The 115867-nt window shown below is 36.6% G+C and overlaps 2 protein-coding genes, 1 long non-coding RNA gene and 1 other non-coding gene across 8 annotated transcripts; 2 read left to right on the top strand and 2 right to left on the bottom strand.

Moving 5' to 3' along the window:
- Positions 1 to 412: 412 nt before the first annotated feature.
- On the top strand, positions 413 to 64605 carry col18a1b (collagen type XVIII alpha 1 chain b). 3 transcript variants are annotated; one of them, XM_056459732.1, is made up of 38 exons: positions 413 to 560; positions 28663 to 29204; positions 29957 to 30040; positions 33072 to 33128; positions 34776 to 34836; positions 36466 to 36569; positions 36969 to 36995; positions 38563 to 38646; positions 41259 to 41294; positions 41619 to 41759; positions 48362 to 48415; positions 48500 to 48544; positions 48631 to 48693; positions 49285 to 49404; positions 49677 to 49745; positions 49994 to 50020; positions 50110 to 50208; positions 50290 to 50325; positions 50426 to 50509; positions 51326 to 51361; positions 51650 to 51709; positions 51909 to 51986; positions 52080 to 52115; positions 52295 to 52348; positions 52639 to 52710; positions 52807 to 52863; positions 52964 to 52997; positions 53512 to 53565; positions 53696 to 53730; positions 53810 to 53923; positions 54004 to 54160; positions 54325 to 54398; positions 54509 to 54637; positions 59049 to 59081; positions 59565 to 59759; positions 61394 to 61591; positions 61672 to 61787; positions 63577 to 64605. In XM_056459732.1, exons 1-38 carry the CDS (start codon positions 419 to 421, stop codon positions 63779 to 63781), a joined length of 3612 nt encoding a protein of 1203 aa, XP_056315707.1. In that variant the 5' UTR covers positions 413 to 418; the 3' UTR covers positions 63782 to 64605. The 3 variants fall into 3 exon arrangements, with proteins under 3 accessions (XP_056315707.1, XP_056315706.1, XP_056315705.1); XM_056459731.1 differs by lacking the exon at positions 413 to 560 and adding an exon at positions 10999 to 11397 and having other exon boundaries at positions 36484 to 36569; XM_056459730.1 differs by lacking the exon at positions 413 to 560 and adding an exon at positions 10999 to 11397.
- Positions 64606 to 68496: 3891 nt separating this feature from the next.
- On the bottom strand, positions 68497 to 95357 carry slc19a1 (solute carrier family 19 member 1). The gene is given in 7 exon segments (XM_056459729.1): positions 68497 to 71658; positions 72061 to 72202; positions 72565 to 72757; positions 85586 to 86366; positions 94966 to 95058; positions 95060 to 95199; positions 95202 to 95357. Coding segments are annotated over 7 exon segments (1590 nt in total). The 5' UTR covers positions 95242 to 95357; the 3' UTR covers positions 68497 to 71457.
- Positions 95358 to 99492: 4135 nt separating this feature from the next.
- On the bottom strand, positions 99493 to 108068 carry LOC130230065 (uncharacterized). Of its 3 annotated transcripts, none has more exons than XR_008837902.1 (3): positions 107930 to 108068; positions 100064 to 100126; positions 99493 to 99588 (listed from the first exon to the last, which is right to left on the bottom strand). It is a non-coding gene; the product is annotated as an uncharacterized LOC130230065 (long non-coding RNA). The 3 variants fall into 3 exon arrangements; XR_008837901.1 differs by lacking the exon at positions 107930 to 108068 and adding an exon at positions 102090 to 102359; XR_008837903.1 differs by lacking the exon at positions 107930 to 108068 and adding an exon at positions 100580 to 100897.
- LOC130231298 (U6 spliceosomal RNA) lies at positions 99565 to 99671 on the top strand. Its single transcript, XR_008838023.1, has one exon. It is a non-coding gene; the product is annotated as a U6 spliceosomal RNA (small nuclear RNA).
- Positions 108069 to 115867: the final 7799 nt, after the last annotated feature.

Here is a 115867-nt window from a genome sequence, read left to right as displayed (position 1 = left end):
ATGTCTGAACAGAGGCCATAAACATAACAGTTATGTTCTATTAGTTCTGCATTTTACTGTAAGCTCATCCTTACATTAGGAGCACTGGAGGGGATAAACAGCTGTACACAATTACATTATGGTAAAAGGAATAATAATAAAAGAATTCAATAAATGAATGCATATTGAATTTACTTTGTTTGGAAACATAATTAATTCAATGAATTTATTTTAATGAGATATATATATCGCATGGGAAAGATTAAAACAGGATTCAGGTACGGTAGTAAAAAAAAATCCACCTCTCTGAATTATTCGTTTAAACAGATCCCCGATCTTTGAGGCTCATTAATATCGAGAAAAAAATGTGATTCTGAAACTCCCCGAGGACAGTCTGCATTCACGCCTCTTTTTACTGACAAAGTTGTGCTTACTGGGAATGAATTACGTTTCAACTGATGATGTTGTTTCATACTTGGATCTTACTTGGAAGAAACAGATGCACGTGATAAAGATGCTTTCATTTTGGTCTATATTGGCATTTTCGCTTAACCTGGTTCTAACGGATGCATCGGATACAGGTATCAAAATCGCTTCTTCGTTTGTCTCATACATTTTGTTAGAAACCACTAAGAGTATCGACAGACTGTCTGCTTAGTATATCTCAACATTTTATCTTGATAATCTCTTAAAATTTTATTTGCATAGTTGCAAAGTTACTTCAACAATGCAAACGGGACCATTACAGTGGTTTCGTATTTTTATTGTGTTTGTAACATTTGATATAAAACCAGGATTGTACTTAACCTGCGCATAAATTGATGGAATGCTATATTCCAGCCTGCGAGGCATCATTTTATTGTGAAAACTTTAAGCTCTCTAGATCACATCAGAGTAGACTGTAATTATATGCATAATTTTGTATAATTATTATTATTATTATGTGTATCTTGCATAATACTCTGTGAGTTCAAAACGATTTTTCAATTAATTGAATTCTGTAATATTGTTATTTCTTATATATGTGGCAAATGAAGTATGCAGTAGTGCATTCTAATGCATTGTGCATTGTTACTAAAGTTTTCTTTTTGCTGATGTTACTACCACAGCATGCTATGTTGATTGTACCCTCATAAGTTAGCAATTTCACTGTTGGCAAAGAAAATCCATTAAATGGTTGTTATCATCAAGGGACACTTTTCCTGTTATCATAAGAGCAGCACTGGCCAGGCATTTCCATAAAGATTTGCAAGAAAGTCACCAAGTGCTTTTGTTTGGATTTCCACACAATCTTAATTATGAACTGATGGAAAAATGAGTAATGGCAAATGTGTGTAAAAGCTTTTTAGTAAAGATAAAAAAATGGGTCATATTTATGAAAACAAGAAGTACTTCCTGTCAATATTTAATTCTTTCTTTCAGTTTACTTGAAACATTTTAGCAAAGGAGGAATTGTGACTGTGCCATTCTGTTCTGATTTCTAATGAATGCTGCATTGTGAATTATGGAAGGTTCATTCCATTACCTCATTCTGCCAAGATCCTACTCTTACATGAAATTATACATACTGACAGGATGATTCACATTTAAGAGACATTTTGGTATTCTTTCTCGGCATTCATCATTGTCATTTTATTGCGTCCTGAATAAATAATAAATAAATTCAATAAAATCACTTCATTTTCTATACTAGACAAAATAGTTGTATACAGTTTTAACCACAAATTTTGAATTAAAACCAAAAATAATACACAGTATCATACTATTGAGTGATGTTTAACTTTTTTAGTTTTTTGGGTTCTTTTTTTGTGTAACATATAAAAATAGTAAGTGTAGAATGTGTGTATAATATTCCAAAACATTTTTGAGTGTAAAAAACCTGAATCAGTTCTCTAATTTGTAGTTTATTAAGTTTAAAGGAGTTGCAAGTCATTGCTGAGTATTTTTATTGAAGTTTACACGTTCATGGTAACAATGATTTCTCCAGTTTCCTCCATAGAAGTGGTTCCCATCAAGTTTTATCCCTCCCAACAAAATAGATTTTTGCGTGCACTATTCCTTAAAAGTTATTTTTTTTAAAGCTTTTGTAAGTTGATCTTTAAATTGAGCAGATAAATGAAGTATAAATAAAGTTTTAAGTAAAAATGCAAGTTTATTGAGATTTCTGTTTTCTAGCTCTACACAAAGATTCGGGAATAATTTGTTTTATTCCCAGCAGATGGTGCTCTTTCTAAGCCAAATGCAATGTCCCTGACTATTAATTAATCATCACTTTTAAAAAGAGGTATAAATGCATTGTTACTGACTATGAATACATTTTCACGTATTGTTGTTGCATTAAAAAAGGTCATTGTATGGCCATCATTATTGTTTCAGACTCAGCAAATTAGTTTATGTTTCCTGTGCTGCTTTTACTGCTAGGATGTTGGCAGATTTCCTTTGGAGATCCCCTTTTTAGACAAACAGAAGATCTCCTGGGTAAAGTTGGCTTTGGTGGAATTAAGAATAAGGCAGAACTCAAATCACTTCTATGTCCCAGTGATTAAATTTATTTTATCCAATGCTTAAACTCATGCTGGTTTCAAATGGTCGCTTAGCAATTCTTTGGAGGTAATATATTTACTTTTGCAATTAAGAGAAACTTTTGATCAGTAATTGGGTGCACTTTAAAAACACTACTTTTGAGGCTCTTATCAATTGAATTTATGTCTAAAAGTAAGTGTGTACTGTTAGAAGTGTGGCAAAGCAACTTCTGTCCATGGAATACAGTTAGTCACCAATAACAATTCTGGAACATTGCTTAGATCACACCAGACAGAGAGAAACCTGACATCAATATAAATGTATTTAGTTCATTGTGTGTTATATTATGCATGGTTTGAGCAATGTACATCTGTAACACATGTGCATAATGCCAGTCTATGGTCTTCAATGGCTACCCATGCACAATGTGCAGTACTAATTTTAGCTGTGTTTTCATCCAGATGAAAGAAAGCATTTATTGTCAAGATAAAAAACATTTATTATATTATGATTTTTGCACTTTTTTTACAAACCTATTTTATAATCATAAAATGATTCATGTGAATCTCTTACATTGAATAATTTACATGTTTTTGTCTATGATAACAGAATTTTCAAGAGGGCAGAATTCAGTTGCTGAGATCAACACAAACAACACGTAAAAAGAAATGTTATGCAACATGTGCAGATCTAAATGTAGTTGATAGATTTGGTTTATGTGTGAAGAAGGCCGATGTGTTCAGATACATATGACAGAAACATTTAGATATGATAATAGCTGTTTGATTCTAACAAGCATTGTAAGAGGTAGACCAATTGCAACAGACTGAGCCATCTGACCAATAATAGTGCAAAAGAATGAATCTGAATATTTTGAGGTTCAAGAAGGTTCGAAAAACTCTTGAGTACTTTTTTGAGATTTTAAAAGAATTATGTGTGTTGAGCATCAGTTAAGACAACGTTTGGATCTGTTAGCCTTAATTGTGAAAAAAAATGGATCATTTTAAGCTTTTGTCTGCTAATTTCATCTTCCGGGCTTAAAATCATTATTGGGACCAAAATCAGTGACTGTCCAGTCATGACGTGTCGGTTTCTCATTATTATTCATAGACTGAGTTTTCTTATCCTATGAGAAGACTTCTAAACATTCATGACTGCACGTGTTTCTGATGACAGACCTGCCAAGCTGTGAGACCGCAGCCGTGCATGGCACGCAGTATTTAGCTGTACATGAAGGGTCGTATGTGTTTGTTTTCATGACCCACAGGGTTTGTTGCATGGTTTTCCTTGTGATGCTGTCAGGGACAATACAGCAAAGCTGTTTGTGTGTAGTAAGCATTTTTGACGGTAGAGCTGTAAGACAAATGGAGAACGGCGGACTTTGTCTTTTATCAATTTAGTTTGTTACTATTCAGACACATCATCTGTGCAACTATCCATGCTGCCGTGTTCGCCTATGTTTAATATCTCCAGATTATTGGCAGGGTAATGGTTGAAATACATAGGAAGACCTGCTGCACTGCTATCCACTGTCTGCCATGACTTTTTTAGTCTGATTTTATGAGCCCCCCTCTTTTTCAAAACTCAAATGAGATTGTGTTTCAAAACCCTCATTCACACACACACACACACACACACACACACACACACATACACTACGGACAATTTCGTTTATTCAATTCACCTGTACCACATGTCTTTGGACTGTGGGGGAAACTGGAGCACCTGGTGGAAACCCACGTGAACACAGGGAGAACATGCAAACTCCACACAGAGTGGTTCGAGCCCACCCAGGACTCGAACCAGCGACCTTCTTGCTTTGAGGTGACAGTGCTCACCACTCACCCACCCCCTGTTAAATATTTTGTAAGTCAAATATTCATTCATTCATTCATTTTCTTTTCGGCTTAGTCCCTTTATTAATCAGCGGTCGCCACAGCGGAACGAACCACCAACCCATCCAGCACATGTTCTACACAGCGAATGCCTTTTCAGCTGCAACCCGTCACTGGGAAACACCCATACACTCACATATACACACATACACTATGGACAATTTAACTTACCAAATTCACCTATAGCACAAGTCTTTGAACTTGTAGGGGAAACCGGAGCACCACGAGGAACTCCTGGTCAAAGAACCCTGACTTCAGTGAGACCTGTCATTTGATACTTCACATATGGCAGTTAGTTCTGCTTCAGAGAAATTAGCATGGAGCTGCCTTATGTGAAACACATCAATACTGTCAAGTAGAATGCTTACAGCACAAAATGGCCCTACAAATACAGGCAATTTCTGAGATGACATTAGATTTATAGTGCGTTAAATAATGTTCATTAAATGTTATGAAATATGATGAAAATGCAACTGTGACCTGATTGACCTGAATATATTGAGTTTGGAAGTGGGACAATTCATTACCGAAATACCTCCAACTATGACTGAAACACAGCATTAGTTAGTTGTTATATAGTTGCAAAGTTACATGTGGTCAAGAGAATGTCTGAAAAGGGGACCGTCAAAATAAAGTAAATAAAACGATGACTAAATAAATTACTGTAAATAAATTTTGACTTCAGGTGTGGTCTCTCTGGGAACACCATAACCCTAAGAGAATCTGTCCAGCTGAACAGGATTATAAGGACATAAGCCCGGTTTGCACAAACTGTTAGCCGTTTTAGACAGCTGTTCATGTTGCGTCAAGTGCTATTAGATGCGTGTTTACATAATTCCACTCTGCCAATGCCACTATGCCAACTATCCAGTGGTTTTCTCAGCACCAATGGGTCTAAAGATATTAATCATGGCTTTGTTTTCATGACTTAAGGAGAGCATATATAAATTATTGTTATTTGTTTTGCATTTCTTGACTAATGCACAGCAGTTCATAAGCTCTGACCAGATGGTATAGATTTGTAAATGTCTCTGAAAGGCAGACACACTCGGGTCAGTCTTTGACTTGTGGGCGTCATGTCAAGCAGTTCAGTTTTGTTTTGTAGTAAATTTTGGAACAGGCCACTGACCTTCTCTGACTCTATAAACAATAAGGGCTTTATTAATATGCCTCAGAGTGGAATAAACTCATCCAGCCCTGCTCTTATGTCTGGCCCCTTGTGCATTTGTCTGCCCAGCGGATGCTCCTGATCTGATCTCTCCGTGCTTTTTCATTCCGAGTTTGTGAGAATCAGAGGATGCTAGGGGAGGATATTACAACTAGGTTGCTGAATAGGGCATATCCTTTCATTTTATTCACACACACACACACACACACACACACACACACACGCACACACGCACACACACACACACACACACACACACACACACACTTGCATAGGTTCAATAATCAGTTCAAATCATTACAGTAAAGTTAATTTAGGCCCAATCCCAATTCTACCCCTAATACGTCATTGACAATTATTCCATTATCCAATCAGTTCTTGACCAAACCCCTATATATACCAAAGCTGTCTTACCAGCAGCATGTTACGACTTTAGCATCCCTCCACCACCTCGACACCTCACCTCTTAAGCATTACATTCCCGGGGGGAGCGTTCTGGGGCCGGGCTAGATACTTCGCTCGAATCCCAACTCCTCTGTTGGGGAATAACTCGAGTTGGGGCGTCTCCCCGAGCTCAGAGCCCTCTCCCCGGACAGCATGCCAAATACGCCTTATTCTTAAACGATTGCAAGTGTGAACTCCTGAAATAGATGAATATGGCCACTGTGTAAATGCACAATATTACAATCTTATTGCCACATTAGATTATTATGATAACATAATATATCCCTTCAGTGATTTCCTGAAAATAAATACCAAAAAATAACCCAACTGGAATAACTACAGCAGTCGTGATCATATGATCTCATACGAAGAAAGAGATTGCAATGACATATGATGATGTGTGCAGGTGCCGTAGTGTCCCATTTCTTAGGGGTAAATTCTGAAGTGCTTCCCCTTCACACTCGGTTTTAAGGGCAATGGGGAAGGGGTAGGGATACAAAAATAGAATTGGGATTGGGCCTTACTGTTCCTAAAATATGTAAAAGGATTGGATTTCTAGTCAAAACGAAGAGGTGATTGCATAAATCCCATCATGACCCCCAAAGTGACTTTTTTTTCTTCAATTATTAAGAAATATTGGGCTTTGGTTAAATGTGTCATACAGTGAGATTCTGGATATACAGTTGAAGTCAGAATTATTAGCCCCCCTTTTAATTTTTTTGTCTTTTTAAAATATTTCCCAAATGATGTTTAACAGAGCAAGGAAATTTTCACAGTATGTCTAATAATATTTTCTTTCTGGAGAAAGTTTTATTTCTTTGATTTCGGCTAGAATAAAAGCAGTTTTAATTTTTTAAAAGCCATTTTAAAGTCAAAATTATTAGCCTATTTATTTTTTCGATAGTCTACAGAACAAACCTTTATTATACAATAACTTGCCTAATTACCCTAACCTGCCTAATTAACTTAATTAACCTAGTTAAGCCTTTAAATGTCATTTTAAGCTGTATAGAAGTGTCTTGAAAAATATCTAGTAAAATATTATTTACTGTCATCATGGCAAAGAGAAAATAAATCAGTTATTAGAAATTAGTGATTCAAACTATTATTATAGAAATGTGTTGAAAAAAATTTTTTCTCTGTTAAACAGAAATTGGGGGAAAAAATAAACAGGGGGGCTAATAAATCAGGGGGGGCTAATGATTCTAACTTCAACTGTACCTCGACATGAATAACAGGAATAACTGAATAACAAGAATTAGGTAATAGAAAAAATGGCATACCATGAGCCTTAAATATCATTGTTTTCTTGTTCTCATATAAATCCAACACAATTTCACAGCAATTCGTAACTTTTTGATTTAGTGGCTAATTTGTATGAATTTGTATGATCTCATTCGTACAATTTAGTACAATTTAGTACAATTTAGTACAATTTGCTTATTTCCCAATGACGGTTGGGTTTAGTTGTGAGGTTGGGTGCCACACCGCCTTTTTAAAATTATACATTTACATTCAACTAAACTTGTATGAATTTGTAAGAATTAGCCACTAAACTGGCAAAATTTCCTCCAGAGATCAGGCTGGTAAATGCCATGAGTGTAAAATCCAAGTGGCAAACAGGCCAATCGGAACAAAACACAAATTGGTACAATGTAACATTCACATCCTCTCTGTGTTTACGTCTGTTTAGTTCTACCAGAAAGACCAGGGAGATAAATATGATATTGAATTACATTTATTTGATGAGTATCATTTGACAAAAAGTCTGATTTAACAAAACATAAGATTTCTTTGGTGGAGGCCCCGTCCGTAGCTTGAATCGAAAGTTTGTAGATCCAGCTATGGCTGCCGAGGACTGAAGGCAGGGGTGGAGCTTACCCTCCTGGACAGGGCCAACCTGGTGGTGGTGGGGAGGATGGTGGGTGAACGTCCGTGTCAGTATCTGCAACCAAATGATTTAAATGAATGGACAGCTTAAGTCTTGTAGCTATTGGTTGGAACTGATTGTGACAAGTGACATGACATAAAGTATTCCTCCTCTCTCATGGCTATTGGTTCGAACTAATTGTTATGGTAAAATTAGCTACCTAAACGCTACATTACGCTATGTTTCTTTTGCCCCACACTTTATTTCGTCTATTTGCTCCCTTAGTTATTTATTGTCTCCAGCCCCTTGTCTTGTTATGTTAATTAGTTTAATGGTTTCCCACACCATATATACCCTCTTGTATCTGCCATGAGTTCATTAATTTTCCTTTGGCTTAGTCTCAATTTCAGAGATTGCCACAGAGGAATAAACCGCTTGTATGTTTTACAGCGGATGCCCTTCCAGCTGCAATTCAGTATTGGTAAACTCCCATACACACTTGTTCACACACACTCATACACTACGGACAATTTAGTTTATTCAATTCAGCTATAGCGCATGTCTTTGGACTGTGGGGGAAACAAGAGCACTAAGAGGAAACCCACGCGAACACGGGGAGAACATGCAAACTCCACACAGAAATGCCAACTAGCTTAGCTGGGACTCGAACCAATGACCTTCTTGCTGTGAGGCAACAGTGCTAACCACTGAGCCATCGTGCCTCAAGTTTATCTGTTATTTTTCTGTTTACTAACAAGGATTTAGTAAACTCCTGCCGGGAGGCCTGTTGCACGTAACTATTTTAACAAACTCAGGGTTACAGAGGAAGTTTCGAGTAAACTGGTTAGGATCAGGGTAAGTTGGTTCACAACAATAGATATAAACATTCTCTGTCAACCTGGGGGGTTAACAAAGAGTTATTAACCCCTTAGTGCTTGCACATGAAAGTGCAGCAAACAGCCAATCCCACGATACGATACATGGGAATGTCAGTTCGAGTCAGGTATTGCACGAGAGCCAGCACAATTCACTACTCTGTTGAAAATTAAGAGATAATATTATCAGAATTATGAATTATTTAAACACAATATACAAGGTAGAAATAAACACAGTCAATAATACAGTATTTTAAAAACTTTAAAAATGAGAGCTTACTTATATGTTAATATTTAAATGCAAATATTAGTCTAAAGGTTCTAGTAATATTAATTGACAAATTCAAAGTTTTTGAATATAAAATACAAAGTATAAATAAATATAAATATTAAATAATAATAATAATAATTCATATATTATTCCTAGGGCAGCAGACCTTCCTGCTGTGAGGTGACAGTGCTAAACACTGAGCCAGTCTTTAGCACTGTCACCTCACAGCAGGAAGGTCACTGGTTCGAGCCCCAGCTAGGTCAGTTGGTATTTCTGTGTGGAGTTCAAGAGTGCATGGGTGTTTCCCAGTGCTGGGTTGCAGCTAGAAGGCCATCCCCTGCATAACACATATGCTGGATAAGTTTGCGGTTCATTCCGCTGTGGCAACCCCTGATAAATAAAGGGACTAAGCCAAAGGAAAATAAATGAATGAATATTATTCCAATAAACTATAATAGCAATGCAAAAAAACAATTTTGACAAAAGAAGGATAGTTTGGAGCAAAATAAAGATGCTCAGGGACTGTTTTTATATATTTATGCTGCAATAAAATAATATAAATGACAGAATCTAACATTTTGTTTTAGATTTTTATTCTGAAGACAGTATTCTTGAACAGGGTAATACATTGTTTCTTTGTCTTTGGTGTAAATTTCACCTTCATAAAGCTAGAACTATTCTTTGTAAATCTATTGTTAGAATGTAGGTTTAAACTTGTTAATCTTTACTGTACATTTAATGATATTTTTCCTTTCTGTTTCTGTATAAAAGTGTGCTGAACTTTTTCGTTTCCATGTAATTAATTCTTTCGTTTTTGAATAATAATCCGTGTTCATAGGTTGTCCACACAAAAAAGGTTAAAAAAGGTTTTTGGATTTTTTATTGGGTCAGTGTGTCCACCCTGTTGGTTTCAGAATCTTTTTGTCCATTTCAAAATCTGTGTTTAAGCATGCAAAGGACTGAGTGGAATACACAAAGTGATTGTTACAGGGCCAAGTACCCATGGTGCGATCAGGGTGAGAGCATATGTGGAGCGAACAGCTGGACAGACGATTTGAGATTTTGAGCAGAGGAGGTTCAAGCATGGACAGATCCAGAATGTGGGAAAACTGCCTTTCACAATGATGAGGTTATGGATTTCCACACATACGTAGGCTGAGACATCCACCAGATCAGATATGCTGTCAGCTGCTATGTGTCTGTCACTCAGACCCACGCCAAACAGCCCTGCTGGCATGAATAGATGTACTATGAGCACTCTGTACAACCAGTGGGGGACTGAGAAGAATTGCTGCACAAACCATTTGCTTGAGTTTACCCTTAAACAGCTGCATTTAAGTTTTGTGGAGAAAATAATGAGAAGTAAATAGTAAAGTGAAAATAACAGAATCACATACACAGTCATAATATTTATTCAGGGTGGTTTGATTCCAATTTAAAAAGGTAATGCGAATTGCCTATGGACTTAATTTTTATTTTTTTAATTTTTTTTTAAGTACGACTTTTAGCCATAATATATACATAAAAATTATGTTTGGAGAAATAACTGTTTGAAAGACTTTTTATATTGCATATTATATTTATTCCAAATCAATTGAATTGCTAATATTGAATCTATCAAATGAAAATGGTTATGTGCATGTGGTATTTTGAGTTCTTCACTGTGCATTATTCTACATTAGTGGATTTGGGTTAGAACTAATTGTTAATTGTTTTAATGGCAATCCTAAAAAAAATGTAAATGTGTTTATATTAGATATTAAATTATGTAAGCAAACATGAAATGAAACATTTTTTGGGTTCCACATATGGTCTGTATTCTCAAAAGAGAAGCATTGAGTTTAAGCTGCACATCTGTGTTCTCGGATGGGGGACAGAGGGAGAACACATTTTGGAGGGAAAGAACTGGCCAATCAGGTCCAACTTTTTTTTTGAAAGAACACTCCTTCTGCCTCTCTCACTCACAGGATAGCTCATCTTGCATTGCAGTGTTAGTGTGGCTACTTTTGTAAGACATGCCTGATAGCGTGTTCTGAATAACTTGGGCAGCTGAAGAACGAGTGTATCTGCAAAGATGAGTTTCAGCTGGGGCTTATCTCTTCTGTTGATTCAGCATGTGGGTCTTCTAAATGGTTTTTTGTGGAACATTCAAGTGACCACCAAGGGTCCAACATTGGACAAAGACAGTTCTGATGGTGGAATAACCCTTGAGGACCAGAACATTGCTGATGTAGGGTCAGACATCATAGATGAAGCTAGAGGGATCCAGGGATCTGTGCAGAACTGGGACCAGAACCCAACTGTGAACTGGAAAAACTCTGCCACAGTGAAGACACCTGGCACCTCCTTGAAGCTTGGCCGTTCTAAAACGGGTAATGATAAGTCTTTATCAAAGGAAGTCGAACATGAATTAAATGTAAAAGTGTCCTCAGGTGATACCACTGGGTCAGGCTTAGGCTCAGGGCCCATTTTGGATTTGGCTCAGGAAAGCAAAACAACAGCAACCAACCTTACAGGAACATGGGTCACTGAAAGCAGGATTAGCATAATTGGCACCCCTGCTTTCCCTAAGGATTCCACCAACTGCATACCAAGAGGCTCTGACTGGCCTTTCTGTTTATCTCTCAGTGAAGTCACATTTTCTCTACCTAATTTTTTCAACCACACCCAGGCAGAGGATGTGGTAGCTGTAATAAATGAATGGGGTTGGCTCCTGCGTTCAGGCTGCCACCATGGTTTGGAATGGTTCTTTTGCCTACTATTGGCACCAAGATGCCATCAGACCTCTGAAAAATCTGGCGTAGCCCTGCTACCGTGCAGGACTTTCTGCGAGGTACTGCTGGACAGCTGCTGGACAGTCCTACAGGAGAGGGGCCTGCCTGTGGCCTGCCACACCCTCCCCGAGGGACCAGAGCCCAGTCAGTCATGCGTAATCGTTAGTAGCCCCAAAGGTAAAACTTTGATGCATTTCAAACTTGTGGTGCTTGTCTTGTCAGTATGTGTTATTTATCTGTGTGCTTTCTACCGTGAGAGGCACAGGGTACTTCATGTCTGCCAGCATCTGCTCTGCTCTGCTACTGCTTTGCCAGGGCTCTGACCAACTCTTACGTGGTTAGAAACGCTAACCAGCAGAAAGTTTACCTTTGCACATCTGCTGCAATGAGAATTCCGCATCTGCATGTGTGGCTCAGTGTGAATTTATTCAAATAGCATGCATGCTTAAGTACTAATTACGTCATGATTTTTTTTTTTCATTCTCAATCTTAAGGCTGGAGTTGTTTTCAACCTGCAACTCATTCTTTCACTTGGATTTAAGTGTTACAGTTTACACTAATAACTTGTGTAATAGTTGTTTATTTTATCTTGACTGGTTTGAAGAGTGACATAACTGACTTCACTTAGAGATATGCACAAAAGTATTACTGTGGAAGGAAAAAAACGTGGTGTGAAAAACCCTTATGAGATGGTGTGGGGTGTGCATTATGCTAGTTACTGTTTGTGCGTGTTCCTTTTTGTAGAGATTTCCTGATTTATTCAAATTAAAAGAGCAAATTTCTGCCTGTATGCATGAACAATTTTGTTTAGTACCTTTTACAAATAAAAAAAACATGTTAAGTCATGAGAGCAATGTGCTTCCTAAAGAATATATTTACATTTAGCAGACACTTTATCCAAAGTGACTAACAAAAGAGGAAGGCATAATGCAATTCTTCATAAGAAGGAACTCATATTAAGTGTTACAAATAGAAACTTTCTGACATTGACTACGTGTACATGGACACCAATAATTAGACTTTAATGTGATTAAGACAATACTCTGATTAAGAGTTAACCATGTAAACAGCCATTTTTGATTAATTTAATTAGATTAAGGTCATAATCAAACTAAAGAGAAGTTGAATTACGACATGTGGAGTTTGCCGATTTTAGTCGCATTATTGAAGTGCATTACAGACATGTAAACACCTTAATCAAATTATTACCGTCATGAAGGACTTTTCGCAGCGTTTTGCGATAGGAAAGTCCACACACACACACGCACGCACGCACGCGGCTGTATGACACTCTGCACCTACCAACCTGCATCGTGAAATGCAGGAGGGGGGTTTTCTTCCATTCAGCATGCGGTATAAACTTTCATTAAAACAACACTTCCAGCAGTTCATACTCTTGCAATATCTCGTTTGTCACGAACATGAAGGGCTAGCATGAAATGTTCGTGAATGAAAGTGAAAGTGCCAAACTGCAGTTAAAGTCGGCAAATTAAAAATGAAACACCTGAAATTACATGAAACTCCGGAGGAAATGACGCAATGAAGTTAATCGAATTATGTGCTAAAACATGTAAAACCTGATCATGAAAGGAACATTCAAAAAGCAACTCTTTTTATGAGAAGAGAAAGATCACATAGTGATAATGACACATTAAATAATACTCTTATGAAAGTTCAAAGACATTTAATGTCATTTGGTATGGTGACGATCTAATTTGTTGTGTTTTTTTCAATCTGCTCATGCCCCAGATTAATTGATGCTTACTTGTTAATAGAACTGTTTTGTCTTCTCATGAGTTAAGGCTGAAACTGTTTAGTTTCCCATAGTAGTCACTTAAACAGAGTAATTTGCAAGTGGGTGACTCAGGCCTGGAAGCATTTCTGCCTGGAGTTTGCATGTTCTCCCCTTATGGGTTTCCCCTAGGTGCACCCAATTCCCCCACATTCAAAAGACATGTGGTATAGGTGAATTAGGTAAAACTAAATTGTCCGTGGTGAATGAATGTGTGTATGATTGAAGAGTGTATGGCTGTTTCCCAGCACTGTGCATAAAACATATGCCATAGTAAATGGTGGTTCATTCCGCTGTGGCAACCCCTGGTAAATCACTGAGCCAAATGATTACTTTGCAAGCTGTACTGACAAATTTGTAGTAAATTGTGTTTAATTAGTTCTGATTGTTGGCCAAGTAGTAATATTAACAAAAATAAGAAACATAAATAATCATGGTAGATGATGTCAGGTTTCTTGTCAAGCAGATCCAAACACAGTTTGAACAGCTTGCACGTGTGAGTTGTGGTAGATGTACAGTTCAATGCAAAAAAAAAAAAAATGTAGGCCACCATTAGATTTGTTTATTTTAACAATGGTATAATGACCATATATAATTATTGTTTAGGCGCCAACCAAAATTTTGAGAGATAAAACCACTGCTAATCACAATCTGTCCTCTAGGTCCAGACCTGAACATTATAAGACAGTAAGGGATTACCTGGCCAAATATATTTATTTCAAGGTCCAATTCTGTCTATTAACAAACACTAAATTTCAAATATAAAACACTAGTTCAACTATAACTTTTGTATGATACAGACACTAATGTACAAGGTTAAAACTGACAGTTTAAGGGAAGGAGGCAAGAAGTAGTAAAATTTAGCAGCTTTAATAAACAAATAAGCATAAAACAAATGTGTGGCAGCAGCCACTAATAGTCAACTACCACCTAAACAAAACCAAAAATAAAAGGTCCCAGGTCTAGTGCTTGATTGTCTTCCTTTGTGGTTACTCCTCTCATTCCTTACAACACTCCTCTGTGAGACTCGAGCCCGCATGAAAGCAACTTGGTTTGTCACTTTTTGAGGTCTCCTGACACATTCTCATTGTGGTCTGCAATATTTGGAGCATGCTTCTGTATTTGCATGTGTTGTGAGAATTTCAACCCAGGCTCATTATTGATATGTCCCTATAAATACATTTCTAGAGAATGCGAAATACGTCCCAGGAGGTACGTTTTTTTTGCAGTTTTTGTTTTCGCGAATCCACCAGAGGCCGCTGTGTATGCTTTTTCAGATCTCGAATTTCTCTCACAAGTGCCATTTGGAGCTGCTATTCTTGCATAAATCCACCAGAGGCCACTGTTGATTGACTGACTGACTGGCTGACTAAAACCCACCCACCCCCTTCCCTAAACCCAACTAAAAATGTTTTCAAAAGCTATCCAGAAAAGTAAAAGCCCTAGCGGCTGCCTGATTTTTACCACGTTTTCAGATCTTACCACATTCTCACCTCGTTATTTACTTGTTTATTTAATTTTTTGCCTTTTGTTTTACCTGCTTTCTGGAACAGTTCTACGGCAGATTCGAACCCCATGTCGCAGTCAACTCCTTTCTGCATCTGTAGTCTGCCCACATACACAGCGACTGTTAACAGTGGAAAAGTCGTCAACAATGGAGGTCAGCAGTGGCGCGAAAAGAAACAGAAGCCGTCAGTGGCATCATAACACTCCATTGCGTTCATTTTAAAGATGAAATGCAGCCATAAGTAGCTCTGGCTACTAGGGCTGTGCGATTAATTTAAATCTATTCGCAATTGCAATTTAAAACATTGCGATTAGCTAAACGCAAGAGGCTGTTATATGAAATATATTATTTAACTTCCTCCACCCAGATCAAATACGTGACTGCCGTCTGTGTGTGACAGTCTTACTAGTCAATTGAGTGAGCCCACTTTCGTTCTGCCCAATCAGAGTTGCACAACCGAACTATGCAGAACACCCACAATAAAAAACAAACAAACAGGAAAGCACGAACGAGTGGGATGATGGCATCTGCTGCTTCAGAAGGATTAATAGACGAGTTAATATCAAAGAAAAACAGCATGTCGGTAATATGGGAATATCATGGTTTCAAAGTCACAGACACCAAACAAAAACAGCTCATTTGTAAGAGCTGTCGCAGAATTGTTGCTAGCACTAGGAAATACAACAACCAGCACCTAAAAAAAGCACCACAGGAGCGTCTTGCTAAAAAGTCATTTAAAAGTATTGGCAGTGACACTCATCTAGTAGCAAGCAAAGTACAATTTCTGAGTTGTTTGCTAATATAAGTTGATATCTTTTAAGTTTCTTTTGTTAATGATTGACAGGTCACTGAGCCAGTGTGAGCACAAAAAGTGCAATAAAACACAAATCCTCCAATAGAGTCAATATGTCGAGTGAATCATGCAGCCATTGGCTAAATTCTCCATCAGTCAAACTACTGGAAGTAGGAATAACTACTGTGACTGATCGATAGCAATTAATGACTGAGAGATAGCATTTGCAGAACGTCAAAACACTCGACTGCTTTGTTTAGATTTTAGTAACTATAATTTTGACTTTTTATTCAGTTCGTGGTCTCATTTTATCTGTAACACTGTAAGCTATGACATCGACTTGCTTTTTACCTCGAAGACGCCATTTTCGCGTGTAAGTAACATGGTAAACAACAGGTCTCCATTAGAAACGGTGACGTAAACAAATAAATAACCATCCATAATTCAACACTATTGTGTCGGTGGATTAAATGTGTTCGATGGGATGTTGTTCTGTGGACTCTTACCTTTCGAAATAAACCTTGATGTACAGCAATGAATGCTTGTGTGTGTTGTTATTACGTTGATATTCACTCCATATCTAATAAGCATTTTCTGTACAACTTACACAAATTTAGCAAATACATTCTTTATAAGCTTCATATTGAAAATCAACTAGCTGCATTGGTTGCTTGAGTGTTGTAGCTTTAGACTGATGTATAGTTTGTCAAGATTACTCATGTTCTTTTTGATGTAATCTATTCATAAACACTGATATGTGGAAAAACAGCACCCCAGTCATCCCCGTCCTGGTGCTGGAACACTCACTGCATTTAAGCAGTAAGAAGCTGCAGTACAAATTATTGAGCTAAAGCTTGACTACAAAAACAAATCGCAAATCAAATCGAAATATCTGTAAAAAAAAATCGCAATTAGATATTTTCCCCAAATCGCACAGCCCTACTGGCTACATAATTCACGCTCTCCAAAAATGTATAATGGGGTACGTATTCACAATGAGTCTGTGTTTCATAATTTGTGTGCTTGGATAGGGCTACACAATATAAAAAAAAAATGTTTTGCTTTGTTTTGTTGCGATATGGATATATGTTCACTGAAATAGCTCTGGAAAGAACTCAGGAATTTATATTGGTTGGGATAATTTTGTAGGAGTGTAAATAATGCAGAACATCTAAATAAGCATAATACAAGAAAACAAATAGAAATTAACAGTGCTTTGTGGTTTTTGGGTCAGAAACCAAACAATCAAATGTAAAATAACACTGCATAGTGTTCATTGTTTAAATAATTCAGTAAAATTTATCTAAATGCAATTTCTTCTGCCCGAATGTTTTAAACCCCTGAAATTCTCTCACACTCACAGGCCTTAAAAACTTCCCTTATACCTCAACACTGCAGTGACTCCACAAGTCTCATGTGTTCTGAACTGTGGAGCTGCTCATCTATATTTCTGACTCAACATTTCACATTTTGTGATTATGCGATGTGACTATTGCAAATGCATACATTGCTATATCGATGCTGAAGTGGTATATTGTACAGACCTTGCATGTGTGGAAAACTGATGAAGATGTTTTTCCAATTTGTTAGTTTGTTTTTTTTCTTAACTTGCAGTGTGTTCTCCCTGCCACCTTATTGCCGCCTTATTGATAGTTATTAAAAGCGTAGACAGCTTTGGGTATTGAGTAGGGTTAGGGAAGCAGAATAAGATCTTAATAAATCTTAATCTTAATAAAGAGGCCAAAGCTCAAACGAGAGCTGTTGGTGGTCTAATACTTTTGCACTGTACTGTACATGAATAAGCCTGTTGTAAGACCTCAGTTGTGTTGGTTGGTGAGTGGGCATTTGGACAAAGAGACAGATTATTGTGTCCCTGTGTTATTACTTGCAGGGTTTAACAAGGTCCCCGCTGAAAATGACTAGACATTTGGCTGAGAATTCATGATCGGATGCAATTGCCTTTATTTTTAGCTACTGTATGAAGGGCTTTTTTGAAATGATGTGCAATGAAATGTGGGAATCCAAAAGGGATTCATTGTAAAAGCTGTAAAGATCTGTTGTAGGGGGGTGAAGTAGTTGTCATGACACAAAGGCATCTTTTATTGTTTAATAGCCCTGCATTTCTATTACCATTGCAATGTGATGGTAATTAATAAGGTTCGTGTTTTGATCTAGCACTGTGGTCTTGTTGAAATCACCATGAAAATCGCAGAAGCAAACAACAGCCAAAGATCATATTAAAGAGTATTGTGTAGACGGTGATGTAAGTGTTTTCTTTTCTTTGCACGTTTGTTACTTTATCGTGTAACTTCATTTCAGTTTTTGTTTTATTTAGCTGCGAATGCGATCTGTATAATTATTCCAAAAGTGTTTGGATTATTATACGTGATAGTGGCAGCTGTTTCATGCTGGTTATTTTCTTGGGTTACACTTTTTCTTATCTAATGGGAACGAGGGTCTCGGATCATTTTAGGGAGACTTTATCATAATTGGGCCTGTTGAGAGCCCAGGAGGATTTAGTTCACAGGATTCTCTGGTTACCATCTCATGCATTTAACTCCCTATTACCTATCCAGCTGTCAAAGTTCTGAGGGAGTACAAACCTTAAAACAAAAAAAGAAAGCATACACTAATGTTAAGAAAAACTGAACTGTTTTTTTTTTTTTTTTTTTGCTTGTTTTTTATTAATGCTTCTTTTTTTGTTATTATAATCACACAATGTTTGTTTGCTTAATGTGTGTATTTAGTCATTCCCTATCACAGCTGTAGGATGCATACACAAGTGGGAGATTGTCTGGAACAGTTGGCCAACACTGGTGCACAAGGGATGATTTATTCATCAGCATGTTCACATGCATTGCAGAACTGCATGTTCCTTGACAATAATTATTAAAGCATAGATGGTTACTCTTCATGCAAAATGTTTGCAATTTCTGTCAGTTTTTAGCAGAAATTTAACTAGGGGCAGTTAAACAACTCCCATTACTCATTTTAATATTACAGGGCAGATTATCACTTAATAAAGCCGTCAAAACACTTTTACGTGTTCCATAGAATGTGACTTATAAGTAGTGTAAGGTGAAATTAATTACAAATTAAGTAGTTACTGTAATTGAATTGATTATTCCACTGGAAAAGTAAAGTAAGAGATTACTGTTAATTCTTAGGTAATTTAATTAGATATACTTATGATGTGCTTGCCATCCTAAAATATAACAGTTCTGTTATATATTACAGTACTGTATACATAACATAACAGTACTGTAACAAAAATCAAGAGTAATTGTTGTTGTTTTGTTTAGTTTTTTTTTTTTTTTTGAGGTTTGAAAGTTGAGGTTAGTATAATAGTGAGCAAATTTTCACCTGTGGGTGAATCTTTTTAACTAGCATGAGCTAAGTATAGGGGGATCCTGGTGGCACAGTCGGTAACACAATCACCTCACAGCAAGAAGGTTGCTGGTTCAAGCCTCGGCTGGGTCAATTTGCCTTTCTGTGTGGAGTTTGTGTGTTCGCGTAGGTTTCCTCCAGGTGCTCCGGTTTCCCCCACAGGTCCAAAGACATGTGCTATACATGGATTGGATTAGCTAAATTGTCCGTAGTGTATGTGTGTAAATGGCAGTGTATGGTTGTTTCCCAGTGATGGATTGCAGCTGGAAGGGCATCCGCTGTGTAAAACATATGCTGGATAAATTGGTAGTTTATTCCGCTGTGGCGACCCCAGATTAATATAGGGACTAAGCCAAAAAGAAAATGAATAAATGAGTTAAGTTCAGAGTAATTAATTTACAGGAATTTACAGAGCCTATGTTGAAAACAGCAGTGAAATAGCATTAGTAATGGTAGCTCTCCTTGGGTCTCATCTATAAATATTTTGAGAAACCAAGCGAACGTGCGACAGGACAATTTATTTATAATCATTTGTGTAATAATATAATCATAAATGTATAATTATTTCTTAAGTTTGTAAGGTCATAAACGGCTTAACAGATTTTCATTTAGCCCCTTACACCAATATTGCATCGGCATTGGTTTGGTCCTTACTCTGGATTTAAGTGGGGTTTATTCATAAACTAATTTCGAGAGGATCACGTGCTTATGATTTATCACAGCCGGTCATGTATTAAGCTAATCAGTATCATCCAATCATATGAGCCATAAGCTACTATAAATAACCAGTTTTCAGTCCACTTTATCTTCGTTTGGAAGAAACCCCCTTCCTCCCCATTCTCCTCCTTCGCTATAGATCGGGCGGCACGTAGGCCCAGTGGTTAGCACTGTTAGCCCCACAGCAAGAACACTGCCAGCCCTGGTCCTGCCAGGTCGGTAGGTGTTTCTGTGAGGAGCTCGTATATTCTCCCCATCTCCCCATGATGTATATTCTCTATACATCATGCATAACAATCAAGCATTTGTCTAGCCCCCTTTTTTCCTCACGTGTTCCCTTAGCTACTGCAGACGGGGAGTTCTGAGATCCACCGAGCTCAGGCTCCCCTCTCGCTCTGCAAACGGGCGGAAGCCCCGGGCTCGAGGATCCCTTGAGCTCGGGGCTCTCTCCCGGGACAGCATGCCAAACAAGCTTTTGATGAATGATCAAGCTTTTGATGAATCATCAGCTAAGTGTGAACTCTTGAAATCCACCAAGATGTTTTGCAGGAAGAAAGTAAAAAATATAATGCAAACGTTGACATTTTTTTGATCCAAACAATTATAAATGTGTTTTCATCTCATGCAGCAGGAGAACCAAATGCTGCATCTGCAACAGCATGAGTGGATTCAAGCCATAAATTTGCCACCGTTAGTATAAATATTCTTTGTTTTCAGTGATTAATTTAAAGGTATAATATGTATGATCTTTTAAAAAAAATCCAAAAAGCACTATAACAGTGTTATGTATTTTGTCAGCTAACAGTATGTACTTGCATTATACCAAAAGTTTCAAAGAATGTTCAAATCTAGAGTAATAAGCAATGTTTACTAGTGAGATGGAACAAACACGGCTAGTGGCTTATGGCATCATACCCTCGATTTAGGGTTTGTTTGTTTTTCATAGGGAAAAAACAGGGAAACACCAAAGACATCTTAATATGTTCTGCATTTTATTAGACTGTACATAATAACATCATATCAGAACCAACAATCCAGCATTTAAAAATGAATTTAGCATAATAATACATTGCTGCTTATCTAAAAAGTTCATAAAAATATCTCAAAAGCAAACATGATTTCTGCAGGTGTCCCTAAGATGTAATGAAGATGACAACTTCCATGATTCCACACTCAGTCACGCATTAAAATATGCCTGTTTGTTGTGAATACACCTTCTCTAGTGACAAAAAAAGCATTAGTGTGTCTTTAACATGACAACTAACATAATCAAAATATTTGCAGTACACTTTTTAAACTCACAACCAGGAAATATATTTTTTATTATTATTATTAATATAGAGTTGCAAACAATGTTTACAACACCATACACTACCTGACAAAGGTTTTGTCATTGATCAAAAGTTGTAAGAGCAACAAATAATAACTTGAATTCTAGTTGATCATTTGGAAAAGTTGCAAAATATTGATTTTTCTGATGGATCATCTGTTGATCTTCATCCCAATCATCACAAATACTGCAGAAGACCTGTTGGAAACCAACATGGACCCAAGATTCTCACAGAAATAAGTCAAGTTTGGTGAAGGAAAAATCATGGTTTGGGGTAACATTCAGTATGGGGGTGTGCAAGAGATCTGCAGAGTGGATGGCAACTTCAACAGCCTGAGGTATCAAGACATTTGTGCTGCCCATTACATTACAAACCACAGGAGAGGGCAAATTCTTCAGCAGGATTGCGTTCCTTCTCATACTTCACCTTCTACATCAAATTTCCTGAAAGCAAAGAAGGTCAATGTGCTCCAGGATTGGCCAGCCCAGTCACCAGACATAATAATAATACTAATGAATTATTCCTTACATTTATATAGCGCCTTTCTGTAAACTCAAAGAACTTTACACATTAGAGGGGAATCTCGGTTTAATGTCTCATCCAAAAGACGGCACACACTGAGCAGAATAGAGTCCCCTTCACTTTACTGGGGCATTAGGACCCACACAGACCACAGGTTGATCAAATCCTGCTGGCCTCAGCCCCTTGCTGTGGTCTCCCATCCAGGTACTGACCAGACACAGCCCTGCTTTGCCTCAGTGGGCAACCATATGAGAGTTGCAGAGAGCTAGCTGCCGACATGAACATTATTGAGCGTGTCTGGAGTACGATGAAGGAGGAGGCATTGAAGATGAATCCAAAGAATCTTGATGAACTCTGAGATTCCTGCAAGAACACTTTCTTTGCCATTCCAGATGACTTTATTAATAAGTATCCTTTATCCTAATTAAATAATTAAAAATCAAGGCATGATCATATTTTATTTTGGTAAAATAAGTGTAATCTAGAGGCCTTTGCCTTTCATATAAGCTAGTTCTGATACCAAATGATCAACTAGAAGTCAAGTTATTATTTGTTGTTCCTAAAACTTGGATAGGTGACAAGACTTTTGTCAGGTACACACTTGCATTGGCTTGTTTTTGGTTTGCATGTAAATTGGGGCAATGGGTTATTCCAGTAAGCTGATTTTTTTCAACATATTGGTGTGAATGTAAATGTGGAAATCAGTTTTCTGATACTCTTAGTGTATCTACATCCCAAACTTCATGGTGGTTCCACGGCTCCAACTTTATTGTGATTTACAAATGGAATGTGTTTGTGTTCGTGTAAGGTAGGATGCAGGAGCAAAAGGACACATCTGGACTAAATAACGGGCCAAATATACTCCCAAAATCTCCTGTGTGAGCATTTTGAAACATAATGACACACAACACAGGAACGAAATGAATGTTGGCTAAGTCAGTGAATAGCTGGCAGCCATGTCAATGAGAATCATGGTGTCGAGTGGAAAAGTTGCTAAGCTGCTATTGCTGTTGACCCTGAAATTGGACCATTAATTCAAACTGTTCTGTGTATAGGTGAAGAACTTGTTTATTAGTACTGACGTTTGTAATACTATACTAATGACAGAATACAGAAATATTGTCCCTGTAATAAAAATAAGAGGTGCGTTTTATTGTACTGAATATGTTCTTCAGTATATTTTAAATGTTACTATTTTTTTTAAACTGTACTTGCTGATCATTTTAGATTTGGCCACTTAATTGGACTTATAAAATAGTACTCTATCATGAATTTCGTAACACACTTAATTTCACTTTTTAAAAGAGCAATTTAAAAATCTGTGTTGGAGATATTTAAGAAACATGTTAAGTGAAGATTCTTGTTTATCTGAAAAACAATGCTGAAGTCAGATATTCTGCTTTAAAAATGTCTGACATGCTGGAACGTCTGTCTTTGTTTTGGTCCCTTTAACCCACCCAATGCCAGTTTAGCCAATTATATTTCAGCAACCCTGGTTGTCATGGTAAAAAACAACATGTTTCGTTCATTCAGTTGGAAAAGGCTCTTAAAGTGTGCATTCTCGACCGATCTGTGACCTCCGGTGGACAGTATAATAACAGCTTCCAAAATGAGACGCAGATTCAGAGTTCCACATGAGGTGGTTATTAATTTGTAAATAATATGAATATATCAAATGTAAACATTAGGTGAGCAGGTTACATTAGCCCCTTTCACACATACAAACCTTTCTGGAAAATTACAGGCAATTTTCCGGAAAAGTCTGTATGTGTGAACACGCCCTTTTTGAAAATACTGGTAAATTTGTTCTGGCAATTTTTCAGAAAGAGAAGTTGTAACATTTGTGAATGCAAAAGGAAAATTGCCAAAAAGAGCGCGTTCACCTGCGATGTGCTGACGTGAGATGTCTACTAGAGGTCAATAAGAACATTCAGACGCATTCACAACTGCTATTTATGAAAATAAAAGCCTTTGAATATTTTTCCAAACACATTTAGCTGCTAGATGTTAGTTAAATAATGTTTCTATGTTCCTTCTTAATGCCAACTGTGTAAAAAATATTGATAAACGCTTATGATAACCCGCTGTTTGTTTACCTTTAAGCTCTGCTTCAGTTGCTTGATGGGTATGCACATGAAGTGCAGGAGTGCCCCGGTGAGCTCCAGCAGACACATATTATGTATATCACGACATGAAAAAGTGTTCCTCCATGTTTTCATCAAAGTTGTTCACAATACTTATCCATCCACAGAATTTTTAATGTAGTCAAATGTGTAAACATTCAGCTGCGGTTCGCACATGTGCCTTCGGATGTCTCTGGGACAAAGCAGCTGCATGAATGCAAAAGTTTAAATAAAAGGGAAATCATCAACAAAAGCCTGACCCCTTCTATTCGTACAAATACAAATGCAGCCGTTAGAGGCCATTTCTGGTTAATGATTTCAGAATTTACCGGTATTTGGGAATGGATGTGTGAATGCTCTTTTCCGGAAAAATTCCGAAACGTCTTCCCTGTGTGAACAGCACTTTTTTGAATTTACCAGTGAAGTCATTCCAGTAATTTTCTGGATATTTGCCGATATCAATGTGTGAAAGGGACTATTGTAACCCCCTGTCCTAACAACACGTTACGTGGCGAGATTTGCAGTGATAAGCAGTTTGGCTGTTTGTATCTGACAAAACATGACAGAAATTTAAATAGAGCCATTCAAAAGCACAGAATATATGTGCACTCACTGCACTCCAACAAAATGGTAAGATTTATGATATAATTAATACATATTAAACCTCTTTAACATTATTAAATGTACATGCTGAATCACAAAAATAAGGAAAATAGAAAATATTCCTTCTATCACGTGCCGTTGCTTTTGTTTAGAACACGACTTAAATCAGCCTTTAGGCTCGATAGTCAGATTGTCTTCAATCTGGCAACCTGCGCTTGTGTGTGTTTTAAACAAGGCGTGCAATACGTAGTTCAACCACTGGGTTTCAAACTTACATGCAGTACCTTAATACAACATATCCTTAATATACCAAATTGGAGTTTCATTATTACAAAAGTGTAAGTTCAAATATATTAGAAATGCAAGTTTCAAATAGAGAATACAAAAAAGTAATGACTATATAAAAATATACTTAAAACCCTAAATTCAGATTCTCTTTTTAAAGTTCTGCTGAAATGCAGTTCTTTTTCACAAGGGTGGTCTATGGCAAAATATTTACTCAGTCCCAGACATTGAACTATTAAGATTAAATATATGTGACCTGACAATAGTTTTGCTTTAATACCATGAGAAAGCTAAATTTCACATAATCAGCATGTTAAATTTAGTATGATTCTCCCAGGACTTACTGTAGTGTACATTGTGATGTATTATTCCACAGTGCCTCACAGTTTTCCCCTAGGTTCTGTAGACATGGCAATCATCAGTCACTACTTTTTTTATCAGTCTCCAGAGGCTGTAGCTTTTTGATTTATGAGGCTGAAGTTGACTTCCTGAGGGGGTGCAATTTCACACGTATTTCAGTGATTTATGTAATAACTGGCCCTTTTCTAAAAGTCCCATATTATTTTAAGCACGAGTACAAATTTCAGGCAAATGAAAACTTCTATTTTGAAAATCCTAATAGCAATTGAAAAATTTTTCACTTAAAGGTACATTATGTAACTGTTTACCATGTAATGATCAAGAATAAATTAAAACTGCATGTGTCTTGGGGATGAATGTTGGGTGAATTTATAGTATTAAATGAGCAACCATGTGCAGAAGGTTGGTCATTTGCATAAACCCTACTTTTAAGCTTTTCCTCACTCTCATGTCAACAAAACCAGCTCAAAAAACACCTTTTAAAAAGCTGCATAGTACAACCTCTCATTAGCCAGCTGTACAAATGTCTGCATTGTTATTCAAAAGAACCTCACAGCTTTAGAAATAATATAGATTCTCTTTCACTGTGCATGATAAAATATATGTTTAAATGAAATATAATATGGGGCGACGCGGTGGCGCAGTAGGTAGTGCTGTCACCTCGCAGCAAGAAGGTCGCTGGTTTGAGCCTCGGGTGGGTCAGTTGGCATTTCTGTGTGGTGTTTGTATGTTCTCCCCACGTTTTCGTGGGTTTCCTCCGGGTGCTTCGATTTCCCCCACAGTCCAAAGACATGCGGTACAGGTGAATTGGGTAAGCTAAATTGTCCGAAGTGTATGAGTGTGAATGGGTGTGTATGTGTGTTTCCCAGTGATGGGTTGCAGCTGGAAGGGCATCCGCTGCGTAAAACATATGCTGGATAAGTTGGTGGTTCATTCAGCTGTTGGCGACCCCAGATTAATAAAGGGACTAAGCCGAAAACAAAATGAATGAATGAAATATAATATACATGTTATTATGATGTCACATAATAAATTACGTTATACTATAAATGTATAATACTGTGATTATAAAATACACATAATTTACTATTATAGTTCAGTTATAATAATACATAATTATAGTCTTGTTATTCCCTGATTGTAAGGCCACCAAGAGTATGTGCTTTTTTGTATATACATGTTTCTGTATTTTGCTGTAACTCTTTTGTAAAAATAGGTTTTAGTATGAAAGTTATGATAATCCATAATTTGTTTATTACAACTTTCATACACAGCTTTCACAAAGACATTTGTGCATATGAATGATTAGAATGTATTGTTTGAATTGAGTTTCACATTTGACTGTTGACAACTAATACAAAACAAGTTAAGCATTGCAAATCAAAATAGTTGACCTAAACTAATAACATGTCAATTCTTTGTACTTGAAAAAAATATTATTTACAAAATAAGAGTAAATGTAAAACCATGGGCAACGCAGTGACGCAGTAGGTATAGCTGCGCCTCACAGCAAGAGGATCGCTGGTTCGAGCCTCAGCTGGGTCAGTTGGCATTTCTTTAAGGAGTTTGCATGTTCTCCCTGCGTTCACGTGGATTGTCCTTAGTGTTTGAGTGTGAATGAGTGTGTATGGATGTTTCCCAGAGATGGGTTGCAGCTGGAAGAGCATCCGCTGCGTAAAACATGTGCTGGATAAGTTGGCGGTTCATTCCGCTGTGGCGACCCCAGATTAATAAAGGGACTAAGCCAAAAAGAAAATGAATAAATGAATGTAAAACCATGAGATCTGTGATTTACCAATAAATGGCAGTAATACACTATTGTAGTGTGTGATGTATTAAAACTAAATTAGGTTAAGTTAGGTTTTTAAATATATAGCTGTTGTCAAACTACTCAGCAACTTACTAGAAAAAAGTAGCTATACTGGAAAATACTGATCATAAATAGATTAGCTACTGTCAAGCTACTGGAAAATGTATAATAATAAATGTATAAAATAATGTATAATAAATGTAGCTAATCTAGTATCTGAGCTACCTACTGTAAACACTGGTTATATGTTATATATGCTATATATGATATATATATATATATATATATATATATATATATATATATATATATATATATATATATATATATATATATATATATATATATATATATATATATATATATGCTATATATAAATAAATATACGGAACTCACACTATCATGGTTAAAATGTCTTACAAATATAGAAAAAGAAGCCATCTCTAGATTAGTTTTATATGCAGTAAAATGTGGAAGAAAAACAAAGCCAAACTAAAGTTGAATCAAGCCTTTGTCATATTAGCACACATGCCCCCGAGAAGCTACTCTTTTCTGTTTAATGGTCTGACAAGACTCTTAGTCAAAAAATCTTCAGATATGTCCCAACGGATTTAAAATATTAACTTTTACCATAGGCTTACTATAGTGCATAGTACTAAAGTACAGAGACTAAAATACAGTGCTCAGCATATATAACCCCTCACAAATCTATCTTTTAAATTCATAATTTTAATAGGAAGCTATACAGTATTATATTTGTGCATATACATTAGATTAGTCAGTACTGAAGCCAAATCTGGAGCTTATCTAACAAAATAAATTATGATAACAGTCCAAAAACTAGTACATCCAGATTTACATGTTATAGAAAAATATTAAATACAAATTTTAAAAAGAGGAAAAATCAAGAGAAGGAAAAAAAATGTAAACATTTAGTTGAAATTTTGTAGGTTGTCATTTTTTTTATTTTTGGCAATATCTTGCTTGAATTTAATTGTATTATCTTTCAATTTCTAAATATGTTTGGTGACTAAAATATTATTTAAATAAATATAACATTTAATAAGTAAAAACATATTTACTGAGAAATGGGTACAAAGATTCATTTTCAAAATGGGGTGTACTCAGTTATGCTGAGCACTGTCTAGTGTTTTATGATAAGACAAAAAAAATATATATATATATTTTAATTATTTAAATTTTAAACATTCAGTTCTTTTAAAATAAACTATAACCTCTTAAGGCCCAAGGTGTTTTTTTACATGCATTTTTTTATTTCTCTTTGCTATTTGGGCTTATTGGAACCTAATTGGAATTAAAATCTAAGTATCATCTTTTGATATGATGTACTTTTAGAAAAAAATGCTGTCCATATATGTGTCCATATAATTTACATAAAACACTTTTTCCTAAATGTTTTTTTACTTGCTTTGACTATCAGAGAGTAAAAACAAAATTTTTCCCATTTTGGACAGTTAAAAATTGTGTTTGGTACATTTCATATGCTGCAAAACAGTTGCAGAAATACACTGTATCAATTGAATTTAAAATTCACTATTTTAACTGTCTACAAAAACTTGTGCATCTTTGTTCCAAGTCGCTGTGCTGATTCACAATATTCTTTGTACCATAGAAGAGAGAGGCGTGTCCCTGCTGCAACTTATTGGGAACCTTCCACCTGAAAATATCACTCGAGGTCAGGGCCCAAATGGAAAAGCATATTACCTCTTCACAAACAACACCAACATGGAGCAGTTGGCACTCACACACCTTCCCTCGCCCCTCTACCGAGACTTCTCTCTGGTCTTTCACTTGAAGCCCACTTCTGAAGATGCTGGGGTCATTTTCTCCATCACTGACTCCAATCAAAATATAATGTATGTGGGGGTTAAGCTCTCTGCAGTTGAGAATGGCAATAGGAAAGTCATATTTTATTACACAGAGCCTGATGCAGAAAAATCTCAAGAGGTGGCCAGCTTTGAAGTGGCACACCAGCCTGAAGAGTGGAGCCGCTTCTCTCTGGCTGTCAATCTAGGCCAGGTGCTTTTCTATGAGGACTGTGATTCTGAGCCTAAGGTAAAAACATTGGAGCGCTCACCTGATGACTTGGAGCTTGAGACAAACTCTAAGATCTTCGTTGGACAAAGTGGAGCTGATGATCCAGACAAATTTCAAGTATGTTGCATATTATATATTATATTCTTCTTTTTTAATATACAAAATGTCAGATGTTGTCCCGTTGTCTTGAAACTGTCTGTTTGTCTTTTGGTAAAATCCTAAATTAAGGTTGTGCTAGTCACCAAGCATGCCAATTATAAATATAAATCTAATGATAAATATATTTGCATCCACACTAACAAACAATAAAAATCTGTTTATTTTTAGTTCACATTTTCATCATTAGGCATTACCCAGACAAAAAAATAGTTTTTTTGACTCCTACAACATTCCTTTCTTTGGAGCTCTGGACGGTAAACCCTTCAAAGCAGTTAGAGCATAGGGATGTGCATAAACTTTCACACGACTGTTCTAAAATAAAACAATTTTCTTAATGTGCATGTAAGGCAAATCAAGTTAACTGGGTGTATAAATAGCCAGGGAAGATACACTTTAACAAATAGCGTAATGCATGACAAGCACAAAATAACAAACTGCTGTTCAGAATCAAGGTGCTCACAAGCACTACATCTACATAATTGGTCAAAAACAGAGATTTTAAATAAACATTTTAAATGAATTCAATGAATATTTAAAATTAGAATAATTTTTGGACAGCCCTAGTGTGAACGGGCCTTTAATCTGTCTGCCTTCAGCTGCATATTATCTGAAAAGACATATATATTCAGCTAATTATATGTGACTAATGGTGATTGATGTTGACTCTCTCTTTGTCTGTGTGTGTGTCCATGTCAACTTGTCGTTTTTAGGGTATGATCTCAGAGTTAAGGATGGTCGGAAAGCCACAGGTTGCAGAGCATCACTGTGATGACTCTGACGATGACGACTATGAAGTAAGCAGCATATAAACCTAGTAGAATAAGTTTACTTCACAAACAAGTTTTAGTCAGTTAAAATATCTGTGATTTAAATGCTTTTTTTTCCATATACAGTTGAAGTCAGAATTATTAGCCCCCCTTTAAATTTTTTTTCTTTTTTAAATGTTTCCCAAATATTGTTTAACAGAGCAAGGAAATTTTTACAGTATGTCTGATAATATTTTTTATTCTGGAGAAAGTCTTATTTGTTTTATTTAAAATAAAACTTTGTTTTATTTTAAAATAAAAGCAGTTTTTAATTTTTTAAAAAACATTTTAAGGTAAAAATGATTAGCCTCTTTAAGCTATATTTTTTTCAGTAGTTTACAGAATAAGCCATCGTTATACAATAAATTGCCTAATTACCCTAACCTGCCTAGTTAACCAAATTACCCTAGTTAACTCCTGTCGTGTTCACATCCTGCTCCTTTCTTTAGTGTTCCCGGTCAAAATTGACCGGTTTGTTTTAACAGCTCTTATATTAGCACAAAAATCTCCTCCAAATTTTTATTCAACATTCTGTAAATAATGTCTCAAAGTAGTGTTTAACATGAATTTACAGAATTAGACATAAAATAACTGCAATGAAAATAAATTTGTTTGTTTACTAATTGTTTCATTACTAATAGACAGCTCGCTAAAATAACTATCACAGGGTCTGACCAAAGAAATTTAAATTTTAATCCATCTGAAGGATTTATCAACCGGCAAAGCACAAACAAAATGCTATCCTTTCCTGTGTTCTGAGTGATCGAATTTTCAGTCCTTCAAGCTAATATAGGGAATAGTGAATGAAGATATATACGGTGTGCATGGACACAAAACTAGCACTAGTTATACTTTGGTCATTTTTGAGCGAGATAACAACGATCTAATATAATAAAATAATTGTTGCTAAGCTAAAAGTGCCCCTGCTAGACTGCTAGAGAGATTGGCTGAACGGAGATTGGAGAAAGAAAGAAAGAAAGAAAGAAAGAAAGAAAGAAAGAAAGAAAGAAAGAAAGAAAGAAAGAAAGAAGAAAGAAAGAAAGAAAGAAAGAAAGAAGAAAGAAAGAAAGAAAGAAAGAAAGGGAACAAGATTCCTTCTCTGTGCTTCTTTCCAGATATAGAGAAATAAATGAACAAAATGAATAAAATAACAAAAAGAAAGAAAGAAAAAAAGAAAGACACACAAAGATGGATTCACATAACAGACACCTAGTTTGTGTGAAGATATGATACACTGTTTTATCAGGAAGTTGATTCACGTCAGAGGATCCAACACTTTCATGACAATTCATAACTTATTAGTTTAGTAGCTTATCCATATGAAGTTGTACGATCTCATTCATACAATTTTGTACAATTTGCTTATCCTCAATGACGATTGGGTTTAGGGGTGGGGTTGGTTGCCACGCCTCCGTTTAAAAATTTTGTACGACTGAACTCATATGAATTAGCCACTAAACTGACAAATCGTAAAATAGTTATGTTTCCTTGTGAGATCAGGCTGGAGGATCGGCACATAAGCACATAAAAGAGATGTGTACCTGCAAAAGACATTGTTCAGTCTCAAATGCGTGAGTGAGTGAGTGAGTGAGTGAGTGAGTGAGTGAGTGAGTGAGTGAGTGAGTGAGTGAGTGAGTGAGTAGGGGTTGTGTGTGTGGGGATGTTTTCTGTCTGATGAATGAATATAGCCTGGATACCCATTCATTTCCTATGGCGGTTGATTAAAACACTCAAAATTTAATAAGAGATGATCATCACTTTTATATGTTCAAATGCATTGTGTGGAGGATATCATGAGGTCTTGAGGGAATCAGATGTAAAACACAATATTTATAATTGATTTAAGTTGAAAATCGGTCAGATTTGACCCGAACACGACAGAAAGGTTAAATGTCACTGTAAGCTGAATTAAAGTGTTTTGAATAATATTTAGTCAAATATTACGTACTGTCAATATGGCAAAGGTAAAAGAAATCAGTTATTAGAAATGAGTTATGTTTAGAGATGTGTTGAAAAAAAATTATCTCCTTTAAACAGAAATTGAGGGATAAACAGGGGGCTAATAATTCAGGGGGCTAATAATTCTGACTGTATGCTTTTGGATGTACTTTTGATGTTTAACATTCAACTCTGCAGTTTTAAAAAGTGGCTTTTATTGACAGTGTTAGTTGTTTAAGGCAATACATTGTTTAAGACATACAAGGTATAAATAAATCAGAATTATTTCAAACTATTAAAATGTCAGTAAAATTCACCTTATTTAACTTGTCAACTTCAAAAGCTGTCTAAGCAGAAATCAATGTCCCAAAATACAGTCTAAAAGCACAAACAGACAAAAAGCACTCATGAATCACAAATTAGGAGAAAGTATTTTCTTACAGCGTACAGTGATTACCATATATAAGTACACCTCTCACAAATCTATCTTTTAAATTCATATTTTAAATAGGAAGCTGTCCAATATTATATTTGTGCATATACATTAGATTAGTCAGTACTGAAGCCAAATCTGGAGCATATCTAATGAAATAACTTTGTCCAAAAAACTAGTACACACAAATGTATATGTTATAGAAAAATATTAAATACAAATTTAAAAATCAAGAGAAGCAAGAAATTTGAAAAAAATTGTTAAAATTTTGTAGGTTGTAATTTATTTATTTATTTATTTTATTTTATTTTTTTGCAATATTTTGTTTGACTTTAATTGTATTATCTTTCGTTTTTTTAATGTTTGGTAAATAAAATATTATTTTATTAAATATATCTGTTAAATAAATCTGTTTTGTTTAAATGCACCAAAACATATTGCCTATATTTACTGAGTAATGAATAAAAATATTCATTTTCAAAATTGGGTGTACTCAATTATGCTGAGCACTGTATATTTATACTGTATTATTTAATATGCAGACAATACTAACATTTATTGGAGATTTTTTTTGCCACTGGCTTAATTTAAAACTGTCTCTTATTTTAGGCAAACTAAATAGTCATGCTTATTTGTCATGATTTGTAGGGTTCTGGAGACAACGGAAGTGGAATCGAGGACAGCATGAATATGCAATATAATTTAGTAAGTATTTTGGACATCAGTTATTGCATTTATTTGACAAAAACACAAATGCCAAACCCATCCATCAAATATTGTTCTGAACATTTGGTGAATATTTAAAATATTAAGACACAAAAGCAGTTAATTTTATCAAAAAGTCGCCAAATTCATTTCCAATTCTTTACAAGAATGTACAAAGTCCAATCTGAATTTCTCAAATAACAGAAAGGTAAAATTTGTAATAAAAGATGTGCAATCTTGTATTCAAAAATATGAATGTGCAGCACGGTTTAAAACAGGCCTGAATCATATCTGGGTGCACTCTAAGAATTAAAGGTACAATGTCACTGCAGTGGTGTGGTGTCTTTTGCAGAACTGATACATTACAGGTATTGTACATACACCTGACAAAAGTCTTGTTGCCTATCCAAGTTTTAGGAACAAATAATAACTTAACTTCTAGTTGATCATTTGGTATCAGAAGTGACTTATATGAAAGGCAAAGGCCTTTAGATTACGCTGTTTTTACCTAAATAAAATATTATTATGCCTTTTTTTATAATTATTTTACATTTACATTTACATTTAGTCATTTAGCAGACGCTTTTATCCAAATACAAATGAGGACAAATGAGGATTTTACATTTTAAATTACTTTGCTTTGACAAAAGTCTTGTCACTTAACAGAAATAATATACAGTTTTTGAATATAAAGTCATAGTGCAGTGGAAAAACAATTAATATTGTGTATGACTCCCATGAGCTTGGATGACTGCATACATCTCAGTGACTCAAAAAAACTTATTAATAAAGTGATCTGAAGTGGCAAAAAAAGCGTTCTTGCAGGACTCCTAGAGTTCATCAAGATTCTTTGGATTCATCTTCATCATCTTCTCCTCTTTCACATTACCACAAAAATGCTCAATACCTGGTGACTGGGCTGGCCAAAGCTTTCATTTTGAGGTGGAGGCTGAAGTATGAGAAGGAGCGCAATCCTGCCAAAGAATTTGCCCTCTTAGCTCCTGTGGTTTGTAATGTAATGGGCAGCACAAATGTCTTGATACCTCAGGCTGTTGAGATTGCCATCCACTCTGCAAATATCTCGCCTGCCCCCATACTGAATGTAACCCCAAACTGTGATTTATTCTTCACCACACTTGACTGATTTCTGTGAGAATCTTGGGTCCATGTTGGTTTCAATAGGTCTTCTGCAGTATATGTGATGATTGGAACAGATGATTTATCAGAAAAATCTACTTTTTGACATTTTTCCAAATGATCAACTAGAAGTCAAGTTATTATTTGTTGCTCTTGCTACTGGGATTGACGACAAGAGTTTTGTCAGTGTAATAGTAAACAAATGTGTGCTTATTGTTAACAAAAAAAAGTGTCATTTTAAAGTGCTGTCCCAGTGACAGCTTTTGTATTTTTTTATGTTTCTGTCCTGATTACGATATTTTACATTAAACGTGCTTGCATATAGTGCATTAAAAAATTATTCAAATTACACGCTTTAAAATGTGGTGAACTCTTGGTTTTTAATACTGTGGCGGATGTAGATGTAATTAACATCTTATAACAGTTACAGGATATATACCATAAACATTTGTCAGCAGATAACAATTGTAGGTGTAGTGTGTTCTAATTGTAAGTGTGTTTTCTGTACAGCCCCTACCCCCACAAGTTGTTCCAAACAAGTTGGACATAGGTGCCCAACAAAGTGCGACAGGTCTGTGAAATTATCTATACTATAGCATGTTGTTTCTTTGATTAATGTAAATGTGGTGCGGTGGTGCAGTGGGTAGCACTGTCGCCTCACAGCAGGAAGGTCAGTGGTTCGAGTATTGGCTGGGTCAGTTGGCATTTCTGTGTGGGGTTTGCATGTTCTCTCCATGTTTGCGTGGTTTCCTCCGGGTGATCCAGTTTCCCCCACAGTCTGAAGACATGCACTATAGGTGAATTTGGTAAGCTAAATTATCTGAAGTGTATGTGTGTGAATGAGAGTGTATGGGTGTTTCCCAGTGATGGCAGCTAAAGGGCATCCGCTGCTTAAAACATATGCTGGAGAAGTTGGCGGTTCATTCGGCTGTGGTGACCACAGATTAATAAAGGGACTAAGCCGAAAAGAAAATAAATGAAGAAGGAAAACTGGCTTTATCAAGCTAATTTATTAATTATTTTGTAAATTTAATATAGTGCAATGACCTTTACTGTTGGTTGACACCTATATGGGGAACTTAGCCTTATTTAAATTTAAACTTAATATGAAAATAAAAATGAATTTAAATGTAGCCAGCATTTAAAAATGCGATGCTGAAAGGCATACAGGCACAAATATCTGAATAGCAACTAAATGTAAAGAAAATGCTGTAATGCCATCTTGTGGAGAAGAGTTGAATCATTTATTACAATGATTTAGATTACTTTATAATATTATATTTTATCATTTATTTTATTTCACTTTATTTTTCAAATCCTCACAATGCAAGTGAAGATGGGAGAAACGGTTGCAAAAATCTAGCTAAAAAGTCCCAGAATTTTGGGACTTTACTTTGCTTTTATTTTTATCAAATAAATAATAAATGCAGCTTTTTTGAAAAAAGGAATGCTCTTAAAAAATTTACAGTTTTACTGACCCCAACATTTTCAACAAAATATTCATGTATATTATATTTTCTTATTATTAGTTTTAATTATTCAAATTTAAATGCAATTTAATTATTTATTTTATTATAGTTTTTTGTATGTTCACAGCATCTAATTGATAGAGTTAACACTACATACAGAATATTATAGATATTACTGTCATCATTTCATTTAATACTTTGCAGGAATAAAGAAGGTTTTAAAAAATAATAAGTTTGCTTACTTTCTTCTTGTGCTAAATATGCCTGACAAGATTTTTTTTATATATATGAAGAGTTCAGATGCAAAAACTTCGAAGTGTCGTCTGAAATTTCCATCAAAAATGAATGTTTTTGTCAGCCTCCTTTGTTTATATTGAGATATTATTAGAACTTATGTAGGACTTATTCTTTGCCATAAAAGTTACATTACTGAACACACACAGGAGCCTGATAAAAAATGCTCATTTTAGAGGAAAATTTTAGATGACATTTAGAGGTTTTTGCATCTAAACTCTTCATATATAAACTAATGTTGAACTGGAAGACATTTTTTGTAAATGTCTTTTGTAAATATTTTTAAGGCAAATTAATGTATTTATTTGTGCTTGCAAACTCTTTTTGTCGTTGACCATTGGCAAATGAAGAAATTAATTCATGTCTATAGGTTTCAAATGGTTTTAGAAATTTCATCTGGATATCCAGGATGAGTCTTCTAGTACTGTTTTCACCAGGTTTTTCTGGTGCTAAAGGTGTGAGAGAAGAAAAATGGAGACTCACCGGGCCAAAACATGACTGGGCGACTTCCTCCAGCACAGATGGAACTCATGGAGAGAAGGTACAATTTTCTTTTGGGTACCCTACTATTGATTCCCTACTATGGAAGTCAGTGGTGACCATACGTATTTTTGGATACCAACATTTTTCAAAATATCTTTTGTGTTCAACGGAAGAAAAAAATTGACACAGATTTAGAACAAGCAGAGGTGAATCAATGATGATTTAAATTATTAAATTTAAATGATTTAAATTCTGAGAGAGAACTGCTCTGTAAAACACAGTCAATCAAGTAAATAGACATATATAGCAGACTGTTAATTATATTTTTAGCATGGAGGGCATAATCAATTTGCATGGTAAATATTATATTCATTTTCTTCATGCTGTGTCCTAATTAGGCACTGGATTGGGGTTTGTTTTAGTTTTTTCTTCACTTCATGTCTTTTTAAATCCTCAGGGTGCTCGTGGAGAGAAAGGAATGAAGGTAAACAAGTTTTGTTTTAGTGCCACACATACACTTCACCAATGACAGATTGATTAACACATCTCACATGGTCCTGAAGCTGCAGTCACACTAGAGTTTGAGCTTGCGAAATTCTGTCATACGGGCACTGTGAAAAAGGGGTGGGATTGAACAAGATGATTAGACATTTAAAAAAGCGAGCGATGGTCCATGTTTTAAATTTCTGTCCATGAGGTCATGTTTTGATCCTCGATTAGTCTCACCCAGGTCAGAGTTTACCAAGCTTTAACTTTGCAACGCAGTGAACTGCAAAACTTGACGCGCAAACTTGCATTTCCAGTCTGACGCATTCGTGTAAGTATGAATGGAAGTCTATGGGTAGAAAAGTTCAGTGTGACCGCAGCTTAAGTATTTAGACCCTTTGCTGTGATGCATATATTTAACTCAGGTGCTGTCCATTTCTTCTGATCATCCTCTACACCTTCATTTGAGTCCAGCTGTATTTAGTTATATTAATTGGACTTGACTAGGAAAGCCACAAATCTGTCTATATATGACCTTACAGCTCCCAATGCATGTCAGACCAAATGAGAATCATAAAGTCAAAGGAAATGCCTGATGAGCTCAAAGACAGAATTGTGGCAAGGCACAGATATGACCAAAGTTACAAAAAATTTCTGCTGCACTTAAGGCTCCTCAGAGCACAGCAGCCTCCATAATCCATAATCCTTAAATGCCACCAGTCAGGGCTTTATTCCAGAGTGGCCCAAAACATGAAAGCCCACATGGAGTTTGCTAAAAAAACATCTGAATGACTCCAAGGTGGTGAGAAACAAGATTCTCTGGTCTAATGTAACCATGATAGAACTTTTGGCCTTAATTCTAAGCAGTATGTGCAGAGAAAACTAGGTACTGCTCATCACCTGTCCAATACAGTCCCAAAAGTGAAGCATGTTGGTGGCAGAATCATGCTGTGGGGGTGTTTTTTAGCTGCAGGGACAGGATGGCTCATTGCATAAGAGGGAAAGATGAATGTGGACAAGTACAGGAATATCCTGGATGAAAACCTTCTCTGGAGTGCTCAGGACCTCAGACTGGGCCTAAGGAAGACAATGGCCCTAAGCACACAGCTAAAATAATGAAGGAGTGGCTTCACAACAACTCTGTGACTGTTCTTGAATGGCCCAGCCAGAGCCCTGACTTAAATCCAATTGAGCATCTGTGGAGAGACCTAAAATGGCTGTCCACCAACGTTTACCATCCAACCTGACAAAACTGGAGAAGATCTGCAAAGAGGAATGGCAGACGATCCCCAAATCCAGGTGTGAAAAAAAGACTTATGTCTGTAATAGATCAAAAGAGTGCTTCTACTAAATACTGAACAAAGGGTCTGAATACTTAGGACCATGTGATATTTCAGTATTTCTTTTTTAATAAATCTGCAAAAAAGTTTACATGTTAACATCACATATATATCATATATATCATATTTATATATATATTTATATTATACTTTGTAGCCAAAAAATCTCTTAATAAGGTTAAAGTTATTGAGAATGAAATAAAATTGTTTTCTTTGTATTACTAGGGAGAGAAAGGGGTAGGACATCAAGGCCCTCAAGGTCTACCTGGGCCACCTGGACCTCCTGGACCCTCAATTTCAGAGAGAACAGTGGGTGTCAATACAAATAGTGCTGCTCTGTATAGTGTGCTTGAGGGTGCTATCACACTAGCGCTTTTGGTCCGCACCCGGGTACGTTGGATGTCAGAGTTCTGTACGTTTAACTAGTGTGAATGCTGTCTTCTGAACTCGGGTGCGCACCCACGAACCATACTCAAGTCCGCCTGAAAGAGGTGGTCTGGGGTATGGTTCACGCAAACTCTGGTCAGATTCACTTATGGTATGAATTCAATCGTACCAAAGAACGGAAGTGAACCGCCAACTGTACAACAAAATATAATTTTCACAACGTTCATTCAAGTGTGTGTTTCACGTTCTATACCTTAGTGACAAGTAAAATATTTTTGCAACAGACAGACGCAAGTCGCTTTTTGTATGTCCAAAAGCAAAAAATTCAGTAAAAGCAGAACAACCGCGATGTGCGTGCGTCTTTCCATTTTGGTGCTTTGCTTTTGTGGCCGTCATCTAGCAACAGCCATACAAACAACAGCAGCTCGATGACGCAAGTGTACCGGGGTTCAGAAGGAAAAAAGACAGTGTGAACACGAACCAATTGAAAAGGTGGCAAGGGGGGACAATTGAACTTGAGTATGGTCCAGGCAATTGAACCAGTGTGAAAGCAGCCTAAATTTAAAATGTAAACAGGTTTAACACAATGGGTAATATACTCTGCATACTGTATACTGTTTTTTAATTATTCATAACTTCCATGGTTGGTGTGCAAATGGTTCCCTTTCAGTTGGTCATTCCACTTTATCCCACTCTATCACACATATGAAACAAGTCAAATATTGGTAAGTGGAATATACATAAATGCCTTTCTCATACATACTGTTTGGGTATTTGAGTCGCTGTAGGCAGTCACTTATTAGATTTTTGATTTTGGAGCAAGCGAGATAACAGCATTGAGTTTGTTGAAACCAACTTCATTCTGTGCATGCATTAGTGTATACAGTGGCATTTAGCAGCAGTTCTCTGGGTTACTTTGCTGTCCCTGAGAATGCCTTCTGTTAAAACCCACAAGCACTCTCATTGAAAGCCCTGTCGGTAGTACAGAAGGATACCTGCATTGGAGAGCATGCTTTTTTTATTGATGATGAATCAACCATGGATTCACTTCCTGCGGCGTCTGTGCATTATGAAGATGGCAAAACTTTATCAGCTGTCAATAAATTTGAAACACTCCTGAGACCGGTCATCCAGAGACCAGGAGACCACTTATCTCCAGTGAAGAGTTGGGGCTGCAACTACATTTTGTGAGTGATACACCAGGTGCAACTGGTGAAAGACATGGTGCCTCCTCACCCACAGCCTCTGGGCCTATTTTGCCAACAACTAGAGGTTGCTAACAGAGAAAGACTTCCTCTTGGTCAGGTAGGTTGAGGTACAGGAGTTGCACAATGCTGGCCCTCCTGGACTGGTTTTCTAGAGCATATACTTCTCACTACAGTCCCCTTCCTAATGAATCGTCCTGAGAAAGAACCACCACTCTCAGGGAAGAGGCTCCATCTGTCATAAACTTTTAGATATGGCTGAGATTTTAGATACTTTTAGAAGGCTGTCACTCCAAGGCACAGTTTTTCATCCCTGTCCTCTCTAGTTTACCTGGGCAGTAGATGGTGGTGCATTGAGGAAGCATGACCTAATGATCCGGACTTTAGGAATGCCAGAACATTGAAACCCTTATAGGCTTCTCCTGCAGGTCCTTTTCGATCTCTCTGAAGGCCATTTGGGTTTTCAGAGATACCCAGTAGAATCCAATGTATCATGTCTTAAGTTTGGCCCAGGCAAGTTTCACATTATTTCAAGACCCCGATCTGGTTATGCACCCAGGCTTCCTATAATGTCCCACAAGACCAAGTAATAGACCTGCAAGCACTGCCCATGGAGGATGCAGGCCCAGCCATTCCTTATATGCCCTGTCCAAGACCTACATTGCATTGGACTGCACACAAAGTTCAGAGGTTCTTATCAGATCCTTGTCTGTTTTGTAGGCCAGCAAAGAGAAGTGCCTTCTCTAGGCTAGTCCACTTGATACTGATGCTATTACCTGGACATAACCAGACGTGCCCCCTGAGATCATGACTCATTCCCTGAGCGTTAGTGCATGGCACCTCTCTAGCAGACATTACTAGAGCTGTTAGCTGGGCAACACCTAACTCATTTACAAGATGCTACATTCTTCAATTGGCTCCTGTGTATTAGGCAAGTGGTGAGGAAACGGAGCTCAGTTTTAGACTTGCTGTGCCATTCTCCCTAACCTGGACATGCATGTGCTTATTATTACTCTGCTAGTAATTTTCCCAACCAGTGAACCTTAGAGAGTTCTTCCATAGCTCCCACTGTCCAACTTGGTGGAAGAGACCGATGTTTAGCTCAGTCAACCCTCCAACCACCATGATATTTAGTGCCTAAGTGGAACGCTCCAATTTATCTTTGATCAACCTATTTCTGAATATGGGTATACACTTAAGACTTCCAATCACATCCTTAATATGGGGAAAACTTTAACTAAATTGACAGGCATATTGTTGTGAAGACGATCATTAATCTATCTTGATAAATGAGCTAATGCTTGTTTTTTGTTGTAATATTCTCTTCAGACATTTGTGGATATGGAGGGTTCTGGATCATCTCAGGTATGTTTCAGTAATATCTTCTAGTTTAAGTTTATGTTATTATCAGTAGTAGTGTATATAGCTGAAGACTTTGATTTACTAAACAGGACAAATTTGCACAAGAGCTTCATCCCATAAAATCACTAATGGGAGTAAAAAGTAATGTGGATGTAAATTAAGCTGATTTCCGTAATGACCAAAAACAGTCTAAATTACTGTATTTGATAATCATTTATATGTAATCTAACAGAGCACGCAGGTAAATGGATTAAGACAAAATGCCTCATTACTAGGTGCCTTAACCTTAGTAAACCATGTTTATATATGTTTTCTTAAACTTTTTAGGGTTTATGTTGTCCTGGTCCACCAGGGCCTCCTGGACCCCCTGGGCCACCAGGTCCAGAATGGGAAAGTGGATCAGAATTTGAGCCCACTGAAATTTCCCCAACTGGTCTACCTGGACAAAATGTGTTCCGTGGACGTCCGGTAAGAAAAGAAAATCTGTTCATTAAAGGTGTTGTGATTGCTTTAATGCATTTCTTGAAATTATTTTTTTTTTTTAATACTTTATTTCTAAGGATTTTTTTATACATTTGCACAAAAAAAAAAACAAAAAAAAAAAACAAACAGTCAACAACAACAAAACAAAATATACAAACAAATATCCCCAACACTACTTTCCCTTTTGTGGCTTTAACAGAAGATATACATAGCTAACAGTCTGCAAATATAAAGTCCTCAAGCGTCACACAAATGCACAGCAAGTGTACGTATCGGTTGCATACACAACTTCAGTACAGTAATGGCAAACAGAAGAATGAATGTAAAAAAAGAAAAATGCAAAAAGATAAACGATTCACATAAAAAGTGAACAATTCAGTGTGTAATAAAAGGAGGGTTCTGTATACCTTTATTACAAGCACTGCCATTGTGAAAGGCATTACAAAGTTACAGTGACATGAAAGAGGAATAATAAAAAATAAAATAATAATAAATTAAATTAAAAATAAAATAAAAGGGGGGGGGTCTTTTGGGATTATATGAGATTTTTCATATCCTCCTGCTCTAAACATTGTAAATTGTCAACGTATGTAAGAAAGGGAGACCATGTTTTAAAAAAGTTATTTTTTGAACCTCTGAGAGTAAATTTGATTTTTTCAAGCTGAATAAAATACATCACGTCTTTAATCCATCTACTATGTGTTGGGGCCTCAGTTTTTTTCCAATACAAAAGAATTAAACGCCTTGCCAATAGTGTGGTAAAAGCAATTACTCTACATATTTCTTCTTTAAGCACAATATTTTCTGGGCTGGTTCCAAAAATTGCCAACAGGGGTTCAGGTTCAATAAGAAAACCATACATATAACTAAATGATTGAAAAATATCTTTCCAAAACTTCCCTAGATTTGGGCAGAACCAAAACATGTGGGCAGTTGTGGCAGGTGAATTTGAGCATCTACTGCATGCTGGACTAACAGTAGGATAGATCTTAGACAATTTTAAATTTGTGAAATGTAAACGATGAAGTATTTTAAATTGAATAAGGGCATGTCTGGTACAGTGTGATGATGAGTGTACTTTATTTAAAATACCATCCCATTCTGATTCTGTAAAGTCTCTGTTCAAGTCAAGCTGCCAAGAGGTTTTAATATGTTCTAGACTTTGAGGATCTATTGTACATATGAAAGAGTATATTTGAGAAACTAGTCCTTTACTTTCGGGTTTTAAGTCTAACAATGTATCAATTACTGAAGCAGTAGGTAATTCAGGAAAAGATTTAAATTTTGACTTAACAAAGCTTCGTATTTGCAGAAATCTGAAAAAGTTGTTTTTGGGCAGAGAAAAATTTTGGACAAGCTCTTCAAAGGAGCAGAAAATATTATTAATAAATAAATCTTTCAGGCATTTAATCCCCTTCTCCTCCCACACCCGGAATGCAGAGTCCATACAAGATGGGGCAAATAAACAGTTAGAGGCAATGGGACCTGCAATTGAGAGAGCCTGAAAGCCAAAATGCTTTCTAAACTGTGACCAAATTTTTAGTGTATGTACAACTATTGGATTAAAAGAGGTCATATAATTCTTTTCTGAAATTGGGAGTGATGCACATATCAGAGATTTAAGAGAAACTCTGGAACAAGCTCTTTCACCCTGTACCCACAGCGGAATTGATTCTGGGTCCAAAAGAGAAACCCAATACAGAATTTTTTGAATGTTGCTTGCCCAGTAGTAAAACAAAAAATTTGGCAGTGCCATGCCTCCTTGGGATTTATTCTTCTGGAGGAATGATTTTCTAATACGAGGTGATTTACCTCCCCATATAAAATGGCTTATCAATTTATCTATGTTACAAAAAAACTGTTTTCTTATGAATATAGGTATATTTGAAAAAAGGTATAAAAACCGTGGGAGAACTGTCATTTTAATTAGATTAATTCGTCCAGCCAGTGAAAGAGGTAATGTGGACCATTTCTTGAAATCTTGTTTACAACGTTTTAATAGGGGATAAAAGTTAGCTTTGAACAAGCCATTAAAGGAGCGAGTAACTGAAATGCCTAAATATTTTAACTTATCCTGAACCACTTTAAATGGTATTGTGTGGGAAGATCTAACTAGAGGGGCATCAATCTCAAAATACTCTGTTTTGTGCATATTTATTTTATAGCCTGAAATTTTTCCAAAATCTTCTAGGACTGACAGTATGTGAGGTATTGAATGAGTTGGATTGGAGACATATAAAAGAACGTCATCTGCATATAAGGAGATTTTATGTTCATTGCCATTCCGAGTGATACCTGTAAAAATAGTAGATTGACGAAGTAATATGGCCAAGGGCTCAATCGAAATGGCAAACAGCAAAGGCGAAAGGGGGCAACCCTGCCTTGTACCTCTATACAAGGAGAAATATTCAGAATAAATATTATTTGTGCACACTGAGGCTATTGGGGCAGAATATAAAAGCCTGATCCAGGAGATCAAATTTTCAGGGAAGCCAAATTTTTTGAGAGTTAAGAAAAGATATTCCCACTCAACTCGATCAAACGCTTTTTCAGCATCAAGGGAAACTATGACTTCATTCATATCAGAGTATGAGTCTGTGTACATTACATTAAACAAACGACGCAAGTTATTAAACGAATTACGCCCACGAATGAAGCCTGTTTGATCGCCATGTATTACTGCTGGACAAATTGGTTCAAGGCGCAACGCAAGAGCCTTGGCCAGTATCTTAAGATCCACATTTAGCAGTGAAATTGGCCTATATGATTCACAGAAAATGGGGTCCTTATTTTCTTTTAACAAGAGTGAGATGGATGCCTGTGTGAGAGTCAGTGGGAGAGAGCCCCTCTTGAAAGATTCATTATATACTGCTACAAGAAGTGGACTCAGTAAAGCTGAGAACTTCTTGTAGAACTCTATGGGGAAGCCATCTGGCCCAGGTGCTTTACCACTCTGCATAGCCACGATGGCTTCCATGATCTCTTGTTGTCTGATACAGTTTCCCAGTTCAGAATCAATGTTAACAGGGGGGAGATTTAATTTCTCAAAAAATGATTCAAAAACAGAAGCGTTTTTAGTACATTCTGATGAATATAAAGAGGAATAATATTCAAAAAATCTATTATTTATATCATGGGGAGTGTGTAATACAGAGCCAGAAACGGATTGGATTTGACTGATCATTTTGGAAACATCGCATTGGCGGGCTTGGTAGGCCAATAATTTACTGGCTTTATCACCAAATTCATAATATTTGTGGCGGGTCTTCAATAGCCTTTTCTCTTCTTGAGAAGTTGTCAAGAGATTAAACTCCGTCTGAAGGCGCAGTCTTTCCTTGTATAATTTAGGACATTGTTTCACAGCATATTGCTCATCTAACTTGCCTATCTCATCTGAAATGTCTTTAAGCTTGATAATCTCTTGTTTCTTGGTGTAGGAGGAGAAGGAAATAATCTTTCCACGTATAACGGCTTTAAGAGCCTCCCATAATGTGGCTCTTGAGATTTCTGGTGTATCATTTGTCTCAAAAAAAAAGATTATTTCTTTTGATAAGAATGTAACAAATTTTTCATCTGACAATAATAGAGAGTTTAACCTCCAGGGTCTGACACCTGAATGATAATTAGGGAAGCTAAGTTTAAATGAGAAAGGAGCATGGTCCGATATTACAATGTTATGATATTTGACAGATGAAATAAGAGATATTAGAGTTTTATCGGTCAAAAAGAAATCAATACGGCTGTAGGTATGATGTACAGGAGAAAAGAATGAGAATGCTTTAGAGGAGGGGAAATAAAATCTCCATGGGTCAATTAGCCCATATTGTTCACAAAAATCTTGTATAAGCACAGCGGATTTAGCAGGCGGTACGACTCTGCTTGAGGATCTGTCTAACGACGTATCCAAAACACAATTATAGTCACCTCCTATAATCAAAGCATGATTGTCAACTGATGGAACTGTGCTAAAAACTTTGCTGAAGAAAGAACAATCATCAAAGTTTGGGGCATAAATGTTGATCAGTATTACTTGTTTATCAAATAGACGGCCTGTCACAATGATATATCTACCATTAATGTCACTAATGACATTATCAGTGACAAATGGGACATCCTTTCTAATAAGTATAGCAGTACCTCTGCTTTTAACATTAAAGGAGGAATGAAAAACCTGCCCACCCCAAGATCGTTTAAGTTTCACCACATCTGCATTTAACATGTGTGTTTCTTGCAGAAAAGCTATTCCTGTATTTAGGAGATGCAAATGTGACATAACCTTATTCCTCTTAATCACATTATTAATGCCTTTCACATTCCAAGTCACAAAATTGATCTCACTTACTTGATGCTTGGACATTTTCTACAGGAAAACAATTAGTAAGTGAATCAAAATAGGACAAGAGAGACTATACATGATTATAAACATTAACAACACATAACTTAAGCATTTGCTGACATGAAGGGATTCTAACTGAGAGCTAATAAACAAAAAAAGCCACACAAAAAACCCACCCACCCTTAAAACTAAACCCAACATAACTATATGAAACCAAACATCCACTGGTTTACAGTGTACCATCACTTACCAGTTATCATTTCTACTCTGCAATGTAAAAAAATAAATAAATCAATCAAATAAAAATAGTTATAATAAAATGAAAAAAAAAAAAATTTAATATAATAATAATGAATAATAAAAACCTCTCTTCACAAAATGAAACATTAACGTTACCAAGAGCACCGTTTTATCTTAATATGAACACTTTCAAACAACGATGATGAACTAGATTAACAGATGAATCAGTTTTTGAATAGTCCGTTTAATCACTGAAGTGATTATGTAATTGAGAATACGTTTAGGAACATGAGCAGTTACGGAGCAGTCTACTATGAGACATTTATAGCTGCTTGCTTATTGCGGGTGGCAAAACCTCTTGAATGAATTCAGTAGCTTGCTGAGGAGAATCAAAGAAATGTTTCTGACCATTATGGGTGACTCGTAAACGTGCAGGGAAGAGAAGCCCGAATTCTATACCGGCTTCCCTCAGCCGTGCTTTGATCGGGTTGAACGCTGCTCTCTTCTTAGCCACCTCCGCGCTCACGTCTGGATAAAAGTGAATCCGAAAGCCGTTGTAAAGAAGCTGTCCCTTTTCCCGTGCGAGTCTAAGAATTAGTTCCCTCATCTGGAAGTGGTGAATTCGAACAATAAAGGGCCTCGGGGGTTGGTTTGACTTTGGTATGGGAGCCAGGGAGCGATGCGCTCTGTCCACCACCGGGGGCTTGGGAAAACTGTCCTTTCCGAATACTTTAAGTAGAAGTTCCTCAATAAATGCAGTTGGAAGCGCGCCCTCAGTGTGCTCAGGAATGCCAATTATTCTTACGTTGTTCCTTCTTGAGCGATTTTCTAAATCGTCGAGTTTCATTTTCATTCGTTCGTTATCTTTGGTCAAAGCTGCGCATGCAGTTTCCAAAGAAGTGACGCGGCCATCTACGTCGGTTAATGATTCCTCGACATCTTTCAATTTTTCCCCCTGGGTTTGCAGCGATGCTTTCACAGCTGAAATGGAGGTTTTTAGCTCGGAAAGAATCTCCACTCTGAGCGCTGCGACCTCTGATCTGATGCCCCCAAGAAGCTCGCGGATGTCGTCTCCCTGTGTCGAAGCCGCCATACCCGCCGCTTGCACGTTATCCTCCTCAGTTATTTCAGTGTTCTTTTTTGTATTACCTCTCGGCATATTAAGTTATAAGCGCTGTCACGATGTCCTATTAATGTTGCGTAAAATATCAGATGCACTTAAAGCGTGTAGAGAACTTAGATTAATCAAAGTGATTAAAAGCAATATTCAGAGCAGAAACCTCCGACTTCTTACTCCGCCATCATACCGGAAGTCCCCTTTTCTTGAAATTATTAAACATAAATGCTCTCTACTCAAATCAGCTCAATCTTATTGAAAAAAAAAAACGTTTCAGAAATGACACACAATAACACATAACCCTTAAAATACACATTACATACAACACAGCCTTACAGACTGAGATAAATTCAAAACAACACAGCAAAAACTAGTAGCAAGTTATGTTGCCTGTAAGCATTTACTGTAACTGGGAGGCAATTTTGTTTTTCTTTTAATTTCAGCAGTATAGCACAACAGTTAAATAAAAGCCCAAATCAGAAAAAGTTGGGACGGCATAGAAAGTGAATTTATTTTGGCTTGTATTTCATTGCAGACAGTACAACAAACATTATTTCATTGTATCCTTATGATTTTACTTATTTATTTTTTATTTTTTCAAAATAAACATTCCAATTTTGGTTCTTGTAACACATTTGAAAAAAAGTTGGAACAGTAAAGCACGTACCCCTTTATAATGTTGCCATTTCTTTTTACAACACTTAAAAGACATTTAGGCACTGAAACCCAAATCATGCGTCAAATAGTGTTTATAGTTTAGGGAAACGTGTGTGCTTTTTGGAATATTGTTTTATAATTAAAGCTAGGTTATAGTGCTTTAGCAATCAATAAAAACTGCAACATGATAATTTTTGGATGTTTGGGAGAATTCATTTAATTATTTCTATAACTCAGGGGCCCCCGGGTCGACCTGGAAAACCTGGTCCTCCTGGTCCCCCAGGTCAAAAGGTAATTGAAATATTCAAAACAAATTCATATACAAAGTGTTCAAATAAATTACAACAGCTTCTATATATATATATTTTTTTTTAGGGAGACTGTGGGAAGCTAGACTCGTCTGGAGTTTCCGGGGAAAGAGTAAGAAATGTGATGCTAGCATGTGAAATCAATAGGATGTTAAGATTTAATTACGTAATTCTGAAAATTCTTTCTTTTCCATGTAGCAAAGCTCCTCCAGTTGGTTTTTTACCAACTGGTTTCCATCATGGGAGACTAGTGAGGCACAGGTATCCTAAAGTCATGCATGACAGCTGGGTGTGGTGTCAAAAGAGTGTGAATGAAAATCATTATCTTTGCTGTGATGTGCACACACACTTTATATATATATAAAACTCTTTGAATAAACTTAGCTTTTAGTGTGATAATGGTTGAGACAATTTATTATATGGAAAGGAGTCTGGTTGCAGACTGTGTGCAATTGCAAGCTGAGATGCATGCAATGCTTTTAATGCACATACCTAACCTCAGCCCTGACCCTACCCCTCACAGTGATGTCACAAGCTCTATTGAGTGCACTGTCTGACATTGCCTCTTTGAGACATGCAATGTCGGCTTGCATATGCAAGTCTGCACCCAGATACTATTGTTTATATTTAGTCTTAGTGGATTAGATCTTCTTATGCAACAGCTGCTGCTGTTGTTGATCTGTTAGCTTGTCAGATTCATTAGATTTTAGAAAATGGGGATTCTTCCATGTGTCATATTTCCATGTTTTGGAGCTGATATCAAAGTGAACCCATAAACCAATGTCTGATAAATGTTTGTATTCTTGGGTCAGTCTTATAATATTTCCCCAAATCCAATTCCTTTCTCTTCAGGGTCCAGAAGGCTCATCAGGGATGCCAGGCCAGGAAGGTCTGGTTGGGCTGCCTGGGCCCATGGGTCCTCAGGGACATCCAGGACCTCCTGGCCTCCCTGGACCTGCCTTCCAAATTACTGTAAGTTATTAAGTCTTTTAGCACCCTTAACATTTTTAACTGGTATCATAAATGATCAGTTGACCTTTTAGCCATAGATTATTAAAACAAAAAACTCCAAATTTGCTAGAGTGGTGTGAGGAACACAATTTAACCAAAGAAACTGGTCAAAGGTGTTTTGTTAGAATGTTAATCTCAGGACTCACAAAGACTGCAATCACACAGAACTTGTGCTTCTACGGGGCCTAGCACATGATCTGCCATATCAGTTGTTTTTTTGTATGTGTTTTCAGAGAGATGGAAATAAAACAGGGATAGACCTTCATTACATTCCAGGAGCTGTGGGGCTACCAGGTCCACAGGTAACAAGTGGTCTTCTCAAATACAAGGATCAGTAACCCACCCAAACTGATCAAAGTAATTTCCCAAGAAAGCCTAGCTGTAACAGAGGCCCAAATCTCAAGTATTGGTGGACCGATATACCTCCAATGATGACATATCACCCAATATTTGTTTGTTTTTTCAAATAAACTATGAATGGCAATTACATTTTTATTACATCAACACAGTGTTTATTCTTTATTTTTCTAATGATTTCTTTCCTCTACAGGGACCTCAGGGGATACCTGGACTTCCGGTGAGATTATGTGAAAGAAAGCTGCCAGATTATTGTAATGTTCATCAGGTCCAAAATTAGATCTCTTTTCTGAACTTTAAACTCTGCAGGGCAAACCTGGTTTACCAGGTATCCCAGGCCAAAAAGGTGATGAGGGACAACGAGGACGAGAAGGAATACCTGGATTAGATGGCTTTCCAGGACAAATAGTGAGTGAATATTGACTAGCTCGAAGCTGTGACATGAATGAAAATATTGGAGCGTTTAAATGATTTGTTGAATTTTTACAGGGACTAAAAGGGGAGAGAGGGTGGAAAGGTGACCGAGTGAGTTTTTTTTCTAAAATAAAAAGGATTTGGGAACACTTAAGTGTAGGTTTAGAATGGCTGTAGAAAATGTTATGGTAATATTTTTATTTGTTTTTAGGGTGAGCCTGGTCGTAAAACAGGGCCTCCAGGACCACCAGGGCCACCAGGTCCCCCAGGAGAAGTGACCAATGTTAATGGCAGTGTAAGTGTTATGGAGTTAAACCCTCAACACTAAAAAAAGTGATCAGCCTTCCCTTAAAATGTGTAAACCTGTTGCCCTAACATTCTTAAGTAAATGAACTTTGCATAATTACAAAAAATAAGTTCAATTTAACAGTTCCAGTAGGTTTACTCAATTTTTTCAAGTCAAGTCAGCTTGTCACTTTTTAAAGAAACTGATTTACTCACTTTATAAGTAACTAATCACCTTTTAGAACTTTGTACGACACTTCTGTTGCTAAATAAAAAAAGTCACATTTAATTTTATGATAAAGGAAGAATATAAAACTTTTGAACAACAGGTGAAAGAAAGTGATTAATATTACAATACCTCTTGCGTAACATTTATATTCAAACAGTAGAATTCCCTATTATTTTGACACCTAAATATACTGCATTATGGGCTGCACGGTGGCGCAGTGAGTAGCACGTTTGCCTCACAGCAAGAAAGTCGCTAGTTCAAGCCTCGGCTGGGTCAGTTGGCATTTCTGTGTGTTCTCCCCGTGTTTGCGTGGGTTACCTCCAGGTGCTCTGGTTTCCCCCACAAGTCCAAAAACATGTGGTACAGGTGAACAGGGTAAGCTAAATTGTCCATAGTGTATGTGTGTCAATGAGTGTGTATGAATGTTTCCCAGTGATGCGTTGCAGCGGGAAGGGCATCCGCTGTGAAAAACATATGCTGGATAAGTTGGCGGTTCATTCCACTGTGGTGACCCCAGATTAATAAAGAGAATAAACTGAAAAGAAAATGAATGAATGAACATACTGCATTATAATCCATCCATGTTTTGTTTTTTAGATGACACCTGGTTTGCCTGGTCAGGCAGGATTTCCTGTAAGTTTTTAGTGTGTACTAAAATTTTGTTGTAAGTATCATGTAAAGTAAAGGATTTATAAATATTTTTTATTGTTTTGGATAATATTAATTTCTATTGCAGCTGGTGTAACATCATCATCTAAGATTTTTAACAATTAAATAAAATCATATTTTACCTTTATTAGATCTCAATATAACTTGTGGAATAATCTTTAATATAAAATATATTTTTAGTGAACAACTTTGAAAGACTATAAGAGGTGAGAACTGTTTCTTATAATATTTTGATATACTTTTATTTTACAGGGACCATTGGGTCCAAAAGGAGATCAGGGGGAACCTGGCCTTCCAGGAGTCTCGATTAAGGTAACATATTTGATACTTTTATCAAAACCTGAGAAAAAATTCCTCTGTGTCATTATTTTAAAGTAGCCATCTTACTGTGTTAGAATTAGAAAGATGCTTAAATTGTTTACGCTTAACAACATTGTTTACATGAATTATCCAACAAGACTTTTAAATCTTTTCACATTAGATATAGATGTGGTTTGTTTTTGTTTTTTAGGGTCAGAAAGGTGAACCTGGCCTGATCTATGACTCCACTCGTAGTCCCATTTACACGGGGGGACCGACTGGACAGCTGGTGAGAGATGTGTGACTGTAATTTAATCAGACCACTTCTATACAGTACATCTAAAGTATTGTGTTCAATTAATGTAAATGCTGTCTGTTTTAGGGTGAGCTAGGACCTCCAGGGCCAGTGGGACCTGCAGTGAGTTTTTGTTTTTTGTCTTGCTTGATTGCTAAGGCTGCTGATATTTCATGTATATATATATATATATATATATATATATATATATATATATATATATATATATATATATATATATATATATATATATATATATATATATATATATATATATATATATAATGTTTTTCACTCATTAGGGACCAGCTGGGCCAAACGGACCAAAAGGAGAAATAGGAATTCCAGGCAGACCAGTGAGTATTATCTGTACAAGTGTTTCAATTACAGACAAGTAGACACGCTCTAACTATGGGACTACTGGTTCAGTGGACTTCAGTTTTTGCCTGTAGTGTCATTGTCCAACTTCTTTGTCCGATAATCCATTGTCAGTGTCTCGGCTTGACTAAGATGTTTAAACCAACAACTGTTGTTTGTAGGTACTTTATGAATGTACTGTCTTTTTATTAGCTTTGATATTGAAGTTTTAATTATTTTCATAATATATAAGTATAATTTTGATCACATAATATTCTTTATCACAAAGGGTCGACCTGGTCTGATTGGTAAAAAAGGCCAGAAAGGCGATTCAGGTGGAGCAGAGGGATACGCGTATCAAGTAAGCAACAAGCAAAATTTATTTATTTTTGTTTTCACTGTTATTATAGAAACACATATACTATATACAATACTATAGATTTCAAAATGATTTTAGGGACCCCCTGGTCCGCCTGGGCCACCTGGTCCACCTGGACTTCCAGGAAGATTTCATGTGAGTAATATTACGTAAGCTTGTTTTTTTTTTATATATATATATATAATATTTGTACTGGATCAAAAAATGTAATCTACTGTTGTAATCTACTGTTAAGGGCTATGATGATGTCAGCTCAAGATTTCCCCATGGTGAGTGTGTAATTTTCCAATCCAGTGTTTCAGTTTAGTTAAACACATATATTTACAGCATGAGAACATTTGTTTTTGTTTTAAGAATCAGTGTGCTTTTATTGCAGTTTATCTCATAGTCTGTTGAAATTTGATTTAATAAAATTGTTTAATGCACAGGTAGTTCCAGTCAGATTTGATTACAGCTCTAAATAAATGTGCTACCATCCAAGATTAATAGCAACCATAGTAACTCAGTGACAGTTGCTGGAGCCTTTTTAATCTCAAGGACACCTTGTGTGGGGGATTTCAGCAATATAATTAAAATAGTTCCAGAGATAGTTAACACTTATAACTTATTTTGATATTATAACTTATAACTATTAGATATGCCAATGTGTAAGACAATGCACACACAATCCATAATATAAATCCTTCGATTATTGCTTATGTAATTTCTGAGACATTAAGAATGTATATGTTGTAAGCAGCTACTAATTGAATAGGTATTAATATATCTCAAATTTCATCTCAGCTATCAAAGGCGACAAAGGTGAAAGAGGGGCGCCTGGCATCCCTGGTTTGCCAGGTATGATTTATTAAAGACCCAAACCGCATCAATCCATCATTATCAGTAAAACTAATATTTAGAGCACTGAATTTCAACTTTTTTCTGAACTACAAAATGTGAACTTGAATATCAACATTTCCTGCCACAGGTCTCACAACCACATTTGACATTCATGCATTTAAGGTTCGACATTTCATATTTCCTTAAGTTTTTAGTAATGTTTTGCTGAAAATGTACTCATTAATTTATTAAAATCTTGTAGCATGAGATGAAAGGGGAACCTGGTTTTAAAGGAGAGAAGGGAGAACCAGGAGGAGGATACTATGAGCCTCATTATGGTGGAGTACAAGGTCCACCAGGAAGACCTGGACCTCCGGTAACAGCACAGACATGAAATGATGCCAAATAGATAATTTTTTTAAAGGTTTAAGTTACTAAATTATTATTTTGGTATAGGGCCCAAGAGGAGAATCTATTAGTGGACCTCCAGGTCCCCCAGGATCTCCTGGAGCTCCAGGAACTGGCTATGAGGGCCGCCCAGGTAGTCCCGGACCACCTGGTCCACCAGGACTTCCAGGATCACTGCTACCAGGTGCATATGGATCCTCACAAGGTAAGGAATCCACACAGTCACAAACTTTAAGATGTCCAAACATGCAAATTTCATCTGGTGTGCTTCTTGACATGATGAAGTCTTAAATCATGTCCTGTTTATTAAATGCAAGGACTCATAAATAAAAAGTGCAGTCATTCTGTTTTAACACCTTGATCTTCTAGCTATCAGTGTTCCAGGGCCGCCTGGGCCACCTGGGCCTCCTGGACCTCCTGGACAACCTGTACATTTAAGTGGGGTGCGTTTTCACTTCTGAAACTTAGGGTCTTAGGGGACACTAATGGAAACACCTGTTAGATGTTTTTAATGAGGTTATAAGATTTTCTATTTTGTTTGTTTGTTCTACAGGTTACGGTCATGAGGTCAGTTGATACAATGGCTGCAACAACCATCCGGTATCCAGAGGGCACCCTAATTTATGTAAAAGACAGCAAAGAACTTTATTTAAGAATACATGAAGGTGTCAGAGAAGTCCTGGTAATTTTCTAGGCTTTATTACTGTTTGTCCATCTTCATGTAAAAATAAAGTGTACAGAAAGTGTACTTGGTTTGTCCATGTTCAAAAAACATGTTAGCAAGATCAGTAGATCATTCTTGTGCATTCTCATATTTAAAGTATTCCACACATCCATATTTTACTCTGTCTTAGACAAACAGGGTGTAATTTGTTTTTGCGAGCACAAATCATTTGTTGCATGCAGCCCTACTTAATCTGTCTGTATAGTCTTCTGCACAGAAACACCATGTGTAAAAGATAAGGCAATTAAAATGAAAGGGTTACTATGTAACCCTCATTCACCGAGGGAGGAATGGAAATGCTATGTGGAAAAACTTCCACTATGGGGATTTCGCCTGAAAGCCCATCATCTGAAGAGAAATAAAGTGGGCCAGTGAAATACCAGTGAATTGGCAGTGCCCAGTGAACACAGCTGGCAGCAATCTCAAATCATAATAGTTAAATATAAGACAGCCAGAGTCATATCGCTTGATAAATTTTTAAGCTGAAGAGCTGAACTAAGCTGTCCGCTGAGGTGCAATCACTATGGCGATGGAGCATAGCATTTTCGGTTTCCCCCTCAGGGAACGAGGGTTTCGTTACTCAACAGGAAGGGAACTCCAATGCTGTCTGTATAACTTCCACTTTGGGGAAATGTATGGAAAATGCCACAGTGGTTGAACTTTGCACTGGGGAGAGGTTTGCCAGGCTCCAGTGTGAGCGCACCATCATCACCAGTGACGCAGCCTTCCAATGTGTCCTCTGGCCCTAACTTACATGTACTTACTGTGAAGCGCTTAAAGGCTTATTTATATTTTTGGAAGTTATTAAATATACACCTAGTTAAATTCTAGGAATTTTATTATATAACAGTATGTTGGGAAAGCATGACTATCCCGAATGGGAAAAACGCTGCGGAGGCCACCTGCTGCCCAGAGCTAGTTTCTCGTGCCTCTGAGGAACTGAACAATGACGCAATGCTTCCCCAGCACACTGCCATCTCCGCGTCTTCACAGGGGGGATGATCGTAACTCCAACCCATTGCAGAGGGGACAGCCTTTGCTCCAGACAACTGAAGGAGGATAGCATCACACTGATCTGGCATGTTCAAGATCCTTCTCGGACAGAAACACACCACACAGCGAATGGACTCCACTTCAGGGCGTAGGCATGCCTTGTAGAGAGTGCTCTAGCCTGCGTGATGGTGTGAACCACCGAGCCGGTATGTCACCTAAGTCTTCCTTGCTCCATCTATGAACTCCACGTGAGGTTCCAGAGATCTCGGCGCAGGTGCCAGATGTTGCCTGTCCCAGAGAAGAAGGTCTTTCCTCAAAGTGATTTGCCAGGGAGGAGCCATCACGAGGAGAGGTCCGGTTGGGCCAGAGAGGCACTCTGACCTTCTCCTTATCCTCCCAGACCAAGCACAGTATCTGTGCGAGTAGGCTCACTGGAGGAAATGCATATTTGCGCATGTCCTGGAGTCAGCTGTAAGCTAGTGCATCCGTGCCAAGGGGGGCCTCGTTCAGGGAATAAAACCACCGGCAATGGGTGCTTTTGGGAGAAGCAAACAGGTCGACATGGGCTTCTCCAAAGTGCGCCCATAACAGTTGGCAGACCCGGGTTGGAGCCTCCCTTCTCCCAGGCATGGAGGCTGCTGTGAGAGCACATCTGCTGCATGGTTTAGTGGTAATTTCAGCTGTGTATGACTCCAAAGGAGCTGACAGCAAGCAAGCTGAGACATGCAGCGAGAGCGACTACCCCACATGCAGTTTATATACGCCACCATCGCCGTGCTGTCCATCACCGATAAAACACAGTGAAGAATGAGATACAATGCCAACAGCTCCAGGCAATTGATATGCCAATGCAACAGAGTTCCTTTCCACGGACCCTCGCATCACATGGCTCCCCAGCCCATACTGGAAGCATCCGTTGAGACAATGACATGCCTGGATACTTCTAGAGGCACTCTGGCCTGTAGAAATGCAGGGTCTGTCTGTCAGCTGAGGTGACAACACAGCAGAGTCACAGCCACCCGGTGTGCCCACATGCCATGCGTATCTGGGAACCCGATTGTAAAGCCAATGCTGAACCGGTTTCATATAGAGCAATCTGAGCAGCGTGAGTGTGGCTGTGGATGCCATATGCCCCAGGAGCCTCTGAAATTATTTCAGTGGAACTACAGTTTTCCTGTCGAACTCTTTCAGACAGGTCAGCATCAGCTCGGTGTGCTCTCGGGAGAGGCGTGCTGTCATAGTGATCGTGTCCAGCTCCAACCTGAGTAAAGGGATGCTCTGGACAGGGGGGAGCTTACTCTTTTCTTGGTTGACCCGAAACCCCTATCGAGTGAGTTTTATTCAGTCAGTCGTCAAGATAATTGAGTATTTGTATGCCCACGAGCTGAAGGGGCATTAGAGCACCTTTCGTGAGCTTGGTGAAAACCCACGGAGACAGGAAGAGCCCGAAATGAACATAAATCACAGAAACTGCTGATGGCATGGAAGAATGATACATGAATGTACGCATCCTTCAGATCAATTGCTGCAAACCAATCCCAATTACGAACGCATCAGGGGATGTGCTTCTGCATGAGCGGAAGGAAGCAGCTCAAAACGCACAGAAATAGGATTGCATGTAACCCACCGCTCACCCCAGCTGATAGTCTGCGGAGTCCTCAACGATGCTGCTTAGCCAGTAGAACGGGCTGGGGTGGCGGAGCAGATTTTGGAGCCACAGACGAGCGCCATTGGCAGAAACCAGCCGAAAAGGATTAGTCGGCGGCAAGAGCGGTTTTGGGAGGCCCGCCTGTAGATGACTTCTGGGATATGGATGCATTAAGAAAGTGAACTTTCTCAACATCACGCACTGAGGACATCTGGTCCTTGAGTAAGAGGGTGATCATCCGGGAGGTTAGACCATTTCTCTCACTCGAAGCTTGGATGAAGCACACTGAGGAGTGTTGGGCCCGCGGGCTTGGAGGCGGTGGGTTGACCCCCACTGTAACCCTCAGACCTGCCCGAGTGCCATCCAACTTGCAGGGAACAAGGGTGGTTTGCCCTTTTGCAAGAACTAGCTGCGAGCTTAGTTGCGCAACTGACATGTCATTGCAGTGATGACAAGCTCTACACGACTGTGTTGCTTTCTTAGGGAAATTTGCTTTTTATTCAAACTGCTTTTTCGTGAACCAGATCAATGAATGGGACCAGGGATGGGAGAATGGACCCAGCTCGACTGCCACTACTCGCGTTGTCACTCGCACTGGATCCAGGAGAAACAGCCTCTCAGGAGATGGCAGCTTTCTCTCTCGAACAAACGAATGAAGTCGAAGATTCAGCAACAAGATTTTTTCAGTTGCACGTGAGGCTTCTAAAAGCAAAAATTGTGCTGAGCGACACACGGCCGGCAGCTTCATACTCAGCTGATTGTGATTGCTGCCATCTATGTGTGCTGTGAGCTGCCAATTCATTAGCATTTCATTAACCCGTTTTATTACTCTTCAGAATCATTGGTTTTCTGGCAAAATCCCCATAGTGTCAGACTGAAACTCAAGCCTCAAGGTGTAAAAGTTGACTGTTTAAGTGCAGCAGCATTTTTATTAGTTTCAGCAGGAAAACAAGTTATATGCGTTTAATGGGAAATCATTCAAACAAATTGGTGACAATCATGACAAATAGGTTATATTCATTGTGCTAACTCAGCATTTCTCAATCCCACTCCCCTTTACCTTCAGATGTTTGTTTTAATTCACTTAGGCATTTTGTATATTTTTCTGTATGTTTTTAGGTAAAAGAACATAATTTTTGAAAACGCTGCCCAAAGTGAACGAATAAAAAAAAATGTTCATGTTTTAGTGTGCACTGTGGAAAATGGAGACTTTTAAAAACGATTTTAGTCATGTGACCAATTCACCTAACATGGTGGAAAGCAGATGTTTTGGATGCTATCCATTTTGACAGCTTTATTAAAGATGTCAGTTTGTACATGCTCAATATTACCTCTCTCAGAACATGGTATGTTTACCGGTCAACAGTCAACAGTTGCGTTATTTTGCCGCAACATTTCAAAGAGATGGAAAGTAAATAAATAGTGTCAAATTATGACACATAACATTGATGCCCCCCTGTCGCTAAGAAATTGCTTTTTTGATGTGCACAAGTGACATGATGTGAAGATTGAACAGGTAGTTTCAATGGACCAAGTCGACTGAGAAAAACTGTAATAAACTCATTGACCCATGGTAAAGCAGGAAATCAGCCAAAGGAAAGGGAGTGAGTAATCAGAATAGGTCCACTGCACTAACATTGAGGTTGACATGTTTCTGCCACCATTCTGTAATTAATTAATGTACTGCATAATTATGCCTAATGTTTCTGTTTGTCTGTGTCATTTCAGCTTGGAGAATATACCCCTTTTCCCAAGGGTCTGGTGAGTAACAAAAAATCTAATCTAATTTTAAAGTAATCAATAAAGGTACAGTCACATTTGTAAATATTAAAATAAATCTTAAAATTATGTATGCATTAAGCACTTAAACAAAAGCAGCTTTCTGTTGTCCGTGTGGTGAATTTGTGTGACCAACATGAACAGAAAAATATCTAGTAAAATATTATTTACTGTCATCATGGCAAAGATAAAATAAATCAGTTATAAGAAATGAGTTATTAAAACTATTATGTTTAGAAATGCACTGAAAAAACTTCTCTCTGTTAAACAGAAATTGGGTAAAAAAAATAAACAGGGGGGCTAATAATTTTCAACTGTATATATATATATATATATATATATATATATATATATATATATATATATATATATATATATATATATATATATATATATATATATATATATATATATATATATATATATCGCTTTCTCATTCTATGCTGCTGTGCTGTTTGTTTCTAGGATAAGAAGATGGAAGTAGGGGGGCCTCCTCAAGTGGTTCTCTACCCTTCAGATTACCCCACAGTGGCTCCACCACGAGCCCCTTACCCTCAACCCTACCCCATGCCATATGATCCCAGATTTGGATATAAACCAAGCCAAAGGCCTGTCATTCAGGAGAGATTTCCAGCTCATGTACACACCTCAGGGCGTGCGGTAAATATCTTATCTTGTAATATGAGGAATGAGTGTACAAGTCCAATAATTGGATTTTTTTTAACATTTACTGTGCTTCATAATGGATAATATCCTCAAAATTATAATACAAAAACTTAATTTCCGCCAAACTGTAAACAAACTCCATTTGCTAATAGACTTGCCGAAAGGCTTAATTACAATAATAAGCAATAATAATGCAAATTGTGGAGTGAAACTCAAGCCTCAAGGTGTTAAAGTTGACTATTTATTTGCAGCAGCATTTTGAGCAGTTTCAGCAGGAAAACAAGTTATATGTGTTTAATGGGAAATCATTCTAACAAATAGGTGACAATCATGACAAATAGATGCTAACTCAGCATTTCTCAATCCCACTCCCCTTTACCTTCAGATGTTTGTTCTAATTCCCTAATGCATTTTGCATGTTTTTCTCTCCATTTTGGCTTTCCGTAAACACTGAGATGTTTTTAGTTAACAAAAACATTTAATTTTTGAAAAAGCTGCTTAAAGTGGACGAATAAAAAAATAAACTTTTTTTTAGTGTGGACAGTAAAAATGGAAGCTTTTGAAAACGATGATGCATTTTAGGCCCAATCCCAATTTTACCCCTTAGCCCTTCCCCTTACGCGTTTTGTGCGTTCCCGTGGATCCTCTCCATTTTGAAAGCTTTATTAAAGATTAATACCAGTTTGTATATGCTCTCTTCAAAGAACATGGAATGTTTACCAGGAGATATTTTTCAGTGGTGGAAACAGACAACAGTTGCATCATTTTGCTGCAACATTTCAAAGAAATGGAAAGTAAACAAACGGCAGGCGGATATGACGCAGGTCTTACGTCTGTAGGTGAAGTAGATGAACAAAAAAGTTTTAATCGTTTTAGTGTGGATGACAGAAATAATTTAAAAATGATAGTGTGTACATGGAGTGTTTATAGACAAAAACGCTGTTTTCAAATTTAGCTGGATTAGAGGTATATTGTGTGACACTTCATTCTTTTCTAGTGGGATGCTTTGGACATTGCTGTAGTGTAAATCCATCAATGAATGTTCCAAAGGGAACCATGTACAATGTGTAGGGACGTGCCAGCCAGAATCAGTTCATGCATGGAGCTCTTCTAATTTTATCTGAACCAGATAAATCAGTGTTAAATAAGAGAAATATGCAAAATGTGCAGCTCGGTAGGGCACCAGGACTAGGATTAAGAAACTGTGCTAACTGAACATTTTGTATAATTTAAAACAGATATTGATGTCATATTTAATAACAAAGTGACATTACAATACCAATAGTTTAGTATTAGTATTACTGTACTGATACACAAAGATTTGGAGAAAGTTTTATTTATACTCTATGTGTCTAAAGATATTTCTTTTTTTTTTCAGAAATGTTGCACTAATTAATCAAAGTGACAGTATTAACAATTATTTAAAAAAAAAACAATTATTTAAAAGTTAAATATTGATTCAATAAAGAAAGAAACTGCTCTACAGAAGATAAAAGACTCATTCAACTCAAGTCAGTTCACTGTAAAAATGACAAAAAGTTAAATTAACAATATGCATACAAATAAAATTAATCATGTTTGAAATGTCTTATCATTTAAACTTGTCATAATCTGTTTTGTCACCCTAGCTGCATTTGGTTGCTCTGAACTCACCTCAGCGAGGAAACATGCAGGGCATTCGAGGTGTAGACCACCAGTGCTTCTTACAGGCCCGAGCCATTGGGCTGAAAGGAACATTCAGGGCTTTCCTGTCATCCCAGTTACAGGATCTAAACAGTATTGTGCGAAAGAACGACAAGGATCTGTTACCTATAGTAAATCTTAAAGTAAGATATTTCATTTGTCAACAAAGAACTGTTTTGTTAAGTAATAAGAATATAAAGTGAGCTGTTCAATTTTCACACAGGATGAGGAATTATTCAGCAACTGGGAGTCTATCTTTGAGGACTCAGAGGGCAAGATGTATGATGATGCACGCATCTACTCCTTTGATGGTCAAGATGTTCTTAACGATGATGCCTGGTAAGATTGACTATCATAACAGTGACCCAGACATAATCACTAACTAGAACTTATAGGAATAGTTCATCTAAAAATTATATTTTAGTCATCAACTTGAACATTCATCTTTAGAACACAAGTGATTATATTCTGGAACAAATCTAAAAGCTCCATAGACATCAAGCGTGAAATATTCAAAGCCCAAAAAGGTATTGAGAACATCAACAATATTTCTGTGAAGAAAATAAAACAAAAATCATTGACTTTATTCTTCTCTCCAGTGTGGGGGTAAATGGTTCAGTTAGATCAGAGGGAATAGACTATATACAACTGAAAAAAATTGTGCAGGAATATTAATAATTAACCAGTTAATTTTCTTTTAAACAAAAATCTATTTTACACTTGGTAGAAAAAAACATTACACGCAGTACCTTAAAGACAAAAATATCCACATTAAAACTGCAATTTTTGTTTATATATATATATATATATATATATATATATATATATATATATATATATATATATACACACACACACACTCACATGCAGACATACACTCACTAGCAATTTTATTAGGTACACCTTACTAGTACTAGGTTTTACCCCTTTTTTGCCTTCAAAACTGCCTTAATCCGTCGTGGCAGCGGTTCAACAAGGTACTGAAAATATCGCTCAGAGACTGTGGTCCATACTGACCTGATAGCATGATTTGTCGGCTGCACATCCATGATGCGAATCTCCCATTCCACCAAATCCCAAAGGTGCTTCATTGGATTGAGATCTGGTGACTGTGGAGGCCATTTTAGTACAACAGTGAACTCATTGTCATGTTCAAGAAACCGATCTGAGATGATTCACACTTTATGACATGGCGGTTATCCTGCTGGAAGTAGCCATCAGAAGATGGGTACACTGTGTTCATAAATGGATAGACATGGTCAGCAGCAAAACTCAGGTAGGCTGTGGTGTTGACATGATGCTCAATTGGTACTAATTGGCCCAAAGTCTGCCAAGAAAATATCCCCCACATCATTACATCACCACCACCAGCCTGAACCATTGATACAAGGCAGGAAGGATCCATGCTTTCATGTTGTTGGCACCAAATTCTGACCCTACCATCCGAATATCGCAGCAGAAATCGAGACTCATCAGACCAAGCAGCATTTTTCCAATCTTCTATTGTCCAATTTTGGTCAGCCTGTGTGAAATTGTAGCCTTAGCCTTGTTCTTAGCTGACAGGAGTGGCACCTGGTGTGGTCTTCTGCTGCTGTAGCTCATCCGCCTCAAGGTTGGACGTGTTGTGCATTCAGAGATGCTCTTCTGCATACCTCGATTGTAACGAGTGGTTATTTGATTTAATGTTGCCTTTCTATCAGCTCGAACCAGTCTGGACATTCTCCTCCGACCTCTGGCATCAACAAGGTATTTGCGCACATAGAACTGCCGCTTACTGGATATTTTCTCTTTTTCTGACCATTCTCTGTAAACTCTAGAGATGGTTGTGCGTGAAAATCCCAGTAGATCATCAGTTTCTGAAATACTCAGACTAGTCTGTCTGGCACCAACAACCATGCCACGTTCAGTGCCACTTAAGTTACCTTTCTTCCCCATTCTGATGCTTGGTTTAAACTGCAGCAGTTTGTCTTAACCATGTCTACATGCCTAAATGCATTGAGCTGCTGCGATGTGATTGGCTGATTAGAAATGTCCGTTAAATCAATTGGATAAATTGTGCAAATGTTTTATGATCAATGTCAGATTGTGGTTTGTATATGCGTACTAAACATTTTATGTGTGTAAATAGGCCAGAAAAGATGGTATGGCATGGATCAAGCACTCATGGACAAAGGCAGGCCGAGAGCTACTGTGAAACATGGCGAGCAGAAAGTGATGGAGTCACAGGCATGGCTTCCTCTCTTCAAGAAGGGTATCTACTTCAGCAACTACCCCGTCGCTGCACCAGCTCATACATTGTACTGTGCATTGAGAACAGCTACATTGCTGACTGAACCAAAACGAGCGCAAAACTTAAATTTGTCACAAACTGAAACTTTTTTGAGTGTGACTGGTGGTGCTTTATAGTCCTGTTGGATAGAAACTTACTGGTTATAAAATTTATTTTTATCTACTCAGTTTTCTTGTTTTTAAATACATTTGGCCAAAATCTTGTTATAAATAGAGTGCTTGGCAATGGTGGTTTTATATAATATTGCCTATGAAACAGAAAACGCAAGAACAAGACTATTTTTTTATGTTCCTTTAATTCAAAAAAACTAACCCCAACTACTTTGCAGTAAACCTGACAACACATTGTCGAAAATACTTGATCTGTTTGGGGTGGGTTCACAATTTTTTTAAAACAAATGTATGTACTATTGTATTTCAACACATAACATACTCAGGCAAAAACGTCAAAAAAGCTTGTTTCTAAATGAATGTTTGCTTGTGCCTTAAAAAGGTATCGCCAAAAACGAATTACATGAAAAAAAATGTTACTAAATAATTCTGTTTTAACTACTTTTTTGTTATTACCATTTTTATTCATATTTGTATGTGAAAGATTTTGTTAGCCTATGTTATCTTTCTTTTATACTTCGTCACTCAATCACATCAGACATTCCATGATTGCAGTGCAAATGACTGGTTGACTTTCCATAGAAAGATGACCTAAAAAATAGGTAAATCCTTTTTATGTTATTTATTTTGAGGTTTACTTTTTACATGTAACCTGAATATTGTTTTTGCTCTGCATTCTACAGTGTAAATGTGACAACTAAAATCACTCTTATTTTTACTGTATTTTTAATGACACATTAATAAAACATACAATCTACACTGTGTACATTTGTTGCTTCAATTTAAACAATTTATTGAAACTCCAAACACAGCCAATTACACTTGTCAATTTTGCTCTGAAAAAGCAATGGCATGAATGCCTTGTATGAGTTGATTTTAAATTAATGTGAAATAATTAACTACCGTACTATCACACAAGCAAGAGTGAAGTCCTCCCATTTTATTGGTATAATTGCAAATGAACTGATTTCATACAACAGTTCAACAATAACAACGATTCTTAACGATGCCATAGAATGCGTTGATACATTGTTCAAATGGTATATATGTACAGGGACTTTTAATTTTCAGTAAGCCAGCTTAAGCTCTTATTTTGCACTATCATCCCATTATGAAACTGCCTCATTTAGGGTCTGGTTTCTATAAAAAATCTAAAATCTTCACTGCCTGATTGAGATACGATGTAAAAGGAGCCTCAGACTGGACAAGGAGCACTGCATTAAATCAATTATTTCCACATGCCTTTAAAATGTGTAAAAAAAATAATAATAATAAAATAAAATAATAATAATAATATATATATATATATATATATATATATATATATATATATATATATATATATATATATATATATATATATAAATTACCACAGTATTCTGTTCGCCTGCTCTTCCTGACAGTTGTGTTTAAATGGCCTTTTATCCCTTTTTTACACTTGAACAACTAAATGAATGCTTAAGTCTGCTTAACTGACTATATTTAAATAAATAACATTATCAATGCTGTAAAAGGAACCTTTTTTCATCTGTGGCTGAAAAGCACTTGCTGTGCATATAGTCCATATCTACAATGAAGGTAGGTAATTATGAAACATCTCTAGAAATGGTTTTACAAAACCACTGATATACCTAGAAATGGTCCCTACAAAAAAAAATCTAACTTTTTACCTTATTTGGAAGGGTTGTGGATGTTAAGGGTCATGAAACCACCTCTTTCAGTTCAAATTTACCTTAGAAATTTAATAGCACAAGAAAGCAAGCAGAGCGAGCAGCAGTCATCTGTCAGTGGGCTATTATGACAAAAAAACAAATAAATCAGAGGTAAGCATGAGGAAATACTAGATTTTCATATTTAAAATGTTTATTTAAAAATTGATACACATACTTACTTTGAAGAGACAGAAAAGTCCTCGGGGCCTGGGGCATTTGAAAGTAAGGCTCTGTCAGCGTTTGAATGCTATGTAAATACACTGATGAATCAGCTGATATAGATGCTGCTTTTAAACATGTTTCAGTGTTCGTGGCTGTTTAATTGCTGTAATCTCAATAGCAAACATAGCAGCCAATCAATGTCACTACTGGGGTTTGCATATTAATGATCCTGAATATCCCTAATATAACGTCACAATCGATGTATTGTTGGTCTATTTTTTTCTTGGATTTTACACTCAGGGTTTACATAAAAACAAAGTAATAATGGTGTGTAAGACTCATGGACACATAATTCAGCTATATGGTATAACAATATTTTACTCCATGAAACCTACTTTTTTTTTTTTTATTTAACAAACTACTTTAACATGGGCGACGCAGTGGCACAGTAGGTAGTGCTGTCACCTCACAGCAAGAAGGTCGCTGGTTCAGGTGGCGTTTCTGTGTGGAGTTTGCATGTTCTCCCTGCTTTCGCGTGGGTTTCCTCCGGGTGCTCCGGTTTCCCCCACAGTCCAAAGACATGCGGTACAGTTGAATTGGGTAGGCTAAATTGTCCTTTGTGAATGAGTGTGTGTGGATGTTTCCCAGAGATGGGTTGCGGCTATAAGGGCATCCGCTGCGTAAAAAACGTGCTGGATAAGTTGGCGATTCATTCCGCTGTGTCGACCCCGGATTAAAAAAGGGACTAAGCCGAAAAGAAAATGAATGAATGAAACTACTTTAACACAAAAAAAATGTAATCAGTTGAGTGATTCAGTAATTAATTAATAGGGACTGTTATTAGCTTTAGTTCTAAATGAATCATCAGTTTTGAACAAATATTTTGAATTAATGAGTTAATTAACCACTCACTGAGACACAGTCCTTTGACCACCTTCTGGCCTTGTCATATTTATGCCTATTAGTGACAGGCCTAACTTTGCCAATGTACCAGCACATACATAAAAATAATTAAACAAACAAACAAAAAAAACACTCCTAATATGAGCTGCTTCTTAGAGGGGATGTTTTCTAGTTTTCTTGAAAATTACTTTGTGGTTAGTAAGGTTAAATATAATGTAATTTTGTGCAAGCTAAAATTTAACAAATTCAGCACATGCAATGAGGCATTTTCACTGATCTGACCCTCAACCTAATTTTAAGTTTTACACCCCTGCACTTAACCATAAATAGAATATAGTGCAAAGTCTAGGTGCGTCATTTGGCACACAACTAATGACTATATAATACACACAAAAAAAAAAAAAAAAAATCCAGAATGGGTACCTGATGCATTAAGGGTATAATGTTTCTGCAAATAAATATAAGCTTAACAAATTTGAAAAAATCCAAAAAAATGTTGGACTTTACACCAGTACTCTTGAGTAAAAGGGTAAATAAAGATTAATTTAATCTGGAGCTTGCAGCAGTCTCTATAAACAGGCTTTAGATGGTTCACAAATACACAGAAACATAAAAAAAAATTCTCAAAATGGTTAATCTCAAAATGGCTAAGATGCACACTCAGTTTAAAAGATTAGTTTCAGTCATTTACTCACCCACATGTAATTCAAATCCAGAGCTCTGGGAGCGCCCTCATAGCTTGTCGCAGGAGAGAAGATATAGATGAACAAAGTTGTGTTTACACAAGTCTTCTTGGAGCTCTGTATGATTACAGTTGAACCACGGATGTCACACGGAATGTTTTGACAGTTTTTTGGTTCTATTTCTGGACTTTGAACATCTCATGATCATTGCTATTTATGGAGCTCTTAAATTTAAAATATCTTAAAGGTCCTCTGAAATTAAAATAAAGTTTTTTAGATAGATGTCAGTATCAGTATTTTAAGTTTTTAAGATATTTATAAACTACTGTGCTCCAAAACAGTGACGAAATGTGCGGTTAGTAGACATAAAACTGATATAAACATGTAAAGCTTGTAGTTTGTCACTTCAGCCTATAAAGAGCAATGACTTTTTCCATCACCTCAAACTACAGTTTCTAATCAAATCACAACCATTCAAATTCTCTCCAGTATCTGACATGCCCCGCCCCTTTCAAGACACTTCTCATTTGATGCACTGATGCAGGTCAATCGCTCTTACTGGCAGAGCGGTGATAAAAACAAAGCTATCGGCTGTTTTAAAAAAGGAGAGGAGATACACTATGTCCCACCCTCCCTTCATGTTTCGGTAGAGATTACTGTATGTCAACACATAAAAATAAAAATGCATATTTCAAAGCACTTCATGAGACCTTTCACTTGTATTCCGAAGAGAAACAAATCAGGGAGTGAATAGCAATTTTAATTTTTAGGTGAATTAACCTTTTAAGACTTTGAACTGCCGCCAAACATACATCTAAATGTACTTCACAACCTTTAATGGAGATAATTTATCTATTTAGTCAGGTTTGACAGAATCTCTGTATTGTAAATATATGTCATTTGAAACATGTTGTTTTCATGTTTGGATGATTGTTCCCAGGGGTCTGTATCATAAAGCTAGATTAGCAGGTAAGTTAGTTAAGTTTCAGTTCAGTTTGAACCAGTCTTTAAGTTAAAAGGTTAATTAATTTTCATCCTGCATAACTCCTGTGCAGAGACTGAACAAAATCTCCAAGTCATGAACAAAGAAATTAAAGCAGTGCACTTACATTTTAAAAGTCTTGCAAAATTAATAAGTTTATGTTATTATGGAAAAGATAATAGAGCTATAAAAACTTTTAACCAGGATGAAGAGGTCAAATTTTTTAATCTGTTGAAATACATTTATATTTTTCATTTAATCAGTATTAAACCCCAGTGTTTGAGAACCTCAGTTATCCTCAGAGTAAAAAGATGGATGTCACAATCATACAGTCATAGCTGGAAAGGGTTCAGATCTGCAGAAGATGCTGAAAAACTGAAGTATCAGTCAGTTTAACTGTACAAAACAAACAAGAAACTCACACTTGTAATTCATCGAGTTAAACCACACACAGTTTTGAAAACTATGTCAACTTTATCAGGGGGTTATTTGAATAATTTCAGCTATATTTTTGTCTAGTGAAATATATGTAAAAACTTGTATGTAAAATGTCTTTCTCAGAACAGTACCAAATAAAAAATAACATGCATTTTTTATTATTTCTATGTAAACTTTTGAGCAGCCCTGTATATTTACACTTCAATAACACAAACTATAAAACTTTATTGGTAACAATTTATTTGTAATTAGACATGGTCTGGCGCTCCTATGTTGTGATCACACAATTTAAAAACACAGTAATTATTTTCGAATACAGAACTAAGTGCCCTTTGTAAAACGCAAACTCATTTATGTGAAAGTAACTTACATTTTCAATAATACATGGTCAATTACAGATTTTCTTTTTCCATCATCAATGAAAATATTTCCAAAGAAATAAGACAAAAGCATCAAACTTTATGTTCACCAAACAATCCACGGAATGGAGTGTAAATCTAGAAACGTCTATAATATTGTTAAATCACTCCGTACTAACTCTGATTTACTGGTGAATGAAACCCTTCTGTAAGGAACACTGTAGTAAATGAAACTGAAAATAAAATGGTCATCATAAAGTAAAATCCATCTCTTTAACAAAACTCTTTAACGTCACTCAGCTTACACTGGACACCATGAAATACTTTTAAGAATTTACAATATCCACCTTATTTCTCAATGAGACTTTTAATTCTCTGAAATAATTGTTTTTATTTTTTAAGTGCTGAAACTGAAAAACAATTTAAACCACAGTATAAACCAATGTGTTTTACACATTTGTATTTTAAAATAAAACAGTAAAAAAATACCAGTTTGCACTATCAAACAGCAAAACAAGTTTTTTCCACAGTTAAAAATAGCTGATATCAACTGACAACAGAAGCCAAACACATTAAATTTACAAACAACCATACCTGCTCTTATGTGAAAAATAAGGTGGATAATAAACAACTTGGCCAATATGAACAATATAAAAATAACTGTTGTATGATAGTAGTATTAGAAGATGTATATTCAGTTGCAAACAGTCCATCATAGGCTGCTTAAAGGAGTAGTTCAACGAAAAATACAAATTCTGCCATCACTTATTCAAAACCTGTTTGAGTTTCTTTATACTGTTAAACACAAGAGTAGATATTTTGAAAAATGCTGGTTGCCGGCAGCCTGTGCCCAGTTGCATAAGCACCTTAAGTTTTTTTATTAACTATGACTTAAGGGGTTAATTTCCCCTTACCTAAGTGAACCATTTAAGGGTGCTGCATAATCCCTTAAACAGTTCTCTAAAACAGTAAGGCAAGGGAAACCGTTAGGTGTTTCACAACATTGACAAAGGTTTGTTGTTATATTTACAATATTATTAATATTTACAATATACCGTGTAAACAATATTGTTACTCATATTGTAACCATTGTGGCATTTTTACAGAAAACTTATTGGACAAGAAGAAAAAAAGACTCATAAATCATCATAAGCAGCAATTTGAATGTGCCGAGACACTGACTAGACAAGACAAGTTTATTGTCTAGAATAAACTCAACAGTCGCTCGCACTGCATCTGTATACAGTTGTGTAGTGAGCACTCTTTCATCTAGTCTACTGTCACTATGCATATGAATGCTCAAGTTAACGCACAGATACACAAAACGGCAAACAGCTTTCTATAATTAGATATAACTAACATCTTGCATGACAATCAAATCTATATTCTAGCAAAAGTTTTTCATCAATTGTGTTAGTGAAACTCGTAAAGTCAAGTTTTCCCAACTTTAGACTTAGGGAAATAGCTTAAGTTAAGTCACTTCATGCAACACTTTAGCAGTTTACTTAAGAGAAAAAAAAAACATTTAAGAGAAATGAGTGTTCTGTGACATTTAAATCATAGACCTTTTTGAGGGATGTAAACAAAAACAATGGTCCCAATGTGTTTCTTGTTTACCTGTTTAATTGCTATAGCTTCCAAGAATCCAAAAAGAGCCACATATTGATAAATAATGGTACGATAGCTGTTTTAACATCAAGTTATGATTGAATTGCCTCTTGTTACAGTTATGAAATAGTTTGATAAGCAGGAAATGTACTTGAGCCAATGACTTGACCACATTGAAATGGTCTATAGAAACCCTTTAGTAACATTTCATTTTTATTTTATGCAACACCCTTAATATTAAGGAAACCCTAAGGCAAAATTATTTTTAAGGTGTTTTATGCAACCAAACACTGGCACCTGTTGACTTGCATAGTAATACTTTTTCCTACTATGGAAGTCGATGGTTGCCAGCAACCAGCTTTCTTCACAATATTTTCTTTTGGCTTTAACAGAAAAAACAAAGCCAGAAAGATTTAAAACCTCATGAGGACGAATAAACGAGGAGGCAAGTTTCACTTTTGGGCCCTTTCAAAAAGTAATCCTATGAAATACCAGAAAGCCAAACTTGCCATGATTGACTTACAAACATTCCTTACAAAATTATCTGTTCACATTATCTCAGTTCAAGCCTATATTTTCCATTAGTGACGATGACAACCTCAATCTTTGCTTCAAAGAAAAAAATATATACTCAGCGCTAATCCTCACAAAAAATAATAACACCAAGGTTATTCGTACTTAAAATATTAAAACGTTCTGATTTTGAAGTAACAGTTTAAGAAATGGAGAATTCTCCATCTGTAGGCACAATTCATTTAAATCTTATGTCTTGATGCTGGTGCCATTATGTACCGTAGTGCTTTCACTAGCAGCTGCTGCAATGGGACTAAGTTCAGCGATGACGGCTTCTTCCGTACTCTTGGCACCTGCCCTCTGATTGCGATAATGACACGTGATGATGAATGCACTACAGCCCAGATAAATAACAGTCAGCAGGGTGAAGTAAAAGAAATAAACCAAAAACTGCAAGAGAGAGAAAAACAGAATCATGTTATAACAAAATAGATAAATATATTGGTCACACTTTTCAATATGTTTTCATTAGTTCATGTATTTTCTAACATTAATTAGCAATGAACAATACTTGTACAGCATTCATTAACAGTGTTCAACATTTCCTAATGCATTATTAAAATGCAAATTCATGCTTGTTAACATGAGTCAATTCACTGTAAGTTAACATGAACAATGAACAACTTTATTTTCAATAAACGTCAATAAATACTGTAATATATGTATTGTACATTGTTCATGTTAGCAAATATAGACACTTAACATTGCTATAATATCACTCTTACATAGAGTGTTATACATATATTACTGTTATATGTTACGTTATGAATTTACTTTTCAATGTTTACAAACCTGAGAATGAACACTCAGTGCCAATCCCCTCTTATCTGCCACAATTATAGTGATGATGGCTTTCAGGATTGTTCCAAGAAACGTGTTTACACCAAACACTAATGCACATAGTTCCTTAGTGAGAGAGGAGGCAATCTGAAAACTGAAAAGAAAAAACTCAAAAATTAGTATTTAGGGACATTGCAGAACCTAAACATCTGGACTGTTTTAAAAAAAGATTATTTTCTTTTAAGGGTTTAATTTCCCTAATGTGTGTGTGTTTTTTTTTTAGATCAATCCAAGGCACACAGGCAAACTACAACAAACTTCAAGCTCTTACTCTCTGTGACATAAGTTTTTTGCACCTGCAAAAACATTTGGCTTATCTCCACCTTTTAAAACAGTCACTTCAAACAAAGCAATGTGTGCAATATGTTCAATGCCATTTTTACTAAGATAACACATATTGTTTTTTAAGATAATTACAAATAATTAATTAATAAATATATATTTGTGATCACTTACATAGCAATGGGCACCAGGAACTGGTAGAAGCCTTTGAACAGTGCATATGCCACATAGCAAACCCAGATATCTTCGGTCATCCCCATGAGAAGAAGCAGAGCAGCTTGTGCAGCAGTAATTAATCCAATTACCAATTCAGACCAAAGATTCCATCGAATTTTTGCATAGCCTGCTGCAAACGATGTGATCGCACCTATTGAGCACAAAGTGTATCTGTAAAAATCACGCGATGCCATCAGACAAACATCTATTCTTACCTGAGCTGCACGATATTGGAAAATTCTAACATTGCAATGTTTTGTTTTGCTACAATATATATTGTAATATGAATGTAATTATACTCAATGATTTGAATAGCTCTATTTGAAAAGATTTCAATCATTTAGATAAACTGGGGTGATTGACTGAAGTAACTTTTTCTATGAAGTGCATCCGCATAAAATATAATAAATTCCAATCATGACAGATTATGACAGAGCGAAATAGAAGTTAAATATACAGTGTTTTATGGTTTTCTGTGAAATCTAACTGTATTCAAATATGTAAGTAAAAATCAGACGTAAAATAACATGGCCATTATTGTATAACTATATACAGCAATATCTTTATATTTTACTATTTAAAAAAACATCTAATCCTGTAATGTGACAATGTGATATCAATGACATATTGTTTATCCTTAATACTCACTAAATCCAAACTCGTGTAGAAATAGTGCAAACAATTCTGGAAACAGCAAATAAATTGTACTTCTGTGTTTACACCAAGCGGCAACCTCCCGCTCTCCCTCGGGAGGCCAATACGGAAGTAACTGAAACTGCAATTCATCAAAATTCCGCTAGTCCTGGCTCCATAACAGAGCAAAGTGCAATTGAGCCCACTGTTAGAATGGCCAACTTTACAGCAGAAAAAAAGGTGTTTACAGCCTGGTACAAAGACCGATTTTGGTTCATATAGCTATTATTACCCTCCATGACAACTGTGAGGGGGGTGAATTATTTTATAACTCATCCATTTCCTTTATATTAGGTTATTTTAAGTTTGCATAATTAAGGGCGTGGCCACTTGAGTGACAGCTAGGTCTCGCTGGTCGCCGTCACTTCACCTCAGCTGAATCCGGCAGATTAGCCACTGATCTCGGCATATTCATCGTATTTTTGTGTTGTTTTATGTGGCTTTACACAGTCAGCTGCCTTTTGGACTTATTTCTTACAATTATTAGATTTTATGGGATGCTGTGTGCACTTAATTATGCTCACAAACCATTCACGTGGCCTCGTTTCCCATGTGAGTAAAGTTATATACTTGTATACCATCTCTATAAATGTATTTGTTTTATTTAAGATTATTTATCATTAATATTTTTCTTTAGACCCGTAAAGCACTCCAGAATCTGACAGATTGATTAGCTGTAGGCTCTAGAACAGTCATCTGAAGCGTTGTCATACAGTGTTGTGCTGGATTTTATCAATAGTCTTGCATTTACTAACACACACTATATCTGAAGTGTTTGGAAGTAATTCGCGTTTACCTCCTGTAGAAAAACGTCATAAGAGCAATGTTTAGTGGCTCAATGTATTACAACAGTGTTTTTGAAAGTCTAATCACTTTACTGATATAGTGTACAGCCAAGCACATGTCCTCAGAACACAAACGAGTCGCAGGTAATAAAGTATCAAGCGTTTCTCCCAAAGTAAAGTCTGTCTGCCAGGTCTAAGCAAGCTCCGCCCACTCTCCGCCTCTTTGCCCTTGTTTGGTATCCCGCCGTGGGTGCGATGACGCGCGAACAAAATGGCGACGGTTGGCCGCGCCTACTAGTGGCTTCTTTTGCGCTCTTCAGAAACCTATGGGTGACGTCACGGATACTCCGTCCATATATTTTACAGTCTATGGTTTACACCAAGGTTATCAAGTCCTGGTAAGCAATTTTTTGCTGACATTAAGCTCAGAATAAATATGCTTGAATGAGCTAATACAGGTCGTTGGGTTCTGTTGGTATCAAATTTTCTTGTTGCGATTAATTGCAGAAGCTTTTTTACAATATGCAATATTATCATAATTTTGACCTAAGCTGCAAAAAGATTACAGGTATAATAAAGTAAATTACAGGTATAATGACCTAAGCAGCAAAAAAGATAATAGGTATAATAATAAAAAAAAATACTTAGTCCACTGCTTTACTGTGTACACGTGTTTTAAGCAATTTTAATTGCAAAAAGATGATAAATATGGGATAAAGTACATTCAGGCAGTTGTTATCACAGAATAAAGCCTGACAAGCTTATTTTCTGTAAAATAGCTGTGTAATAATCATGATAAAGTATATCCAGGTGATTGTCTTCGCAGCATCCTATTTATTGCACAGCTACTTGGCTCAAAATGTGAAATTTTTACAAACCATTGTTCTGACTCGTAATATATATATATTGACTTCGTAATATATATATATATATATATATATATATATATATATATATATATATATATATATATACATATATATATATACATATATATGCATACATTTAAAAATATATATAATTCTAATAACAAACAGTTAAAAACAGACTGGCATATAAATATAGATGAATGTAGGAAATTCACCCATGATAAAGATGACTCGAAATACCTGGATTAGCCTGTGTTATAAGTTTCAGCATTTGTTATCTCAGAATAATGCTGCGTTCACACCAGATGCGGAAGAAGCATCAAGCACAAGTGATTTACATATTAAGTCAATGAAAGATGCGAATAGACATCCTGCGGGGCGATGCATGCGAATGAGGTGCCGCGAATGACTCGATTCACGCGAATGAAGACGCACGAGTTGAGCGTTTTGCATGATTGACGCGCTTCACGCGCGTATTGCTCGACTTAGAAAATCTGAACTTCAGCGGACATTTGCGCCACGTTAACCAATCAGGAGCTTTCGCAAATGAAGCGAGTAAACTAAAAATGTTCACACGTCTATTTAGCGCAAATAGTGTGATTTATCCGCACGTACCGCATCTAGGGCTGAGCGATATGGGCAAAATATCATATCCCGGTATTTTTAGGAGGAATCACGATAAACGACATATATCTGGTTTTTCCCATAAATGGTTACTTGAGAGTTAAAGCCTTTATTAAAACAATAAACATTTTTTAGCAAAATATAATTTAAAAAGAGGGGTTTCCCTCCCTGTTTACAAATCAACAGCGGCACAAAAATAACAGCTACACAAAATCTTTGATAAATAAAACGGTACAGGTTTTTCTCCTGCTTAAACTATAAGTTGCACAACATTTTAAATTATTAAAAAAATCTTTGATAAATAAATACAGTACAGGTTTTTTTTCCTGCTTAACACGATACACAGCTCTACTGTGCTGCTGTGCAAATAACAAAGTAAACCGAACCATAGAAACATAGCTACATTGTCAGAGCAAAAAAGGAACTTAAATAGTAACACAACAAAAAGTATTGTAGGATAGAAAAGAACCACAATGAATGTAAATATGAAACACAGTATTTTATGTCACAGTTACACAGTTTTGTTATAAGTAATCCTGTATACCACAGCTGTGTGATTTATAAACAATCAAATCAGCTGTATGTTTTTTAGTTACACATTTACATGTATGTATTGTGCACAATGTATGTGTATGCAGTGTGCATACACAGTGTGAAGTATGCATGTCAAAGATATCTAAAGATCTCAAAGTCTTTCACTCCATGTAAAAAATCTTACACTTTTTCTTTTGTTTTGACTAAACTTGTTTTACTAAATATTAAATAAGGAGATGAATACAAACAGACTATAGATATGAGTATAACGAAATTGTTTCAGAGTGCTTTGATGAAATGCTGGTTAAGCATACAAATGTAAACAGTCATTATAACAGACTAGAACGCAGAGCTAAATGTGTTAAAACGTAAATGTAAAGAAGAGACCATAGTGAAATAAATACTGAACTTATAATCAGTGAAAATGAGGTGGTTTCACTTTCGAAATTCGTTATAAATTGATCCCATTTTGGCGCTTTTAATTCTTTTGAACACATTCAGGTGCTGCTTGTCAATTTGACAAGGCTTCTATGTTCGTTCTTGCTGTTAATTGCGGAAGAAATGATCGATAAAATGTTTCTGATAGACAGCTGCAGGCGCTGTGCGACGCGTGTGAACGCGAGGGGGAGTCAGATGTGTCCGGGGAGTCAGATAGATTTCTCACCACACCGGCACTGCATGTTCCTCCATGTCACGTCTGTGATGGGTCGTTCTTAAATTATTCGTTCATTTTGAACAAATCTTTTGTATGACTCATGAAGTAAATCATTCATTTGTGGATGCGCACATTTGTGCAAGTGAAGCTCGCGTGCTACCTTGGAGTGGTCTGTTGGTGCAGAATGCGCACACGTGGCCTCAAACAATAACGATGTAAACGATATTGGATAATACCGCATCGTCTTGTGGAATCATATTGATATATCCCCAGAACACGATATACCGCCCAGCCATTTATATGTTGCAACTGACTAATAACTTTACAGTAAAGTTTCCTTAGGAAACAAAAAATGACAGAAAGATGAGTGATATGTTATGATGCTTAAATGTGCATAAAACACACACTCAGACTTTTACATGTTTTTGTTACCTCATTACAAACTTACACAGCAAATTTCAAAATTTGCATGATTAACAAAAAACAGGCAAAAAAATACATTAAAAAAACATTATGCCTCTTTAAGGTGATAATGAATAAATTTATAATCCATATATCCTGCATTTTGCGCCCTGACTTGCATGTGAACAGATGACTGGTAAGTTGTTACTTAGCAACGCATCTGGTGCAGCTGGCTTTGGCTTTTGTCAAAAGTTCCACTTACATAGTAAGTTTAATATAAACTTAGAAAAATAAGGAAAATGATCACTTTTGCAATCTTACAAGGAGACCTTGTGGCCAATCCAACGCAGCCTGGGGAATGCGCATTAATGATCCCATGTGCAACATAACAGTCTGTGTTTTTGCTGGTGAACATCTGATGGCTGATGTAGAATGTGACAAAGTACATCCCAATGTTTAGATAGTGCTAATGAATAATCCTGTGTGCAACAAAACTCTCTGATAGGCCTGTTTTTCAGGGGTTTTACACATGTGGAATTTACATGAGAAAGAGGAAACAATGGTGTTTCAGGCTCATGGTATGGCCATTTCCATGTACTGAATTCTTATTATATACCTGTACTTTTCTTTATAGGGCACCTTTAAGTTAACTTTCCTTAACAAATGGAACCTTCAGCTATGTCTAGATATACCTGGATTTTCTTTATAAGGCATCTTTAAGCTAATTCAGTTCAATTCATCTTTATTTCTATAGCGCTTTTACAATGTAGATTGTGTCAAAGCAGCTTCACATAGAAGATCATGGTAAATTGAAACATTGTCAGTCCAGTTTAAGTTAACTTATCTTAACAAATGGAACCTTACTATATACAGATTTAACAAATAAAAAGATTACAAATATTCACACCATTTTCAATGTCGCAGGTCAGATATGAAAATATTATTGTTTAATCTTTGAGCATTTGCTGCTTTGATGAACACCACTCCCAATACAGCAATCTGATTATTCTTAAAAGGCACTCAATAATAAAAAAAAAATATTCACTGTAATTTTAAATGCTTATGATATCAGTATTGTGCATTAGAGCTGTGAATCTACACTGGTCTCACGGTTCAGTTCGGTTACGATTATCATGCCATCGATTCGGTTCAATTCGATATCTCGGTGCATCACGGTGCATTGTCGATGCTTTCCATCCAGTTTTATATTTTCATCACAGCACAGCAATTCTTGTATTAAAATGTATAAATATATTTATATATTATTAAAGCTGATCTATGATTGACGCGGTGGAGAAAACTCTGCAGACATGCGCTCGTGTCTGTATCCAGAAGTATCGCTGTAACAGCCGAGAGGAGAGGAAAAGTCATGCCAGCTGGTCAAATGGGCCACACTGAGAGAGAGAGAGAGAGAGAGAGAGAGAGAAAGAGAGAGAGAGAGAGAGAGATACTTCATTCTCTCAATCGCAGTGAAACAGGGGCTTCTGTTGTAAGTGTCAGTGAAAGACTGTCCAGCAAACACACACGCAGTGAAATTGTGCAGTTTCTGTGTTTTTAAGTAGTTGGAGCATTGCAAATACTCGCGCTCGCCTCCTCTCCATAGTAAGCTACGGCAACATAGTGCGTACACAATAACGGTTACGATCATCACTGAATCGATACCGAATTGTCCGCATCTACATTGCGGTGCACCGAAGAAACAATTCATTTTGACACCCCTATTGTGCATGTTCATAATCTCTGTAAATTGAATTACCAGATATTACTATATATAAATTTGGAAAAAACTACAACTTTTCAGCACTAGTAATAAGAAATACTGGTTTACATGTAACGTTGTTTTGTGTCTGTCAAGTGTGTATCATGCAGGTGTTCAAAGGTTGGAGAACATGAACTTTGCTTGTTCCCACCAAATAGAAAACCATAATAGATGACGTAAACCTCTATTATGGTATTGACTAATGTGGAGATCAAGATCCTAATTTTAAAAACACAACTTTAGGTCACAGTGACTTGACAACTGTGCCAAATGTTCACAGATAAAGACTTTTAATATTCCAATATACAATGCATGCTGGTTCTTATAAACCATGTTAATTTGTTTAAGAAAAAAATGTCAAACTACTCTCCAACTATTTATGTAAATCCTCCTGTTATGTTTTTTTTTGGAAAGCAGCCCTTTCATACAGTGTGTAATGTGGCTGGTTTGTGATAGTCTGCAAAGTTTATAAGATCAAAGTGCACAACAAATAAAGCTATAGTCTTCTACAAGAAAGAATTGAAAAGAAAGAATGAACAAAGAAACAATTTTTCGCTGATTCTATTTTCACTCCGATAACTGATCTGCAGATCTATATAAATGAGCATAACGAACAACGTTTAGCAAGGGCTTGATGATGAAACAATAATTCATATCATAATAGACTTTTCTTTAAATAAAAAACGTTTATGCTTCGAAGTAAATGTTGTTGCTTGAGTCACATCCCGAATCACATTCAATAAGCATCACAACAGTTTAACGCAACCAGCTCCAAAAAGAAGTGGTTGAATTTAGTAAAGCACATAGATGTCTCAGTAGTTCAAAGCCAGATAAGAGTGCTGACAAACAGGAGACACTGTGCCAGAAACAATAAAGCTAGACTCTAGCTAGCCTAGAAGTTATAATCACTGAAGCTGTAAATCTTATAGGGCTGCACAATACCTGGCAATATATGAAACTTTGTTAAATGGTTAGTTTTTTATGTTATATATCATCTTCAGAACACAAATTAACCAACTTCAGATGAAATTTAAGAGCTCTCTCGTCCTCCATACATAGACAGTAAGGTTCCAATCTTGTTCAAACATCTGAAAGGTATCAAAAACCTTCCCCAAAAAGACCATATGCTAGGGCTGGTAATACAGCAAAAAAAAATCATGATATAATGTTTCATATTATTTGGTATCGGTAATTATTGAATATTTTTATAATCCATTTAGGAATATTATTTGCCAACAATATTAAGGCAAATAGTTTTAATAGTAAAAAATAAAATAATTAAACACAAATATCTCATCTCACATGTCTTATAATAAAATAAACATAAGTGTTCAAGAGACTCTTAAACTTGATCTATAAAATGTTACAAAGTGTGCACAATGGTAAAGTGTAAAAGCTGAACAATCAAAGTAAACTTTAAGGTAGATCAACATCTGATAATAATGATACAGTAACCTCAAACTCTGTCAACAAACAAATTATGATAAACAAATCTGAGCTTTCAAGTAAAGGAATCGGCCATCATTATTCAAATACATATTGCAACATTACAAAATGTGAAGTTTAATGAGTATATTACCCTCTATGCTAAAAAAATCTTTCAGATGGGGTGCTTGTGGCAGAGATGCACAAAAAAGAAACCAAAAAGCAACTCTGGTGACATACTTTTTTTTTAAATTTACAATCTTCTGCTGCTAGTCACAGCACTCATTTTCACTTGTGTTGTATTCTGACCTGACGTGGCGATGACGCAACCCCAACCAGAGTCCGTTCACATAATGCATCTAAAATCAGGTTAAAAGCCAGAGCATGTGGTTTCCTTTACCATTTTCAATGCACTTTGAGCTCGTGCTCGTGGCCCTACAGGGGAAGGACTGATCATAACTGGTGTTAGTTGCATCAAAAAGCATAGAACCACCAAGAAGCAACACTCTGTTGCTGTTTGGGAAACAATGTCACGTGGCGGTCATTTTGGAATGAAAATTCCAATAGAACAACAGCATATTATAAGTCTGTAAAATAAACTATTAAAAGTGCTGATGATTGTGATAGTAAGTGTTGTATTGTCGTCTTTCAGGTTGTATCTCAGCTTTAATGTGCTTTTTTTAAATAAATAAATTTTAAAAAAGCAGCTGCTTGCCATCGCAACAGCAATAAGATCCAATGGACGGCCGGTCGCTTTCACTCCAAAATGTCGGAATCGTGGGGATGTTGCTGGGCGCTGCTGTTGCAATAGAATGTTCTATTGAGTGTCGCCTCTTGGTCATTCTAAGCTCTTTGGTTATATTCTGAACTACTGATGCCACATTGTTTAAAATCTGGTCTAATCAATATCAGTTTACAAAAGTCCAGTTCAAATTCTAATCTTAATAAAACAGTAAGCATGACACAATGTTTGCTTTTTACCCCTTTTTTACCCCCGTTTCAAATGCAGTATACCCCAGGCTAATTCATGCTAGTAAAAAACAATTATTAAAATTAATAATATAACACATTATAGCTTCAGCACACCCTGCTATTTAAAACTTTTGTTCAAGCTGTCAACCAACTCCAATTGTCTGATGGAAGAATAAATCTTATAATAGCCTCAGAAAAGCATATGTTCAACACTGCATGTTCAGAAAAGTGCAGACTAATAATGCTCATCTCAATTATTCTGTTATTAACAAATCCATACTATATAATTCAAAACAAACCAATCACCAATGAGGGAGACTTTATTATTGGATCACTGAGGACTATAGTGTGGTAGGATTATTATTTGCCAATCAGGTAGCGAGGAAGGGATGCTTAATCTAACCAATGTGACCAATGTGTCAATTTTGGTGAGGGACAAAAAAAAAAAAAAAAAAAAAAAAAAAAAAACATTTCCAATCAAATGGAAATTATTTTCCCCACATCAACTCCGCCCCTAGGCACGTCAACAACTATGACATGACACAGATGAAGTCTATAAGAGAATAATAAGAAAAACAAAATTGGCAGTACATCAACATACTGAACCTAATGGACTTTAATAGAAAAGCGGATTGTTAACAGCCAGAAAAAATACTATGGTAGTCTGTGGGGACCAGCAATTGTTGGGTTACCCCCATTTTTCCAATTTAAGCTTTAAAAAAAACTCATTCAGGTTTAAAACCACTTGAGATAATTTACTTGAGTAAATGATTGTAAATGATGATACATCCATTAACATCCATTTGACGTTAATGAAACATCATTTATTTTTATATTTGTTCAAACAATTGCTACTGCTACATTCACCCACTGTAACCTTGAAGATGAACCACTGTTTTATTTGCATAAAGTATATTTGTAAAGTGAATTGTTTTTCTTTGTTTTATTAATTACATTTTTAAAATATAACAAATTTTTTATCTTCGCCCAAGTGTCCTAATCATTATTTTTGAATTTTATATTTTGTTACCTTGAAAGGCTTTGTTTTTAAAGAATAAAAGAATTGGATTTTCGATTGCTTCAATATACAGTAGAAGTCAGAATTATTAGCCCCCCTTTGAATTGTATTTATTTTTTAAAATATTTCCCAAATGATGTTTAACAGAGCAAGGAAATTTTCACAGTATGTCTGATGATATTTTCCTTCTAGAGAAAGTCTTTTTTGCTTTATTTCAGCAAAAATAAAAGCAGTTTTAATTTTTTTTTTTAATCATTTTAAGGTCAATCTATTAGCCCCTTTAAGCTATATTTTTTTCAAGTCTACAGAACAAACCCTATCCTGCCTAGTTAACCTAATTAACCTAGTTAAGCCTTTAAATGTCACTTTAAGCTGTATAGAAATGTCTTGAAAAATATCTAGTCAAATATTATTTATTGTCATTATGGCAAAGACAAATGCAATCAGTTATTAGAAATGAGTTATTAAAACTAGAAATGGTTGAAAAAAATCTCTTTGTTAAACAGAAATCGGAGAAAAAAAATAAACAGGGAGGCTAATAATTCGGACTTCAACTGTAAATAGCTGAGTAGACAGTATATAACACCAGTTAAATAGCATCCTGATACATAGTAAAAATGTAAACAAGAGAAGGGAACTTTATTTCATTATATGTGGGAATGTACTAAAGTCAGTTGTTTTGGGTTAAAATACTGAATATTTTAAGCCAAACCATTGGTAAAGTAATTCCTCTCGATCCCAGTTTGTTTATATCGCATGAACTTTGTTGTGCCCAAACATGAAAGATTACTGTTAATTTTATGTTTGCTGGAAGCTAAACATGAAATTGCATGTCCTTGAAAAAAAGAAGACAGTCCTGAAGTATCTCAGTGGATAAAGGGGATGACCTCTTGCCTTGCCTTAGAAATATACCCTATTTTTGAAAAACAAAATCCATACAGTTGCAATCAGAATTAATAAACCTCCTGAATTTTTAGCCTCCTGTTTATTTTTCCCCTAATTTCTATTTAACTGAGATAAGATTTTTTTTCAACACATTTCTAATCATAATAGTTTTAATAACTCATTTCTAATTACTGATTTATTTTATCTTTGCCATGATGACAGTAAATAATATTTGACTAGATATTTTTACTAGATTATCTATACAGCTTAAAGTGACATTTAAAGGCTTAACTTGGTTAATTAGGTTAACTAGGCAGGATAGGTTAATAAGGCAAGTTATTGTATAAAGATGGTTTGTTCTGTAGACTATCGAAAAAAAAATTATATAGTCTAAAGGGGCTAATAATTTTGACCTTAAATTTTTTTTTAAAAAATTAAGAACTGCTTTTATTCTAGCTGAAATTAAACAAATAAGACTTTCTCCAGAAAAAAAAATATCATCAGACATACTGTGAAAATGTCTTTGTTCTGTTAAACATCATTTCGGAAATATTTAAAAAAGAAGAAAAAGGGGGGGCTAATAATTCTGATTGCAACTGTATAATTTGGTCTATTTGGAAAATATTCTGACATTTTGGAGAATCTAGATGGTGATTAATATAGATCAGGGGCGTCACTAGACCCAATTCACTGGGGCACGTGCCCCAGTGAAAATCTCCAGTGCCCCAGTAAATGCATTGAGATATGATTTACTTCATATGCAAGTGTGTTTATTAAGAGAGGTAATTCCTAAATAAAGACGTTATTCTCTATGTGCAACTGAACCAACGCTGGTGAAAGCAATGTGTTTAATCAAAAAGCAAACTGACGCATCTCCGCGTGTGCGCAAAGAGCACGCGCTGCTCGCGCTTCTGAGAATCCCGGTAGTTAATATGCGCGCCAAAAAAGCAGGCTGCTTGTTACGCGCCGCTCATGCGTTGTAAAACCAGCTTAACAGCCTTTTTTGTCTTGCAAGTGGACAAAACTAAAGTTTAAACAATATGACGGTGATCTTACTAAGCATGCCTCCTGATAGATTTTTTTGTATGAAGCAAAAATAGGGATGAGGAGTCAGGAGGTAAGACTTAACAAACCTAATTATCTGCCGTGTGTCAAGTCTACAACAGATAATCCTATAACACATCTTTTTTTTATGTATTTTATTGAATTGTCTATAGAATTTCATTCAAATTAAATTAATATTTATGCAAAAGTAATTTCTTAAATGATCTTAGCATATCACTCCAGTTGTCTTAACATTGTTTTCCAGTTACATTTAAGATTATTTTGAAGAATAATTGTATAATAATAAGAATACTTTTATTTATAATAAATATAATATACATAAAAGTATTCTTATTATTATACAATTATTCTTCAAAATAATAGTGAATAATAGTGTATTTATGGGGAGGGTGTACATGCCCCAGTAGAGCTTTATGTTTAGCAACGCCCCTGATATAGATTAAACAAATATGTTATTGCTGTATTATTTAATATTAATATCGTTATTTATTTATTTTTTCTTTCAAAGTGTTTTAAGTTATTTTGAATCTATATTATACTTGCTGTATTTTTGTTTTTGTATTGTTTCTTTAAATTTAACAGGGTATATGCAGGAATCCTAAAGGTAATTTCAATGCCTTTTTAAGAATTGTTAAAGACCTTCACAAGATATTTTAAGAACTCATTGCCACTTCAAATTCTAATAAGTATCAAACCTTTAACCTAATAGACAGTCTTTAATAAACAGTTGTTAATAAACAGTTGTAGTTAAATAAATCAATGGAATCAAACACTTTAGACAATGCTTGAACAAAATTTAAGACCTTGTAAAAACACTATTAAGATTTTTTAAATACCTTTTAAGGGCCTTCTTTTTCTCATAATTGATTTATCAACTTTTAAGACCCCACGCACACCGTTTAATTAATTATTGATTTTTTTGTTAAATTAAACTTTTGTCAATTTGTATGACGGTGTTTAAAATTAAAAATTGTTCTTAAAAAAAAAACATTGGCTTGGCTGTCTTCAGACAACTTGTAGAATAGTAAAGTCAAAAAAAAATCGTAATAAAATCTTGAATTGTTATTTTTTTCTAAAAAATTTTTTGAAAAAATTATATTTTTGCCATATTTGCCATAAAATATACCCCACCCCTATATGCTGTCACCATAATTAATTAGATTGTATTGTAGGCATTTGTGGAATTTACACAAAACAAGAGTCGTATTTTTTTGCATTTCAGTTGACTTGAAATGCATTGTTACATCCCTATAAGCAAATAAAGCAACTACAACAAGCAATGATCCATCTTACCGAGTAATGTAGAGGCGGCTTCAACTCCTCCATTGTAGACATTCTTGTTCTCTGTAGCAGGGTAGACTTTATTCCATAGGATGTGCACGTAAAACAAAACTAAATAATAACCGGTGGAATTGAACACCCACCACAAACTCCAAAGTCTTAAACTAGGCACTTTTACAACGTTCTTTAACTCCTTTAGCATCCCAACAAACACTGAATTTGTCCAGGAAGGGGAACTGGGTTTGCTGTCCAGCCCTTCTACAATGCCATGCTTCTCTTCTGGCTTCATTTTGGCTAATTCTGACTTGGCTGCTTCCTTCCTTTCCTCCTCCATACGGGCTTTGTTGAAAAACATGCTACGCTTGGGCCATGGCAGGCAGAAGGACAAGAGTAGCCCAAAAGTGACAAAGCCCAGAGAGACGGCACTTAACATTGTGTATGATATACCTCCAAGAGACACACACATCTGACCCAGCACAGAGCTTGTGAAGACTCCCATGAGCACCGATGAGCGGGAATAGCTGGCTACTCGCTGGTAAACCGTTGCTGGTACCAGTGAGAAGATATATGAGGAGTATGCCACACGGGCAGCCATGGTGATGCCATAAAAAAACTCCATAAACTGCATCTCCAGCAACGAGGTGCCCAAAAGCAGCAAGAGCCAAATGGAAACATGACTCAAGCTCTGGAGGACCAGCACAGGTTTGTAGCGTAGGTAATCTGTCAGTAGAAACACCGGTACCAGCACTACCATATAGGAGTAAGAGAGGACTGGATTGATTTCATTGGTCACCTGCAAAGATCAAGAAAGTTATTATTTCATCTAAGATGGGATAAACAGAGATCAAGGATGATTGTAATCAGGGTTTGGGTGGTGGGTTAGACAGACCCTCCCAGTAGCCACTTTGGCTGGCTGAAAATCATTTTTAAATCGTAGTTTTCTTAAAAGCAGGGTTCGACAATAAGGATGGCCCAATATGTGTGCAAATGTGATCTTAGAATCGATAAGCAGCATGACTAACAAAACGAATTGTGTTCACGAAAGCAAAAGAAAGCAGGTGAACACCAAATGAGAGGATAATCACTCGCTTGCACAGGTGATGTGATGTGCAAAACTGTAAAAAAAATAATAATAATAATTTATTTCAGGCTACCAAAAACTGAAGAGTGCCTGTCTGAAAGGCTGCCAGGGATCTTGAAATTTTGTGAGCCTTAATTTTCATTTTCACTTAAATTTAGTCAGTGTTTAGGAGTTTAGGAGGGTGGCAGAGCCCACTGATTTTGTCAAAGACATGTATTAACAAATATATATTTTGAATTGTCTAATCTTATTAGCATTATATTATTTTAATGTGTACATTAATGCAAAAAACAAATATTGTTTAAAAAAACTCACAACTTCAGTAAAAAAAAATTATATATGATACACAACAACTGAAACCACTGAAGTCTCGAACTCTAACTCTTCTACTGATGCAATAGCCCTGAGCGTAACTTGTGATCCTGTGTTCAGCTGTAGAAACAGCATCTGTCCAAACTCCTATGCAAGCTTTAAAGCTGTGTTCTACACACAGTTGGACCTAGAATATTTCAGCAGCCAGTGAAATGACTTGGATTCTGGTCAGTTGACAGTTATGAGGTTTGAATATTTCAGAACATTTCAGAACTAAAATAAGAGGTAAAGAAAATGCTGTCTTTTGAAAACAGCTGACAAAAAACATAATACTGTACATAAGTGTATTTTTAACATTTCACATAAAGTAGCCCCATGTTAATCCCAATAATATTCTATTATAAGTTTTTTAAAAAAGTAGAAAATATGGTATTTTGTACATAAATTTTTTTTTTATCAGTACTCATGGTCTACTGCCGGGGTCTCAAACTGCCGGTCCATGGGCCATTTTGGGGAATGATTTAAAATGTTGAAATATATGTTGCTTAAGTAATTTTTCTAAAGCTATATTTTGTAAATATTAAAGGGTCATTTGATCATTATACCACCTGTATTTTGCTGTACAAACACTTCTTCGTGGCTTACACGTTACGCTGGTGGTGTAAATATGATAATTTTGCAAATATTAGATTCAAACGGTCTCATTAATAGATGTTCCTAATATGCATATTAAGAATTGTATAAAAAAACGAGCATTAGTAAAAAAAAAAATCCGCTGGCTAAATTGAACATACTTTCGTCCTCTGTTTTACAAAAAAAAAGAATGATATTGAGAAGAACAATTGCCAGTAAAGTCAATAAAGTTTACCCAATCTGCTTTCTGCTGTCTTACGCTATCTGTAAAATTTTTGGTTAAAGCAACCATTAATCGGGAATATAATAATAATTATTATTATTATGCCTATTATTAAATTGTAGTATTTTCATAGCAATTTAACACTACCCCTTCAATATGTACAACAAGAAACAAAAAGAAGGAGCTTTGATACTCTGGGGAAGAGGGTCTGAGTGCATCAATTACATCAGGGTTACACTTTTTCTGTGTGCTAGAATGTTAAAACAGCCCTTCTATGAATTGTCAGTCACTGAAATGGCCCCCCGTCAATTTGAGTTTGAGACCCCTCCTCTCCTGGAAGGTGCTCTCCAAGGCATAATGTGTATGTCACGGTTGCAGGTTTGTGCGGTTTCCGGAGTGTCTGTTTTGTCACGTGGGTTTGTTTTGTTTTGGTTGTCCACGTGTATTTGGTATGGTCACGTGTCATGCCGGTACTCAGCTGTTTTGATTAGCTCGACAGCTGAGGTTCATTAGTGTGTCTATATCTGGGCAACAGTTCTATGTTTTCTTGTCAGTTCGTTGTGTTTGCTCATGTATGTCTGTCTGTGCTCAGGACTGTGAGAAGTGTTTGCTGGACCTGATTTCGTCTGTCTGTCTCCCGGTTGCTACCACCCTTACCCCTCGTTCTCTCACTCATTTTTCCCTGTCCTGTCTGGTTATTTTGACTGTGTCAAATAAACTTTTTACTTGCATCTTGGATCCTTCTCCATATATTATGACTGTGACAAAACGAACTGACCTGAATATGGATCCAGCGAATATGTCACAGATCTCAGAGTTCGTCTCGCTCAGCAACGCCAGGATTGATCGGCAGGATAAGGCTTTGGCTACCACCGCATCAGGCCATTCAGACTTTGGTCGGCCAGATTTCTCTGCTTACCACTCAGGTTCAGCAGCTGGTTACTGGAGCGGCACAAGTTGCAGCCGCACCAGCTCCAGAAATGTTACCAGCACCGGTGGTTGCTAAACCATGCTGTCGAACCTCGCCTTCCTCCCCCGACCTGTTATTCTGGAGAGCCTCACTTGTGTCGGTCCTTCCTGTCCAAGTGTTCCTTATATATATAACGTTGCAACCGTCATTATTTTCCACGGAGCAGTCCAAGGTTGCCTTCGTTATAACTCTCCTTTCAGGAAAAGCGGCTCTGTGGGGGACTACAGCCTGGGAACAAAAGCTGCCATGTTGTGCTTCCTTTGAACTGTTCTCTAAAGAACTCAAAATGGTTTTTGATCGGGCCGCTTCCGGGGAGAGAGGCTGCCCGAGTCCTCGCTGAGCTCCGGCAGGGGAGTAGGAGTGTGGCGGATTACTCGATCGAGTTTCGGACCTTGGCCGCTGAATGCGGCTGGAACATGGAGGCACAGTGGGGACATGTTCCTGTATGTTTGTCAGATCGTCTTCAGGACGAGATCTACACACTGGAACTCCCTAAAACTCTGGACGAACTAGTAGATCTGGCTATCCCGAGTGGACACCAGACTACTTCAACGAGAGAACCGCATGCAGCACGGGAGATTTTTGGATCCAGTCTCGGACCCTCTGGTTTTGGCTGCGGCGGCGGAAGTGGGGAGTGTTGACCCGGAACCCATGCAGGTGGGCAGATCCCGCCTGTCCGTGCAGGAGAAGCAGCGACGGAGAAACGAGGGACTCTGCCTCTACTGTGGTGGTGCTGGTCACCGCGTGGTCTCTTGTCCAGTAAAAGACAACACCCATCAGTAGGTAAGAGGTTACTGATGGGTGAAATCAGTCTGAATAAACCCTCTGCGGCAACTACATTACTGCCCGCTACTTTATCATGGGGTTCCGGAACCCAGAACACCCATGCCCTTATTGATTCCGGGGCAGAGGGGAATTTCATTGACTCTAGTTTTGCTTTCAGTTTAAAACTTCCGGTTATCGCTTTTTCACAACCCATTTCTGTACGCACCCTCAGCTGGATTTCTCTTCCCACTATCACTCACTCTACCAAACCCATAAAGCTTATTACATCCAGAAAATCATGTTGAACACATACCATTTCTTTTAACAGACTGTTCTAACACACTGGTGGTTTTAGGGCATCCTTGGTTGGTTCTCCATAAACCTCATATCAACTGGGGCCTGAATACAATATTTTCGTGGAGTGAGAACTGTCATGAGTCTTGTCTTTCGTCTGCTCGTTCTGCTGTGTCTTGTTCTGTTTTTCAGGAGGAGCGCATGGACCTGTCAAACATCCCCAGTGAGTACCTTGACCTGAAGACAATGTTCAGTAAGTCTCGAGCGCTTCTCTGCCTCCTCATCGTCCCTATGACTGTGCTATAGATTTATTGCCAGGTACATCTCCGCCTAAAGGCAAGTTATACTCTCTTCCATTCCTGAGAGGGAGGCCATGGAGAAATACATTTCTGATTCTCTAGCGACTAAGATCATTCGCCCTTCTTCTTCACCGGCGGGGGCGGGGTTCTTTTTCGTGAAAAGAAAGATGGGTTTCTTCGACCTTGCATTGATTATCGAGGGTTGAACAACATCACGGTGAAGAATACTTATCCTTTGCCGCTGATGTCTTTAGCGTTCGAGCGTCTGCAAGGGGCTTCTTTTTTCACAAAATTAGACCTCCCTGCAACGCATATCATTTGGTTCGCATTAAGCAGGGTCATGAATGGAAAACTGCATTTAATACCCCCAGGGGTCATTTTGGATATTGTGTTCTCCCTTTTGGGCCCCCGCAGTTTTCCAAGCACTCGTTAATGATGTGTTGCGAGACATGATAAATCAGTTTATTTATGTCTACCTGGATGACATTCAGATTTTTTCCCGTTCTCTCCAGGAACATGTGCAGCACATCAGGCGAGTGCTTCAGAGGCTGCTAGAGAATGGGCTTTTTGTCAAGGCGGAGAAATGTGTGTTTCATGCACAGTCTGTTCCTTTTCTAGGACACATTGTGTCGGTCGAGGGGGTGCGAATGGATCCAGAGAAGATTCAGGCTGTGGTGAATTGGCCAATTCGGAGTCTCGTAAGGCCCTGCAGAGATTTCTGGGCTTTGCCAATTTTTACCGGCGTTTTATTCGCAATTTCAGCCAGCTCGCCGCTCCTTTGACGTCCTTAACCTCCTCCAAGACTCCCTTCAGGTGGTTGAGTGCAGCACAGGCTGCATTCACAAAATTAAAGGGCCGCTTTGTTTCAGCCCCCATTCTGGTGACTCCTGATCTCTCCCGGCAGTTTGTGGTGGAGGTTGATGCGTCAGAGGTGGGGGTGGCACTATCCTGTCCCAGCGTGCATCCTCGGACGACAGAATTCATCCTTGCGCGTTTTTTTTCACACTGATTATCTCCCGCAGAACGTAATTACGACATTGGTAATAGGGAGTTGTTGGCTGTCAAACTCGCTTTGGAGGATTGGCGTCATTGGTTGGAGGGTTCGGGGGTTCCCTTTATCGTTTGGACCGACCATAAGAACCTTGAATACATCAAGTCCGCCAAACGACTTAGCTCCAGGCAGGCTCGGTGGGCATTATTTTTCGGGACGTTTCGACTTTACCATCTCTTATCGACCGGGTTCTAAAAACATCAAACCCGATGCGTTATCCCGTCTTTTTGATTTTTCCGAGCGCAATACGACTCTTGAACCCATCGTTCCTCAGAAGATTTGTATTTCTGCGGTAACATGGGAAATCGAGAGCAGGGTTCGCACAGCCCTGGATGGGGTAACGCCCCGGCCGGGATGCCCACCCAGTCGCTTGTTGTGCCGGAGAGATTCGGTCTGACGTCATTCGATGGGGACATTCCTCCAAAGTGGCTTGTCATCCTGGGGTTGAGTCGTACTATATATTTTGGTTAAACAGCGATTCTGGTGGCCAGCTATGGCACGGGACATACGTGAGTTTGTTTTGGCCTGTTCTGTTTGTGCTGTTTCTAAGACTTCTAATCGACCTCCCGCTGGCTCCCTTCATCCTCTGTCAGTGCCTTCGAGACCCTGGTCGCACATTTCGCTAGATTTTGTCACAGGTCTCCCGTCATCTGGTGGCAATACGGCTGTTTTGACCGTAGTGAACTGGTTCTCAAAGGCTACTCATTTTATTCCTCTGCCCAAATTACCCTCAGCCAGAGAGACAGCGGATGCTGTCATTAATTACGTCTTTCGCATTCATGGCCTCCCGACGGACGTGGTTTCTGACAGGGGGCCCCAGTTTGTCTCTAAATTTTGGAGAGAATTCTGTCGTTTATTGGGGGCGACTGTAAGTCTTTCTTCTGGTTTCCATCCTCAGAGTAACGGACAAACCGAAAGGGCCAACCAAGATCACGAGCGCATGTTACGTTGTTTGGTTTCCCAGAATCCCACCTCTTGGAGTCAGCAACTCCCTTGGGTGGAGTACGCACACAACTCATTACCAGTGTCTGCCACGGGCCTCTCTCCGTTTCAGTGTAGTTTAGGTTACCAGCACCAGCTTTTCCCAGTCTGGAATCCGAAGTCGCGGTCCCCTCCGCCCACAGCCTTTGTCCAGAGGTGTCGACGCACTTGGAACAGGGCCAGACAGACCCTCCTCCAAGTGGGTGCGCGCACCAAGGCTAAAGCCGATCGCCACCCGGTCTAAGCCTCCCGTTTACGTCGTCGGTCAAAAAGTGTGGCTTTCTACCAAGAATATTCCCTTGCGTTCCGTATGTAATAAACTTGCACCTAAATTTATTGGCCCGTTCACTGTCATCAAGATCATTAGTCCGGTGGCAGTCCGCCTCAAACTTCCTCCAACGTACAGGAGAATACATCCATGTTTCATGTTTCCAAATTAAAGCCCGTTTTTCATGCGGCCATTAATCCGCCCACGCCGGTCCCTCCCCTGCCGCGTCTCGTAGATGGGGAGACCGTTTATTCGGTTAAGCGCATTCTGGATTCGAGACGGAGGGGCGAGGATTTCAGTACTTGGTGGACAGGGAAGGTTTTGGTCCAGAGGAGAGAAGTTGGGTTCCTGCTAGGGACATATTGGATCACTCTCTTATTCGATGATTACGATCGCCAGGTAAGCTCTTCTGGGAGCACCAGGAGGTGCTCTTAAGAGGAAGGGTACTGTCACGGTTGTAGGTTTGTGCGCTTTCCGGAGTGTCTGTTTTGTCACGTGGGTTTGTTTTGTTTTGGGTTGTCCACGTGTATTTGTTATGGTCACGTGTCATGCCGGTACTCAGCTGTTTTGATTAGCTCAACAGCTGAGGTTCATTAGTGTGTCTATATCTGGGCAACAGTTCTATGTTTCCTTGTCAGTTTGTTGTGTTTGCTCATGTCTGTCTGTGCTCAGGACTGTGAGGAGTGTCTGCTGGACCTGATTTCGTCTGTCTGTCTCCCGGTTGCTACCACCCTTACCCCTCGTTCTCTCACTCATTTTTCCCTGTCCTGTCTGGTTATTTTGACTGTGTCAAATAAACTTTTTACTTGCATCTTTGATCCTTCTCCGTATATTATTACTGTGACAGTGAAACTCCGGCTATGCATTTAATGCACATCGCTAATCCAATTATACAGGTTAAGTGTACTATCTAGACATGGGCTGGTATTAGACATGGGCTGGTATAAGATTGTAACGGTATGATTACCTTGAATAAAAATATTATGGTTTCACGAAATTGTGATTTCTGCTCTAAAATAAGTTCTTTTTAAATGTCTGGGTAAAAAAATTAACTTTTTTTGAAACACAGTATTTTTATTTTATTTTATGAAACTCTTTAAATATTTGGAAGCAGTAGCTTTTTCTGCTAGTATGATTATTTTGCCATACAAAACTAAATAGTCACAAAAATAACGTAAAGCAAATGTAACATATACCGTAGGAACAAAATAACAGAAAATTCTGGCGGTTTTCAACCTTGACTTTCCAAACCATGGTACCCCTGAAACCGGTTATCGTCCCATGCTTCATACTATCAGCCCTTGTATACATCCAGAATCGTTGTACTTCACTTGAGTTGTATATTTACTACCAAGGATACAAACTGTTCATATTTCTCAAAGATGTTTTGATTTTAGAGTATCAGGCTAAATACTTCGAATATAGTATCTGAATATATATGTATATGAAGTATACTTCGCAACACAAAAATATAACAGCTTTAGTTTGTCCTTACATGCAAGATTATCATGTAATGTAAAAGAGAACTTGGAAAGTGTTGTGTCCGACTTTATATATGTGGCCTTAACTAATACGTACTTACCCTGAAATGAATCATTTGTTAACAATGTACTACATTGAGCATATAATTACATCTGTAATTACATTTATAATTACCCTGTTGTTGACCATTCCTTACACCTTAACCTAACCCCTTAAACTTCCCTATAATACCAAACCTGTCCCTAACCCTTACCCATATCACACATCAATAGCACTAGAGGTGTTCTGCAATATATTATAAACACAGTAAGTACACTGTAATTATTTTTTGATGCAAGTAAAAAGTACATATAAAACACTAAGTCTAAAGTGTGTGACTGCTTTAGCCAAATCAGCAGCACTAGCCTCATTAGGAAAAATATCCAATTAGAGCCTGATAACATCAGGATAAATTAATTGAGGATTTTTACGCGAGTTTAAAAAAAATACAGCAACCTTGTGGTGAACAGCTCTAATGTAATAAATCAGTGTGATTTAAAATCAGTTCAATTTTCTGCTAAATCAGCAGCACTAGCCTAATTAGAAAAATGTCCAGTTCAGTAAATATAAAGATCAGTAGAGGTAGGGCAAATTCATTTGAGGATTTGTAATCGATTTTAATAAAAGCAATCTTATGGTCAATAGCTCCAATGTAATAAGTCAGCATGATTTAGAATCAGTTCAGCCTTCCCTACCAAATCTGACCCACTTTGGAGGAATGTGAACTCTGACCACATTCACATGGCTTGCCAGACCCCAGCAGCTGTGTCACAGTTTGAAGACCAAAATTCATGATCATAATTGTGATTATAATTGTGCAACGACTAGATTCTGGCAACAAAATAAATACAAACTGTGGCATGTAAACAGTCTCTCAATTTCAATGTTTACAAAATGTTTAATGGTTTAATGTATCAGATGCTAATACTAAGTCTATAAGTTTACATTTCAATATTTCACAGAATAAATCTTAATTAAGTTAGCATAGAAAAACACCACACCTGTCTCTGGTGAAGTTCTTCTCTGTGCTGAGCAGGTACGGTGTGATAAACGGCTCTCCTGGCTTGAGCTGCACCATGAAGCCGTAGGAAACAGAGATAAACCACAGACCACATCCAGGCTCTGGTCTTTTGCGTTTGGGCTTCCAGGTCTTCCTTGGTTTCAAGGATGACTGAATCTGGAGCCATATTTTCCACAGGTTGTCCGTTCTCATCAGTCATGTTCTCTTAACATCCTCTGTCCTTTCATTGACTGTACTTTCTTCCACCATGTTACAGCAATACTGATGCTTTAATTATTAGCAATAATGTAGTGAGAGTACAAAATGCTTAAGGAATGTTGATCCTCAAAGGTAATATCCGAAAGCTTTACACTTTTCACAGATTGTTGACAGTAAGCAATGCACTAGCCAGTTAATCTTAAGGCATGTGCGTGTTAAAGACTTACTGGAAGCTGAGAAACCCTTTCACAATGAAAACAGCAATTCATAAACGGTTACAAGATGGCATTTTCTGTGTGCAAGTCAATTCCAGCATTCACCTTTACCCCAACTTCAAACACCGACTGAAACAGTGCTACCTAACTGGACTGCCCATTGTGAATCTGTAAAACAAAAATACTAGAACAACAACCTGTTAATTACTCAATACACAAACTAAATATGTCAAAAACACATATAACCAAAAACCTTTTCGGATTCAGTGATTTGCTTTCTAATTCTACGTAATAAAAACTAATGAACATAGGTAAACAAAACTGAAATCCATCATTGAAGTTGTTTAATTTTCCCACATTCGTTCAGTTAGATATTGTGTGACATGTTCTTATATTGCTTATCATTGTACATTAAATATTGGTCTGAAATCACATGCAAGTATGACTTGAAAACAACATTAGTACTATTTATTTGACTTTGAACAATGTTGTACTTTTGATAGTCATTTGTTGCTTTTCACTATTTAGAATTTGTAACTGAATAAATGCCTCCACATATAAGAACTTATATAACCGAGTGTCAAATGGTTTTCAGAAATGAGCACTTTGTTCTAACGTTAAAGCATAAAACGTATGTAAACACGTCGTTATACTGGAACGATACACTGACTGTATGTATTCCTTAATCAAGTCCAAACACTGCAATGTCAGCTCTTACAAATCTCATGACCAAGTTTGTTGGATATTACGTAACAATATGTTGTAGTATCTTGTTGTTTGCATAAATCACAAACCATATACAAATTTGAATCAAGTTGGCTCGAGTTAAACTTGCCTGTTGTTTCCTTGTAAACAGATCTAATCCTTTCGTGTTCCGGCTGTAGATACCTAATAATTTATGCGACGCAATATATTAAAGTGCAAATTTAAATTTAAAAACGCGACAGATTTAACCAATCAACACGGGACATGTCTCAGAGAGTGAGAGCAGATCTGTCTAAAAATCCACGAGACATATGCATGCCTGCAGTCGCGCGCGCGCTCAAGAATGCGCATGCGTACCGGATGTTTATTTTGAACGAATGGTAGGCTACTTGAATCTTAATACCCTGTATTGCACTTGACGTGTATAAAGCTCCCCCTAGTGTACACATGTCTGTAAACGGTATGCTCTTTGAGAAAATATTTGAATAATAATATTGACCAGCTTAAAAAATTAAACAATACAGCTCAATGAACAGTGACCAGCTTAAACAAAATATTTAAATACAATAGCATACTTGCATGTGATTTCAGACCAAATATTTAATGTACAATGATAAGCATTGACCAGCTTAAACAAAATATTTAAATACAAATAAATAAGTAAATAATGAAGACATAAATCCAAACAGTGAAGATCATCAACACATACTTAAAAAATGTTAGTCTTGCTTAAAGGGATGGTTTACAGAGGAATGGAAATTTACTTCCTATTCTCCGTTGAGTTCCAAACATTTATGAGTTTATTTTTTTCTGTTGAAAACAAAATAAGATAATTTGAAGAAAACTAAAAACCTGTAACCATTGACTTCTCTAGTAGGAAAAACAAATACTATGAAAGTCAGTGGTTACAAGATTCCAACTTTGTGTGTGTGTTCAACAGAAGAAAGTCAAATAGGTTTGGAACAAGTGAAATAATAACAGAGAATTTTCAATTTTGAACTAATAAATTGCAGGGGACAATATACAATCACATCAGATCATAAATAGTGTGTGAAATATTTTTTTTATCTTTGGTAAAAAATTTGGTAAATTCAAAATAAGTCATTAAGCCATTGGATGGCTCCAAGTGAATATATTTTAATTGTCATTAAATCCTGACAACACATTTATTACATTGTTATTACTACATTCATTAAAAATACAGCAAAACTTAATATGCTCTGAAGCAGTCCAGTATTGAAGACATTCTGGATGTCATTGCAACATCTTCTGAAATATCAAATAATCAAATTGATCCAGATTCTAAAATCTGGATATTAGGTGATATCAGTTCACTTCTATTGACCTACCACACTATTGACCTACCACAAAAGCTATTTCATTTTTCTTGCAAGAACTGCAGAAGAAAATGTATACTTAAAAAAAGGAAATCTGAGAACCTTCCCGAGAAAAGACTGATCAATGAGCTTGTATTTATAGTACCACCTGAGGAAAATATTGTATTCTGTCAAACAAAAGCCCAGACTTGATGTTATATGGAGCCCTTTTCTGACACATTACCTCAGTTAGACTTTAATAATTGATTATTTCATATAATAATTGTTAGTCTTTTTGGTTGTGTACTTTAGCACATTTTAAAAAATATATATATATTTGTGAATCATTTGTGGAATTATTGATTTATTTATTATTACATCAACCATCTGCAACAATCTTTATGTAACATTAATATTGAGAAATGTTTTGACAAAATTTGTGACAATTATACGATGTATGGATGGGGGTTATATTTTTATTATTATTATTATTTTTCTTTTACTAATTGTTCAAAATAATGTCCTGATACTCTTTGTATTCTTACATTCTACAAAATGTTATGTATATTTGTAATAAACACACTTAATTAAAATAAAATACAGCAATATTGTGAAAAATATTTAGAACTATTTATTTAGTAAATACATACATTAAAAACATTTATTTATTAAATACATACAGTAAAACAGCACATTGTGTAATATCACTTTCATTTTAAATACTTTTTTCTTTTTATATATATGTTAAAATGATTGTAGGGGCGGCACAGTGGCTCATTGGTTTGAGCTTCGGCTGGGTCAGATGGCATTTCTGTGTGGAGTGTGCATGTTCTCCCCGTGTTTGCGTTGGTTTGCTCTAAGTACTCCAGTTTCCCCCACAAGTCCGAAGACATGTCATGTGCAATAGGTGAATTGGGTAAGCTAAATTGTCCATAGTGTATGTGTATGAATGCGAGAGTGTATGGGTGTTTTCCAGTGATGGGTTGCAGCTGGAAGGGCATTCACATATATAAAACATACGCTGGATATTGTGCGGTTCTTTCCGCTGTAGCGACCCCTAAGTATTAAAGGGACTAAGGCATAAAGAAATGAATGGATGAATAAAATGTTTGTAAATTCTTTGATAGCACAACTGAATTTTCAGCAGCCATTACTCCAGTCTTCAACTTTACACAATTCATACATGCTGATTTAATGATCCAAAACAACAATCACTGTTAAAAAAAACAGATGTGTTTGCTTATTTTTTTATTCCTGCCATCATACATTTTCCAAAATTGTTTGTTTGATTATTAGAAACATTTAAAACAATCTTGTTTATATAAATACTTGTTTAATGGCCTAAAATAAGTTTATGAAAAAACAAAAAAAAAAACATTTCTTGCCTAAATGCTTCATATTCATGAGAGTGCTTTTTCACTCTCAAATAATTCCTATTGCTCTTTACCTTTTCAAATCCTTTTAGATGGTGAATTCTATTGATCATTTTGGTCATACTGATGACATTCTACATTCCCTACTTTCTCACTATCATTTGCTTTACGCTGATTGCATTATTTACTTACAGGCTACACACTGGGGTACATTTAGCCTAATAAAAGAATAAGAAAATAATGTAAAGCTTTTGGAAAGACTCCAGGAGGACACACAGAAAATACATCTAAATATTACAATGTTTGTTTCAAGCGGCTCCTCTGAGTTTTCTGTGTTTTGTGGTTTTCCACGCATCTCACAGTGTTTTCACTGATTTGGTGGTTGCGAAAGGAGCATTTGCTGGTCTTCAACCTTTTGTTCTCTTCATCGTTGATGGGGGAACATTCTACGCATGTCTGTGGGGGAGGGTGTGGAACATCGTGGCCACGGGTTCTTCCCGGTCACACTGAAACATCCAATCACAGCTAGCAGAGCGCAACCTTTTTTACATGTGGTATACATCTGAGAAAATATTAAAATAAACCTTTCACAAAAACTTTGGCTTGCAATTTTGCAGATATTAAGAGTTTACAGGTCTGTCTCACCAAGGTATACATTAAAATGTGATGGTAGTTACTTAAATAAGGGGTTTATCAACTTACCACCTCTAAGATACATACCCATTATTCCATGGGATATATAGCTTTTCTCCTAGCTCTCAGTTCGTGCTTGCTTCGGCAGCACATATACTAAAATTGGAACGATACAGAGAAGATTAGCATGGCCCCTGCGCAAGGATGACACGCAAATTCGTGAAGCGTTCCATCTTTTGTTTATTGATTGATAATTATTGATTTACAGAATTGTTTTTTATAATTTCTAATGTATCTAGTGAATAAAACTGTTTAGATGTGCAGCACGCAGCGCATCCGCTAGATGGAGGCATTGCACTAGCAGCCGCGCCTTAGAGCGTCTCCCGTTCACAGCACGCTCTAGTTAAATCAAGTTAAAATAATAGCAACATAAACATATTTTTTACCCTAAAACATATTAGCATTGATTGCATTGACCATCCTAATAATTTTGACATTTATAAACGTTCGTCCATCATTAATAAAAACTTAATCTTACGAACAATGCTACTCAATAACATCAACGACGAATTCACCTATGAATAATTACAAGCATAAATTCTGACGTATAAAATAGCTGAAATGCACTTACCATCACTTGTGTATAGGTGACTGAAAACGTTGCGTCGTTGTTCCTCGTTCTTTGTAAGTCTACCTGAAAATGCAGAGCAAAAAAATCTAATTAAAGTATTCATTAGGTTAAAAACGTATTTACGTGACAAGATTTAGCATCATGATGATTTAACAGGTAGAAATGCATTAAAATCTGCGATCAATTCAACTAAACAATTGACACGATTCAACCTAGCTTAAATATGCTCATAATCATTGGTGTTATTTGCTGGACTGACAAAAATTGCGTCGGTAATTGCTGGTTATCAATATTTTGTACAAAACAAAAAGCAAGTAAAAGTAACAATAAAACATCTTGTTTCCTGCAAAACTTCTTCTGTGAGAGCTTGAAGCAAATGTACCATCGTCATATCATCGTCCGTTCGACGACCTCTACAGGGATTCAGCCTTGAATGATTTCAGTACATCTACTTGTTAGCCTATTTGTACACATTTTTGCGTCATATTTCCTTGTCTTTTTCATTTGTAGGCTTACCAGAACATCGAAAATGACATTTAATATGTTGTACTTCACCCATCAAAAACCAAACTTGTGTTGGAAAAATTGTCGTCTCAGGAGCTGTCATTCCATACGCAGTCACCACACGTGCTGTGGCCATAGACTGGCTGTGGCCTGTGACTCCGGGGCGCCCAAAAACTCTCGCCACCTCTGTGATTTTGCTGTTGACATTATTAATTTAAATGTACTTATGTAAATTGCCAATATTTCAATAAATAAATAAATAAATAAAATGCAGCCACTAAATTATTGTTGGTGCCACTGACGTAGCCGATTCACTACCTCTCCCCCTCAGCGCTGGTTCAACGCTGGTGGTAAGCAACTGACGCATGCGTGCAGAAAACCATTCTCGTGCGCTTCACGCACTCCTGTGTGAATCCCGGTTGTTTACATGCACGCCGATAAAATACGCGCCGCTCATGCGCCGTGAAACCGGAGGAACAGACTTACGTGTCTGTGTCGACACGCAGAGAGTTTTGCAAGTCGGCCAAGCTAAAGTTTATATGATATGAAGTTGATGATGTAACTTTCACTAAGCATGGCTATAAAGCAGAAACGAGGGATAAAGAGTCAGGAAGGTAAGACTTCATAACATTAATTCTCGGCCATGAGTCGGGTCTAAGACAACAGATAATTCTATAAAACTTTTTTTTTTGTATTCTTTAGAATTGTCATTATTAATATTCATGCAAAAGGTTTCTTAAGTGATCTTAGCATATCACTCCAGTAACATTTAGGATTGAATTCTGTAATTTATTTAGAATAATAATTGTATAATAATATTAATAATAATTGTATTTATTAGAATATAAATAAATTGTTATATTTATTGAATAAAAATCTAACAATTTAAGGGGGGTGGAGGGTATATGGGGTGGTTCGCCCAGGTTGTCATTTAAACTAGAACCGCCACTGCCCTACCCGATCATCGTTGACAGCAGGCACACACCTTTAATAGACAGCAATGGCAATTTAATTTACCGGAAGATACATCAATAGAAGAAGCTGCATTAATAATGTTGTGGCTCAAAAAGGGATATAGATAAATGATATTATTAGGGTCTGTATAGTGAGTGTGTGTGTATATAGTAATTCCTTTTATTCAGTTTGTTCATTTGTTTGTTTTATTAATTAACTCATTAATCTTAATTAATTTTAGACATGGCATATATACTGTATGCTGTACAATAAAAGTATGTGAAAAATAACAAAAGTTATTTATATATATATATATATATATATATATATATATATATATATATATATATATATATATATATGAAAAGTGTTTTTAAACAAAATATTGATTTTTATTTGGTTCATTTTCTTTTCAGCTTACTCCCTTTATTAATCTGGGGTCGCCACAGAGGAATTAACTTATCCAGCACATGTTTTACGCAGTGGATGCCCTTCCAGCTGCAACCCATCTCTGGGAAACATCCATACACACTCATTCACTACAGACAATTTAGCCTACCCAATTCACCTGTACCGCATGTCTTTGGACTGTGGGGGAAACCGGAGCACCCAGAGGAAACCCACGCAAACGCGGTGAGAACATGCAAACTCCACACAGAAACGCCAACTGACCCAGCCGAGGCTCAAACCGGCGACCTTCTTGCTGTGAGGCGACAGCACTACCTACTGCGTCACTGCGTTGCCCTGCAATATTTCAAGAGAAATTAATTAAATGAATTAAAACCACATTATTTCATTTACCAGAAACAAAAATATAACATTACACTGAATTCATTATTTTTTTGTGTGCCACCCCAAGATTTGGTGCGGCCTCTTCTGGAAAATTTTCTGGGGGCGCCACTGCTGTGACTAAACAGAAAATACAGTGCTAGAGTGGACGCATTGTTTGGGTACTGTACAGGATCGTCCCAAGTCACAAAATTCATTCAATTCATATCGGATAATACGCATATGTATTGTGTATTTTCACACACACATGCCTATCTATAACATATGATGTAGCTATATGTACCGTTTGTAAGAATGGAACATTTGTCAATTTATGTAGGCCTATCATTATTTTATGGTAATGATTTGGGTTTTTAATATTGCTTTTTCACAATGTTGTTTGTTACTTTGAAAAACAAAACAAATTTCTTTAAGCCACAGTAAAATGTTATTTCTTATTTTTACAAATGAAAGTTTCTTAACAATACGTGGCGATCCATACAAACACTCATTCACACAAACTCATACACTATGGCCAATTTAGTTTATCAAATTCACCTGTACAGCATGTCTTATGGACAGAACGGTATGGAAAACCGGAGCATCCAGAAGAAACACAGGATCAACTGCGGTCACTGGGAGAACAGGTAAACTGTGCACAGAAAGGTCTCTTGGTCCAGTCGGAATTCGACCCAACCAACAATTGCTGTGAGTCGATGGTGTTTTGTATAGCGTTCTGTTAACATTACCACTTCTGTATTGTTACTACATCAAGACTCGTCTCGTCAAAGATGATTGTTTCGCTCGAGACGTAATGGGGCCTAACGTCAGTGAGTGAACGTGGACAACAGACGCTGAAAACACGTGACGTTTGTTTGCCTAGAGGTAAATAAAACTGCGCCATATTTATTATTCGCACGAACACCGAGGACTTGAAGACAATGGTTGTTTCTCAATTTCAAAAAAAAATCTGAATTTGTGAAATTTTGCATTACCATACTATGTGATTTGAAGCCATTTTATCAGATTATTTAAATAGCTATATTGGAAAGAATTGTGTTTTATTATGTAAAGTGTTTATTTTATTACTATTTTAGAATGATTGTTATAATTTTGTAGGGAAGTGCATTTGCAACATAAACAAACACATGCATTGGAGGTTTAAATGAAATAAACTGCTTTGTGGGGGTGTTTCTGGTACTTCCAACAGTAATTTGTCAAAAAAAATGTATATAGAAAATGTACAACAACTTTGTGAACATTATACAAAAGACAAAAGGTCTTTACATTTAATCCATAATAAAAAAAAAAACTGTGCACGAATAACGTTACTTCAAAAAGTCACAGGAGAGTTATTTTAAAGCCTTGTATTGTATTTCAGCTTTTGGAAAACAATAAAAGCAGTATTTGTGTGAAGTTTACAGCACTTTTGCAGAAGATACCTTTATGAAGGAGTACTTTGAACAAACAGCTCATGGGCCAGTTGTTTTCTTATTAGTTTTGCCGTTTTTCCCTCATAACCTTTTCTTTTTTTGTTCTTCGTAGACTCACTGTTCCTACTTACAGTTCTGTTAAGAAAAGTCAGAATTGTTAGATATGAACTCAGAATCACAAATAAACTCAAAACTGTGGAATTAAAGGTCCCCAAGCTTCCACAAATCATGCATAGCTTGAACTGAAAACTTGCTCTTTTTCCAGATTTTGGTATATTCATTCTTGTTGGACATTTGGATTTCTTGAATGGATCACACCGTATGCACTCACTCAAAGTTTGTTTCAAGTAAGTGGATGGCATGCTGACAAAACACTTAGAGATTAAGCTAAATCAAACATACAGTAGCTTCATTCTACCTGAGAATCTGTCTTTGTTGTCATTGTTTCCACATGAGGGCTCTGCACGTCTACATGAATGCCCTTAATGGCTCCTGTCTGCTCATTGGTTTTCTCTACTCAGGTTTGAGGAATTTCTGGCAGGAAAATGTATCACCTGTGAGGGCCCCTTCACATGCCCACAGAATATAGGTAATCTCTCTCTCTCTTGCTCTCTCAATACTTGCTCTCTTTCTCTCTTTCTTTACCACTCTTCTGCCACCAGCCGGTTGTCTTTGATCCATATTTTTATAGTTAATATTTATTATAGTTAAAAGTTCATATGTTTCATAGGCTATCCATAATTTTTTTCTTAATTTTTTATTTCTTACTTTAGTTTGTCCAGTTGGTGTGTGGGCAGGGCATGCGTATGTATATATATATATATATATATATATATATATATATATATATATATATATATATATATATATATATATATATATAATATATATATATATATATGTATATATATATATATATGTATATATGTATATATGTATATATATATATGTATATATGTATATATATATATTTATATTCTTTTAAATGTTATTCAGTCTTATGGACATTAATATTTTGTTATTTTGTGATATGTAACTTTTAATTTTATTTGTATCTAATGTTATTTTGAAGCAGTAAAAATATGAATAATGTTCTGGGCTGACTGTACTCATAGCAGCCTATGTTTTTTTATTATTATTTACTGCAGCCTTTTCTCGCAGCCCCACTCTTTTTATTTTCTCATACCTTAACCATAGACTGTAAAAGAAATGGATGTAGTATATGTGACGCCACCCATAGGTTTTTGAAGAATGCAAAAGAAGCAAACAAGTAGGCGTGGCGTGTTCGCGCGTAACTGCATCTACCGGGAATGATAAATAAGGCAAGGAGCGGAGCGTGAGCAGAGTTACAAACGCTTGCTAGCATTTGCTTAGATGGCCTTTTTCTTTGGAAGAAACGCTTAATACTTCAATACCTGTGACTCGTGTGGTGTCTGACCACATGTGCTTGGTTGTACACTATATCACTAATATGTTTAGTCTTTTAAAACACTGTGTAATACATTGAGCCACTAAACATTGTCTTATGACATTTTTCAACAGGAGGAAAACGCAAATTACTTCCAATACTGTGTTATCAGTCTGTGTTAGTAACTGCAAGGCTATTTATGAAATCCAGGCATAACACAGTATTACAACGTTTCAGACGACTGTTCTATAGCCTACAGCTAATCAATCTGTCAGATTCTGGAGTCAGGGTGTCTGCGGGGTCTTAAAAGTCCTAAAAGTGATAAATCAATTATGAGAAAGGCCCTTAAAGGGTATTAAAAAGTCTTAGTCCCGTTTTTTGTGAGGTCTTAAACTTTTTCTTCAAGTGTTTAACTCCAAACGGCATAAATATATTTATTTTCCTCGTTTGATTCGGGCCGGGTGTGCCTGACCAAGCTCCTCTGTCTGGGTGATGTCATGTAATTTGTAACAAATGCGGAAAGTGATGTGACGCTCTCCACATGTAGCGAAACCATAGAGCAGGGCTATTCAATTGGCAGGCCACGAGGCAATTTGTTCCGGCCCTCCAATTAGTGTGACCAAGACATCAAAAATAAATATAGTTCAGTCGAGAAACGTCGGTTATTGAATGAAGTGACGTGCGTCTGTTCAATACAGCACAAGCTGCACTTGAAGGCTGCACAGAGAGTGAGTCACCTGACATTGAGTGAGTGGCGCGGACAGACAAAAACATTTGGATACTTAATCTTAAAGGCTTCTCAACGCTGCATTTCTGTTGCACAGAACAAAACTGCCACAACTAAACAAAGTTATGCCACGTGTGCACTAGTTTAAAGTTCCGAGCTTATAGCTACACCAAGGCTAATCCGCACACACACTTGATTAACTATAGTAGCGGGCCATTCACATTTCACGACTTTTCCGCGCGCAAAATTCGTTATTTCCAATATTAGAATATATGCCAATATGCACGCGCAAGCGGAGCCTTTTAGACGCACCGAGTAAAACGTCTCACGCCGTAGCGGTGAGAGTTTTGCATGGCTTTCAGTGCAATGTAAACAAAGATATGCTAGACGAATTATCACCCATTATTAAAATGATTATGTATGTATGAACACAGATGATAACAAAAGTTCATCTAAATACTTACCTAATATACAGTAAAGCTTAAATTTTCATTAGACACAATAACCGTGAAACCATGATTATTCTTCAGACTATATAATTGTACAATTAACAGCAACAACAGCAGTTCAAAACATAACATATGAATGTTTCTAAATGTAGAAGCCTACTTAAGCAATGCACTGCTTTTGTTGTGCTCTGAAATACAACATTTGAATGTTGAAAAAGCCACATTGTACAATACAGTGATATTATGTCGTTTCAAAATACAACATATATACAACATTTTAATGTAGAAAAATAGGCGACGCAGTGACGCAGTAGGTAGTGCTGTTGTCTCACAGCAAGAAGGTCGCTGGTTCGAGCCTCGGCTGGGTCAGTTGGCGTTTCTGTGTGGAATTTGCATGTTCTCCTGCGTTAATCCGGGGTCGCCACAGCGGAATGAACCGGCAACTTATCCAGCACATGTTTTACACAGCAGATGCCCTTCCAGCCGCAACTATCTCTGGGAAACATCCATACACACTCATTCATGCACATACCACTACGGACAATTTAGCCTACGCAATTCACCTGTACCCGCACGGTCTTTGGACTTTGCACCCGGAGGAAACCTACGCGAATGCAGGAAGAACATGCAAAATCCACACAGAAACGCCAACTGACCAGTTGAGGCTCGAACCAGCGACCTTCTTGCAGTGTGGCGACAGCACTACCTACTGCCGCCACTGCGTCGCCTAAATGACAAATGATCTTAAATATAGAAATAAGAATAAGTATATAATTTCACTCACCTGGGAAAAGGAGACCACGTGTATGATTTGTAAGCACAATTAAGTGCAAACAGCATACTATAGTATCTGATAATTTTAGGAAATTATTCCAAAGGCAGTTGTATGTGTAAAGCCACATTAAACAACACAAAAATATGACGTATTTGCCGAGTTCAGCAGCTAATCAGCTGGAATTAGCTGAGGTGACGAGACAGAGAGCAGCGAGACTTAGCTGTCACTCAGTGGCCATGCCCTTCATTATGCAGACTTAATCAAACTTAATAAAACGAAATGGATGAGTTATAAAAAAAAATTCACCCCTCACAGTTGTCATGAAGGGTAATAATAGCTATATGCACCAAAGCCATCTTTTGTACCATGCTGTAAACATTTTTTTATCAGCTGTAAAATTGGCCAATTTACCATTGGAGTCAGAAATCATCTGGATTTCCTGGAGCCAGCCCCCAAAAGCGAGTCGATGAATTGCAGTTTTAGTTACTTCTGTATTGGCTTCCCGAGGGAGAGTGGGAGGTTGCCGCTTAGCCTCAACTCTATTTCTGACTGTGGCACCTCGCTCAAAAAAGCAACCTGTTAGTGATATGCGAGCAAAAACAAGAGCTAAAATGGATAGAGTGCACACAGGCGGCGCTGAAAAGTCAAGAAGTCCATTATAAAAGAAAGCTCACGAAACTAAGCAGAGGACATTTTTCCTTAAAACCAGCAATGGTAGGCCTACAGTACAAATGAAGACGATGAGGTGGAGTCGTATTCTGGCAAGAAGCTGATATTCGACACAACACCGATAAGCTAACGTTACACTATGTAAAACAACATTGTCTGCAAACCACCTTTTATCATACCTGTCAACATTCCCGGGATTCTCCCGTATTTTACAGTTCTATCCCGCTGTCATCTCGTAAAAGTATTTTCCCGTATTTCTCCCGTATTTTTTATCTTCCTGTGGAGAGCCGATCCTCTCTATATGCAACCCATACAGCCGAACCACCAGGGGTCGCCCCTTGCTCTTAAATGTCAATCTGTTCTGTGCTTTCATTTCATTTAGTCATGAAAACACTTTGAAATAAACATAAAAACGGCGCGATTCATTTCCTTTTCATTACAGGCGCCATTGCCCCTATGCAATCCTCAAAACAGTTAGTTCATGTAACGATGCATGACTGTCAGCTGATGCGCTCCATAGTGATAAATAAATCACTATCACTGTTTCCCAAGCGGATTCTGTACGCACGCGATTTGATGTGGAGCTCAATTGGACACTGGGTTTTGGGTGGGGTGTTTGAACAGACATCTACACGTCATCATCATAATAATAAAGATAATAATAAAAATGTTAATTCCGCTGTGGCGACCCCAGATTAATAAAGGACTAAGCTTAAAAGAAAATGAATGAATGAATAATATTAATAAATCTAGGACATGTCGATCTTGTTGGGTTTTCTTTTAAACACAATAAATTTTATCTTAAATGAGCATAAACAGTTAGGAAAACAATCAAATGCTTTCATTATAGATATGTGCATTTTTAAAGTGACACCTCTGGTATTTAATGTATACAGAATGTTAAAATTATACAGTGAAGAAAAGATGAATGAGATTTGATAACTTGATTCAATTTCTTTATAATAGCTAATGATTTAAATGAGCTGAACTGTTTGATAATTCATTTGCAGCTTTTCTAACGTATACTAATTATTATATCCCTTGTAAATAATAATAAAAACGTATTACTGACCGTTTCAGGGAGTATCCCTTATTTTCACATCCCAATGTTGACAGGTATGCCTTTCGTGTTTATGTATAATTAACTTTTTTTTTGTACTGTATCTGTTCAGCAGCCCCTGGTCCAGTTTGTTGCTAACAATGAAGAGGCGGGCCCAGTTGCATTGCTCACCACCAGTCATGAGCCCAACACTACCAGGCCAGGTAGGATTACTGAGTGAATTTTAGAATTAGTATGGAGGACGAAACTTGGAAAAAAATAAATAAATAAAACAATAAATATGCAAATAAATTAATAAATGAATATATATACACAAATTCCTGCATATATAAATAATTAAATTAATTGCACAAATGTTGTGGGACATGCTTGGTTGATCCCCTCTCAAATGTTTATAAATTTTTTATTCATTTTAAAATAATTCTATATTAATTGAATGTAGTTTTCTCAGCTCAACGTGCTACTGAGAGGGTGTCTATTAATTATCAGAAGTTGGTCTTTATGCCATCATTGTTGATCATTTGAAAAATTTTGCTTTATAATGCCCCTTAACAGGCTAAATCACACCTGACAAGTGTTGATTCAGCATTGTTTGCGGGAGATGAGTGAAGTCAACAACAGTTACCATAGACTTGAGAAGGCTAGCTGACACTGTTGAAATTAGCAGTACGCTATCAGCTAATTTTATTTTCTTCAGAGTAGATTTATGAGTAGATTGCACTTTTGATATGGCTGTTAATCATTTTATCCTCACAAAGCTTGAACAGGTCACTCATTTTAAGACATACGACTTCAATCAACCAATGATGGCTTAAAGACTGCCTTCTGCTGATTGGTAGACATCATTAACTTATTATATCTTATATGACACTCATTAGCATGCTGAGCCAATTTAAATATGGAACTACGATCATGAATAAACGTTTGAAAGGGGGGAGTTAATCAACTTATGGTTTAGCATTTTCTTATTCTCCCAACATTTATGGAACTTAATTATTTATACTTAATTATTTATATATAAAGATTTTCATTTGAAGCCTATTTTCTCACTTTTCCCTAACTGAAACCGACATAAAAGGCTGCACCTAACACCAGCAAAGACTATATAATACACAAGATATGTCACTTGGATCTTTTTTGAATGGGGAAAAGTGTAACGGTCAACATGGTGAATAAAGACCCGCCTTCTAGTGCAGGAGCTAATCATCAAACATTATATAGTGAATAAATCCAGCCTTCTAGTACAAGAGCCAATCTCCGGGGGAGGGGCCTCAGACCAGACGTGAGTTTCTGCAGACTTTGTGTCATTTGGACGTTTAGAAATGAAACTAAAGAGACTGACGTTGTTTAATTTATTGGTGATTCCTAATATAAAATTCAGTCGTAAGCTTGGCAAGCAGGTTTAGAGAATTTGATGTTTCCCCATTCAGACAGAGTGCCCGAGCATACTGCCCGAGAGGTGTTTCAAACATGGCCACCGAGTGAAGTGACTTGCCTCAAAGGAACTTTGACACCAGTTTGTGGTCCTTCTAAACATTGTTTTTAACTCAGGGTAAAAAAAAATGCACCTGTAATTTGAAATGGGTGTTTGCATTGCTTTTTACCCTGTGTTTAGAAACCATGCTTTTGAGTAGCACCACATTGCATTGCAGTGCTGTGTTTGTTTAGTGTGAAATGAAGCTGTTTGCTTGTTGCTGCTGGACAATTAGCAACAGACAGCCAATCCAAAATGAAGTCTAAAGTTTTTTAAGTACTGGCAAGACACTGTAAATGCAGTGTAAAAATGCTGTATTCTGTTATTCCAATCAGTGATGAATATGAAAATGAAAATATTCTCCCAGGCTTTATTAAAGTTTGAAACATCTGTTAAAGTGATATTTCTCTCCCAAAATTAAATGTTACTCAGTAGAGCTTGCACAATATTAGAAAAATCTGACATTGCCCTATGTTGTTTTGCTGCAATACATATTGCAATATGAACATAATTTCACAAGAAGATTTAAATAGCTCTATTTGGAATGATTTTATTTTGATCAACTGGAGTGATCAAGTCTTTTTCTATGCAGTGCATCTGCATAAAATATCATAATTTACAAGCATATATACTGAAAAAGTTAATATAGACAGTGCTTTATGGTTTTCTGGGGAGTGTAACAGTATTCAAGGATAGAACTTGAACAATCAAATGTAAAATTACATCTTTGTATAAATAATTTTAAAAAGTAGAATCTTTAAATCTTTAATAAACAATCTAATCTTGTGATGGGAGTATTGCGGATACATATTACAATATCAATGCTCAAACTATATATTGCTTAGCCCTATTACTCGGCATGTACTCACTTTTAAGTGATTTCAAGCCTTTACGAGTTTCTTTTAATGTTAGAAACTGGCAAACATTGACATCCACAGTAGGAAAACAATATACTATTTAAGTCGATGGTTACCAATTTCCAATATCAACAGAAAAAAGAAACTCAAACAGATTTGTGACAAGTGAAGTGTGAGTAGCTAAATGATGACAGAATTTTCAATTTTGGGTGAACTCATCTCTTTCAACGAATACCCAGGATTAGTAGTTAACCCCAGGTAGTAGCAGTGTGAAATGTGGTAACAAATAACCAATAATTCATTTTTTCCATGATGAAATTGGCAAAAACTGGAATATAAATGACCGGATTTATGTATTGCTTTGGCATCAGCTGTAAGTAATGTATTTTATACAGTGCAGTTGCATTAAGGTTCAGGTCAGAGTACAAAAGCTTTATGTGAATGACAGACTTAAGCTGTTGCCTTTTAATACAGGAATAAAAGAACTGTAGCCCCTGGCAGTTGAGATGGACACATGGTTTAGTGCAATGGTGCATTAACGCTTAGTTCCTTACATATATGGTGTTTAAATGTAAAAGATAGATCGACAGACAGACTTTCACTTAATTTGCTTACTTCAGGTTTTAGGATTTGGAAATCCCCCTAATTTTATTTTTTCTGGTAAATAATTTAAGTCACAGGTACAAAAAAAATCATGATTGATTCATATTAAATGCTGAAGTAAACAAGCAGGTACAGAGAAGAGGGAGAGGAAAAATGTATTATTTAATGACAACTCATTTAAAGGCCACCTATTTTACCCCTTTTTAAAGATTTAAGATAAGTCTTTTGTGTCTCCAGAATGTGTCTGTAAAGTTTCGGCTCAAAACACCCATCAGATTATTAGTTATACCTTTCAGAATATTGGAATTTCTGCTCTGAACACAATGTAGCTGTTTTTTAGAGGTGTGAACGTACACTGGTCTCACGGTTTGGTTCGATTATGATTATCATGCCAGTAATTTGGTTCAATTTGATATCTCGGTGCATCACGGTGCATTGACGATGCTTTCCATACACAGTTTTATATTTTCTTCACAGCACAGCAATTCTTGTATTAAAATGCATAAATATATTAAAATTTATATACTATTTGTAATACAATTTTGAAAACTCAAGTATATGCACAGAACAACATAGGCCTTTATAGCAAATAAACAAATATAAATAACATGCCTTGACTAGCAAGTTCTTTCTTACAGCCCTATGATTGGTCACGTGCTTAACAGAAAGAGAAGCCATTGGCTCTTACGCGCTGAGTGACACTGATTGGCTCTTTCACCGATGAGTGACACTGATAAACGGCAGCGGCGATCACAGCTGATCTATGATAGATGCAGAGGAAAAAAACTTGCTCTGCAGACACGCGCTCATGTCTCTATGCAGTATCGCTGTAACAGCCAAGAGGAGAGGAGAGGAGAGGAAAAGTCACGCCAGCAGGTCAAATAGGCCACAGTGAGAGAGAGAAATTGAGTTTAATTTCATTCTCTCAATCGCAGTAAAATAGGTACTTCTGCTGTAAGTGTCAGTGAAAGACTGTCTAGCAAACACACACGCAGTGAAATTGTGCACAGTTTCTGTATTTTCAAGTAGTTGGAGCGTTGTAAATACTCGCACTCACCTCCCACGCCATACTAAGCTACCGCGACAAAGCACATGAGATAATAAGCGGTTATGATTATTACTGAACCGATACCGAATTGTCCGCATCTGCATCGCGGTTCATCGAAGAAACTATTAATTTTGACACCCCTAGTGTTTTTGTGGCCTGTGCCTTTAATGCTAGTTCTCCCTGCCCACCGTTTCCACGTGCTTGTCAGAGTGTGCCTCAGTCTCTGCCTAGGCTGCGTCAGATAAACAGCACAGTGACAGACACGAAGGAAGCAGATCTCGTAAGTATTGTGAAAAATACTACACTGAGGACTTTCACAATGAGTATTTGATGTATTTGTTGTGGAGTTAATTCAAGCCTTTCAATGAGTCACACATGTTGTTACAAAGTTCACGCACACACACAGCGGACACACACACACAGTGCGCACGTTTAACATTGCACTGTTTTTGCACGCCAAATGTGACAAGATACAAGTTAATATGTTAATACGTGGCTGTCAGTCAATTCGGTGGGCGGGGAAACCACACTCCTACGTCATGTTGCGGTATATTGCGGTACACCCCAATATGACCGTGGACACTATACACACAATTCTGTCCAAACAGCTTACAAAGGATGATTTTCATCATAGGTGCCCTTTAAATTGAACCGTAAGACCTTATTACCAGTCTTAAGAAATAGTTCATTGAAACTTTAGACAAAAATTTTTTTAAATGAAATAATAACTTATTTAATAAATACATTTTTGTTCATTGTCACAATGTTTACATTGCGCTTTTATAACACATACAATAATACTATAGAATAAGCAGTTTGTGTTCAAGAGGAAGAAATATCAGTTTTATTCGGAGGCCAAGCTGAGCATAAAGATGACATTAAGCAAAGTCAATGAGTCATTGATATTTATTTGCAAAAAAGAAAGATTAAATAGTTACAGAATTTTTGTTAAATTAACACACTGGACAATTCAAACAGTGTAGCAGACTACATAAATAAAATGAGTTGCCTCTTCATCTCTCCCGATAAACTTTTTCTGAAGAAACGAAAAAAAAAAAAAACGAAAAAAAAAAAAAAAAAAAAAAAAAAAAAAAAAAATATATATATATATATATATATATATATATATATATATATATATATATATATATATATTTATATATTCATTCTGTACAACAGGTTTTTGAACAAAATATTGATCTTGCTGATAATTTTAAAGGCCTTAGACATTTGCAATTTAAATATGATAGTATATAGTATTAAATAAAAATAAGGAATTTAGTATTTTCGGAGTACCTACAATATAGTGACAACAGCAATACATGCATTACAAACAGCTAACCCCAAACCAAATCTTAACCCTGTATATTTTAATAATATTGTATGCATTGCTATTTTTTTGGTCATCAATCAGGCACATTAACAGCCTCTACAATAGTTTCTGATCCTAGGTGAGAGGGGGTGAACCTCCAAAACCTGTTTTGTTATTTCCTTTACAACAGTGGTTGAATGGCTATGACTTTCTACTTGTCTCTAAATTTCAATGTTTATCAATTGTGATTTCATCAATAAAAAAAAGCAGTTTTGCTAATTAGTGAACACAGTCAATACAGTATTTTGTAATAGGGAACTTTATAGAGTGACCCATTCTGTGTATTGAGTTGGCTTATAGTTTCCTTCTGTCCTTCACGCCTCTCTAGGCCCATCAACTGAAATGATGCATGTAGCTGGGCCTGTCAATGACTGAATAGAAGCTGTTGTCCTTGCTGGGGGGCAGTACTGGGTATGATACAGAGGTCCAATACTGACATGTCATGCACTCATGAAATTTGCACCCTCCTGTGCTTACAGTTCATTTTGACGGCCCCCTTTGGAAAATCTGTTGGTTGTAACTTTATCAAATAAATTCATTAGAGGCTTAGTTCACCAAAAACTGAAAATTGTCATCATTTAGTCACCCATCACTTCTCACAAACCTGTTTGATTTAATTTTTTTGTTACTTTGAAAAATATTGAAAATTGACTTCCATAGTATTTGTTTTTTCTACTATGGAAGTCAGTGGTCATAGGTTTCTAACATTCTTCAAAGTATCTTTTTATGTTCAACAGAAAAATGGAATTCATAAAGGTATGGAACCAACCACTTGAGGATGAGTAAATGTTGAGTAAATTTTCATTTTTGGGTGAACTACCCATTAATTTTTACCATTAGAGGCTGGCTATATTCACACACTGTTGCCACATAACTGTGTTAAACGTAATTATGTTGATTTTTGCATAATAGATTTCTAGGAATGCTGCAACAGATCATTCACTGACAGCTGCTAATATTGATCTAATTTGATTTTATACATTGTTAATCAGTGTATAAAATCACTTAAACCAGTCTCAGTTTTACAATACAAAATATGCTTGCTTGTTTGCAAATGTGAAAAGCTCTGCAATTTTCATTTCCAAAGTGCTGTGAAAAGTCTGAACTACTTCATTATTTAAAAAAAACCTTATTTGTTACAGTAGATATGCTCTTTTCACCCTCTTCTGAACTTTCTCCCTTACGAGAGTATTTGCTCTTTGCTCAAGCTCTAGGTGCAGGTTGCCAGATATCACAAAACTGCAACCTAGTGTAAAATAAATAAATAAATAAAGTGTCCAAAGTGGAGGTGTTCTCAAACAAAACTATGCAAGAAGAACAAAGAGAAACAGATTGAAACTGAAATTGCAGTAAGTAAAGAAAAATAACTGTAAAAATAACCAGCTGGGTTCCCACTTTGTTTTTGTTTTTTAAATTTAAGTGGATTGAACATAAAACAGTTAAGTTGTCATCCCTAAAAACTCAAGAATTGTGTTGATTTAGCTCATTTTAAAATAGTAGGTTGAACAAGCAGCAAAAATGTTTTTTTAAGTTTTGTTTGGTGACATTAAATCAATAAGAATGGTTTAATTGCATCTGTGGTTATTTTAAATATCAATTTGACGTTGTTAATATCTATGTTGAATGTGGAGGGATCCATTTTTCTTTTTTGTAATGGGGGAGGGGTGGCTTCAGGAACAAAGGCTTGAGAATCATTGCACTAG

The sequence above is a fragment of the Danio aesculapii genome, chromosome 6 (assembly GCF_903798145.1).
Source record: "Danio aesculapii chromosome 6, fDanAes4.1, whole genome shotgun sequence".
Taxonomy (NCBI): domain Eukaryota; kingdom Metazoa; phylum Chordata; class Actinopteri; order Cypriniformes; family Danionidae; genus Danio; species Danio aesculapii.
The sequence above is the reverse complement of the archived record's forward strand: the minus strand, read 5'-3'. Positions and strand labels throughout refer to the sequence as shown.

What these genes read in the sequence shown, in the direction of transcription:
- col18a1b (XM_056459730.1), top strand. Translation starts at nt 11,100, where the DNA reads ATGAGTTTCAGCTGGGGCTTATCTCTTCTGTTGATTCAGCATGTGGGT. An exon ending in GTGGAGAGAAAGGAATGAAG is followed by an intron (nt 36,996 to 38,562) that starts GTAAACAAGTTT and finishes TTGTATTACTAG; the next exon opens with GGAGAGAAAGGGGTAGGACA. An exon ending in GACTTCCAGGAAGATTTCAT is followed by an intron (nt 52,864 to 52,963) that starts GTGAGTAATATT and finishes TCTACTGTTAAG; the next exon opens with GGCTATGATGATGTCAGCTC.